Source organism: Juglans microcarpa x Juglans regia, chromosome 8D (assembly GCF_004785595.1).
Source record: "Juglans microcarpa x Juglans regia isolate MS1-56 chromosome 8D, Jm3101_v1.0, whole genome shotgun sequence".
Classification (NCBI taxonomy): domain Eukaryota; kingdom Viridiplantae; phylum Streptophyta; class Magnoliopsida; order Fagales; family Juglandaceae; genus Juglans; species Juglans microcarpa x Juglans regia.
Genome location: NC_054608.1, coordinates 8,664,727 through 8,808,905, shown reverse-complemented (window position 1 = coordinate 8,808,905; position 144,179 = coordinate 8,664,727). Strand labels below are relative to the sequence as shown.

General features: G+C 37.4%; 2 protein-coding genes and 1 long non-coding RNA gene across 3 annotated transcripts; 1 reads left to right on the top strand and 2 right to left on the bottom strand.

Annotated features, from left to right (window-relative positions):
* Positions 1 to 15,633: 15,633 nt before the first annotated feature.
* LOC121241853 lies at positions 15,634 to 19,997 on the top strand. Its single transcript, XR_005935819.1, has 3 exons — positions 15,634 to 15,793; positions 18,068 to 18,077; positions 19,985 to 19,997. It is a non-coding gene; the product is annotated as an uncharacterized LOC121241853 (long non-coding RNA).
* Positions 19,998 to 51,231: 31,234 nt separating this feature from the next.
* Positions 51,232 to 51,888, bottom strand: LOC121242180. Its single transcript, XM_041140074.1, has one exon. It carries the CDS (start codon positions 51,886 to 51,888, stop codon positions 51,232 to 51,234), a length of 657 nt encoding a protein of 218 aa, XP_040996008.1.
* Positions 51,889 to 70,632: 18,744 nt separating this feature from the next.
* On the bottom strand, positions 70,633 to 142,446 carry LOC121241852 (probable calcium-binding protein CML18). The gene is made up of 2 exons (XM_041139704.1): positions 142,258 to 142,446; positions 70,633 to 71,076 (listed from the first exon to the last, which is right to left on the bottom strand). Exons 1-2 carry the CDS (start codon positions 142,350 to 142,352, stop codon positions 70,809 to 70,811), a joined length of 363 nt encoding a protein of 120 aa, XP_040995638.1. The 5' UTR covers positions 142,353 to 142,446; the 3' UTR covers positions 70,633 to 70,808.
* Between the last annotated feature and the right edge of the window lie 1,733 nt (positions 142,447 to 144,179).

Below are 144,179 nucleotides of genomic sequence, written 5' to 3'. Positions count from 1 at the left end.
ACGAGGACAAACGAAGACCCAAGATTGATAGGGTAGGGCCTAGGGAGGTCGGTGAAGCTAGTGGTGGTGGTGGATTGCCGTGGGTGGCGGCGCAAGGGGTGGTTTTAGGCCAAAAATGTGCAAATCGGAGATGGACTTGGTGGGGCTTCACCGGTGACGGATCGGAGCTGGGGTTGGGTCCAATGGGTTGCCAAGAGGCCGGGGATGAAGTGGTAGGAAGATGGTGGCCACTGGCGGTGCGACGGCGGCGCAATGGCGGAAAGTGTGCCGCGGCGTCGTGGGTTTCGTGGGCTTCGTGGAGGCTAACGGCGGCACGAACGGCGGTGATATTGGTGGGGTAGGACGGCCGGCGGCTGGGGAATCTAATGGGCTGGGCGGTGTCGACCACCGCCGACGGACGGCGGCGCAGCTGGTGGGGGAGAAACGGACACGGGGAGAGAGAAAAGGAGAGAGAAACGTGCGCACGGGGGAGAAAGCCAGGGAGAAGAAAAAGAAAAAGAAAAAAAAGAAAATAAGAAAAGAAAAAAGAAAAGGAAAAGAAAAATAGAGGGAAAAGAAATGAGGTCCAATCCTCATAACTTGGGTCACAAAAATGATCCAACGGAAACGATTTCAAAATCTCAAGTTAAATAAAATAATTTAAACGTAATGGTAAAGTCAAATTGAAATAATTAAATCCCACGGTAATTAAATAAATATTAAAAGCAATTTAAATGCATAACAATAAATAAATATTAAGAAAGCACATAAAAATAATTTTCACCAAATTAAAATCATAGAAATAAACTCATTAAAAATCCAACCAATTTTAAAATACGAGAATAAAATTTAAATAAATAAAAATAATCCTTTAGTAAAAATACACTAAAATGCGGGGTGTTACAAGGCTCAACCATGAGCCCCAGTTCATACAAGTAGAGCAAAAAGATACACAGAACATTGACTGCAAAGCCCATATCGGGCACCGCTCTGGCATTCCAATTTGGTGTCATCACAGTAGATTGCTCAGAATCGTTGGTTTATAAATCTCAAACTTGTAATTTGTATTACACTAACCCATTTGGGTTTTGGTGACAACCTCTGAGGATTGTCGAACTCAACATCCCACCACAATAGTGCGGTCGAGCATCCCCCAAACACCAATGACAAGTCCGAAAACAAGTGGTGAGCAAATGCCGTGCAAGTCAAAAGATCCTGCGACCCCCCCCCCCCCCCCAAACTCTAACTCTAATGGTGAGTCCAAAAACTAACGGTGACCAAATAGGTGCACAACTCAAAAGACCCTGCGACCCCCAAGCACTGAAGACAATTGCAAAGACTCGTGGTGAACAGGGCGTGCATGTCACAAAACCCCGTGACCCTCGCCATCAAAATAAGCAAGAAAGGTTAGGGACCACCTGACCCCACTCACACCTCGCAGAGATTCAACAAGCGGGAGAAGTAATCAAACTGCCCAACCTCCCTCGTGATGAGCTAATAGGCATGGAAGGACAATGACTGCCTGACCTCCCATGGTCCTAATAGGCGGGCATCTCTCTAAACAGCCCAACCCCTCTCACCTGGTCAGCAATACCAGCACAACATCTTCTCCAACAAACTTTAAGTGTTTATGTTCGCACCACAACCTTCGCCAGAGGGTTACCCTCAGGAACACCGAGCTCCACAATCCCCTTATGTTTTCATTTGGGAACGAGTCGATGAGCCCGAAAATTGCCTAATGTGGACTCAAGGAGTTGATTGGCTTTTTGGCCACTTAAGTGTGGGTCATTGCAAACAAACTCTTACATCAACCCCAAAATGGGAACATCAAACGATAATTTACACCAAGGGGTAGAAAGTCCTCTGCTACCAACACGCCGCAAAAAATGATCATGGTAATACACACAACAAATCAATCATAGAAATATGCACTATTCAACAACAATAAGGCAAATGTACGCAAACAAATGGAAAGCCAAGCTTCACACTTGCACCTTTATGCGGTCGAACACGTATCTCGCCAGAGCCGATCTCCATACTCGCACTTAATGTGGTTGAGCACATCTCCAGCCAAAGTCGAGCTTTGTGCTCCCAGTTAATGCGGTTGAACAAATCTCCAGCCCAAGTAGAGCTCCATGCTCACACCTAATGCGGTCGTACATCTCATGCCAAAGCAGAGCTCCATGCTCACACCTAATATGGTCGAATACATCTCATGTATATCTCTCAAAACTGAGCTCTTCACCACTTAGCATAAAAAAAATCGAAAACCAGAGACTAATTTTCAAAATTCATATTACAGATTATTGACTTGAAGATTCTCTAGGCCTTCTATTGAGCAAATCAACATTAAGAATTGTGGGTATCTTAGGGGTCAAATCGGTAGCATATAATTTATCCTCAAAATAAAGCTAAAAATCAAGCCAAGAAATAAGGCTAAGAAGAGATAAGGTAAGTTGACTCAGACTCCTAAAAGAAAAAAAGATTTGGACTCGTAAAAGGAAGAGGCTTCAGAGGCAACTTGGACTCAATCACTCTAAGGAAATAGACTTCCATATAAAAGGCTAACCATAGAAGCTCCCTAGGACAAACGCCACCACACATAGTGTGAGACACCAAAAATTTAGTGTGTTTTATTTATTTTATTTTATTGTGTTTTATTATTTTCTCTAGGGTTATGTTTGTTTTATGAGCCCAATTGGTTGGTTGTGAGTTTTTGGATTTTTGTAAGTGTTGTGGGCCAAAGTTTAGGCTTGAAAGACAGGAGAACTAGGCCCAACCCGTGGGCTAGCTGGGAGCCCAACCCCCAACCCCCTCCTTCAAAACGATGCCATTTAGTGGTCGGGGAAGTGACTTCTTTCCCCTTAGAACGACATCATTTTGGCTTGTAGAATGAAACCCTAGCCTTTTCTTTTTCCCCCTGGCGCTGCACCCTTCTTTTCTTTCTTTCCTTTCTTTTTTATTTTCTTCTTCTTCCTCTTTCATCCTCCCGCGACTCATGAACTCCACTGTCGCCAATTAGCTCGTGAACTCCACTGTCGCCAATCAGCTTTCTTCTTCCTTCCTCCTCCTACAGCTCGCGAACCTCCATAGTCAACTGCCTCACCTCTCTTCTTCCCCAATCCGAGCACCCCTTTTCTCTGGTCTTCTCCCAATCCTGAGCTCTCTTCGGCCATGGTGAAGCCTTGCCGCCACTGTGAGCCACTAGTCGCACGCGTGGAGTGCCATGCTCGTGAAGCTTGTGCTGCCCTGCACCCCCAGTTGTAGTCATGGCTGCGATTGCTGAGACCCACCCCTTGGCCTATAAATAGGCCGAGCTCCTCATCCTTAAACCATCTCTCAATCACCTTCCTCCCCTCTCAAAATCGAGTTCAAGCATTTCCCCACCCTCTAATTGGCATCCCAAAATCCTTAAGAGTTATTTTTGCTATAACACTGCCTAGCGCCGCTACTCCTAGCTATCTTTTGGTGGATGCTCAACCACCCCCATGTACCCCACTTCCCTTTCCCACAATCCTTTTCCCTAAGTTCCACCCTAATCGTGAGCTAAAGCTCATAGTAGCCGTTGTCTCACCCTGCTCCTCCGCACTCTGCCATGAAAATCCTCACCTTCACCCACTAGCACGTTAGATCTGCCATCTTTGTTAAAAGAAACCCATTTTTGCCCCTCTGTTATGTCAGTTTCACCACTGCCACCTCCTGCCGCCATTGCTTCACCGTGCTCCACACCACTAGATGCTATGATAGTATGCCTTTATGCCTCTTGCCATGTGTTTCATTTTATTAGATGACCAATTTTAATCTAATCAACTTTGTCCGTCTACGTAGCAACACGCGCACTCGTTCAATCACGAAACCCCATAGACCATCGCGCACGATCATCCAAAATACTTGCCTTCCATGTTGTAAATAACTCTCTAGTACGACCCTTGAATTTCTAACGTGAAATTATTGCTAACTTTGTTGCAGTCTGGTTGTGTTTGAGTAGGGCCTTGGGTTCTGGGAAGTGTTGTGAATTTTTGACATAGCTGTTGTAGGAATTTGGACCGAGGGATTTGTGAAACTGTGAATTTGTGACTGTTGTGTGATATGCCATGCCATCCAATTAACTCCCTGTCATGCATTTGCATATTACTGTTATTGATATCTGTCATGATTTATTCAACTGTGATATGTTCTATGTTATGCTACCTAATCTGAAAACTGATTTTTTGGTAAATATATCAGTTGTGTGGGTGCGTGCGTGTCACAACCCCAAGCCAAGATGGGGAATTATCTGGGTGGAGCTCCTCTAGTCACTCGGGAGCATGTAAAATTGAGCAACGTCTCCTAAGCTGTCACCAGGCGACAACAGACTCAACCAAGAATGTAACGCTCTTGTACAACTCCAGAGCCCCTTTGCTTGTAGAGGCTAGAGGACGCCTGGTCACGTTATGCATCAGGCACAAAGCTGGGCATCACTCATAACGAAATCACAAGCCCAATGTGCTGGTGGTCCCAAGGGGAGACCACGGTGTATATGTAATAAATGATTGTGTTTGGAAAAAAAATGGGATTTTTGGAGTGCGTGGCTGTAATTTAATAATTTTTGGGAAGGTAGTAAAAATAGCTATTTTGAGTAGTTGCTTTCACAACTACTGAACACATCTGCTAGTATAATTTCATACTTGAATCTCTATGTTGTTGTTCTATTGATTTATTTGGTGAGATTGTGAAATCTCATTTTGGTATTCCAACCTACGGTTCTATTTCATGGAGTCGTAGACTTTGTTGCAAAGGAGGGGCATGAGCAGGAGGGACTAGCCTCACCAGAGGACGTGTTATTTGTTGTTGGACCTTTGTTTTCCTTTCCATTATTTCAGCTGGATGATTGAAATAACCTCTTGGAGGACTTTACTTCGGGTCCTATTGTTGTTAAACTTTTTGGTACTTAGTTTCTGACCGCCTTATATTTTTCCATTGCATAATTATGCTGCACACATTTTGCATGTTTGCACACACTTGCACAATGCGATGGGATGTATGTCCGTGTAGTCATCATCCCAGAGTCACAAGTTCCACCAAATCACATATGGGGGTCGAGTGCGCCACACATAACGAGTATAAAGGATCTTCCCTAAATTTCTCTAGTGTATTGAGACATACGTGAGGCCATGAGAGGTTGTAAAATCACCCATTATAGTGGATTTTGTTCCCAAACAGCCCCTGGACGTAGGCATTATGCCAAACCACGTAAATTTCTGTCTTTCTTTATTTATTTTTATTCACTTATTTGTTATTTATTTAATGGATGAACACGATGAATACCGTATCAATGCCCGAATCTTCATCGTGGGTCAGGAATCATTATTTCCTCCTTTTCAGTCTATTATGCAAATTTATGTATTAACAGTAATACTGCTGAGTAGAATAACTCATACATGATACGCCTTGGATCGCTTCCCCTCTAGCCATCCAACCTCTTCTAAGGTATGACCCCAACTCCGAATTCTAATTTGACGCAAGTTTCATCAATATTTGAACTCTAACTCGATATGGTTTCGAGCTCCAAAAGTTTTGAGTCTAATTGAGCGGACTCGAAAAAACCTAGTTTTTGCACGGCCTTGGCCCTAGCACTTGTAGAGTATAGCGAAGTAATTAAACGAGTTCTCAAACCAATACTTACGAGAGGGAGAGAGACAGAGACAGAGAGAGAGAGAGAGAGAGTGGCAGGCAATTCTGATTGTGATGGAAAAAAAGGCTTGTATCGTTATCCTCCTTACTTTATCTATGGCACAAAAGTCAAGGAGCAACTTAAACTTACAAATGATCACATGTACATATTAGAAAATAACAGGAATTAAAAACCCTCGCAACAGCAGCTCGCAAACCTCGACTTTCTCTTAGTTTTTCCCGATATAGTTGCATTTAGAGGCATAGGCAACGAGGAGTTTCAACTCCATTTTAATATCGATGTACCCATTATTATCTTGATCGGCATGACCAAACGCATCCTTAGCTCTAAACCAATCCAACGTGATCCGAGTTCTTCGAAGGCTGCGATCAGCTCTAGCCACGAAAGTTTGCCATCTCCATTGATATTGTGCTTCTTAAAAACATTGGTTAACTCTTCCTCGGTGTAGGGAACTTTACCCTTAGATACAATTTGCGGAAAGGATGAAAGGTTAAACGGCAACCGGACCATCTTAATTATAAGGGACCACGATGAAGTACTCTAGGAGAGACTTTAGGGTGAAGATGTTAATTAAGGGATCGCTTACTTTATGTTGAGGTTTTAACGTCGTTGCAACCTAAATGCTATCTATATATAGGGTACGGCTAGCAAGCTAGACTAACTTTTTTCCCTTACAATTATCATTCCCAATTATAAAGTTTGAACTATTTATAAGAGTAACGCTAGATACAGTTTTGGGGTAAGCAAGTCTCGCATACTCCATTAAGAAAAGGTTGGAGTCCACCATAAAAAAATAAAATAAAATTTATGTGGGTACAAAATTTACCAACATTTTTAAAATTAGCACAGATAATAATTTGCACATCCGCAAATATTATTTCTCTATTTCTAATTAATGAAGTGACAAAATTACATTGATTGGTTTTTGAATTATATACAACAATTCTAAAAGAGTTCTAAATGTATCAATTATCACCTGAGTATAATTTCACAACTGCAAATAAAGGATCAGGATCATATAATATGCTATCAACGCAAGATCATAATTAAGTGATAATATTATATACAAATTATTAGGTGAGATAGGAATTAGTCTTCTTTTCTTTCAACTTTTTCGTCATTCATGGGAGTCTTTACTGTTGGATGCGTATTCCAATCTGATTTTTTGATTTGAGAGCATCCTCCATTGATCAATTATTTGGTATAAAGTGTGCCAAAGATAAGAATCTTCTAGCAAGAATTATCCATACCCAAACATTTTTCACAATTAAAGATAGAAATAGTCTGATATTTTGTCAATTGTAATGAACATATTGATTGATTGATTCCTACTCTTGAACAGGATTTAGTTTTTTCGAGAGAACCTTGTTCGTCCTGAGCCATAGAAGATCCAAGGAATTTTTTAGAGTGACGAACATTACCTAAGAAGTAGAATAATTACAAAAAGATAGACACATTAATGATTTTTACAATTACCATAATAGCTGACAGTATCCTAATTTTATTGATAAGACATCACTTACGGTGAAAGATCAATACAATTTACATGAGGGAGCTAATTAATTGGAATTTATGGAATGATTTGCAGGTCGTTCAGCTAAATAATTTTGGACATGAGTCAATTATATGAACGTTACGTTATTGGGGTGCCAAGGACAGGTCCCTATATACATGCAGTTACAGAGGTAATTGCAGGGCTACATGTTATCATTTCGAGCCGGGCCGTTGAAAGAGATGATATATGGTCTATATTTGTTGACCACACATATGTCGATGTTTTCCATAAATTTTTAAAATTTGGAATGGAAAATAAAAACAAAGAAAATAGAAAAATTCCATCATGATATACTAGTGCAATTACAGCTGTAAAAAAAAATCATAAAACCGGTCGAACCGATAAAATTGGTGAGTTTGGTCCGGTACAAGTTCTTAAGAATTGAAACCGACTTTTATATTTTGAAAATCGATTTGAATGAAACCAAACCGATATATTATATATATATATATATATATATATATTAAGGATAAATACATTTTTGAATAATAAATTATATTATATATATAATCTTTTATATATATATATTTTTACACATTTGATTATTTATTTCCAACTCATTTAGTGCCACACATGTAAACGGTTTACTAAAAGAATCAGATTGGACATAAATTGAAAAAATTAAAAGTTTCAGTTTCGATGACGAATTGGTTCGTATGGGTTTTTAAATTTTCAAAATCAGTGTATATTAGTTTTGTTTCACAATTTGCCAAAAACCGGACCGATTACCCCCGAGCATAACAAATTAAGAAGCTGGAGATTTGTTTTCTTCTCTGACTCAAAAAGTGGAAAATAACAGGTAGAAATTTTCAGAAACAAAATTAGTTCAAGCTTGGTTCCTATTATTTTCTAACCCAAAAGCTGCTAAATTGGCCCTTGAAAATGAAAAATGTATCTATCAAAGTAAAGTTACGGAATAATGCTCATGGACCTTATATATATATTGCTAGCTATTCCCTCGTGACCAGATTCTACCTAATTGGAGTGGTAATATTGTTGTTGGGTGCTACCTATATAATAAGCTAGCTTCATGCAATGGTACGTATATATTGCATTTGCTAATCATATCGCATCATCAGGGTATTCATATCGCATGATTGACGTGATAAAGCGAGTACTGTTCGTACTTTCAAATTCCAAGTATTATATATGTGGCAAATGATCAGAATCTAATTCTGTAGACCAAATATTGGCGTCATCGTAGAAAGATTATAATGATCACGATCACTCATGAAATTAGGTTTCTTTTATGAGTCATACTACACACGTCTGAGAATGGATCCTGATAAGCCCATTTGGCCTTTCATTTATTTCTTTTTTATTTCTTTTTATTCATTTTTTTATACTTATATATTTTAAAAAAAATCCACCACATTATTATTTCTTAATCATTAAGTAAAAAAAAATTATCGAAACTCGGGTTAGACCTATTTGTCGGGACAGGTAGAGCATTATTCTTCTTTTATTTTTTATTTCTTATTTTGGAGGGAAGTTATAATACATGATGCCTTTCCACAAAATATTAGTCGTATTAACCGCACTCTTCAATGTTCAATGATTCTAGCTAGCTTTAGAAAAAGGAAAATAAAAAGAGTGAATAATTGTACTAATAGACCCCACAAAACTTTAATATCATGTCAAACAAGCAGCATCCAATTCGTATGTAGCAAGCGTTGATAAGCCTTTCTATCTGCGTCGATCTCAGGACTACAATCACTTTCTTTGCTTCGTTTTTGGATCAGAAACCCACTATCACTTTTGAGGGGTATTATGTGTTAAATATCAATTCAAGTGTGAATAAGAACTCCTCAACAATCTTAGATGTTCCAAATATTAAGTTTGTCTCCAAATATCAAGCTTGTCTCTAAAATATCAAGTTTGTCTCTTACAACCCTTTTAATTGTCTGTTTGTCTCCTAAAACTTCTCCTATAAAAGGATATCATCTGGTAAATGAAACAGTGTCTGTGAGAAATACATTGAAGAGGGCCATTTCTAGAGATAGAGATAATCTTGTTGGAATTTATATATTTTATACAAACACTTTGAAATATATTGTTTCCGCTATAGTGGATGCAGGCAAATTGCCGAACCACTTACATATGGTCTCTGTCTTGTGTTTGGGTGTGATTTTGGATGGTTTTGGTACAACAATTGGCATCAAAGCTTCGGTTTTGCGCTACCCCGAAAATCTAAGTTGATTCAAATCAACTTTTGTTCATACCAGGAGATTCATTTCACAAGAGGAACACGTTGCCGCAAACGGTATCGAAAACAGACGTCGAAAGAGCTGACACGTGCTCTTAGAAGGTCGGAAGGTGCGATCCAAGCGCCAAAAAGCCCCCACTCGCACTAGAGGTTGAAGACGCGTGAGTTACATGCTCTTACACTCCCCCATGCGCTCCAGAGGAAGACGACGTGTGTGTTACATGCACCCACCTCCCCACACGCTCCGCTACTATTCCTATTCGATCTGGACCGTTCAAAATTTCATATCTGTTTTGGGCTTGTCTAAGCCATTCGGAGTCCGATTTCAACGATTCAATGGTGCTTTCCAACTATTTGGATCATTCCGAACTCATCCGTACGGTTCAAATTTTGAAATTAATTTTCTAGAGGTAAGTAATTTTTTAGATGGAATCAGAAGGAGAAATTGCAGGTGATACGAGCTTTGGAAATGCTAGTAGCTATGGGCATAGATCCATGGTGTCAAATGCCAAATTTGAAGCTGAAAAGTTTGATGGAACTAATAACTTTGGTATGTAGCAATGTGAAGTCATGGACATTTTAATCCAATAAGAGTTGGATATTACGCTGGAAGAGAAATCGAAAGACATGACGGAGAGAGATTGGAACAAGCTTAACCGACAAGCTTGTGGTACAATCCGTTTGTGCCTTAAAAAAGATCAGAAGTATTTTGTCGTGAGAGAGACAAAAGCTGTAACACTCCGTATTTTAGTGTATTTTTATTGAATAATTATTTTTATTAATTCAAAAAATTATTCTCTTGTTTTAAAATTGTCGGATTTTTAGTTGGTTTATTTTTATGATTTTTAATTTGTGAAAATTAAATTTGATATGTTTCTTTAATATTAATTATTGTTATGCATTTAAATTGTTCTTCATTTTAAATTAATTTATTATTGGATTTAATTATTTTATTTTCATTTTATCACTACGTTTAAATTATTTTATTTAACTTGCTGTTTGAAATTATTTTCGTTAGATCATTTTTGTGACTCAAGATGTGAGGATTGGATTTCATTTCTTTCCCTCACTTTTTTCTTTTCCTCTTTTTATTTTCTTCCTCTTTTCTTTTTTCCTTTATTTCTTTTCCCCTCTCTCTCTCTCCTCTCCCAAGCGCTGCACTCCTCCTCTCTCTCCCCATGCGTTTTCTTCTTCTCCACCCAGCCCACCACCGCGCGCTGCTGTGACTAACACCGCCCCTCTCATTCTCTTCCTCACCGGCCAGCGACTACCGCCTTCATTCCCAACCCCTCTCGCACCGCCGTGAGTTCTCACGAACAGCTTAAAGTTGTGGCCTCCATTTGCTCCTGCGCCGCCGTCACACTACCTTCAGCCACCATTTCTTCACCACTTCATCCTCGACCTCCTAGTAACCTAATGCACCCATCCTCAGCCCTGATCTACCACCAGTGAAGCACATTCATCAACATTTTTATTTTGGGTATTTTAGCCTTCGACCACCCTCTACCCCGCCACCCACGACCAACCACCACTACCATTAGCTTCACCGACATCCCTTAGCCGTTCTCTAACAATCTCAAGTCTTCATTTGTCTCCGTTCGAAATCTTGCATTTTGAGACCTACGGCTACAATGCATTTTGCACTGTTATGTTACTGTGCCGCCACTTCTTGCACCTCCGTGATCCTTTGAAAATTATAATAAAGCGCTATAAGTATTTTTCCAAAGAACTTTCGTGATTTAAATGTATTTTTTCACTAACTCATTTTACTGTGAACTGGTTGGTTATGCCGAACTGAGTCTAAGGAGTAGGAGGTCAGATGGATTGGAGGATAGAGTTGTTTGTGTGTTTTGGACTGTGTTGTGAATTGTTGGTTGTTGGATAATGAGACGTTTCATGTACATTGCATATTTGCATGCATGATCATGTTTGTAAATGAAACTGGATTTTCGTGTAATTGCATTTATGTTCATGTGTTTATTGAAAACTGGATTTTTATGTGATAAAAGATTTTTGGGTGCGTGCGTATCACAACCTCCAGCTGAGATGGGGCATTATCTCAGTGGACCTCCTCTGGTCACTCGGGAGCAGAATATACTGAGTGACGTCTCCTGGGTTGTAGCTAAGTGACAACGGGATCGGACGGGATGGTAACGCTCTCGTGCTGACTCTGTGGCCCCTCTACTGGAGTATGTCTATTTTTGAACATTTCAATAGTTTCAATCAGATACTTTCTGATTTGCAAAACTTGGATGTAGAAATCCAAGATGAAGATAAGGCTTTACTTTTATTAAATTCCTTGCCTGATACATATGAATATTTGATTACCACACTTTTGTATGGTGATCTTGACAAATGATGATCGACAATTGGATATATATTCACTATGGCTGGAGGACCAGTTAGTTGGCGATCTATTTTACAGTCTACAATTGTACTATCCTTAACAGAGGCTGAATACATAGTTATGACAGAAGCCGTGAAAGAAGCCATTTGGTTACAGGGATTGGTAACAGATTTGGGTTTTAAACAGCAAATGGTTACCGTTTACTGTGACAATCAGAGTGCAATTCATCTGGCCAATAATCAAGTGTATCATTCTCGAACAAAGCATATAGATGTTTGTTTTCACTTCATACGTGAGATATTAGATGAATGAGACATTCTACTTTAGAAGATTGGCACTGAAGACAATCCAGCAAATATGTTAACAAAAGTTGTCACAGGGATCAAATTCCAACACTGTTTGGAATTGATCAATATCTCACACTGCTGAGCACTTTCGGGTGTGTTGGTGCCTTAGAGCACATTTGATAGCGAAAATCTCTCATGGTAGATATAACGAGTATTTCAAATAAGGGAATGGAATCATTTGAAGGAAGCAACAGTTTGCAGCAGCTTAATATGGCACACATGGGTAGAGGGAGTAATTGTTAAATATCAACCCAAGTGTGAACAGGAGCTCCTCAACAGTCTTAGATAGCTACTCCAAATATCAAGCTTGTCTCCAAATGTCATGCTTGTCTCTTACAGCCCCTTTAATTGTCTGTTTGTCTCCTGAAGCTTCTCCTATAAAAGGAGATTATCTTGTAAACGAAATAGTGTCTGTGGAAAATATATAGAAGATGGCCATTTATAAAGATAAAGATAATCTTGTTGGAGTTTGTATATTTTATACAAACACTTTGAAATATATTGTTTCCGCTACAGTGGATGTAGGCAAATTGCCGAACCACTTACATATTGTCTCTATCTTGTATTTGGGTGTATTTTGGGTGGTTTTGGTATAACATTAACATATATAATAGGCGTTTGCTGATGAAAGAGTAATATCTATGTCATGATAAACAAAAGTAATGTTATTTTAGTCTATCAAATTAAACTTTTCTTGCGTTTCATCCAAATTGTTACCATAATTCTTTCATTGTCTTATAGTCTTTTTGTACAGACCCCTCTAGCGAGCTAATTACATATGTACATCTGTGTTGGATAAGAAATAAATGGTTTAGTGCTCATTGGAAGCAAGTTACTAGGGATAAAAGGAGAGTTGACTAGGGGTGAGCACCGACTTAATCGGAGTCGGATTCTCCTAAATCCAACTCCGGTTTGTGTAGGCTCAGCAAGTAGGATTCAGAGTCAGACTACGCTAGGAGACGTATGATATAAAAGAAAAATCACAATGTTGAATGTACATTTGACTCTCTCAAAATGAAGATAGAAAAATGATAAAGAAACAACTCGATATTTAATTTGTAAAACTTTTACAACCCTATTTAAATGGAAGATCATGCTTTTCGGCAATCATCCATTTATTTTCTGTGGATCCTAACCAATATGCAAAAGAAGTAGATGCCGTATAATTTGGTCCATTGATCTAAAAGTGCCACCTCTACACAAATAATGCATCTTTACGTGCATTTGGAGACATGAGGCTCAGAAGAGATATTTAATTTCCTTCCCAACAGACCTGGTAAGATATCTTAGATTCTTCTCTTTCCTAATTTACTAATTTATTAAACTCTTACTGGGTTTGAGTTATCGGCTGGTTAGGTTCTATATATATATATATATATATACAGTACTATACTTCCTTATGTTCACAACATAGCCAATTAATAGACCCTTATATCTCTTCTTCTTTGCGAACCCCTTTAGTAATCAAACTCCAAATTACACCAAATATTATGTCTTTTCGTTTAAAGTTGGTAGATAAAATCAGGCCCTAATTAGCTTATTTTGGAATAAAAATTAAATGTAAAATAAAGAAAACATAAACGGTACGTGTTTTTGGTTTCAAGATGGGGAGTTCTTAATTATTTGCTCATGAGTTTTAGACGTATTTTGGTCATGTGCAATAATTCGAGAATCCGCAATCTTTTTCCAAGATATATCCGAGGATAAATAAGTCAATGTCGTCTTCAATATATATTTAAAAAATTAAAAAATTAAAAAAATAGAAAATTGATATTATATCTTAATATATCTTAGCAGTCTCCAACTCATGTGTAAGTCAGACTTCTCTTAAGTTAAATTCATGGAATATTTTAATTAAATGTTATTAAATATAAAATCAAGATTCGAACGCAGAATCTGATAACATACATATTGAGTAAACAACTTATCTAAAAGTTTAAACTAATATAAAAAAGTAGTTTAGTAATTTACATTATATCGATCTTAACGTAAATATCCTATCCAATAGGTCACCGAAGAAGGGGATTTTTATTTTTAATCTTTTTGCCTTTGAATCAAAAAGTGGAAAATAAAAGGTATATATATTCTTAGTTTCTGAAAAAAAAAAATAAAATAAAAATTCTTCGTTACTATTATTCTCAACCGAAAGTTACCATATATTATTTTCTGCATCTCTTGTGGCGCACAGTACTACCTATCAATTTCTTTCCTTCGTTTCTTGGATAAGAAACCCACCATCACTTTCGAGCGTTATTAAGATAATGCGAAAACCTTCATGCCTGTCGGTCTATTCACCCCCACATAACAGCACCCAATAACAGCCCTCCACGTAGGACATCCAATTTACCTATCTTGCACCCACCTAACATAAGATCAAAAGCTCAAAAAGCAAATCTCTCATCGTCTTCGAAATTGACCAGAGCCATTCCTCTTCGCGGCGCTTCCACCCCTCGGTCATGTCCCCCTTCGTCTTCTAATTTACCTATCCTTCACAGCCGCGACGGACCAGACCCATTCTCCTTCCTTCGTCTTCCTTCGGTTTCCTTCGTCTTCCACCCTTCGTCTTCCACCCTGAGCTTACCCAGCGAATGCCGAGCTGCGACAGACTAATTTGAGGAGCCCCATCGACGGACTGATTTTGCAACCCCCATATTTTGAAAGTGATGGCTCACGTCAATGGAGGAGAAGTTCGCTGCACGGGTCTTAGAGGCAAAGGTGCACAACGAGTGAAAAGTGAAATCAAAGGGGAAGTGAAAGGCAATGAGTGTAATTAGATGGAAAATTGTGTATTTTACTTTTTATGAAATAGCCTATGTGTCTTGCTGTGATTGGAGGTTGTTAATACCCTAAGACCAACTCGTCTGTTCCGAAGAGGAACTGTAAGATAATAGGCGTTTGCTATTGGATTACCAAGAGGCTGCAAACAAAGGAGAGATATGTTCTGATGGAGACCAGAATGTTCTACTTGTATTCTTTCATTCATATGATGAAGTATATCAATAAAGAGTATTCTTCCTTTCAAAAAAAAAAAAAAAATATATATAATAAGAAGTAATATTGTACACCACACTCTCATCTTATCTTGATCATATTAAATAAGTATATAGTACATTTATCACTATTAAATAATAAAAAAAACATATAATATATGATCATTTAATAATAATAAATATACCATATCTTATTTATTATGATAAAAATTAATAATAATATAATGTATAAAATTTTCCTATCGAATATAACATCTTTGTTCTAGTCATGCATCAAAATTGAGAGGATGAAGTTACCAATTTTAGAAACGCATTATTTGGAGGCATCACTATGCGGTGGCACGTGAAACTCTTGTCAGGCTAAACGGTACTAAGCGTTGGTACAACGGCATCATTCCTGATGACATCATCTCGAAGATTGGGGAATGGGAAGTTTAGTGGATGGGCGTGTGTCGTCATTCGACAGGGAGTAATACTAGGTAAGAGCGTAATATTCTTCCGCCTGAGTAATATCGCCTATTGTTACCGCTAATGTACTTAAATATTTAAAAAAATAAAAAAAATATACTAATACACTTAAAATTACTTTTTTAATCATTAAATAAAAATAAAAAATAAAAATAAAAACTTTTTTCCGAACAGTCAAGTAAAGCGGTAAGAATTGGTGGGCACAACAGCTTGTTTCCACTAGATAAGTCAACACTTTTTTATAGCATAAGCGACCTTTAAAGGGTTTGTGTGAGTTAATCTGTACATTTAAGACTTGTACATATTAACAAAACAAATGCCACATTCAAATTATTTCAAACGGCCACACATCACATGGGCATACCACTAATACACCGTACGTAGATCCCCAAATCAACTTCAACAGCACTACTGGATCAATCTTTTCGTGGAGCACTTCACAAATTTCACGCAATTAGTTTGATGCGAAACCTCCACTTTGGAGATGAGTCAAGAGCAAATACGTCCCTTCCAAATTTCTATATGACGTAAGAGTAGAAGAATATTTAAAATGTGGTCTAAGAGCATTCTAATCTGGTTTCTTAAATTTTTCTCTAAATTTTAGCTAAAAGGGATACTCCTTATAATTTTATTATAAATTTACTCATCTTTGAAAAACCTTATATATCTCATTTCCTATCATTTATCTATTCTATTAAAATAATATTCTTCTGTTATTTCTTTATTACTTTTTTTCTCTCACTTCCATTTCCATTCTTAGCCACCGACTCTTTTCTCTTATTCTTTTCTTTTCAAATATCACATTTTATAAATACTTATACGATTTTTTTTTTCGGATACAGTATTATTTTTCAATTCAACATCGATATTAAAAATGATAATTTTTTTAATATATGCATTTTCCAATGCGATGATATTTTTTAATATGATTTTTTCCATATAAACTTTAGTAATACTTGATTTGCATTTGTCTAACGATAATATTTTTTTTTTATTTTCATATAACGGTAATATTTTTTTCAATTTCTCTAACGGTAATACCAATCCGCGTATTGATGATAAAAGTTTTTGCAAAATAGTACAACGGTAACATTTTGAATTTCTGCCTCAAATGGTAACATGCTTTGTCATTTCTCCAACGGTAACATTTTCTGTCTTATATGTAACAATAACTTGTTCCTCTATAAATATGCCTTCTACTTGCATTCACGTTCTCAAAAACCCAAGTCTCATCTCCAACTCCCTTTATCAAATGGCTCGTTCTTTCTTTCGTAAATTGCTCACATACTTGTTATCTGATGATCGGTTGGATGTTATTCTTAATGCTAAAGCTGATGGAGAGTCATCGAGACATCGTGGCATTTGCCAACATCGTAAGTTTATTTGGTGTGATCATATTCAAAGGCACGAGCGCCTTTTTCACGACTATTTCGTAGAAAATCCAGTGTATCCCTCCAATATACTTCGAACGAGATTTCGGATGAGTCATCTCCTATTTCTCTATATTCTTTATGAGTCCTACTTCGTCTAGAGAAGAGATAATGCCGGAAGACTCGGTTTATCTTTTATGCAAAAGATAACTACAGTACTTAGACTACTGGTGTATAGGGTTACTGGAGATTTTATGGAGGAAGAGTACATACGTATTGGAGAAAGCACCGCAATGGAGAGCCTCAAAAAAATTTGTAAGACAATTGTAACTGTTTTTTCATATGAATATTTGCAGTCTCCAAATGCCAATGATATTACTCGATTGCTTACTGTTGATGAACAATGGGGATTCCCAAGAATGCTAGGAATCATTGATTGCATGCATTGAAAGTGAAAAAATTATCCTGCTGCCTGTAAATGTATGTACTCCGACCACATCTGTGAACCAACTATTATTTTAGAAGCAATTATTTTATATGATCTTTGGATATGACATACATTTTTTAGTATGTCTGGTTCACATAACGATATTAATGAGGTAGAGAGATCTTTTATTTTCACAAAACTTGTCCAAGGGCGTGCTCCTCCAGTCAATTACACAATCAATGGCAACGACTACATTATGGGGTACTACCTTGCCTTTGGTATTTATTCCAAATGACCAATGTTTGTGAAGACGATTCCATCACCCCAAGGGAATAAGAAGAAAAACTTTGTCGCAGCACAAGAATCCGCAAGAAAAAGATGTCGAGCGTACCTTCAGGATACTTCAACAACGATTTGCAATTGTTCGTGGATCTTTCTGATTTTTCAAAGTCAATGAGCTAACAAATATAATGAAAGCATGTGTTATTGTACATAACATGATTATTGAGGACGAGCGTGATGATTAGTCAAGGTCTGAGCATGGAGTATGATCAATTTGATGATGATATTCCAGAACTATCACGCAATCTAACAAACGAATTTATCAACTTCATTCTCATGAAATTAGAGACAACTTAGCACATCATCAACTATAAGCAGATTTAATTGAACATCAATGGCAAATTTATTCTCAACAATAGAAGAGAATGTTCTGTTGGATTCTCTATCTTCTCATTAGTAGTGACCATGTATTCATGTTTCCACAATTTCATTCTAAAAAACTTTTCTCCAAGAACATGCTGATTGTTACTGTAATATTTTCATTATCTGTAATAGTTTAAAGATTTGTAATGTCGAGCTGTAATCAAGCAACACCTATCTATGTTAGATTCAAATTCAACGACCACATATGCCACCTTCTTAATAAATACTTGCGAAAGTACAAATTATAAAATACAATAAACATGCCAAAGTCCTTCAAAAAGACCGTCAACATTAGTCTCAACAGTCTAGCAAGTTATATTAATGTGCCAAGCATAAAATACAAATGTCCAAATACTGAGTAAAAAAAATTAAGTTACAAAAAAGATGTAGCCTCAATTTTCTAATGCATTGCGTCTCACCAATATCTCTCTTTGAAGTTGTTGGAAATATCTCTGTTGAATGCCAGACAATGTACTCACATCGAGCAATATTATGCTCTCCTCTCTCTCTGCCATCGAACGATGTCCAGTTTCTCTGCCTCCAATCTCAGTCTCTTGTCCTCTTGTCTACTTTTATTTCCCTCCATTTCTCGATCATATGCCATCTTCTCGGCGTTGATTGGAAAAAATTCTTTCTCCTGAGCACGTGACTCATTTTGGAGAGTATACTTACGCTTGCTTAGCTCCATAAGCTCATCTGATGCCCTGCCTTGGGCCTTAAGTTTTCCTTTCTCAGCTTTTCTTCCCATTGGCCTATCCAATTCGATGAAATCAATATTCACTAGAGTCTCAGTCTCTGTACCACCAACTAAATCCATAGGTGAATTAGGTACAACTGTTGAGGTACGGGAATATGTCGGGGACATCATTGACCTTCGCTTCCTCCCATCCTTTGTGCAATGTTGATTCCATTTCAACTGGTCCTTCAACAGCTGCCAACGATGCTCGAATTGAAAGGACGTTTTCTCAAGCGATTGGTACATGACCTTTGCTTTGTCAAACTTCCAATTCAAGCATAAAATCAATTAATTAATCACCCATTAAAGATAAATGAAACATAACACATAAATATCATAATTAAGTAGAAATAATAAGAAAGTAGTTGTTTATACCTTGTCTTGCTCAGTCATGTCACTTTGATTCAACCTTCAACTTGGCTGAGTTTAGTACAAAATTTGTTCATCACCTTTTGAATGACAGACCACCTATATATTAAGGACCCAACACTCTGCTCATTTGTACTTTGTTTATACTCATTGAAGTATTGACTAACTTTTTTCCTAAAGTTGGGCGTGTTTTTGGTTCGTTCCCTAGATTACACCAATGCTACTATTCAGCCTTGTAAAGATAAGTAACTTGTCTTCTTCGGGAGTGAAATTTGCACCCCTAGTTGATTTTCTTTGACAGGGAGGCTCTACTTAAAGTGGGGGTGGAGAGTCATCCAAAGTCAAGGTGTGGTCAATTTCAGGCTCTTGAGTCAGGAGGCTGGTGAAGAATATATTTCCATGCTCTTGTGAATCCATCTCTAAAAAGTTGAAAACATATAAATGTGGTACACATGTTAGACAATTAAGAACAATATTTGCAACTGATTTTGGTAGCTAGCTCAGGAATCCTACGGTAACATACGACCACACTTGGCACCCTCCCTAGTATGGCTGCAACAACCGATTGGCACTATTTATTGGTCATCCAGGTTACCAAGCCATGGTGGTGTGTGCCAAAGTGCCACTTCACCCTAATCAAATTTTCTCATCATCACAGCCGAGGGTTAAGACAACTCAAATCCAATAACAAGATCCAATAACAAAATCAGTTTGCAAAATAGAAAATAAGAGCATTCTCATCCGCTTCCCTAAACACTTGTGTGTTTTAAATGTGGCTCAAAATGGTTTACAAATTTACATCATGTGTAAGAGAGAAGCGCAACATCAAATGGCTCAAAACCTTACCCAAACCCCAGTTGCCTTTTGTGAAAACTATCACAAACTGCAGTATGGTCATCCGGGTGAGGATTACCCCGCCATCTCGATGGGCCCCCACTAACACTTACGAATTAACCTCCACTAACACCATCATCATAGCCTATCAGTAGACATGCAACCCCCCATGAATACATACTTATTCATCAATACCAAACACTGCAAAGGTCGCACTAAGCAGCATGCAAAATGAATAAGAACATAAAAGCAAAAATTAGAAAGTAGCTCATTTAGTCCAAACTATGTAATTCAAACCAACAATAGCTCAGTCCATGGGAACAATAAGCGAAGATACCAGTTATCAATTAATAGCAAGGTAATATCAATTTGCTCAAACCAACGAAATACCATGATCGAACATAGATATAATTTGCCAAAAAAAAAAAACAATTTCCACAATCCAATTAGTGCAATGTCTCAGATTTAGCCATGACATATACATTAAAGCACAAGTCCAAGGATACACAAAGAGACTAATGATTCAAATCATGAAAGAATATATGTTAGAGCACAAGTCCAAGGATACACAAAGAGACTAATGACTCAAACCATGAAAGAATATTCTGAATAATCTTCTCATTGGTTGAAGGAAAGAACAGTCTATTTAAATTCAGGCAACCCAAACAAAGCCAATCAAAGTAAGGTGTAAAAAGAAGAACAAAAATCAATTGTCCAAATCCAAACATAGATGCCCAAATTTATGTTCACAATAATAGTATTGAGTGCCAAAATACAACAAGTCTAAACTGAACATAAATCCAACATTAAACCATGGCAAATTCAGATTTCAGCATGACCTAAATCATACAAAAATCCAACATGCAAAAAATACTCGAAATTGCTCAAATTTGCTCAAAGAACAAACAATTTCCTCAAACATATCAGAGCAATGTCTCAAATTCACCCATGGCAGATACATGCATTGAGTGATTATCCATTCAAACCCTAGAGAACCAAATAAAATGCAGGGTTCTTGAATTTTAGTGGCGAAGTAGATTGATTGATACATACAACCAAGAAGTCAAAACAAGTAACACATGAAAACCAAGGCAGATACATGCATGAAAGTTGCTGCGAATATGGGTCACGGATCCATGAATATTCAAACCCTAGAGCACTAATTTAAATCTAGGGTTCTCGAATTTCAGTGGCCAAAGTGACAAATACAATTCCATTTAAACTTGAAAATGTATCAGATTTAGCCATGGGAGAGAAGCTCAATGTGTTTGATTTGTGCAAGAGAAGACAGAGTCCATCCATGGAGAGAAGAAGAAGGAACATGCAAAAGAGAAGAGATAAACTACCAGCTAAACAATGCCAATGGTGCGAGAGAGGGTCTCCACGAACGAGGGCAATTGAGAGTGGAAGAGAGGAACACGTGGGACCAACAACAAGAAATGAAGAAGATGGTTGATTGGGGATGTACAGTGGTTCCCAAAAATGGGGAATGACTTTAGCTCCCCTACATGAAATCCCTCATTTAGGGAATGAGGTGGGAGAGAGCTTCTCAGCTTCCCCCAAATTTTTTCCCTAAATTTTAGAGATAATAGTGTTTAAGCATCCGGATGGGAATACTCTAACATCCTCAATGTTATATATATACACACTAAATATGTCACTACAACATAAATTAGTTTTGGTGACGGTTTCAAAATTGTGATAGTCTCCAAATCGTCACCAAAAAGTAATTTCCGGGACGGTTTGTGGAAACCGTCATTAAAGGCAGCCGAGAAATTGTATTACGTTTGAATGTATATATAACACCACGTATTTTAGTGTATTTTATTGAAGGATTATTTTTATTAATTCAAAAATTTATTCTCTTATTTTAAAATTGTCGGATATTTTTAAATGGTTTATTTTATGACCTTTAAATTGTGAAAATTAAATTTGATATGTTTCCTTAATATTTATTATTGTTATGCATTTAAATTATTCTTTATTTTAAATTAATTTATTGTGAGATTTAAATATTGTATTTTCATTTTATCATTACGTTTAAATTATTTTAATTGACTTCCTGTTTAAAATCATTTTCGTTGGATCATTTTTGTGACCCAAGATGTGAGGATTGGAGGACCTTATTTCTTTCCTTCCATTTTTCCTTTTCATTTTTCTTTTCTCCTTCTCTCTTCTTTCTTCTTCATTTTCTTTTTCTCCCTTCTCTCTCCCCGCGCGCGTCCCCCCTCTCCTCTCTCCCTCCCCGTGCATTGCATCACCTCACCCAGCTCGTCGCCGCAGCGCCTCCGTGTGCCTCACCGCCCCTCCCAACCTCTTCCCCTCCGGCCGGCGATCACACCCCTCCATTCTCAACTCTTTTCGCGTCGCCGTGAGTCCCCACGAACAGCTCAAAGCCGCAGCCTTCTCTTCGCCCCAGCGCCGCCGTCGCGCCACCTCTGGCCACCATTTCTTCACCACTTCATCCTCGACCTCCTAGCAACCCAATGCACCCATCCTTAGCCCCGATCCCGATCTACCACTAGTGAAGCCCATCTATCTTCATCTCCGTTTTGGGCTTTGTGGTCTTCGACCACCCTCTACTCCTCCACCCATGGCCAACCACCACCACCATTGCCTTCACCGACATCCTTAAGCCCTACCCTATCAATTTTGGGTCTTGGTTTGTCCCCGTTCAAAAATGGGTTTTTGAAACCCACGGCCACAGTGTATTTTACACTGTTTTGTTGCTGAGCTGCCACTTCTTGCACCTTCGTGATCCTTTGGAAATTATTATATAGCACTGTAAGTATTTTTCCAAAAAACTTTCGTGATTTAAATGTATTTTTGCAATAACTCATTTTATCTGTGAACTGGTTGGTTATGTCGGACTGAGTCTGAGGAGTACGGGGGGCGGATGGATTGGATGATGGAGTTGTTTGTGTGTTTGGTTTGCGTTGTTAGTTGTTGGTTGTTGGATATTGGTGTCATGTCTTGTTTATTGCATTTGCACGCATGTTCATGTTTGTAACTAAAAACTGGGTTTTCGCATGATTGCATATATGTTCATGTGTTTATTTGAAAATTAGATTTTCATGTGATATGATTTTGGGTGTGTTTGAAATGACTGGATTAACTGGTTTGAGAAAAAGGAAAAGAGACTGTAGGGATGGTGGTAAGCAGGGATGGTGGTAGAGTCCCGCCTGCGACTCCCGCCTACGATGCAAGCGGTAGGGATGGTGGTAAGCAGGGATGGTGGTAGAGTCCCACCTGTGATTCCTGCCTACGGTGCACGCGGTAGGGATGGTGGTGTAGTCTCGCCTGTGATTCCCGCCTACAGTACTCTGATAAGTATTCATTGTGTGGAAAGGAACTGTAGGGATGGTGGTAGAGTCCCGCCTGTGATTCCCGCCTACGGTGCATGCAACAGGGATGGTGGTTGTGTCTCGCCTGTAATTCCCGCCTACTGTGCACGTGGTAGGGTTGGTGGTACAGTCCTGCCTGCGATTCCCGCCTACAGTATCTGATAAATTGTTGGTTTTTGTGTGAATCATTTTCTGGAAAAATGACGGATTATATTTTTAATGGATAACTGTATAACCTTTTTAACGGCTATTTATTTTGGATTTTTGTATTAAAAATTCTGGTACTTAGTTGACTTATTTATATTTTCCGCTGCATTGTTTATTGTGCACTTTTGCATGTTACACACACTTGAGCACATTTCGTTGGGATGCGTGACCCGTGTTGTCATCATCCCCACATCACGATTCTAGCATTTCCGTACGTGGGAGTCGAGGCATCACAGTATACAATTCACGTTCGAACGAGCCCTGGACATTCGAACATTGAGCCTACTTACGTGTGGACGTGTAAATTTTTTACCCCAACATTCGAACACTAGCGATTCACATTCGAACGTTTATTAATTTAAAATTAAGGTTAGATAAGCTAACATTAAAGACAATTGAGAATTTAAATTCAAAAACAGTAGATATATTAAAATATTGTTCATTACATATAATAAAAATAAAATACAAAATATGATAAAATTTTGTAGACAATACTCAGATCAACGTGTTGTTCATAAATCATGTATTGTGGAATTCCTCAATCAATGTCATGACCTTCTCCTTTAGAATATCTACATGATGGGCAATCTTAGTGATAGTCTCCTCTATAGCCACGATCTGTATGCCAATTTATCAGTTGATATGCTTAGTAAGATCTGAGATCACCGCATTAATCCAAGCAGGCCACACATCCCCTACAGATGTATTCATCGCCTGCTGACTAGTACTCCCAATATGGTGAGCAACGTCGGCCCTAGACTTAATCGGAGGAGTAAGACCTGCTACAGGGCAAGGCTGACATTGAGCATGCCCTATCCCCTACCCAATTCTCTGACAGTGTGTGGTCATGTTGATGGTGTTGATCTGCTCTGTCAGCCACTCCTCTCCCTGGGTGGCACTCTACAGGCTAGTAATAGCTGGGTAATGATGACTCTGTATGGGATGTTGTTCATGGAAATGATGCTTGCCTCGTAATGGATGCTCTAAAAAATGCACAGTGGCAAGTTGATGGGCTCTCCACATGCCACTCGTATCAGAAACTGTACGCTAGACTTACTAAATGTAGCCTTATGTGTTACAAGATCCACGTTTGTTGCAACAATAAGATGCAACTTGAGGAAAAAAAAGTTGGATGCGTCTAGGCGATAAACTTGGAAAGGACTACATATCATATGCACATGGAGTTAAAACATTTATTGATTTTGCTCGGCCCTCTGTCGATAGTTGCAGTTATATTAAGTGTCCATGTTGAGGGTGTAAAAATCTGTGCGTTAGAGAATTGGATGAAGTAAAAAGTCATATATTTGTGAATGATATGGATTTAGGGTATACCCAATGAGTATTACATGGTGAGCCATATGAACAATCAACTGAAGTTTTCTTTGGTCATGGTATTGATATGCAACACATGGATGATGATATTGAGCGGGATGAGATATTGGAGGAGATGTTGTGTGACGTTGAAGTTGGAATGTTTATGGATGAAATAGATGAGGAAGCCTCAAATAACCGAGGGACTGAATCAGAGAATTTCTCTACAATGTGGGAAGATGCAAAGCATGAGTTTTATCCTGGAAGTACAAAACATAGCAAAATGATGTTTATTGTGCGACTGCTTCACATTAAATCGTTGTGTGAGATGTCAACAAAACCAATCAACATGGTGTTGTACTTATTTAATGAGGTGCTTCCCGAAGGTTTTCCATTGCTGAAGAATTTTTATGAAGCGAAATAGTTGAGAAATGGGTTAAGGTTTGAGTACAAGTCCATACATGCATGCAAGAATGATCGTGTTTTGTTTTAGAATGAGAATGAGGAAAAACAAGTTTGTCCCGTATGCGGAGAGTCGAGGTGGAAGGTTAAAAAAAAATATTCAGGTGAAGATTTTGCGTTATTTCCCATTGAAACCTAGATCGCGGAGGCTATATATGTGTAAAAAAATAGCACAGGATATGAGGTGGCACGAGGAGAAAAGAGTTAAAGATGATGAATATATGAGACACCCAGCTGACTCACTTGCGTGACAATCTTTTGATGATCAATATGCAGAGTTTGGCAACGAAGCTCATAACGTGCATTTAGGACTAACAACAGATGGATTCAATCCCTTTGGCAATATGAGTACAAGTTACAGCAGCTGGCCCGTAGTGTTGATTCCGTATAATCTTCCACCATGGAAGTGTATCAAGGTGCCAAACTTTCTATTAACTTTACTTATTCTCGTCCCAAGATCACCTGTGAATGATATTGACGTATTCATGCGGCCGTTACTTAAAGAGTTGAAAGATCTATGTGAAATAGGAGTAAGAACTTTTGATGCATACACATCGACATATTTTCATATGCATGTTGTAGTAATGTGGACGATAAATGATTTTCCAGCAAATAGAAATCTTTCCAGTTGGAGTACTAAAATGAAGTTAGCGTGTCCCACGTAGAATAAAGAAATTACAAGTGAGTGGCTAACATATTCACAGATGATGTGTTTCATGGGCCATCGATAGTATCGCTTAGCACATAATGCATGGCGAAGGGAAGACGCGAAATTTGATGGGAGACTAGAGGACAAAATTGCATCGAAGGAGTTGTCAGTGGACAAGATAGTGGAACAGATACTAGAAGTTAAAGCGAACAATTTTGGCAAAGATTAGGGAAAGATCAAGAGAAAATGAGGCGCAACAAAATTGAATTGGAAAAAGCGTAGTATTTTTCTTGACTTGCCGTAGTGGCCATCCTGCATGTTGTGACATAGTTTGAATGTAATGCGCATAGAGCAGAATATTTATGATAATATTCTGGGGAGATTGATGAATATTAACAAAAAGACAAAAGATACGATTAAGACAATGAAAGATCTTAAAAGAACGGGAATTAAACATAATCTGCATTTGCGAGTAGAAGGCAACAGGGTGGTTATGCCGCGTGCATATTTTACGATGAGAAGGGATGAGATGATGGTTATGCTTAATTCCAATCTTAGTAGATACGTGAGCCCTGATGACTAGAAAATAAGTAGATTGAAAAGTCATGATTGTCACGTATTTGGGGTGGAAATTCTTGGGAAGCTAACTTCTAATGTACGTGTTGTCATAATAGAACTTTGCATGTTTTTTAAGAATTTGTGCTCTCAAGTAGTAAATCGAGATATGCTATAGAAGATAGAAGACGACATTGCTACTATACTATGTAAATCCGACAGATCTTTCCACCATCATTTTTTTATGTAATGGTCCATTTATCAATACATTTACCTCGGGAGGTACTGTTAGGTCGCCCAATGCAATTTCGTTGGATGTATCCAGTTGAAAGATATTTGGGTAGACTGAAATGAACTATTGGGAATAAAGCCCGAGCTAAGGGTTCAATAGGAGAGGCTTATATACACGATGAATGTTTGAAATTTTACTCTCTATATCTTCGTGGTGTTGAGACACGATTTAATTGTAAAGAGTGGAATGCTGATCTTGCTGCTCCTCCTCCTTGTAAGTTATCAGTGTTTTCTCAAAATGTATGATCCTTGGGTACACAGACATAATACGACTTAATTGGAGAGTTTGGCTCGTGGTCCATCACACAGAGCACTTCGATACACTGCATGCATGGTTTGAGGTTATAGATTATATACTATGGACCGTGAACATATTCGAAAGATGCAAAACTGTGGTGTGTTGGGCGAGGAAGTCATATAACATATGATATTGACTACTATAACATCATACGTGACATTATCGGATTAAAATATATCGGTAGAAATGTGAAATATGTTTTTAAATGTGATTGGTGGAATCTAGGCGATGGTCGGGTTTCGATACATAGAGATAGTCAATTTACGAGTGTCAATATTGCAAGTAGATGGTATGAAGATGATCCATTCGTATTGGTTTGTCAAGCTACCCAAGTCCATTACTAGGTTGATGCAATGAAAGGGGCTGATGAAGATAGTGGAGAGATAACTTGACGAGTTATACAGAAATTTGTTCCTCAAAATAGCTATGATGCAGGAATGGTAGCAGATCACGATCATAGTGGAAATGAAGATGACACTTCAATTATAGAGACCTACCAGGAAGATGAGGAAGGTATTAATTTATTTGTTGATCTTAGTGCCCTTGAACTAATCTCCTTATGTAGAGATGACGTCCCACTCATACATCTTGATTCATCCGTATTAAATGATCATTCAGTTGAAGTAAGTGAGGAAGAAGAAGAAAAGTATGAAGAAGAAGAAGAAGAAGAGTCTGAAAAGGAAGTCAATGAAGAAGACGAAGAAGAAGATGACGACGACGAATATGTTATTGAAGTCGATTTTGAAACAAGCATGGAAACTACATCTGGAGATGAAGAATAAAAGTATTAAATTTTTTATTTACATAGGTGACAATACAATACATTTTTTATACATTATTCTAATCCTTTTCAAGGATGCTACCAAAACGACAATGAAGAAATGTGCCTCCTCCCCCAAGTCTCGAACTAGTTCACAACTCCCCATCTGAGGACTCCACTTGTAAACAAGTTGATACACAAGTGACAGACAGCGAGTGGACATCTACCAGTAAGGAAATTTTGCTTATAATTAATTATATTTCAATACTTTGGTGATTGTATTTAATAATTTTAAAAATATTAGCTGATGCCTTGTCAGGTCGCAGACATGGCTTAACACGTGGCCTTCCTTCGGAAAAAAATAGAAGGCACGAAAAGATCAAGGTCAACATTCATGATAACTTCATGGGGGAGTAAATGATAGTACAACATTGCTTTCCTCCTATGTCAGCACACTAATCGGAGCTTATACTCTATTTTATGTGCGATCATGAAGAGATGTTCCGAATGAGGTGAAGGATCACATTCAAAATTGTGTACTGGTGAGTTTATATACAATAGTAAATTTGTTTAGAGATATTTTGATTTCATATTTTTGGCGCAATTCATTTCTTAGAATGAATTCGACCTCAATTTTGGCCGTAGCGAGGATGTGCGAATTGTGAATGAGTTGATGGCTACATTATTTCGGAGTCACAAGGGACGATGTCATGACTACTTCAAAAAATTCGAGATCTTTGAAGAGGTTGCTTAGTCTCCTTTTCAGAAAATGAAGTTAGACGATCGGAGGAAGTGTTGTGATCTTTTCACAAGTCCAAATTATTAAGTATTCTAGATTTATCCCCTATAACTTATATACTAATATATTAGTTCCATATATTATAATTAACATTCTTAATCAACCTTGTAGCATTTAAGTTATATTAATGTATAGAATAGAACGGTTTTGATAATACACCATCGCGCCGGTTCAAGGTCATTCCAACGTTTTGCCGATAAAATGGTAATTAATAACTTATTAAAATTCACTCATTTTCATCATATTATTTTATTTTAGTACTAACATTATTTTTTAAAATTACTAATGTGGCTTTGTTAGAAACTTGATGATCCTGAAAATTTTTCCCTCATTCATGTCTATACTACTACTCACTGATGAACACAGTGAGTGGATTGATCATGTCGCCAAAGATAATTATGTAAGTAAGGTTATTTTCTATGAATAAATTATACAACATGTGAATAGATATTATGTTTGATTCCTCATTTATTTTAATATGTTACTTATTCTACGTTTTCTTTGTAATTGTAGGAAAAACTAATTGAGATGCAATCAGCCTATGAGGAATCCTCTCCTAGTGACATGGACATATTCACGCAAGTGCTCGGGAACATGTATATTTGTTTTGAGCATAGGAATTTATATTTTATGGACAATTTGGAGCATAAATAATTGGGTTATAATAGATATTTTAGGCGACAGGAGCTAACTCTTTGACTCTCTAGGACGGGGGCGTTACAAGTTCGATTCGACACCGGTTCCGGTTTTCATATTTTAAAAATTGGTTTGAATCGACTCGGACCGGTATATATTATATATATAATATTTTAAATTTTTTATATAAAATATATTTTATATAATCTTTTATAATAGATAGAGATATATTATAGTATATATAATATATGCTAAATTGCTAATTAATATAATATGAAATTTTATTATTAAAGATGAACATTAATATTCAGTAATTAATATAAACTCACTTTTGATATATATATATATATATATATATATATATATATATATCAAGGATATATACATTTTTACATATCTAATTATTTATTCTCAACTTATTTAGTGCCACATATGTAAATGGTAAATCGAAAAAACGAGACAAGACCGAAACTGGAAAAACTGAAAGTTCCAATCTCGATGATCATGAATTAGTCCATATCGATTCTTAAATTTTCAAAATCGGTATATATCATTTCCGTTCAAAAATTTTTCAAAAACCGAACCGATTATATACCCCCTAGGGCAACAAATTAAGAAACTAGGGATTTTTTTTTTCCTCACCCAAAAAGTGAAAAATTATAGGTATAAATTTTCTTAGCTTTTCAAAAACAAAATTAATTCAAGCTAGGTTACTATTATTTTTCAAGCACAACCGAAAGCTATTAAATTGGCCCTTGAAAAAGAATAATATACCTATCAAGTTACGGATATTAATGCTCATGGACCTTATACATTGCTATTCCCTCAAGACCAGAATATTCTACGTAATTGGACTCGTAATATTGTAGCTGGGTGATAGCTATAATAAGCTAGCTTCATGCATGCAAAGGTACGTATATATTGCACAAGAAAAATTCTAGAAGCAATCCCAGTTGGGGGCCTGCGTACACACGAAGTGAAACACTTCGTTTCATTTAACTAAAAAATACGTAGAAGCAAAAACCCGTCATTTAACTTGGCTACTGTTTTAATTGTTCAAGCTCCTTCTCCTGAGCCAAATCTTTGTTTGCCTTGCATTGAAACTGTTGGACGACTGTGTTCATGTTGCATGCAAAGAAATCATCACATTAAGAAATGTCCGGATTCAAATTGCACTCCTCTTCATCTTGATGTCTCAAAGGAAGAATCGCATGAAGGCCCAAATAATCTCCTCAACTGTTGGGATTCAGCTAGTGAAGGTGATACTATTCAGTTTAGACCTGGATCTCGTGATATTCAAATGGGTATATTAGTTCAAGAATGCAAGATCGCTCTTATGATAGTCTTGATGGGGAAATTACCTATGGAAAAGATTGGAATGATTCTTTTACAGATAAGCAATCAAAGTTTTTCTCATTGGAAGTCATCTATGGTGGTCCATTTTTAAGCATCTGTTTTTGGAGGACGAGATCTAATTTTAGAGTCCTCAAATGCTTCGAATGAGACCATACATGCCAATAGTGGTGGAGGAGATGTAGAGGGAACTCAAATGGTAGAGATCTATTTTCAAACACTCAAACGCAAGACCACTTTGCTTTGGGTCGACGTGTTTGGGCCCGTGTACTTGGAATAGAGATAAGAATGAAAGTGCATAGAGTTATGTCGCATTGCTTGAGGGAGGAAGATAAAGTGGAGGGTATTTTTGACATTTGAACAAAATTATAGGAAAAATGACATAAACATTCATTTCTTGCGCACGCAAGCCCCCAACGGAGACTGTACATAGCAAGACTCGTTGCACAAGCTAATTGACCAAGGTATTTATATCACATGATTGTGGTAAGGACCGTGGTGCTTGGACCAAGAGATTTAATCGAGAAAAACGACTGACAAGTGTAAATGCACTTTTTTAGTTTTTTCCTTTTCTTTTAATCATTTTTTATACATCTTTAAATATTTTTAAAACTAAAAAATACTAACTCACTAATATATAGTCAATTTCTTAATCATTAAATAAAAATTAAAAATTAAAAAGTCAATCAATCACTTTTATCGATAACTTTTATCGATGCAACTATCATTTTTCTTCTGATTAACCAACTATTACTTTCAAATAGCAATACATGACACTTGTAGTCAACTCGCAATGTAATTCGCAGGGATAATTAAAATTAATAGCTATTTAAGAGGTGAGCTAGGAAGCTAATTAAAGTAGAATGGTCATATAAGAGTAGTTTAGGATGCCAAAGAGGTCACGATATATTTTATATGAGCAATATTACGTACAGTCTCTATTTTGAGGACTATAATACAGGTTTAGATAATTTTATTTTTAAAATTTTTTAAAATTACAAAAATATCCCTCCTAAAATGATGTTTTTTCTCATTTAATAAAAGGTCTACACATACAGTCCCCAAGTAGGGACTACAATTAGAATTTCTCATTTTATATATATATATCTACTCTATTATAAAAAGTGACTATCTAATTGTGAATAATAATTTTATTATTTTTTCGTTAACTTTTCTTGTTTTTTCATTAAGTTTGTTAAGTCCTGTTTTACTGAAAGGTCTTTAAAATCCTTAACCATTTGACGTGTAACTCCCATTATAGAATTTAATGAAATATCTTATTTTACCAAAAGGTTTTTAAGACCTTTAACCATTTGACGTGTAGTTTCCTTGTAGAATTTAGTGAAGGATCATGTTTTACCAAAAGGTCCTAAATAGCCCCGCGGTTAGATACTTTGCTGAAGTTTAGATTTTTTGTAATCTTTATTTTTTGTCTTTCATTAACCTTATATTTCCTTTTTCTAGACAAATAAGTTACTGACTTTTTTACTTTTTTTATTTGTTTAAATTATTATGTCAGTGCACCTCGAAACTAACGCACTCGGGGCCATTCCGAGTATGTATGTGTCACACACACACACATATATACATACACATATTAGATAAATATTTTCTAATATACTTTTAACTTCTACTGAGGCTCATTAACGAGAAAAAGAGCCACTCTTCATGCATGGCGACCGGCAAGGTTTTGTCTTCCATGGCAGGCCAGCAAAGGTCATTCGTTGATCTGGTCTCAGCGGCGCCGCAGCCATTGCCAGAGATGGTCATGGTCTTCCGAGCACCGAAGATAATTGATGGAGAACTTTGCTTCACTTTCTCTGCCGAAGAAATAGAAAAAACAGTGCAGCCTTTACGGTTCTCTTTGGCTGTAAATTCCTTAGACAGAGGCCATCTTCGGACTCTATCAGAACATTTATCCGTGGTCGATGAGGGCTTGCTGTTGTCCCTATGGTTTCAACCATGAGACGTCCAAGAAATGTTTTTATTTGGATGTCGAATGAAACTGACTTCAATAAGACTTTGTCTAGAGAGTCTTGCGAGGTAAATGGTGTGTCGTATCAGGCATTTTCTTGGACATCGGACTTCGATGAAGAATATGAATCTGCGTGTGTGTCGGTGTGGGTGTTCTTGCCAGGTTTGCCTCCTAATTTCTATCACAATTCGATCCTCAAAATACTGACGGCACAGATGGGTAGGTTCATCCACAGGGATAATCCTACAATTTGTGCGACGAGAATGGATGGAGCCCATGTTTGTTGTGAGGTTGATGTTTCTAAAGAACCTGTTACACATTTCTGAATAGGGAGACTGGGTTTATAGCGTAGTAGAAGACAGGAGGTTGTATATGAGACCCTCCTTGCATATTGCAATAATTGTAAAATGCAGGGACACAGTATGAAGACGTGTAGGGTTGGGGATGATAATCTGGAGAAAAATAAATAAATAAATAAATAAATAAATAAATAAGGGAAAGAAGGGCAAGTATGGATGAAGAACAGGGAGAAGGTGGTTTAGGGTGAAGTGTGCAACGAAGTTGTTGAGCAGTTGTTGATAGAACAGGGGTCATCGAATGCATCACAGGTTACTGTTGAAGTGCTCGGCAAAAAGTTGTTGATAGGCCAAATATTTTAGCCTTGGCTAAACACTTCTTGCTGGAAAATAGAATTCCTTGCTGTTTGAGAAAGTTTTCGTATGATTCTTTTCTCACAAATGAAGCATATGGTGGTAAAATCTGGTTGATGTAGAACTCGAAAGTATTAATAGGTTGGGTGGTAGGTTCTGATCAATCTGTGACTGTGTAAGTTGAGGAGAATGACCACGTGTTCATGCTAACTATTGTTTAAGCTAAATGTAATCAACTAGAGCGGAAACTCCTTTGGGAGGATTTGGAGGCAAGTGACAATATTAATCTCCCGTGGGTTATTTGTTAGGACTTTAATATCATTAAAGACGATTCCGAGAGAAGGGGTGGTAGTCCCGACCAGTATACTGTGATGGAGGATTTTAATCTCTATATTCAGAATTGCGGATTGCTAGAGATGTTCTTTAAAGGATCGAGGATGACTTGGTGTAATGGCCAAGGCGGATTGGCCAGAAGCTGGACAATGTTAGATAGATGTTTTATTGACTCTAACTTTATTACTTGTTTTTCAAATATTTTTTATCAGGTTCTGGCGCGCACTACTTCAGATAACTCTCCTTTACTGATACAAATGGGAGATGACCCCGTTCAGGTATGGACCTTGCCCCTTTAAATTTCAATTCATGTAGACAAATCATATGGATTTTCTTAATTTCATGTGTGACGCCTCGACTCCCACGTACAAAACCAAGGGAATCGTGACGTCAGGATGATGACAACACGGGTCACGCATCCCAACGAAATGTGCTCAAATGTGTGCAACATGCAAAAGTGCACAATAGAAATCGCAGCGGATAATATAAATAAGTCATCTAAGTACCAGAAGTTTAAATACAAATATTCAAAACAAATTACCTTAAAAAGTTATACAGTCATCCCCAAATATATATTACAAAGGTAATACATAAATAATTGATAAAAATGAATCCCGATAAACAGGAGCAATCCCAGATCACTCCGCCAACGGAGCCAAGCTAAGACTCGTCATTTACATCTGCATCAAAAGCTGCGATTTTTATTGTACACTTTTGCATGTTGCACACATTTGAGCACATTTCGTTGGGATGCATGACCCGTGTTGTCATCATCCTGACGTCACGATTCCCTTGTTTTTGTACGTGGGAGTCGGACGTCACAGGTGGTATCAGAGCAGTTCAACTCTGGGTAAAACCACATGTCCCATAGGTGCAGTACTAGAAAATTTTAAAATTGTGATTTGAAATTATTTTGTTGGGAGTATATTATTTTAATTGTTTTATTTATTTTATTGTACATTATTTGTTTGTTTATTTATTTTATTTTATGTTATTTTAGTTCATTTAGTTATTTTATTTTATGGCAGGCTATTTTACTTGTTTCAATTATTTTCTTGTGTACTATTTCATTTGTTTTATTCCTTTTGTCTTATGATATTTTATTTTGTTGGTTTTATTTATTGTGTACTGCTTCATTGTTTTCTTCATTTTGTCTTATGATATTTTATTGTTGGTTTTATTCTATTTTATTTTATGTTGTATTGTCATATTTTAATTTATTTTGCTACAGTTGTATTTTAATTTGCTTGAATTGAAAGTGAGGTTAAGGTTACGCTATGTCAAGAAGATGATGCGATCGAGAATGTTATTGTTAGGCTTGAATATTTAGTGTAGTAGGCCAGAACTCTTGGTGATTGGTTTGTTTTTAATATCGAGGCTTGAAGAGAACGGCATGGTCTGGGTGAACTCTATGGAGTAGGAACTCAAGTCGCAACTGAGGAGGGAAATAGTTTTAAATCGCTTAGGTTAATTGAGATCGTAGCTCTGTAGAAATTATGTAGTGAGTTTATGGAGTAGGAGGTTGTAAGTTCAACGAACTTCAAGGTTAGATTTATGAGAAGTTCATCTAAGCTTTGAGGTCCTATAATTTTTAGGAAATAAGTTTATGGGATTTAGGGTGGTAAGTTCAACAAGCATTTGAGGGATTACTTAAATTAGAAGTTTTCGATCTTGCCGACATTGATAAGTTGTTTGATAACATTTGAGACTTTAGAATTTTCAAGCTTTATAAGGTGAAATATTTTAGATTTAAGGTCATCGATCTTGAGGATTTTGGGAAATGATTCTTATCTGGTTTAAGATTTTAGAATTTCCGAGTTGAAGGGCTGAATTATAATGGGATTGATCGGAGTTGAGTCACTGATATGAGAATTTTTCAGGAGAGAACTTCCATGGAGATGGAAGGTAATGATCTGGTTCGTGCATTTTCTGAGGATTGAAGATGTTGATCTAGTTCAGAAAATGATGTTTTATTGATTTGAGTCCAATCGGAGTGTGTAGTCGAAGCGGGTTACTCAATGGAACGAAGGTTGATAATAATTATTGTAATTATCTTCATGAATTAATTGTGACTTGAGGTTACCTAAGAATTTAAATTTTGAGGTTATATTTTATTTGAAGATCGAGCGTCCAGCTGGTTAGATTAAGGACATTGCTATTAACTTGAAGAGAGATTGATGGGTCGTCATGTTTGGTGTATGATAAGATCTTGTAAGTTGAAGTTTAGGCATTAGCAGTGGATAATATGATCAAGTAAGTGAGTTAATAAAGCATTAAGATCTTTGGGTGATTTGCATTGGCTTTTGGTGGATTGATGATTTGAGCAGTTTTTATGGCTTGCTTTGAGGTTTAGTAGTGATGTGCTATTGAAAGAACTAGTCGTACTGATACTAGCTCATAGGAGTAGAAGTAGGTGGGCGAGTTACTGAGAAGGTTTCGATAATATATTGGTGAAGTCAATGATGGTTTGTAGTGAGTTTAGTCACCGCTAGATTAGATGTTATTAAGAATGTAGGTGATGAGTTTTTGGGTTTAGGTTGTCGGGTAGAAATTTATAGGCGCTCTTATTGGTTGACCGAGTTGGAATCGAACTTTTTGAGATATGTTCCTTATCTTAGACGAGATGGGCGTATTTTGGGGTGATGTTACTTGTTTGCAATTTGGGATGTTGAGATTGATTGATATTGGTTTTCTGTTAATTACCATGGATGTATTTTGCGGAATATTAATTTTGATTAAGGCAGCGAAGTTACTTGAGGACTATGGGTGATAACTTATAGTTTTGGGAAAGAGAATATTTTCTACTAAATTATGATAAGAGTTTTTCGTTAATAGGTATGGAGTCATCCTGTACTCGATGGTGTTAGTTTATGAGGATATAAATTTTATGCATGTGGCGAATTATCAGAGTGCGCAGCAGAAGCGTGAAATTTGTGGTTATAGTTAGGAGTTCGGATTTTGTGCTGATCTTGAGGAATTAGTGGTGACTTGATTTTTTTTTTAAATGATGCTTGTAGATGGAGATTAATCATTTGGTTGTGCAAAATTTGTTATTGATGGTTAACTTTGGAATTGGCCATTAGGTTACCAAATGTAGAATTCTATGGAGGTTTAGAAGTTGTAGTATAGGAGTCGATTGAGGTTAGCATATTATTGTATGGAGCTATTAATTATTGGAATTTATTGGATGCTGTATTAAGGTTCTTGAGGAAATGAGATTTTGGATAATATAGCCATCTTAGGAATACTGGACGTGAGATGCCATTGGAAGTCTAATGCGAGTATGATGGAATTGCCTATGGGAGTAGACTTGAGAGAGCATTACTTACGCTTCTGGGCGTTGGTGATGGTATGTTGTCTCATGCGTGTTCTGGTTGTATCCTGTATCTTGTTTTAGCGTGATGATGTATGACCTTACAAATTTCGAGGACGAAATTTTTTTTAAGGGGGAGAATGTAACACCCTGTATTTTAGTGTATTTTTATTGAAAGATTATTTATATTAATTCAAAAATTTATTCTCTTGTTTAAAATTATCTGATATTTTAAATGGTTTATTTTATGATCTTTAAATTATGAAAATTAATTTGAGATGTTTTCTTAATATTTATTATTGTGATGCATTTAAATTGTTCTTCTTTTTAAATTAATTGATTGTTGGATTTAATTATTTTATCTTTATTTTATCATTACGTTTAAATTATTTTATTTAACTTACTGTTTTGAAATTATTTTCGTTGGATCATTTTCTGTGATCCAAGATGTGAGGATTAGACCTCATTTCTTTTCCCTACTTTTCTTTTTCCTCTTTTCTTTTTCTTTCCTCTTTTCTTTTTTCTACTTTTTCTTTTTCCCCCAGCTCTCTCCCGCGCTCCGTCCCTCTCTCTCCCCTTGCATTCCGTTGTTCTCCCAGCCCAGCCGCCGCCGCTGTGGCGCCCCCAATCCCCCTTATATAAATACACAGGGATCGAGACGCCAGGATGGTGACAACACGGTCACACATCCCAACGAAGTGCCAGTGTGTGTACATGCAACAGTGTTCAAATAAAATAACGCAGCGGATAGTCAACTAAGTACCAGAATTTAATTACAATCAAACATCAGTAAAGATTTAAATAGCAGTTATACAGTCATCCATAAAATAATTTACAATAGTTTTAAAAGTACAAACGAGTGATCCCAGATCACTCCTCAGGCGGAGCCGTCTCCTCAGGCTCGCCCTCCTCCTCCTCATCAGCATCAAAATCTGCGAACCACAAAATGGTCTCACAGGTAAGTATAACCCAAACAACAACGTAATATAAAATGCATTAAATGCAACTAACATGCATGCACATGAAAACATGCATTTTTTCACAAAACATCATTTTCCCCGAAAATGATAAATTTTCCAACACACACCAAAATCTCATTTTGGTCCAAATTATCCGTAAAACATTTTCCCAGAAAATGATTTACCCAAAAATCAACTCGCACTATTTTCCCAGAAAATAGTGCATTAATCCCAAATGCACCATGCATTATTTCCATATGCACCATGGTCTCCCCTATGGACCATCCGCACGTCCTAGCTTCGCAGCGGTGCTCAGTTCCGCGCCCAGCGCGTACGTGGCCAAGCACTCACACTACGCAACGAGCGATGCCCAGTTCCGCGCCCAGCGCGTACGTGGCCAGACATCCTCTAGTCCCCGCCAGCAGAAGGACCACGGAGTCGGCACGAGACCATCTCGTCCGATCCCATTGTCGCCCGGCGACAATCCAGGGGACGTTACTCAGTATATTCCGCTCCCGAGTAACCAGAGGAGCTCCACCGAGTTAATGCCCCATCTCGGCTTGGGGTCGTGATACACACGCACCAAAAATATTAACACATAAAATCATAGCTTTTCAAAGCACATGAACATGAATGCAATACACGAAAACCCATTTTTCTTTTACAAACATGATCATGCATGAAATAATGAAATGCACATGTACCAACACAATGTCCAAACCAACAGATACCAATCCAATCAAATCCAACCAAACAACTCCAATCACAAATCCATCCGACCCCCGAACTCCTCGGACTCAGTCCGGCATGCCAAAAACACAGTGAAATGGGTTAGTGCAAAAATACATTTAAATTACGAAAGTTCTTTGGAGAAATACTTACAGTGCAATATAATAATTTTCCGAGGATCACGAAGTTGAAAAAGGCGACGTTTGAGCAACACCACAGTGTAAAATACACTGTGGCCGTGGGTCACAAATACCAACTTTTCAACGAGGACAAACGAAGACCCAAGATTGATAAGGTAGGGCCTAGGGAGGTCGGTGAAGCTAGTGGTGGTGGTGGTTTGCCGTGGGTGGCGGCGCAAGGGGTGGTTTTAGGCCAAAAATGTGCAAATCGGAGATGGACTTGGTGGGGCTTCACCGGTGACGGATCGGAGCTGGGGTTGGGTCCAATGGGTTGCTAAGAGGTCGAGGATGAAGTGGTAGGAAGATGGTGGCCGGAGGTGGCGCGACGGCGGCGCTGGAACGAAAGTGACGCCGCGGCTTGAATGGGCTCGTGGTGGCTAACGGCGGCGCGAATGGAGCTGGAAACGGAGGTGTGGCGTCGCCGGTGGCTGGGGAAGCTGGGGAGCCGGGCGGTGTCGACCACCGCCGGCGCACGGCGGCGGGCTGGGGGAGAGATGAATGCACGGCGAGAGAGAGAGAGTGAGAGGAAGCTGGGTCCGCGCGCGGGGAGGGGAAATAAGGAGGAAAAAAAAGAAGAAAAAAAAAGAAAGAAAGAAAAGAAAAGAAAAGGAAAAGAAAAAAAATAGAGGGAAAAGAAATGAAGTCCAATCCTCATAACTTGGGTCACAAAAATGATCCAACGGAAACGATTTCAAAACCTCAAGTTAAATAAAATAATTTAAACGTAATGGTAAAGTCAAATTGAAATAATTAAATCACACGGTAATTAATTAAATATGAAAAACAATTTAAATGCACAACAATAAATAAATATTAAGAAAGCACATAAAAATTAATTTCCACCAATTAAAATCATAGAAATAAACTCATTAAAAATCCAACCAATTTTAAAATACGAGAATAAAATTTAAATAAATAAAAATAATCCTTTAGTAAAAATACACTAAAATGCGGGGTGTTACAGCCGCGCTGCCGTGGTCGACACCGCCCACCCCTCCAGCTTCCCCTCCCGCCGGCCATCATCCCCCACCAATCTCATCCCCTAACTCGCTGTCGTTTCTTCCCATGCACAACACCAAGCCGCGGCGCTCTCTTCATCTCAGCACCGTCTAGCCCACCATCTCCCCCACCCTCCGGCGACCTTACCCCTTCAATCTCAGCCTCCCTTGCGCCGCCGTTAGCCACCACGAGCCCCTCAAAGCCGCAGCGCATCTTGAGCTCCAGCACCGCCATCGCGCCACCTCCGGCCACCAACTCTTCACCACTTCATTCTCGACCTCATAGCAACCCAATGGACCCAACCACAGCTCCGATCCGTCACCGGTGAAGCACATCCAACCCCATTTTCGATTTGGGTATTTTTAGCCTAAAACCACCATTTGCACCACCACCCACGGTAAACCATCACCACTATTGAATTCACCGACCTCTCTAAGCCCTACCCTATCAATTTCGGGTCTTGGTTTGTCTCCGTTCAAATGTGAGTTTTTGAGACCCACGGCCACAATGCATTTGGCACTGTTCTGTTGCTGTGTTGCTGTCTCTTGCACCTCCGTGATCCTTCGGAAATTATAATATAGCACTGTAAGTATTTTTTCAAAGAACTTTCGTGATTTAAATGTATTTTTACACTAACTCATTTTATCTGTGAACTGGTTAGTTATGCTGAACTGAGTCCGAGGAGTTCAGAGGTCAGATGGATTGTGGACTGAGTTGTTGTGTTTGGTTGTATTGATAGTTATTGTTATGGCATTGTTCATGTACATGGCATATTGCACACATGATCATGTTTGTAAATGAAACTGGGTTTTCTTGTACATACATTCATGTTCATGTGTTTATTAAAAACTGAGTTTTCATGTGTTTGTTTGAAAATTGGATTTTCATGTGAAATGATTCTGAGTGTGTTTGAAACGACTGGATTGACTGGTTTGAGAAAAAGAAAAAGAGACTGTAGGGATGGTGGTAAGCAGGGATGGTGGTAGAGTCCCACCTGCGATTCCTGCCTACGGTGCATGCGGTAGGGATGGTGGTAAGCAGGAATGGTGGTTGTGTCCCGCCTGTGATTCCCGCCTACAGTGCTCTGATAAGTATTCATTGTGTATGATAAATATTCATTGTGTGGAAAGGAACTGTAGGGATGGTGGTAAGCAGGGACGGTGGTAGAGTCCCGCCTACGATTCCCGCCTACAGTGTCCGATAAATGGTTTATTTTGTGTGAATAATTTTTTGGGAAAATAATAGACTATGTTTTTGGGCCAAAATGGGATTTTAGCGTGTGTTGGAAATAATCATTTTTCTAGAAAAAATGGTATTTTATGACTAAGTGTATTTTGTCATATGAATGCATGTTGGTTGCATTAATATGTTTTTTATCCCGAGAGTTGTTTGGTTTATACTTACCTGTGGTACCATTTTATGGTATCGCAGCTTTTGATGCAGATGTGGATGACGAGCGTTAGCTTGGCTCCGTTGGCGGAGTGATCTGGGATTGCTCCTGTTTATCGAGATTCGTTTTTATCAATTATTTATGTATTGCCTTTGTAATATATATTTGGGGATGACTGTATAAATTTTTAAGGTAATTTATTTTGAATATTTGTTTTTAAACTTCTGGTACTTAGATGACTTATTTATATTATCCGCTGCGATTTTTATTACGCACTTTTGCATGTTGCACACATTTGAGCACATTTCATTGGAATGCGTAACCCGTATTGTCATCATCCTGACGTCACGATTCCCTTGTTTTTGTACATGGGAGTCGGGGCGTCACATTATGGAGGGCATGTGGAAGTAGGAATGTAGTGGCTTTGAGATTCATAAGCTGTCTATTAAATTGAAAAGTGCCAAGGTGGCTTTGAGGGAGTGGAATCAACCTGTTTTTTGCAGAACTAATGTCATTATTTAGGAATTAGAGCAACGTATTGAAAGATTGGAAAACCGTCTTCAAGGTTGCTTTAACCCTAAGGATGATAATGACTTCATGGAGGATAAGTTCGAACTCTCGATTTGGATGGGTAGAGAGAAGACAAGGCTTTCTCACATTACAAAAAGGAACTAGTTGAAAGATGGAGATCAAAATTCAAAATTTTTTTCATAGTATCTTGAACGTTAAGAAGCAGAACTAGGTTAGTGATATGTGCTTGCCCGATGGTACTGTGTTAAGTACCCCGGTTGACATTCATCTTGCTACTGTTGCATATTTTCACCAATTCTTGGGGGTCATGAGTTGCCTAGTTTAAGCAACTTGATCTCCCCTATGATCTCCGCTGCGAGCCTTACATATGAAACTTACATGGCACTCAATCTCAGGCAACGCTTTGTTGGTGGATTATTTTAGAAGCAAGTATGTTATGGGTAATCATTTATCCCTATTGGAGCCTAATAAGGGTACCGGGTTTTAGAAGTCTACTCTTAAATGTATCCCAGAAGTCTTAGCTACTTCAAAGTGGTTAGTGCATGAGGGTAATATTTTGTTTTGGTATGACAACTGGGAGGAGGGTGGACCCCTAAAAGTTCAGTACCCAGTGACAGAGTATCCCTTGATTAAGATTAAAGAGTGTCGACTTTAAAATGAGTGGGATACATCGCGATTGGAAAGGTTAGTGGGCCCTCAAAAAGCTAAGGAGTTGTATACTGTTTTGGCTAAGCGTAAGGATGGCCAAGATGTTCTTATTTGGAAGAAGGAATGTGATGGGAAGTTCACTACTAAAAGTGCTTCGGATTGTATTAGGGTTCGCGCCCTTCCTTTACCTTGGGCTCATTGGATCTGACATAATAACCTTCCCAAGAAAAGTTCAATTATGATGTGAAAAGCTACTAATAATTGTTTGAGTGTGGATGCCGAGATTAAAAGAGTTGGTATCCCTATGATATCCAAATGTAATTATTGCTCTTTGGGTCATATTGAGGATCTTAATCATGTGCTTTGTAGAGGTGATGTTGTTAGAAATATTTGGCGCTTGGCTTCGGTTCAATTAGATGTGCATATGAGTTTGTTTCGTACTTAGCCAGAGCAAGTGAACTTTTGGTTTCGACGTGCTAGGAATTTTACTAAGGTTCAGGCTATCCTTGATCTCATTCCTTCCATTATCTCATGGATACTTTGGGACTGGCGCTGTAAAGCCAGGTATGAAGGAAAATGTGATATAGTGAACTTAGTTTGGCATGCTATTAAATTATGGATCCGCAGAATTATGAAGTTGACCAAGAAAACTAGGAAACTCCATACCACCGACATGGTTATTTTAGAGAGGTTGGATATGCCGATTCTTTTACCTAAACCCAAGAAGGTATTAATGGTGAAATGGCTTTGGCCACAACAGAATTGGGCAAAACTTAATATGAATCGTAGTAGTTTGGGTAACCTAGGGAAGGTAGGAGTTGGTGGTGTTATTCGTGATGATGGTGGAAAATTCCGAGTGGCTTTTGTGGTATGCTTAGGCCACAGTTCTAATAATTTTGCTGAAATGAGAAATTTGCATGAAGGAGTTAGAAAGTGTTATCAACTTGGGTTTCATCAAGTTCACATTAAGACAGACTCTCAAATTCTTGTTAGATGGCTTACTAGGGGAGAATGTAACATTTGGTATCTTGAGGATTTTTGAAAAGAGCTTTAGACCTGCCTAGAAGGCATGGTTTATAGAGTGAGTCATGTGTTTCATGAAGGAAATGTTGTGTTTGACTTCTTAGCAAAGTAGGGAGCTGAGGGTGTTAACTAAGGGTGTAACCGGTCCGATTCGGTTCGGTTTTGGATAAAATCTAGGACCGAACCGGTATGTACCAGTTTTACATTTTTCAAAACCGATTACGCCCCGATTACCCACCTAAACCGATACCTTTGGTTTTACCGGTTTCCGGTCTGGTTGGATCCAATTTTCCGGTTTTTTTTAAATGTAAAAAACATATAATAAAATGTTACTTCTTATGATAAAATGTTAGTAATAATTTAATATATATACTATGTTTAACGCATATGATCAATTAAACTTTTATCTTTAAAATTAAACTTTTATTTTATAAATTATAACAACATTATCTTATATATAATTATATTAATAACATATGATCAAACAAATTACAAATGTTCATATTTAAGATTAACATTTTATGTTATAATTTATAAATTATAATATGAAATTATTTCATATATGATATATAAAAATTTAATATATAATTATATATTATATATAAAACTTATATATATAAATATTTTGCATAATATATAAAATTAATTTATATATATATATTTTTCCAACTGGTCCGGTTCAGTTCGGTCCGGTCCCGAAAACTACGGAATCGAAACCGGACCGGATCTGGCCGGTTTTCATAATATATGAATTGGTCCAGGACCGAACCGGTTTAAAACCGGACCAACCAGTCTGGTTCAATTTTCCGGTTTCCCGGTTTAAATTTACACCCCTAGTATTAACATGGAATGGATTGAAAATAGAGATCATTTGCCCAGTAAGTTGAGGGGTCTTCTTCGCATGTACAGAATGTGTATTCCTTATTTTCGAATTTCGTAGTGAGGTTTTTGTTATATTGCACCTATTTTCCTCTTTCTTTTTATTCTTATCAGTGTTAGCTAACTTTTATCTTCATGATTTTCTTTTACTCTTAGTTTTCTAGGGTGTGCTTTGTTGTTGATTGACTTGTAACCTTTGGATAGTTGTCTGTTGTTGCGTTATTTTAGGTCTTTTGGATGCTTGGGTTTTGATCCTTTATATCTGTAACCCCCATGTGTCTGCTTGTAATTACGATTTTCCTCCTTGGGTACTGTCCTCTTCTTAAAACAAAAAGGATGAATATTTTCTTTTTTGAAAAAGTAATGATAGATAGAAGAGATAGAGTAATGAGATATCGATAATCACTGTGTATAAGATGGAATTTTTTTTCTTTTCCCATCTATTGAATTTGTAGTCATAAATGGTAAGAATTCTCTTTGTCTATAGAGTTTTGGTTTAATCTTAGGACATGCTCACTTTCACAAAATTTTTCATCTCATCTTATCTTATCTAGTTATTACAAATTTTTCAAATTTTTATACAAAATAAAATAAATAATTCAATTTTTTCAAATTCCAAAATAAATAATATTAAAAAAATTATTCTAAAAATATTTTATTCAACTTTCAACTTTTATCTCAACTAATTTCATCTCATCTGAGAAAACAAATGAGGTCCTTTTAGCATTTATGTAAAAAAATAATTAGAATTTATTGTAGTAATAAAGGAAATATAATGGAAGGTCTTTTTAGCATGTTAAGGGTTAGAATAGATTAGTGAAGTAAAATAAAACATAAAATCAAATGATGAGATGGCTTAATAGAATATAAAGATCAGTTTAAGAAATATATAGTTAATAGACTAGCTGGTTTGATTATACAAAATCAAACTATTTCGTCTCATTTTATCATTACAATTTTCTCAAATTCTTACACAAAATATAATAAACAATTCAACTTTTTCAAATTTCAAAACAAAAATAATATTAAAAATTTATATTATGACATTATTTTATTCAACTTTCAGTAAAATATCTCATCTCATCTCATCTCATCTAAATTGTGTAACCAAACGAGGCAATATCCTTAAATAAAATAAGTAGAAATGACCTTGAATATGAAAAGATCACTACAAGAAGAAATTTTTATATATATTTGCGGCAAAAATAATTATTTCATACTAAAACAAGTACATCCTTGACACAAATAGTCATTTTCGTAACAAATAATTCATCATAAATGATCTTCTTGTAACTAGAAGTTGATCATGATATATATAGTAACTATCTTTATACATGATGTATGCATGTACGAAGGTGACACCAAGGAATTAAGTTTACAGTAAGATTGATATAGATTTTCCGAGCTCAAATATATGCTGGTTTGGATTTAGAGATGAGATAAGATGAATTTAGATACAAGATAAAAATTGAAAACAATATTGTTAGAATATTATTTTTTAATATTATTATTGTTTTAGAATTTGAAAAAATTGAATTGTTTATTATATTTTGTGTGAAAATTTGAAAAAGTTATAATGAAGAAATCAGATGAGATGAGATGAAATACTTTTTGAATCCAAACGGGGCTTAAACTTTCTGAGTAGTAACTAAAATAGAAATAGATGATATATCGTCTGAGTCAGAATTTTAATTATCATAAGCTCCTACGATATATATTATATCTCTTCGGACATTTTAATAGCTATTACTATATTTTCATGCATGTCCCTATATATGCATGTGTACTGAGTAGTCATGGATATGTGCATGCTTGTTTATGTGACAGACAGAGAGATGCCTGCAGACATTAAAAAAGCCATATCTATATATAATATATTGTTCAATATTCAACCATTAGGCTTTTTTTTTTTTTTTTTTCTTTTCTTTTCTTTTCAACATCATAAAACTACAAATTAGGTGGCTACATGCGAGGGTCACCCCTTTCCTATCTTGGGATAAAAAGCTGCAACCTAAGCACTCGTACATAATATTACACCCATAATATATATAATAGACAACAAGAAAATAGATCATGATTTACTTGAGGTATCCATGTTTCTCGACCCTGTCAATAAGCATTTCCATCTCCTGTTTATCAATGAACCCATCTCTGTTTTTATCAGCGAGGAGAAGTTCCCAAATAGCTCTACAGGCAGGAGAGGTCGATCCAAGAACTTCGAATGCCGCTTTCAGCTCGCCCCTTGAAAGTTTTCCATCACCATTTTTGTCACACCTGTTGAAAACATCCATTAGATCTTTTCTTGTATAGGGAACACCTTTAGGCTGATCATGCGTTCTTGGTACAGGGTTAATTAACGCTTCTCGATACATTTTTGATGCAATGAGGTTAGAGATCGATCGAGCCGCAATGATTTATATATAGAGATGATCATGTGGCCGGCTAGCTCCAATATTATCTTAGCTTTATTCCACTTATCTTCATAGCTGTAGCCAACTTTATTCTCGCATATAAGTATACCAAAATTATAGAATAAATATCCTCATACAATCCATTTTACAAACATGTTACTGCCACTGCATAGAAAATATTGATGTTTCATTCATTTCAATTCCAAGATTTACATAAATATTGTTCTTCATTTCAACAAATTTGTAAATGCCCTCTATTTGTCGATTGATATATCAGTCCTCATCCTTTTTTTATGCATGATTAACGATTATGTAAATAGATCATAATGAATTTTAATTTCCATGCAACCCATTATTTGCAATTATTATTGTTGCATGCACTACTTATTCTCCTGTCAATATATCAACGTAGTCATGAACCATGGCATCGATTGATTATTATCAATAATCTTCCATTGGAGTTTGTCGAGATGCTTTTCTACTTACACAAGTATTAAGGCGTCGATCTCTAGAATCATTTTATGTGCAAATGATCGAGAATCTAATTCTGTAGACCTACAGAAATATATTGGCGTCATCGTTGAAAGATTCTAATGACCATGATCACTCATGAAATTAGATTTCTTTTATGAGGCGTTCTACACCCACCGAAAGTGTAGTCTAAGGATGGATTCCGATAAGACCATTTCGTATTTATTTATTATTTTTTTCTATTTATTTTTTTTTTTATACTCTTACATATTTAAATAAAAAATCACAACATCATTATTTCTTAATCATTAAGTAAATATAAATAAAACCATTTGTCGGAACAAGTAGCATTACTCTTTTCTTTTATTTTTTATTTCTTAATTTGGATGATGCATGATGCCTAATTTCCACTAAATGTTAGTCGTATTAACCGCACTCTTCAACTTTTAATGATTCTAGCTAGCTTTGGAAAAGGAAAATAAAAAGAGTAATAATTGTAGTAGTAGGCCCCACAAAACTTTAATATCATGGGAAACAAGCAGCATCAAATTCCTACGTATCAAGGGTTGATAAGCCTTTCTATCTGCGTCGATCTCTTGTGGCCCAGGACTACTCACGTGATCATCACTTTCTTTGCTTCGTTTTTGGATACGAAACCCACTCACTTTCGTGGGGTATTAACATATATAATAGGCGTTTGCTGACGAAAGAGTAATATCTACGTCATAAACAAAAGTTTACAAATCAATGAACGTGATGATATTCTTAATAAAAGTTTACAAATCATATATATAAATATATATATATATATTGTTATGAAATGTAATGTTATTTTAGTCTATAAAATTAAACTTTTTGTGCATTTCATCCAAATTGTTACCATAATTCTTTCATTGTCTTAGTCTTTCTGTACAGACTCCTCTAGCGAGCTAATAACATATGTAAATCTGTGGTACGGGATATGAAATAAATTAGGGTCTAGCGCTGATCATTGGAAGCAAGTTACTAGGGATAAAAGGAAAGTTACTAACTAGCGAATTTCAATTTTTTCAAAAAAATTAAAAATTAAAAGAAAATTTAATTATTTACTTCTAAACTAATATCTAATTAACTTATGTTTATACTCAACTTACACTATAGTGTCTAATTACATATTGTCATACTATATATAGTATTACATATTATTTTTTGTTTCTAATTACATGTTAATATTCATTAGTTCTAGATGTTTGTATACTAATGTCTAACTTATTTCCAACTTAAATATATATATACTAGACTTTCTAATACCTAATTACATGTTAGTATTCTTTAATAAATTAGTATATGTGTTATTAACTTTTTATAATAGACTTATTTAAATACTAGTGTCTAACTTATTTCCGTACTTGATTGTGTATGGTGGTAATAACTATCACGTTTATATATATTAAACTATCATGATTAGTCTATTTATATTATAGTATAAATATATTATTTTATAATAATTAGCTTATGCTGGTATATTATTAAATTTAACGATATAAGTTCTAGTTATGTAACTATATATAGCTATACTAGTAATATAACTATATAGCTATACTAGTATATATGATAAATATATAGATAAATACATATTTTTATAACATATGTATGATATCAAAGTCCAAGTTAGAATCGGAGCATAAAGTCAGAGTTGGAGTCGGAGTCGGTCTAGCGACACCTCCAACTCCAACTACATTTGAAAAATTAAAAAAGAAATCAAACTCTAACTCCGTTTTGTCAAAATTCGAGTGAAGCTGGATTTGGAGTCAACTAGCAAAAGTTACATAAGGCAAGTAGGACTAAGCTATTCCAAAGAAGAAATGAAGTATTTATAAAAGAAAGAGATCCCTACAAATGTGAGAGGATTGGATATTTCTACAAGGAAAACTTCTATACCATCTCTGGGACTCTCTCCGAAAGGAAGACATCTTCTTCAACCACCCTAAAATCCTATTAATTTCCTCTATGTATTTTGACACACAGAGAGATGCTAGATATTAAAAGAAGCCATATCTATATATAATATATAGTTCAATATTCAACCATTAGACTTTTTTTCTGAATTAACATCATAAAACTACAAATTAAGTGGCTGCATGCGATGGTCACACCTTTCCTATCTTGGGATAAAAAGCTGCAACTTAGAAATTATATATTCAGTGTAGCATGCAGCACTCGTACATAATATTTTACCCATAATATATCTGATAGACAAGAAGAACATAGAAAATCTACTTGAGGTATCCATGTTTCTGGACCCTGTCAATAAGGTTTTCCATCTCTTTTTTTTTTTTTTATCAATGAACCCATCTCTGTTTTCATCAGCTCGGAGGAGTTCCCAAAAGGCTCTACAGGCAGGAGAGTTCGATCCAAGAACTTCGAATGCCGCTTTCAGCTCCTCCCTTGAAAGTTTTCCATTACCATTTTTGTCACACCTGTTGAAAACATCCATTAGATCTTTTCTTGTAAAGGGAACATCAAACTTATCATGTTTATCTATGTTCACTCGTTGTGCGCCCATTTTCAATGCAATTAGGTTAGAGATCGATCAAGATGATTTATATATAGAGATGATCATGTGGCTAGCTCCAATATTATCTTAGCTTTATTCCACTTATCTTCATAGCTAGATGATGTACCGAACTTTGTTCTCTCTTATAAATATACCAAAATTATAGAATAAAGATCCTCATACAATCCATTTTACAAACATGTTACTGCCAGTACTGCATAGAAAATATTGAAGTTTCATTCATTTCAATTCCAAGATTTACATAAATATTGTTCTTCATTTCAACAAATATGTAAATGCCCTCTATTTGTCTAATTGATAAGTCATCATCCTTTTATGCATGATTAACGATTATATAAATAGATCATAATAAATTTTAATTTCCATGCAACCCATTATTTGCAATTATTATTGTTGCATGCATGTACTACTTATTCTCCCGTCAATAAACGTAGTCATGGACCACGGCATCAATAAACTCCAATGGATACCTTCCATTGTAGTTTGTCGAGATGCTTTTCTACATTTTTTTTCCTTTTTTTTTTTATAAAAGTTTGATTTATTGACTGTCCTCATTTTTGGCGGAGGAAAACCGTGGTTACAACTAACAACTCAGTACACAAAATCAATTAAAGACTTCAAACAATCAAAATGCACCAAAAAACATTATACGCTAATATATGGCAATCCCAGGAGATCTAATCTTAGCAAACCTCTCACCTCCCTCGGCACCTCCATTATATTATTCTACGTTTTCGACTGTCCATCTGCACCCAAACGAGCCAAACAGTCAGCTGGGCTATTACCTTGTCGATATATATGTTGCACTTGATAAGTAAACAATTGTAACAATTCCATAATCTCCTCCCAATAATCTTCAGCATACCAAAGATTACATCGTGCACCTTTGATCCAGTTAACCACCACCATGGAATCAAGCTCTAAAATCACCCGAGAGGCCCCTAGGATTTTCACAAGCCGAAGACCAAGTAAGAGACCCATTAATTCAGCATAGTTATTTGAACCCCTCCCTAGTGAATTTGCAAATGCCAACAACATTTTCCCATCCTTATTTCTCACCACACCACCTGCTCCTGCACAACCAGGATTTCCATGGCTGCAACCATTAACATTGAGCTTTAACCAATCCTCCTCCGGTTTCATCCAATACACCAATTTTGGGAGCATTCTTTTAATCGGTTTGATAGGAATATTAAATGCTCTCAACGTGGATTCATCCCAACGCGTCATGCTCTGTCCAGCATTAAGTTTCTCCCCTATACGAGCCAGCCAAAATAAAACATTTCTCCATACCTTGTCTACCGGATCTTGAATGCCTTCCATACGAGCTCGACACCTCCTAATCCATAAACACCATGTGATGATTGTTGGCAAGCGACCAAACACTTGTCCCATTTGAGACTCCTTGGTAGCTTTACGAAGCCACATTTCCACCCTTTCCTTCCAGCTCCTACCTGCCACATAAAACATCCCCACCTGCACATAGCTTCATCTCCAAATTTCTGAAGCTATCTATCCATCCACCAAAACATGCTCTAGGTCTTCATAACCTCCATCTGTGCAGCAGTTACATTTTGACACCACAGGAATCCCAACATTTTTTATCCTGTCATCCACACTAAGGCCATTACGAATAGCTTTCCACATAGTTACCGAAAATTTTTTTGGCATACAAGGATGCCAAACCCAATCGGACCATCTATTTTTTGGTGCTTTAATCCTTATACATTCCCAAGCGCTTTTAGACGAGAACTTGCCATCCGCATTCTCCGACCACACCAGTAAATCTGCCCCTTGCCTGCACTTATTCAAAACCTGCATAACTTGTTCAACTTTACCATCTCCCACAAGACTTCGAACAAGCTGAGTATCCCATCCTGCTTCAAGTCTACATTCTTTAATCATAAGGTTTGGTCTCTCCAAAATTAGCTGTAGCTGCACCAGCGGACCCTCATCAAACCACCAGTCCCTCCAGAAAGATACCTTCCCCTCCTTTATCCTCCACTTCGTCAACCAAAGAACATCAGGAATGCATTGAATAACCGATTTCCAAAACCGTGTTCCTTTGTGAGAATCCACCAATGATACATGCTTATTCCGAATGTATTTAGCCGTAAAAAAATTAGACCACAATGAGTTATCCACAAGAATTTTCCAAGCAAATTTCATATGCAAGGATTTTTGAATATCCTGTAAATTTCTCAGCCCCACTCCTCCTTCCGCTACTGGTTGACATAAAGAAGGCCACGCCAGCCAATGCTTCTTGGGTCTTCCAGCAACAGACCCCCACAAAACATTATTGAAACACCTATTAATACTCTTTAATACCGATAAAGGCAGATGCTTTTCTACATACACAAGTATTAATGCGTCGATCTCTAGAATCGTTTCATGTGGCTAATGATCGAGAATCTAATTCTGTATGGTCTACAGAATTATATTGGCCAGCATCATTGTATAAAGATTCCAATGACCATGATCACTCATGAAGTTAGGTTTCTTTTATGAATCGTGCGACACCCACTGAAGGTGGAGTTCGATAATGGGTCCTGATATATAAGGCAATTTGGCCTTTATTTATTTATTTATGTTATCTTCTTCCATTCATTTATTTTTTCTACTAATCTTACATATGTTTTAAAAAAATTCACAACATCATTTTTCCTTATTCACCAAGTAAAGAAAAAAAAATTATCGAGACACATTTGTTGGGACAAGTAGCATTATTCTTCTTTTATTTTTCATTTCTTAATTTGGAGGGAAGTTTTAATACATGATGCCTTTCCATTAAATTTTTGTCATCTTAACTGCACTCGTCAACGTCGATCAATGATTCTAGTTGGCCTTGGAAAAACGAAAATAAAAAGAGTGAATAATTGTAGTTGCAGACCTAGGGGTATTCATCCGAGTTCTGATCTAAGAACCCGAGTTTCAAACCTAGACCGGGTTGGTCAAGGTCATACTCGGGCCAGATCCTGGTGGATTCGGGTTTTTGAAACCCAAAAATCAGGGTTCCGGGTTGTTCCAAGATTTTTTTTTTTTTTAATGTAAAAGCTTTACTTTATTAAATTTTTTTATTTGCTCATCCCCTAGTTATTGTGGCACCCCCGACCCCCATGTACGGAAACTCGAGAATCGAGACGCCAGGATGGTGACAACAGGGTCACGCATCCCAACGATAGTGCCAAGTGTGTATACACGCAACAGTGTACAATAAACAATGCAGTGGATAAATTAAGTAAGTCAACTAAGTACAAGAATTTTTTAATACAAACTAACATACGTAAAATGATTAAAAAGAGTTACACAGTCATCCCAAAATAAAATATAATACAAGTCTAAATATAAAAACAAGTGATCCCATATCACTCCTCGGGCAGAGCCGAATCCTCAGGCCCACCCTCAGCTTCATCTGCATCGAAATCTGCGTTACCATAAAACGGTACCACAGATAAGTATAAACCAAATAACCACGAGATAAAAATATATTAATGCAACCAACATGCATGCATATGATAAAATATGCATCAGACCCAAAATATTATTTTCTCAGAAAATGAATATTTTCCAACACACGCCAAAATTCCATTTTGGCCCAAAAATAATAATCCGTCATTTTTCTAGAAAAATGACCCACACGAAATCATTTATCCAACACACGCTATTTTCCCAGAAAATAGCTCAAATAACCATTTATCCAAAAACTTGCCATTTTCATAGAAAATGGCCCATTAACCAATTTTACTGTATGCACCATGATCTCCCCTAGGGATCATCCGCACACCCTGCCTCTCATCGTCACACCACCAGTAACGACTGTGCGAGTGACTTCATAACGAGCGATGCCCAGTTCTGTGCCCAATGCTTTCGTGGACAAGTATCCTCTAACCCCCGCCAGTAGAGAGGCCACGAAGTCGGCACGAGAGGGTTACCATCCCATCTGATCTTGTTGTCGTCCAGCGACAACCCAGGAGTTGTCACTCAGTATATTCTACTCCCAGTGACTAGAGGAGCTCCGCCGGGATAATGCCCTATCTCGGCTTGGAGTCGTGATACGCACGCACAAAAAAATCATTTCTCACATGAAAACCTTGTTTTCAATGAACACATCAACATGAATGCATTTACACGAAAACCCAGTTTCATTTACAAACATGATCATGCGTGCAAATATGCAATGTACATGAAACGTCACAATATCCAACATCCAACAATTCACAACACAGTCCAAAACACACAAACAACTCCATCCTCCAATCCATCAGACCCCCTTACTTCGCAGACTCAGTCCTGCATAACCAACCAGTTCACAGTAAAATGAGTTAGTGCAAAAATACATGTAAATCTCAAAAGTTCTTTGGAAAAATACTTACAACCCTTTATTATAATTTTCGAAGGATCACAAAAGTGCAAGAAATGACAGCACAACAACGTAACAATGCAAAATGCACTGTGGCCGTGGGTCTCAAAATGCAAGATTTCAAACGGGGACAAACGAAGATTTGAGATTGCTAGGGAAGGGCTTAGGGATGTGGGTGAAGTCATTGGTGGTGGTGGTTGGCCGTGAGTGGCGGCGTGAGAGGTGTTTGGAGGCCAAAATGCACAATTTGGAAAATAAGATGAATGTGCTTCACTAGTGGCAGATTGGGACTGAGGATGGATGCATTAGGTTGCTAGGAGGTCAAGGATGATGTGGTGAAAAGATGGTAGCCGGAGGTGGCGCAACGGCAGCACTGGAGCGAAGAGAAGGCTGCGGCTTCACGCTGTGCGTGGGGACAGACGGCGGCGCGGGAGAGGCTGGAAATGGAGGGGTGAGGTCGCCGGTCGGTGGGGAAGGGAATGAGAGGGGGGTGTCGACAACGGCGATGCACGACGGCATTGGGTGGTGGATGATGAAATGGACGGGAGGAGGGAGAGGCAGTGCACGGGAGAGAAGAGAGAGAGATGAGAAAGAAAATGGGGGGAAAAGGAAAGGAGAAGAAAAGAAAAAGAAGAAAAAAATAAAAAATAAAAAGTGAGGGAAAGAAATGAGGTCCAATCCTCACATCTTGGGTCACAAAAATGATCGAACGAAAATAATTTCAAAACAGCAAGTTAAATAAAATAATTTAAACGTAGTGATAAAATGAAATTAAAATAATTAAATCCAACAATAAATTAATTTAAAATGAAGAAAAATTTAAATGCATAACAATAATTAATATTAAGGAAACATATCAATTTAATTTTCACAAATTAAAAATCATAAAAATTAACCCACTAAAAATCCAATAAACTTAAAACAAGGGAATCAATTTTTAAATTAATAAAAATAATCATTAATAAAAATACACTAAAATACGGGATGTTACCGTTATTCATGCAAATAAATTATTTGTCCTTTTATTGGTGACATAAGATTAAGAAGACTTAGAAAAGATCATCACAAAGATTAAAGAAGGCATTTTAAGCTCCAAAAGCCATCAACTTAACCATCAAGAATTCCAAATACATTGGACTCAAACTGTGGTGTTTATGGAAATTTCTCTTGGACTCAAACAGGACGTGGACGAGTACATATAGAGATTGAAAAGGACAAAGTAAACAAATTTCGGCTTTTTTCCTTCAACTTTCCCAACAACCAAAAAGATTCATTAAAATAGGGAATCAAGGAATCCATAAACAAGTTGATACCGAATACAAATTAAAAAAAAACAAGTTTCCAAACATTCCAAAAACCACATGGCCACCAGCAAACAAATGGACAAAGCATCCATCCACCACCGCACGACCCATCTCAATAGTAAATAGTTCACACACCAATGACCTTATACTCATGCACAAAAACATAGTTACAAGGGGGGAGAGAGAGAGAGAGAGAGGGAGGAGAAAGAGAGAGTACTGGAACAACGACCTAGAGGTAAAGGTCGATGGCGACAGAGATGCGGTAACGGCGAAAGAGATGCAGCAACAGGGTCACAATGGCGGCGGCTAGGGACCTAGGGTTTTCGCTTCTGCCGCAACGCAACAAGAGAGAGTGCGAGAGACTAGAGAGAGAGAGAGAAGTGAGTCAGGGGGTTTACCAATCAGACGTGGTTTTTTTTTAAAAAGACCCGGGTATCGAGTTTAAACCCGGTACCCAGGTCCCTAACTCGTACCCGGATCATGTTAGTTCGGGTTTTGCAATACGGGTTCCAAATCCGTTTTGATCTAGGCTGGAACCCGAAACAGGAATCTGGCTTTCTAAGTTCTGGACCGAGTTGGGAAAAAACCTGGCCCTGATGAATAGTGCTAAGTAAACCCCACAAAACTTTAATATCATGTGAAACAAGTAGCATCAAATTCATATGTAGCAAGGATTGATAAGCCTTTCTATCTGAGTCAATCTCTTGTGGCCAGCCAGGACTACTATCACTTTCTTTGCTTCGTTTTTGGATAAGAAACCCACTATCACTTTCGAGGGGTGTATTAATATATATAATAGGTGCTTGCTGATGAAAGAGTAATATCTATGTCATAAACAAAATTAGTAATGTTATTTTTGTCTATCAAATTAAACTTTTCTTGCATTTCATCCAAATTGTTACCATAATTCTTTCATTGTCTTTGTCTTTTTGTACAGACCACTCTAGCAAGCTAATAACATATGTACATCTGTGTTGGATATGAAATAAAATAGGGTCTAGCGCTGATTGGAAGCAAGTTACCTGGGATAAAAGGAAAGTTGACTAGGGTTGGGCACCGACTTAATCGGAGTCAAATTCTCCTAAATCCAACTCCTACTTGTGCAGGCTACGACAAGTCAAAGTTAGAGTCAGATCGGAATTGAATTTGGGCTTTCAGTTTTGGCTTTTTTTTAGTTTCATATTTAGCCAATTTTAAAATAAATTTTTTTGTAGGCTTTCAAATTTCAATTTTGCAATAAAATTAAAAACTAAAACTGAATCATTCGCTGTTAATTTACTTCTATACTAATATCTAACTTATGTTTATACTCAACTTATACTATAGTGTCTAATTACATATTATTATATTGTAGTATTACATGTTTGTATACTAATGTCTAACTTATTTCTAACTTAATTATATACTTGACTTTCTAGTGTCTAATTACATGTTAGTTTACTTTAATAAATTAGTATATGTGTTATTAACTGGTTATAATAGACTTATTTAAATATTAGTTTCTAACTTATTTCTATACTTGATTATGTATGGTAGTAATAATTATGATGTTTATATCTACTAAATTGTCATTAGTCTATTTATATTATAGTATAAATATATAATTTTATTATAATTAGCTCATACTAGTATATTATTGAATTTTACTATATAAGTTCTAGTATATAACTATATATAGCTACACTAGTTATGTAACTATATAGCTATACTAGTATATATGATAAATATATAGATAAATACATATTTTTATAACATATGTATAATATTAGAGCCAGATTTAGAGTTGGAGCCAGAGTCAAAGGGAAAAGTCGGAGTCAGAGTTGGTCTAATGAAACCTCCGACTCCAACATAAAAATAAAAAAAGAAATCTAACTTCGGCTCTGTTTTGTCAAAGTCTGAGTAGAGCCTGATTTATAATATGATTTTTGGATTTTTACTTAGCACTAAAGTTGACAACGAAAGTTAAATAAGGAGAGTAGGACTCAGTTACTCCAAAGAAGAAAATAAATATTTATAAAAGAAACAGATGACTACAAATGTGTAACACCCCATATTTTAGTGTATTTTTATTAAAGGATTATTTTTATTAATTCAAAAATTTATTCTCTTGTTTTAAAATTATCAGATATTTTAAATGGTTTATTTTATGATCTTTAAATTGTGAAAATTAATTTGTTATGTTTTCTTGATATTTATTTATTGTTGTACATTTAAATTGTTCTTCTCTTTAAATTAATTGATTGTTGGATTTAATTATTTTATCTTCATTTTATCATTACGTTTAAATTATTTTATTTAGCTTATTGTTTTGAAATTATTTTCGTTGAATCATTTTCTGTGACCCAAGATGTGAGGATTAGACCTCATTTCTTTTCCCCACTTTTCTTTTTCCTCTTTTCTTTTTCTTTCCTCTTTCTTTTTTTCTTCTTTTTCTTTTTCCCCTAGCTCTCTCCCGCGCGCCGTCCCTCTCCCTCTTCCCCGTGCATTCCTTCGCTCTCCTAGCCCACACAGTCGTCGCGCCGCCGTGCTCGACACCGCCTAGCCCAACCTCTCCCCAACGGCTGGCGACCCTTCCCCGTAAATCCCAGCCCCTATCTCGCCGTCGTTAGCCTCCACGAACCACCCAAAGCCGCGGCCTTCTCTTCATTCCAGCGCCACCGTCACGCCACCTCCGGCACCAACTCTTCACCATTTCATCTTCGACCTCATAGCAACCCAATAGACCCAACCCCAGCTCCGATCCGTCACCGGTGAAGCCTATTTATCTCCATCTCCGATTTCGACATTTTTGGCCTAAAACCACCCTTTGCGTCGCCACCCACGACAAACCACCACCACCACTAGCTTCACCGACCTCTCTATCTGTGAACTGGTTGGTTATGCCGGATTGAGTCCGAGGAGTTCGAGGGTCGGATGGATTGTGGACGGAGTTGTTGTGTGTTTGGTTTGCATTGTTGGTTATTGTTATGGCGTTGTTCATGTACATGGCATATTGCACGCATGATCATATTTGTAAATGAAACTGGGTTTTCGTGTACATGCATTCATGTTCATGTGTTTATTGAAAACTGGGTTTTCATGTATTTGTTTGAAAATTGGATTTTCATGTGAAATGATTCTGAGTGTGTTTTAAACGACTGGATTGACTGGTTTGAGAAAAAGGAAAAGAAACTGTAGGGATGGTGGTAGAGTCCCGCCAGCGATTCCCGCCGACAGTGCACGCGATAGGGATGGTGGTAAGCAGGGATGGTGGTTGTGTCTCGCCTGTGATTCTCGCCTACGGTGCACTCGGTAGGGATGGTGGTAAACAGGGATGATGGTATAGTCCCGCCTGTGATTCCCACTTACAGTGCTCTAATTAGTATTCATTATGTGTGATAAATATTCATTGTGTGGAAATGAACTGTAGGGATGGTGGTAGAGTCCTGCCTGTGATTCCCCCCTACGGTGCACGCGGTAGGGATGGTGGTAAACAGGGACGGTGGTAGAGTCCCGCCTGCGATTCCTGCCTACAGTGTCCGAAAAATGGTTTGTTTTGTGTGAATCATTTTCTGGGAAAATGACGGACTATATTTTTGGGCCAAAATGGAATTTTGTCGTGTGTTGGAAATAATTATTTTCAGGGAAAAATGATATTTTATGGCTAAGTGTATTTTGTCATATGAATGCATGTTGGTTGCATTAATATGTTTTTATCCCGAGAGTTGTTTGGTTTATACTTACCTGTGGTACCATTTTATGGTATCGCAGCTTTTGATGCAGATGTGGACGACGAGCCTTAAGCTTGGCTCCGTTGGCGGAGTGATCTTGGATTACTCATGTTTCTCGAGATTCGCTTTATCAATTATTTATGTATTGCCTTTGTAATATATTTGGGATGACTGTATAACTTTTAAGGATAATTTGTTATAAATATTTGTATTTAAAATTCTGGTACTTAGTTGACTTATTTAGATTATCCGCTGCGATTTTTACTGTGCACTTTTGCATGTTGCACACGCTTGACACTATTGTTGAGATGCGTGACCAGTGTTGTCATCATCCCGACGTCACGATTCCCGTGTTTTTTTTGTACGTGGGAGTCGGGGCGCCACAAAAGGTCAGGGGATTGGATATTTCTACAAGAAAAAACTTATCTACCATCACAGCAGAATCTCTCTCCAAAAGGAAGGCATCTTTTTCAACCTCCCTAATATCCTATTTCCTCCATGTATTTTGAGATATATGAGAGGCCAAATCACCCAACATAATGGATTGCATCTCCAAACAACCCATGGATATAGGTTTTTATACCGAACCACATAAATATTTGTGACTCTTTCTTTATTTACATTTTATATGATTTATTTAGTATTTATTTTCATAGATGAGCATCTGAGCATCATATTAATGCGCAAGCCATTATCATGGGTCATTCCATTGTACCATTGGGCTCCGACTTCGTCAAGAAAATGCATCAACAATCTGAATATAAAAGAAATATCACAATGTTGAATGTACATATGACTACTCTCTCAAAATGAAGATAGACAAATGATAAAGAAACAACTCGATCTTTAATTTGTACAACTTTAACAACCCTACTTAAATGGAAGATCATGCTTTTCAGCAATGATCCATTTATTTCCTTTGTGGACCCTAATCAATCTGCAAAAGAAGTAGATGCCGTATAATTTGTTCCATTGATCTAAAAGTGCCACCTCTACACAAATGCATCTTTACGTACATTTGGAGACATGAGGCTCAGAAGAGATATTTAATTTCCTTCCCTCTAGACCAGGTAAGATATCTTAGATTCTTCTCTTTCTTAATTTACTAATTTATTAAACTCTTACTGGGTTTGAATTATCGGCTGGTTAGGTTCTATATATATATAGTACTTTATTTCCTTATGTTCACACCATAGCCAAAAAGACCCTTATGTCTAGGGCTACAATCCGGCCAGCCTGGTTCGTGTTTGGGTCCAGAACAAACCAAATCGACCTGGACCGAACTTACCCGAGATTAGAAGCATAAGGAAGCAAAACTGCAAAACAAAACACCCTTGCCCTCGATGACGGTGAATCAGGCAGACAACGTCGTCCTCTGTATCTGCAACTTCTGGGTTAAATTTTTATGTCCCATTCTTGAGCTCAAACCAGTAATGGTTTAGGTTGGTGTTGTTCCGAATAATGTTTTGTCAAGAAATCTTCAATGGGTTGCTGATTCACTAAAGCAGCATCATTCTTTGGTGGGAACTCAATAAGACTATTAACATAGAGAATATTGACACCTCACGAAAGGCCACTGCAGATGAAACCTTAGGGAAACCCTAGGCTTTTTTGTTAGTCATTCTCTCAAGTTGTTTAATTGTTCTATTTTTCCAGATTCTTGTACAAAACTATGTATAAATATCCCTTGAAATGCAATACAATATATGATGAAATTCAGTGGTAAAGTGTGACTCTGATATGGTATCAGAGCCAAGTTGGCTCACAGTCCCTGATCCATAGCGTCGGTCTCCTCCCCTTCTTCTCCCAACCCTTCCATTATGTCTTCATTCTCCCATATTGTCACATCAAAATTAAACACAGAAAATTACCTTCTGTGGAAGGTGCAGATTACTGCATACTTGAGAGGTCAGGATCTCTGCCAATATATCGATGGTAGCTTGGTCTGTCCCTCAAAAACTATACTTGAGGCATCCTCTTCTACTCCACAACCCAATCCTAAATTTTCTTCCTGGAAATGCACTGACCAACAAGTGCTAAGCATTCTCTTCACCTCTCTCTCAGACTCTGTCATTGGCCATTTGCTTTCATCAAGCACTTCTCGTGCATTATGACTCTCCCTTACTTCCATGTTTGCATCACACTCTCAGGCCAAACAATTTCAGGCACATTTTCAGTTGGCCAACCTCACTCGAGGTGACCAAACTATTACAGATTTTTTCGGTAAGGTGCGTTCCCTTGCTGACATTCTTGCCTCCACGAGAACCCCACTACCAGATCAAGAGCTAGTCAATTATCTTCTCACGGTGCTTGGCTCAACTTATGAATCGTTTGTTACTTCCATAACAACATGGGCTGAGCCCATCTCTTCTAATTAACTTTATCAGTTGTCCCTTGTCCATGAAAGCAGATTATCTCATACAGCAAATACTACAAGTTCCATGGAGCCTTCAGTCAACTTCACCAATATTGGCAACCGTGGACGTAACTCCTTTAGAGGAGGTCGAAATGGTAAAAACGACGGAGGTGGTCGCTTCTCTTACAATCAGTCACCTGCTCCATCAAATACATCTTACAATCAGTGACCGACATGTCAGGTCTATCACAAAATAGGCCATGTTGCCTTGCAGTGTTGGCATCGTTTCGATCATAGCTACCAATATGCTGCTCCACCTTCCTTCATGGAACACTCCATGATCAGGTATTCATGCAACAACCCAAGGTTTTATAGATCCTTTGCACCCCAACTATGTTTGTAAATTGCAGAAAGCAATTTAAGGCCTCAAGCAGGCCCCTAGGACATGGTTTGCCCAGTTAAGTACTTGGTTATTGTCCTATGGTTTTAAGGCTTCTCAAGCTGATGCATCATTATTCATCTTTAGTCATGGTGACCTGCACATGTATCTCCTAGTCAATGTTGATGATTTTATAATTACTGCTTCTAGTGCCTTTGCCATTGATAAATTCATTAATGACTTAAGTGATGCATTCCCTATTAAAGATTTGGGTAGTCTGTCCTACTTCCTAGGTCTGGAAATTATTAGGTTGAGTCATGGTCTATTGCTCTCTCAACAAAAATATATTAAGGACCTATTATCTCAAGCTAACATGTTGTAAGCCAAGTCTATCACATCTCCCATGACAACATCTTTGAAACTATATAAATTTGACTCACCTAGTTTTGATAATTCTACACTGTTTCGAAGTTTGGTTGGAGGATTGCAGTATTTATCACTTACTAGGCCTGACATCTCCTTTGCAGTAAACAATGTGTGTCAATTCATTCATGCACCCAAATTACCTCATTGGACTGCAGTAAAGAGAAGACTGCGTTACTTGAAAGGCACTATAAATCATGGTCTGTTTTTCTTCTCACAGTCCTCATTCAAACTTCAAGCCTATTCGAATGTGGACTGGACTGGCTGCCCAGATGATAGAAGATCAACTGGTGGCCTTTGTGTTTATTTGGGCAAACATCTAATTTCTTGGAGTTCAAGAAGCAGCACATTGTTGCAAGATCGAGCACGGAAGCAGGATACAAGGTTGTAGCTTCCTCGGCAGTAGAGTTAATCTGGCTTCAGACACTCATTTCAGAACTTGGACTACCTTTAAATCAAGCTCCCACAATCTGGTGTGACAATATTGGAGCCATTTACTTGGTTCAATCTAGTCTATCACTCTAGAACAAAGCATATGGATATTGACTTCCATTTTGTTAGAGATAGAGTTGCGGCAAAGACATTAAATATTTCCTTCATCAGCTCAAAGGATCAGATTCCATACATCTTTACAAAGACAATTGTAGCAGACAGATTTTTTCAACTAAGGATGAGTCTCAATGTTATTGACACTCCTTTAGACTCGAGGGGGCGTATTAACATAGAGAATATTGACACCTCACCAAAGGCCACTGCAGAAGAAACCTTTGGGAAATCGTAGGCTTTTCTGTTAGTCGTTCTCTCAAGTTGTATAACTGTTTTATTCTTCCAGATTCTTGTACAAAACTATGTATAAATATCCCTTGAAATGCAATACAATATATGATGGAATTCAGTGGTAAAGCGTGACTCTGATAGATCGAGATCTGATGCAAGTGAGAGTAGTGCCCCCCTCCTTCAACTGAGGAAGAAACCATCAAGGTGTCAAGGACCTGGGCAGAGTAATTGAGAAATGGCTTTGTACGTATGGATGACTGTAAATGGACTGTGAAATTAAGGAAGAAGATGATGGATAGTCTAAAGCTTGTTCCTTTTTCTTCTGTCGTGCACCCTTCTGATGGCTTGAGCCTTCTAACACAAGGAGGTACTCACCGAAACCCCGAAGCCCAAGCCTCCTCAACCTCTAGGTTTCGAATCTACTACTACTAAGCCTCTATATATGACCCCAAATGTAGGCTGATGACATTGGAAAGCAGCTGGCCAAAAAACATTTCGTCTATCACGTGTTTGGGTATGAATATCTACATTGAGTGAAAACAAGATTACAGTTTACATTTTTTTCTGCAGTCTTCAATATCGATACTTATTTATGTAGGGAAAATGATTTTGAAGATGGGAACCATTTTTATCATTTCCTTGAGCACGAACCCTTTATTCCAAAATGCTTCAATTTCCAAGGATATGTAAACTACTGCGAGCCCAAGCCTGGAGGGCTTGGAACCAAGGTTTAACATCGCTTCTCGCAATACGATGGGGAATGATAATCTTAAATTATACAGTGTATAAAAAGACTTATCAACAAACTAATTGAAGGGCCAAAATGTTTGCCTCAACACTGAAACATGGAAATCGGTCTAAAACTTGAACTGCATGTCTTTGATTGCCCATTTTGTAGATTGTAATTGGAAATTCCACAAAAAGATTCTCAAGTTTTGTTTAATTGCCAACACAAAGGTGAGACCATTGAGAAGGCTTTGGAGGCCACAATAAAAGAGTGGGATTTGGAGTGCATTGTGACAATAATAGTTGAAAATGTCTCATCTAATGATACCTCACTTGAGTATATTAAGAACAAGGTTAGAGATAACAATTTGAAAGTTTTGGGTGGTGAGTTTTGGCACGTTCGATGTGTTGAAGATATCTTCAATCTTACCATGATCAACTGTTTGAAAGATATTCATGAGTCAGTTGCAAAAGTAAAAAGTGCGGTGAGGTTTGTGAGATCCTCATCAGCTAGGCTTGAGAAGTTCAAGGCATTTGTTTGTGATGCAGGCATACAGTGCAAGAAGATGTGTATTGATGTTTCTATAAGATAAAACTCAATCTTCTTGATGCTAGAGATAGTCGAGAAGTATAGATTGATCTTTGATGTCATGGGTGAAGAGGACAACATATATATCTATCACTTTGAGGAGGAGGACGAGAGATTGGGGCAGCCCACCGATTTTGATTAGGATAATGTGTTGACTTTTGTAGAATTCTTGAGGATTTTCTATGAGGTGACATACACCATTTCTTGGTCTTTGTATATTACATCCAATGAATATTGTCAACAACTTTGTCAGGTAAAAGAGCAGTTAGAAGAAATGCGAGATTGGTGATGCTACTTTACGGATTATGGCAATGAGCATGAGGCTCAAGTATGAAAAATATTGGTGAGATTTGGGTAGGACCAACATTTTTCTATATGTAGCTATTGCTCTTGACCCTAGGTATAAAATTGATGCCATGACATTTGGCATAGAAAGCACTAACGATTTCTTGTCGCCGCAAATATATTTCTACTATGAAAAAATGATTTCCGGCGAAATTTACTTGTCGGAAAAGGTTTTTCAGAAAATAAAAAAAAAATGCACAAGAACGGAATACATAAATTACTTAATCCCACAAAAAGTATATAGAAAATTTCTTTTAAAGTGCATGTGCAACTTCAACATAAAATTTGCATAAACTACCCTATTTAGAAAAGTTTCACAGCTATGCTATTCAATTAATTTGAAGTAGAGTTAGCAGATCAGTTAGGATTTAATTTCCTTTACTTAATGAAATGAAGGGTACATAGAAAATAACAACAAAGTACTCAAGGATCCTTACCCAAGACCATGCAAAAAATGCCAGCTAAAAAGATTTCTGCATGCAAACCCAAAAACGATACGTATCTGGGCATAAATTTCTTTTAATACTCATCCACCACTCTGCTCATGCAAGAGCTCTCCTGTATATTACACATAATCCAACAATGAGATTCATAACAAAAAATACGTAAATCATAACAAAAACAATAACCCAAAAATTGTTAGGAAGGAAATAGGTAATTTAAGGGCTATACATGAGAGAAGCAAAAGAATAAAAGAATATATAGCTAAAAAAATGGAGGACCACGAGAAGTTGCAGCACTAGCTGCTACTTTTGTTTTTGTGGTTTAGTTTGTTTCAAATCTCAGCTGCTAATGCCTCTTTCGCTACTTAAATACACTTCTATAACACACATGTGACAAGGGATTGGTAGAGAGGAAGAGAACGGGAAAGAGCAAACCTGAGAGCTTGAACTAAGTTGATTTCTAAACAACTGCAGATTTTGTTCTTGATTTTTCTATTTTGCTGTTTGTGTGGTTCAATTACAATTGTTGTGGTGGCTAAGATACCCTTTTGAGTGGTCTAAACAAGGTAAATCATTGACTTAAGAGCTGACTTACAAAAAAAAATCCCCCAAAATAGAATTAACATATAGGAATCATATTCTCATTTGAACAGCCACATGCTTAGGCGATTCTCCTTGTTTCACCTCGGATGCCTCATCTGCCCTACTCTCCGCGCCTTCTCCTCATTTGGTGGTAGTGGGTTGTGAATAGAGCAAGGGAGAGAGGGAGGGCCTCGGGCTGCTGGGCTAGGCATGGAGGAGAAGGGGGTTCCGACAGAGGACTAGTGACGGCGTCGAGGCATGAACACCAAATTGACAAACTAAGAAACTTGATAAACTAGGGGTGAACACCAAATCAAAATGCATAGTAATTCTAGGCAATATTTTCTTTTTATAAGTAATTCTATTCAATATCTTCAATACATGATATGAGAGAAAATTGTATATGTCCCTTTGTAATCTTATGCTGCAATCTAATTTACGATACATTGATGCTAAACTGAAACAGGTTATGAAGATCCTTGGGAAAAACAACTTTTGGTTCTTCCACATGTTAAGATAATAGCATTAGAAACATCAGAATTCAGACCCAAATTAAAACTAAAATAGTCTAGAAAAAGCATAACCATGTAATATGAACGAACAACAAAAAAACTAAGAGTTTGAAACAAGAGAAAGACCTAAACAAAAATAGTAAAAGATGAAAAAAAGAACCCAAAAAATCCTAAAAGTGAGAAGTTGTAAAACAAGCCAAGACAACATCCAATGGTAAAGAGTATTGAAAAAAAAAAGCCTTGGTCCCCCAAGTATTGAACAAGTCAGGATAACCATCCAAAACACATTGTTTTCTTCAGCATTTCTCATTGTTTATCAATACAAAGAGATATTATTCACCTCAGTATCTTAGCCTCAAAGAACAAGAATGAAAATTACTGCACAAGGCAAGCAATTACTTTTACCAGTGAAAACTAAGAGCTTAAAAGTCTGAAGGCATTCCAAAAGAATGTCTTCACTACAAGGAGAATAATATGGATGGCAAAGGATCACTAATGCAAACCCTTTATGAGATAAGATCTCATTATTTAATATTATGATAGCAGAAGGGTAAAAAATGTTTGTCACTTCCAATCATCAATACAAAAAATTATAGAAATTGAAGTGAGGCTTTTAGAATTAATGTGATCAGAAGCTAAGGTACAACCTATTGTTATGCCGTGAGAAGCAACCATCGAGATGTGATGAAAAGGCCTCTTGAGTGCTAAAATGTACCGACTACCCCCTAATACAGAGACAGGATAAACCTATTCCACTAGATAAAATAAAAGTAAACCCATAATGAACATCTGTGGATGAACTATTTTCTGACTTCCAAACAGTATCAGATCCCAGAATATGTTGGGAAGAAACAACAGAAAAGAAGTGTTTACTAATCTACTAATAGCATTACGAGGCATGACACAGAAAGTGTAAGAGCCGTTTATGAAAATTTTACACAAGATCATGGGTATTATTACTAGAGGTAGCACTCCAGATATAGAACTTGCTACAAAGTATGTTACTCCAACTTGGCCGCTGCTTGAGTAACTTAACATATTTTCATTTAGCAAGAGACTTTGCTGGTATCATATGCAAACAGTATTTGTAAATCACATATTGATGGTTTTAAGTTCTCGTTCAGGGGGAAAGAATCTCTAATGTTTCAAATATATACACAGATGTAAACAAACCTATAAACAAACTAGCGACCACACAGATATAAACACAAAACCCAATCTCCAAACAAAACTAAAACAAGAAATCAAGCAAATATAAGAGGAAGGAAAAGAACCCATAAATGTGAAAACATAAGGCAATATCAGGGGTGGTCGTGGTGGTCACTTGGCGTGGAGGGTGGCTCGGGAGGAGCACGGTGGCGCTGGTGAGACCTAGTGGCCGTGCGCTATGAACAGAGCAAGGGAGAGAGGGAGGGCCTCAGATTGAGAACTGGGCTAGGCGTGGAGGAGAAGGAGGCTTCAATGGAGAACTAGCGACGACATCAACTTGTGGGTGGTGGCGAACGATGCCCCTAGTAGTGGTGATATAGAGAAATCTGAGAGAGAGAGGGGTGACGCCAGATTCAGGGAGGGAAGAGATCCGGTGGGGGCTGGGGGAGAAGGAGCGGATGGCCTTCGACGTGAGGTGGAGGTGGCGTGGAGGGAATGTTAGCGACGGGCTGTGCGCGGCGGCGTAGGTTGTTTACGTCGGAGGGATTGGAGGGAGCGAGGGGGGAGATGGGGGGGAGACCGGATGGAGGGAAATGCAAAGGAAAACGAGCGGGGCTTTTAATTTAATTTGCTTTCTGTGGCGAGTTTACATCGCCGCTAATAATACTTTAAGTGGCCGCAAATATTTTACGGTGACAATTTTCGCCGCAGCAATTATCTATTGTGGTGCTTTTTGCATTCCACGGAAAATAAATTTCACTACAGTAAAACAAATGTTTATTGTGGCAGAAAAAGTCACCACAATGATAATAAAGTCGCTACAAAAACTTAACAGTTAATTTCTCCATCCATATTTTCCAAACTAGTGTTTTAATTCACCGGCGATGTTGAAATCGCCAAAAATAAGTATTATTTACATTATTTTTTTTTTGCGACGATTAAAAAATCTCTGGAAATATTTTTTTTGGCAATTTTGCAAGTTAAAAAATTGCTGCAAAAGACCACTTTCACAATTGCAGAGGTTAACGAACCGTCGTAGCAAGTTTTTTAATATAACCAGCTTTTCGTTGCAAAAAGTGAAGACCCACTGCAGAAGACCAATTTAGAATTTGCGGCTAGTCTTGTCATCACAAAAAAGTGAAAGAATTGCTGCAAAAGACCGATTTCAAAATTTTATGTTAAAAGAAATCGACAGTGTAAAAATTGCTGCAATTAAAGGTTGTTTGTGGCAATTTTATTTTCAACAGACATAAAATCGTCACAAAAAGGCTTATTTCTTGTAGTGAAATTTAGTATGTAGAAAAGAAAACAGAAAAGGTACGTGTTTTTGGTTTCAAGATGGGGAGTTCTTAATTTGCTCATGAATTTTAGACGTATTTTTGGTCACGTACAATAATTGGAGAATCCGCAAACTTTTTCCAAGATATATCCGAGGATAAATATGTCTATGTCGTCTTCAATACATATTTACAAATTTCAACGGAAAATTTAAAATGAAAAAATAGAAAATTGATATTATATCTTAATATATCTTAGCAGTCTCCTCACATGCAAGTTACACTTCTCCTAGATTGAATTTGGAGAATATTTTAATTAAATGTTATTGAATTTGGAGAATATCTCGGTTACCATATATATTATTTTCCCAACCGAAAGTTACTATTATTTTCTGCATCTCTAGTGGCCCACAGTACTACCTATCAATTTCTTTCCTTCGTTTTTTGGATAAGAGACCCACTATCGACACTTTCGAGGGGTGTTAACATAATAGGCGTTTGCTATTGGATTACCAAGAGGCAAACAAAGGAGAGATGCATCATGACGGAGGCAAGGTTAATAGGTGCTGCAAGTTGGAACCTCCTCCCGAGGGGGTTTACAAGGTGAACTGGGATGCAGCAATCAACAAAGGTTTTGGGATCATTAATATTAGAGATCATAAGAACCAAGTGGTGGCTATCAGAAGAATACAAAGAGAGCTTTTCCCTGACCCTTATCTTGCTAAATCAATTGGCGCTCTACAGGCTGTTAAGTTTGCTAGTGAGATTGGACTAAGGAAGTTATAATTGAAGGGCATGCAGTGCAAGTCATCAGACTAGCATCAATCAGAATGAAATTTCTCTACCACAGCTCCAAAGTTCTCATATGTGATGCTAAACAAAATCTGTTACTGTTCAAGAGTTGGAAAGCACATCATATTTAAGGAGATGCTATTATAGCTGCACATGTACTAGCTAAAAATGCTCTAGAGAATTTCAATTGATGTTTATATTATGATGTTCTAAAATATTTGAACAATTGATGTTTGAATTACAATTTGTGTAATGTTAGTATAATATTTTTAATTAAATTTTGTTTTGTATGATTAATACCGTTCGAATGGTAAATTACCATTTATAAATCCATTCGAACAAAAACAGACCAATTCAAACAAAAACTAACACATTCGAACGATAAATACAGTCCGTACGGCAGTTCGAACAATGAAATATTTCTTGGAACAACATTAATATGCAAAACCCCGTTCGAATAGACAGAATTTTTGAAAATAAAATGTTTACTCGAACAGACATAATTTATATTCGAAGAAAAGTCATTTGAAAAATTTATTCGTTCAAACGCATAAAATCTGTTTGAACACTCCGTCCATTCGAACAAGATCAAATATGGTTATTAGTTCGAATCAAAATTTCATATTGTTCGAATGGATGTGTTGGTTCGAACTAAACATCATTCCATTCAAACAATTTTTTGAGACGAAATGGTTCGTCTAAAAAAAATCCCGTTTGAACATTTCAACTGGTTTCGCCCAATTTCATTCCTAAAAATGATTTTTTGAGATGAAAATCTCGTCTCCAAAAACCTTTTGAGATAGGCTTTTTGAGATAAATTAAATTTCGTCTCCAAAAATATTTTGGGATGAAATTTGAGTTTTATGAGACAAAATTTTTAATCTCAGAAAACCCAATCTCTTGTAGTATCTATATTGTATGGAGGATATTGTTGAACTGGAGGAGTGTCTTCCTTGTATTTCAAAAAGATATTTAAACATAATATCTAGTACGAAATTAGAAAAGATATTTAAACATAATATCTAGTACGAAATTAAAAAAGATATTTAAATAGTTGCAATGATTGGTACCTATATGATTGTTAAAAATTTAATGTTATCCATAATATTGATTACTGTTCATGGCCTGTTAATTTCATTTTTATTAGAACATATGCTAATTAGGGCCTGATTTTATCTAGGAAACGAAAAACAAAGTTTTGAGTTTATATAAATGATATGGATTGTATATACATGACATCATGTATCACATGTCTATATCGTCATAACTTAAGCGATATCAATCTATTACATTGGAAACATGATTCCTTCTATGCGAGTATAAACATATAAGATTAACAGTTGATAATTTTAAGTACAACAAGGTTTACTTAATGGTATAACATTGTTTCAAAGCATATGTCACAAGATTTTCCAACTCGGCCTCGCTGATGCGACCATCTCCATTACTGTCAGCCTGCCAAAGTGCTTGAAGAGCTCGCCAGAGAGGGACGGACGAACCAAAGCTAGAGAAGGCATTTGTAAGCTCTTTCCTGCTTAGATACCCATCGTTGTCTTTGTCAAAACGTTTAAACATACATTTCAACTGAAGTTCAGTGTATGGCACCTCCACCAGCTTCCTGACCTTTGTTCTAGGGTAGTGGTCGTCGATGCTTGTCGTGGCGATACATGAACGAGACATAATTTTTGGTGTAATTTGGGGTTTGATTGATAAAGGGGTTCGCAAGGAAGAAGAGATACGAGCTTCTACTTGGCTATGGTGTGAACATAGGGAAGTATAGTGTATATATAGAACCTAATTAAGCAGCCAATAATTCAAACCAAGCTAAAGTTTAAATTAGCAAATTAGGAACGAGAAGAATCTAAGATATCTTACCGGCCAAAGATCTCTTCTAAGTCTCACGACTCCCAATGTGGGAAAAGATGCATCTTTGTACAGGTGGCACTTTTAGATCAATGGATCAAATCCAGCATCTATTGTTTTAGCAGATTGATTAGTATGACTCTACTGATCCTCCATTTGAAATAAGGTTGTAAAAAGATGTATAAATTAAAGATCAAGTTGTGTCTTTATCATTTTTTTAACTTCATCGAGAGAGTGTCATGATCATGTGTACATGATTCAACATTGTGAAATTTCTTATGTATTCATGAGATCTACATATATATATATATATATATATATAATTAGCTTGTTTTAAGAGGGGTATACCCATATAGATCAAAGACTAAGAGTTTGTTTGGATAGAGAAACGATCTTATCTCATCTCATTATTACAACTTCACCAAATTTTCATACAAAATATTATAAACAATTCAACAAATTTTTTAAATCTCAAAACAATAATAATATTAAAAAATAATATTCTTACAATATTTTATTCAACTCTTCTAAAACCAATATCACATCTCATCTCATTATCCAAACGAGCCGACAATGAAACAGGAAAAAAAAATACAAATTAATGCGTTTAATTTTAAAATTGGTAACTCCATCGATCAGCATAGTAATTTTCATGCCGGACTTTTTTTTTATAGACTTCATTTCATCCATGAAGGAAGTTATAGTTGTGACTAGTTAATACAAAGAAAAACTCTGAATACAAGCCAAACTACACATTTATTGTACGCCTCCCCACACAAAAATTTATTTGCGACGGATATTATCCTAACTTCTAGAAATTCTCATAAGAGAGTATCACTCTCTGTAATAAATAGAGATAAAACTATCCTCCACCTCCAAAAGAGGTGGGATATCCGACCACCCCATCCTCCAGGAGAGGAGGGGTATCCAACCACCCCATCCTCCAAAAGAAGAGGGGTTCCCTTGCTATGGACATAAGTCCAATAGTCTATTTCTTTTATTAATAGACAAAATTACAAACATTAAGAAAACACTACAAAAAAACCGCCATACTCCAAAAGGAAGAGAGGGAACATGCCGGATAAACAACATTATATTTGATAACAATATATATCATTAGGCTAATTACTGAACTCTCATCAGCAAACATACGTCTATAGATATGCTACTATTACGTAAGTGTACGATGGTACGGTGGTACTAGCCGGCCACAAGATCAGATCGATGCGGATAGCAAGGCTTATCGATCGCCTTGCTATAATATAGGAATTTGATGCTGCATGTTTCACCGGCATGACGATAATAAACTTTAATTTGAGGGGTCTACGTACTACCACTTGAATTATTCACTCTTTGTTGTTTTCCTTCTTCCAAAGCTAGAATCATTGAACGATGAAGAGTGATTAACACGACTAATGGGTAAAAGAATATGGCGAATGATCATCGAGAATCTAATCTTTGATAGACCCACAGAAATTAAAAGCTTCAAATCTTAATTTATACATAGTTGCTTTTTCTTTCTTTCTTTTTTCTCCTTTTAATAAGCACCCACGAATTATGGCAAGCACCCATTATAAAGAGACCGAATGTAGAACAAAGGAATATTATTGGGAGTATCCGGAGACTGGATCTCCCAGTCCCTGATCTATATTCTGTTCCACGTTCTAGCAATTCATCGTGATGATCATCGCATTATTGCTTGATCGGTCTTATATGTTATATGCTCCAAGCATGGTGGATTCCTATAGATCAATTGCTATGAATTGGAACCATCAACATACTTTCTATTTATTTATTTATTTCATATTTGTTGCTGGCCGGGTGAGCAGTGGTACTTTATGAGATTCACTCTAGCGAAGTGTCGAGCAAGCCTCGAATGAGCTTTCTGTCTAGTCTTCATTCTAGCAACATGTCGAGCGAGTGCCGATCAAACTTACGTCTTGTGTTTCGCTTTGGCTTGGGCCTATTTGCTTAAGACTGCACTCCATGACCCAAGCTACATTGAAAATCCTCCAAAATAATAGTGAGTAATCCTTGTCGCGTCGGTTCATCAAATTGGGCCGCCACAAGAATCAACCACGCTCCACTGACCCAACACACTTTTTAGGATTTAAATTGGGCTTCAAAGTTCAAACAACATTTAAATGCAATGAGTTTGATTGGGAACGGCAATTGCTGATCGGGGGAGTTCTATTAATAAATATGTAGTTATATATATATATATTTATAAAAATGGGTGTATTTTTGTAAAAACTTCTAGAATTATTTTATAAGTTATTTTAAAAAAGTATCCTTAATTGAAAACAGGGTCGTAAAAAGGTTGTATGCTTATCATTCCATTATAAATATACGCATGTATAGATGCTAGAGCTGTTAATGAAGAAATGTAAAGTTCAAATCTATTGTCCAAGAGTCAAGTTGCTACAAACATGCCCATGATTCAAGCTACTGCAAATCAGTCGTCATTCAAGTCTCAAGGTCATAGTTAAGTGCAGACAACACAATCCAAGATATTAGCTCCATCATAGCTGCACTTTGAATATCCGAGCGGTTAGGTATTCAATGTCACTGCAACAAATAAGTTGTTTTGCCGCGACGATTTTTGCCGCAATAAGTAGGAAAAACTGCCGTAATAAATTGAAACTGACAAAATGAAGTTGTCGCATGTTTGCAGATAATAAAATGCCAATTTAATATAAAAATCAGCAAAAGTACACTTTGTGGCAAATATCTACTACTTACTCCCGCAACTCCAGTTGTTGGTAATATGAAAAAAACTCGACAGAAATATGTCAAGTTGATTATTCAAGATCGCACACTAAACTTAATTGCAGCGTAGATATGTTGCCACAAATATATCTTTTTCATCAAATGTCATCTGTCGCTATTTCCTTTCTCCTACAAATAGTAATCGCTGCAATAGATTACTATTGGTAGCATACGTCGCCAGATAAGGTGTTCTCCCACAAAGAGACATCATCAAAATAGGAGTTTATCGACGAGAAGTATCATTCGTAACTAAGTTTTATTAACAATTTGATACCGCTGCTTTTAGAGAATTACGTCAACAGAAATCACCAACAAAAGTTTCTATTTTCAAAAAGTTCCGTTGAAAATACTTTTATTGTCGATTTTGAACTACTGCTAAAACCAAATTTTTCACAAATATACTTTGTAACACCCCGTATTTTAAGGTATTTTCACTGAATTAAGGATTATTTTAATTTGTTCAAAAATTTATTCTCTTGTTTTAAAATTATCGGATATTTTAAATAGTTTATTTTATGATCTTTAAATAGTGAAAATTAAATTGTTATGTTTTCTTAATATTTATTTATTATTGTACATTTAAATTGTTCTTCTTTTTAAATTAATTGATTGTGAGATTTAATTATTTTATTTTCATTGTATCATTACGTTTAAATTATTTTAATTGAGATGCTGTTTTAAAATCATTTTCATTGGATCTTTTTTTGTGACCCAAGATGTGGGGATTGGACCTCATTTCTTTCCCCTTATTTTTCTTTTTCCCTTTTTCTTTTCTTTTCTTTCTTTTTTTTCTTCTCCTTCCCCAAGCTTTCCCCACCCCCCCACCCACGCGACGCACCCCCTCCCTCTCTCCCATCCGATTTCTCCTCCACCCAGCCCCCCGCCGTGAGTCGCCCGTGACCGACACCGCCCCATCCGTTCACCTCCCATCGGCCGGCGACCTCACCTCCCAAATCCCAGCCCCTATCTCGCCGCCGATAGCCTCCACGCGCAACACCCAACCGCGGCCTTCTCTTCCTTCGCACGCCGCTGTCGCGCCACATCCGGCCACCATCTCTTCACCACTTCATCCTCGACCTCTTGGCAACCCAATGGACCCAACCCCGGCTCCGATCCGTCACCGGTGAAGCACAACCAAACCCATCTCCGTTTCAGACTTTTTGGCCTTAAAACCACCCTTTGCGCCGCCACCCACGGCAAACCACCACCATCATTGGCTTCACCGACCTCTCTAGGCCCTACCCTATCAACTTTGGGTCTTAGTTTGTCCCTATTCAAAAGTGGATATTTGAGACCCACGGCCACAGTGTATTTTACACTGTTACGTTGCTGAGTCACAACTTCTTGCACCTCCGTGATCCTTCGAAAATCATATTATAGTAAGTATTTTTCCAAATAACTATCGTGATTTAAATGTATTTTTGCACTAACCCATATTATTGTGATATGGTTGGACATGCCGGACTGAGTCCGAGGAGTTCGGGGGTCGGATTGATTGTGGATGGAGTTGTGTGTTTGGTTGGTATTGTGAATTGATGGTTGTTGTGGTGTTGTTCATGTACATGGCATATTGCACGCATGATCATGTTTGTAAAGGAAACTGGGTTTTCGTGTACATGCATTCATGTTCATGTATTTCATGAAAACTAGGTTTTTATGTGTTAAAGGATTTTGGGTGCGTGTGTATCACGACCCCAAGCCGAGATGGGGTATTATCTCGGTGGAGCTCCTCTGGTCACTCGAGAGCAGAATATACTGAGTGACGTCCCCTGGGTTGTCGCTAGGCGACAAAGGGATCGGACGAGATGGTCTCGTGCCGACTCTGTGCCCCCTCTGCTGGTGGGGGCTAGAGGATGCTTGGCCACATACGCGCTAGGCGCGGAACTGGGCATCGCTAGTTGCATAGTGGGTGCTTGGCCACGAATGCGCTGGGCCCGGAACTGAGCATCGCTAAGAAGCCAGGACGTGCGGATGATCCCTAGGGTAGATCATGGTGCATTGGTTAATGAAATAATGAGCTGTTTTCTGGGAAAATAGCGTATGTTAATTAAAAGGTTTTTATGTGATTCATTTTCTGGGAAAATGAGATTTTATTGATTTGGGTCATTTTCTGGGAAAATGACAGAGTATTGTTTTTGGGCCAAAATTTGATTTTGGCGTGTGTTGGAAAATATCTATTTTCGGGAAAAATAGTATTTTTTGGATTTAATGCATATCTCATCATATACATGCATGTTGGTAGCATTAATGTATTTTTATCTCGTGGTTATTTGGGTTACACTTACCTGCAGTACCGTTCTATGGTAACGCAGATTTTGATGCAGAGGAGGATGAGGGTGAGCCTGAGGAATCGGCTCCGCCCGATGAGTGATCTGGGATCACTCGTTTTGGTTTGAGACTTGTAAAATATTTATTTTGGATCACTGTATAATTTTTAAACATTTTTACTGACTATTTAAATTGTATTAATTATCCGCTACATTATTTTTGTACACTGTTGCATGTACACACACTTGGCACTAACGTTGGGATGTGTGACCCTGTTGTCATCATCTTGGTGTCTCGATTCCCGTGTCTCCTTATATGGGGGTCGTGGGCGCCGCAGGTGGTATCAGAGCAGTTCGGCTCTGGGTAAAACCACATGTCCCATAGGTGGAGTACCAGAAAGTTTTAAAGTTGTGATTTGAAATTATTTGGTTTGAAGTATGTTATTTTAATGGTTTTTATTTATTTATGTTTTTATATTTTGTTGGTCTTATTTATTTTATTGTATACTACTTGTTTGTTTATTTTATATCATTTGTTTTATTTTATGGCAGGTTATTTTATTTTATTTATTACTTTTTTTTAATTATTTTATTGTGCACTACTTCATTTGTTTTATTCATTTTATCTTATGATATTTTGTTGTTGGTTTTATTCATTTTGTTGTATATTATTTATTTATAGAATTTTATTTTATTTTGTTTTGTTCAGAGTTGAAAAGCGGGTTAAGAGTTGTGCTATGGCAGGAAGATGGTACGACTGTGAATGTCATTGTTAGGCTTGAACATTTAGTGTAGTAGGCCTGAACTCTTGGCAACTGGTTTGTTTTAATATCGAGGCTTAAAGGGAACGTCATGATCTGGGTGAACTCTTTGGAGTAGGAACTCAAATTGCTGCTAAGCACGGGAATAGTTTTAAATTGCTTAGGATAATTGAGGTTTTATATTTCGTGGAGATATGTCATGAGGCTATAGCATAGGAGGTTGTAAGTTCAACGAATTCCAAGGTTAGATTTTTGAGAAGGTCACCTAAGGTTTAAGGCCTTATAGTTTTTAGGAAACAAGTTTATTGGATTTAAGGTGACAGATTCAATAAGCATTTGAAGGATTAGTTAGATTAGAAGTTTTCAATTTTGCCGACTTTGATAAGCAGTTTGGTAACATTTGGGGTTTTAGAATTTACAAGTTTTATAAGGTGAATGTTTTAGAATTAAGGTCATCGATCTGCAAGATTTTGGAAAATGATTTTTATCTGGTTCAAGGTTTTAGAATTGCAAAGTTGAAGGACTGAATTAAATAGGATTGCTCTGAGTTGAGTTACTGATATGAGAATTTTTTTTAGAAGAGAATTTCTTTGGAGATGGGAGGTAATGATCTAGTCTGTGTATTTTTCGAGGATTGAAGATGTTGATCTAGTTCAGATAATGATTGTTTTTAGCTCGAGGTTAGTGACAGGTTGAGGATTTAATCCATATCAATTTTAAGGAATAATAGATTGTGCGGACGTAGGAAATGATTCTTGTTGATTTCGAGGATATAAGCCCAGATGATGGAAATAGTAGTGACAGATCACTTGCACGTTTGGAGGATTATTGGTTCTCGCTAAGTGTGCATGAGATCGATGCATAGTAGTGGTGAGTGTGTATGCATTTCGGAGAGTACATAGGTCCTTGTCTCATTTTTTGGCTTGGAAGAAGTGTCTTGGGTAGGTGTTGAAGATGAATAAATACAATAGTTTTAAATTCAAGAGATTTTGGTTTGAAGTTTTTGGTGAGTCAATTGGAGTGTGTAGTCGAAACAGATTACTCAATAGAATGATGGTTGACAATAATTATTGTGATTATCTATAGGAATTAATTGTGACTTGAGGTTACTTAGTAATTTAAATTTTGAGGTTATACTTTCTATGGAGATTGAGCATCCAGTTGGTTGAATTAAGGACATTGTTATTTAACTTGAAGAGAGATTGATGGGTCGTCATGTTTGGTGTATGACAAGATCTTAGAAGTTGAAGTTTAGGCATTAGCGATGAATAATATGATCAAGTATGTGAGTTAATCAAATATTAGAATCCTTGGGTGATTTGCATTGGCTTTTGGTTGATTGATGATTTGAGCAGTAGGGCTTGCCTTGAGATTTAATAGTGATGTGTTATTGAATGAGCTAGTCGTGCTAATACTAGCTTATAGGAGTAGAAGTAGCTGGACGAGTTACCAAGGAGGTTTTGTTAATGTTTTGGTGAAGTCATGATGGTTCGTAATGAGTTTAGTCACCGCTAGAGTAGATGTTATTCTGAATGTCGGTGATGAGCTTTTGGGTTTAGATTATTGGATAGAAGTTTATAGGTGCTCTTTTTGGTTGGTCGGGTTGGAATCGAATCTTTTTAAGTTATGTTCCTTATCTTAGATGAGACGGATATATTTTGGGTTGAAGTTGCTTATTTTCAATTTGGAATGTTGAGGTTAGTTTTCTGTCTATGATCATGGATGTATTTTGCGGAATTTTGATTTTGATCAAGGCAGCAGGAGTTAATTGAGGAATATTAGTGATAACTTCTGGTGTTGGAAAAAAGAGTATTTTCTACCAAAAGGTGGTAAGAGTTTTCTGGTTAGTGCCACCTTGTACTCGATGGTGCTAGTTTTAATGAGGACATAAATTTTATGCATGTGGCGAATTATCAGAGTGTGCAGCAGAAGCGTGATATTTGTGGTTGTAGTTAGGAGTTCGGATTTTGTGCTGATCTTGAGGAATTAGTGGTGACTTGAATTTTTAGATGATGCTTGTAGTTGGAGATTAATCTTTTGGTTGTGAAATTTGTTATTGATGGTTAACCTTGGAAGTGGCCATTAGGTTACCAAAGGTAGAATTCAATGGAGATTTAGAAGTTGTAGCATAGGAGCTGATTGAGGTTAGCGTGGATTATTGTATGGAGCTATTGATCATTGGAATTTTCTGGATATTGTATTAAGGTTATTGTGGAAAATAAGATTTTGGTTAGTATAGTCATCTAGGAATACTGGTCGTGATGTGCCACTGGAGGACATATACGAGTATGTTGGATATCGGCATATTTTTTTTTCAGAAATGTGCCACGTGCCGTCAAGTTAAGTCTAAGCATCAAAGACTTGTTGGTAAACTTCAACCTCTCCCTATTCCTGAGTGGAAGTGGGATGATATTTTATGGATTTTGTTGTGGGTTTGCCGAGGACCCTAGTGGAAAGAACTTAGTTTGGGTGATAGTTGATCGGTTGACCAAAAGTGCACATTTCTTGCCTATCAATAACACTGACTCTTTGGGTAAGTTGACTCGGTTGTATGTTAAGGAGATAGTGCGTTTGTACGGAGTGCCCAAGAGCATCGTGTCAGATCGGGACCCGCGGTTCACGTCCCATTTTTGGAAGAGTTTGCAGGCAACTTTAGGCACTAAGTTAAAGTTTAGTACTGCATATCACCCACAGACAGACGGTCAATCAGAGCGTACTATCCAGACTCTTGAGGATATGTTGCGTGCTTGTGTCTTGGAATTTCAGGGGAGTTGGGAGAATCACCTGCCACTAATTGAGTTTGCTTACAATAACAGTTTTCATTCCTCCATTCAGATGGCCCTGTATGAAGCTTTGTATGGGAGGAAGTGTAGATCACCGTTGTGTTGGGATGAAGTTGGCGAAAGTAAAATGATTGGGCCTGAGATAATTCAAGAAATGAAGGACCAAGTTCAGTTTATAAGGACTAAAATGGCGGAAGCCCAAAGTCGCCAAAAGAGTTATGCAAATACAAGGAGAAGAGACTTATCATTTGAGATAGGCGATTGGATTTACCTTAAAGTCTCTCCGATGAAGGGGGTTAAGCGCTTTGGCAAGAAGGGTAAGCTTAGTCCGAGGTATGTTGGCCCTTTCCAGATTATAGAGAAAGTTGGGCTAGTTGCTTATAGAGTTGCCCTACCGGATTATTTTGGGGATGTCCATGATGTGTTCCATGTGTCGTCTTTGAAGAAGAGTTTTGGATAGCTAGAACCGCGTTTTGTCGACTCTGAACGCATTGAACTTCGGCCTAATCTTTCTTATGAAGTTGCCCCGACTCAGATTGTGGATGAGAAAGAGTAAAGGTTAAGGTCTAAGACAATACCTTTGGTGAAGGTGTCATGGGGCGATCCGTTGGCTCAGGATTTCTCTTGGGAGAGAGAAGCTGTCATGAGAAAGCAGTATCCATATTTATCTGATTGACTGGCGGTATGTTTCTTAAGTTGCTCTTAGTTGAATCTTATTCCTGTCTTAGCCTTAATGTTTGACCTTGCTAATTTCGAGAATGAAATTTTTTTTAAGGGGGGAGGACGTAACACCCCGTATTTTAATGTATTTTCACTGAATGATTATTTTTATTTGTTCAAAAATTTATTCTCTTGTTTTAAAATTATCGGATATTTTAAATGGTTTATTGTATGATCTTTAAATTGTGAAAATTAAATTGCTATGTTTTCTTAATATTTATTTATTGTTGTACATTTAAATTGTTTTTATTTTTAAATTAATTGATTGTGAGATTTAATTATTTTATTTTCATTGTATCATTACGTTTAAATTATTTTAATTGAGATGCTGTTTTAAAATCATTTTCGTTTGATCTTTTTTTGTGACCCAAGATGTGGGGATTAGACCTCATTCCTTTCCCTTCATTTTTCTTTTTCCCTTTTTCTTTTATTTCCTTTCTTCTTTTTCTTTTCCTTCCCCCAGCTTCACCCCCCCCCCGCGCGACGCACCCCCCTCCCTCTCTCCCTTCCGATTTCTCCTCCACCCAGCCCGCCGCCGCGAGTCGCCCGTGACCGACATCACCCCTTCCATTCACCTCCCCATCGGCCGGCGACCTCACTTCCCAAATCCCAGCCCCTATCTCGCCGCCGATAGCCTCCACGCGCAACACCCAGCCGAGGCCTTCTCTTCCTTCGCGCGCCGCCTCCGGCCACCATCTCTTCACCACATCATCCCCGACCTCTTGGCAACCCAATGGACCAAACCCCAGCTCCGATCTGTCACCGGTGAAGCACAACCAAGCCCATCTCCGTTTCAGACTTTTTGGCCTTAAAACCACCCTTTGCGCCACCACCCACGGCAAACCACCACCACCATTGGCTTCACCGACCTCTCTAGGCCCTACCCTATCAATTTCGGGTCTTAGTTTGTCCCCATTCAAAAGTGGGTATTTGAGACCCACGGCCACAGTGTATTTTACACTGTTACGTTGCTGAGTCACAACTTCTTGCACCTCCGTGATCCTTCGAAAATCATATTATAGCGCTGTAAGTATTTTTCCAAATAACTATCGTGATTTAAATGTATTTTTGCACTAACCCATATTATTGTGATCTGGTTGGACATGCCGGACTGAGTCCGAGGAGTTCAGGGGTCGGATTGATTGTGGATGGAGTTGTGTGCTTGGTTGGTATTGTGAATTGATGGTTATTGTGGTGTTGTTCATGTACATGGCATATTGCACGCATGATCATGTTTGTAAAGGAAACTGAGTTTTCGTGTACATGCATTCATGTTCATGTATTTCATGAAAACTAGGTTTTCATATGTTAAAGGATTTTGGGTGCGTGTGTATCACGACCCCAAGCCGAGATGGGGTATTATCTCGGTGGAGCTCCTCTGGTCACTCGGGAGCGGAATATTCTGAGTGACGTCCCCTAGGTTGTCGCTGGGCGACAACGGGATCGGACGCGATGGTCTCGTGTTGACTCCGTGGCCCCTCTGCTAGTGGGGGCTAGAGGATGCTTGGCCACGAATGCGCTGGGCGCGGAACTGAGCATCGCTACGAAGCCAGGACGTGCGGATGATCCCTAGGGGGGATCATGGTGCATTGGTTAATGGAATAATGAGCTGTTTTCTGGAAAAATAGCGTGTGTTGATTAAAAGATTTTTATGTGATTCATTTTCTGGGAAAATGAGATTTTATAGATTTGGGTCATATTTTGGGAAAATGACAGAGTATTGTTTTTTGGGCCAAAATGAGATTTTGGCGTGTGTTGGAAAATATTTATTTTCGAAGAAAATAGTATTTTTTGGATTTAATGCATATCTCATCATATGCATGCATGTAGGTAGCATTAATGTATTTTTATCTCGTGGTTATTTGGGTTACACTTACCTGCGGTACCGTTCTATGATAACGCAGATTTTGATGCAAAGGAGGATGAGGGTGAACCTGAGGAGTCGGCTCCGCCCGAGGAGTGGTCTGGGATCACTCGTTTTGGTTTGAGACTTGTTATTTTGGATGACTGTATAATTTTTTAAACATTTTTACTGACTATTTAAATTGTATTAACAATTCTGGAACTTAGTTGTATTAATTATCCGCTGCGTTGTTTTTGTACACTGTTGCATGTACACACACTTGGCACTAACGTTGGGATGTGTGACCCTGTTGTCATGATCCCGGTGTCTCGATTCCCATGTCTCCTTACATGGGGGTCGTGGGCGCCACATACTTCATCAAAAATAATGTTTCACGACGAAGAACAACTGATTTAATACCTTTTTTGGCAATTTTTGATACTGCTAAAAATCAATTTCCACAGAGATACATCATCACCAAAGATCAGATGACGATAGGTTTCGTCCAAAAGTAGTTTTATTGAGGAGTTGATCCTGCCGCTAAAAGTCAATTTCCACAAAAATTTGTTATAAAAATAAAAGTTGCCCAACACTATATAGTACACGACTAATCAAGCTGCATGCAGGTCTAAAATGTTGCCACTGAAACATCTTTTTCTGCAAGGATGTATTGTGGGTAATAGAACACTCCATGAGCTATATATATATATATCACATTCGCGTCGGTTGCATTTGAGGGAGAAATATTTACTGCTCATTACATATTAGTCATATCAGATACCCATATTTGCTACCTGTACGTAATGGTCTTTGGCCATCATTTTTCCAATGATTTATACATATCTTTACCATTGTTATAATTAATGATCAATATGACATAATGGAGCACTACTAACGAAAAGAGTTAGATTAATGTTATTCACACAATATGAATATACTTTGAATTTAACACTGGTGCAGAAATGCCATCTTCAAAAAACCTGAATTGATATAAACTCTATCAACTCCAAACCTAGCTAAAGCAATTCCATATATGCACACATATATTGTTATATATTTATTCTGTTTTCATTAAACATGATCCACAGAAAATGCCAACTTCACAATCAGCCAATATAGTAGACATAGCAAAATAGGAATTTCAAACAATATGGCAACTTGCAGAAGCAGTTCATACATCCAGATTCAAGAACTGCATGTTAAAGGACTTGATTTACACGTCCAAAGCATGAGCTGTGGTCTTGGCTCAAAAACACCTTTCCTCCAAATCACTTTAGTCTCTCAGGCAGCATTGTGTCTTTAAAATAGTTGCAACTTTCAGTCCCCTTGCTAATTGATTGAGACCTGCTGCATAAAAATAACAAGACAACCTTATCTATTACTATCATGTTATTAATAAATGTGGAGGATATCAGACTGGAATGACTCTAAGTAGAGATAGCTCATGGGTAACTTTCTACCCTTAATGATAGTTTCTAGATTCATGCAATATCATCCTAGCTTAAATATCCACTATGTAAAAAAATTTGTAACATTATATGCTATCCAAAATATCCAATGCCAAAAAATCTGCTACCTTTTTATGCTATATATAGCTTAAATATCCAATGGCAAAAACATGTACAACATTATATGCTATCTTAAATATCCATTGGCAAAAAATATGCCAAAACCATCAGCTGTCTTAAATATCCAAAAAAAATCTGCTACCGTTTGTACACGTTATTTGCGAATATTCACTTTTATCCATCTATATGCATGGTATGACATAAAGCAGATAATATGATAATTAATTATGCAACACACAGACCAGGAATGCAAATGAGTAATATGTAGTAGCTGTTGTCAAAAGGCATGTGTTGTATCCCTTCCTATCACTTCCAACCAAGCCACATCCTAAGTTGCTCAACAAAAGCTTTTCTAAATACCATCATCCCCATCAACTGGCTGATCAACCTTCAAGAACAGTTCAAAAAAGCAAAAGCAGGGATGATTTCTGGACTACCCAAGATGCCTAAGCATCAATGGGAGTCTCGTTATGAGACTAGTCTTGTTATGAGACTCCCTTTGAGACTCCAAATCTTTCATGCGAGTGTTCATCAATTTCTCATAGTCTTTAAATTGATTCTTGAATTCTAGTAAATTAGATCTCAGTGCCTCTAACTGGTTCTTGTACAAGTTTGCATCATTCTTGTTCTTCTCGTTCTCCTCAACAATACGTTGATAATTCTTATTGTTCCGCAATGAAGGGGATGGGTCAGGTATAACAGAGTGGCCTAGTCCCATTGCATAACCTGATCGATGTCCTAAAACCTCCTTGAACACTGCATTAGCTGCTTTATCCATGTCACCATCCATCTTGGTCTCATTCAACCTCTCAAGCATCAGATTCTACATCCATAGATAATGAACACCATTAGTTTTATTATGAAGTTTTAATTTAAAAGCATCAAGATGATTCAACCACTTATGCAATTGTTTTCTGCAGTGTCAGTGATAAATATACCTTTCTTTCTTGACCAATGCACTTCTTTATAAAAAACTACCAAATTCGAGGCTTGTTCATTCTTTATCATCAAAGACTAGGTTAGATACTCCAATCACATAATAGAAATAACTTTTTTTTATAGATGAATGTACTAACAAAGACTTACCATTTCCTCCATAATCCTAACAAAAGGCTTCCTGCCCCCTGTATGGTTGATCTGCTGTTTTCGCCTATTCTTTCTATTTCTCTTTGACATTTTCTGATATTTAATTTTGAAACATTACTTCATCATTCTATAAAATGATCCCTACTGCACTAGTAATAAAAAATGAATTGTATACTGTAACACCCCGTATTTTAGTGTATTTTTACTGAAGGATTATTTTTATTTGTTCAAAAATTTATTCTCTTATTTTAAGTTTATCGGATTTTTAATGGGTTTATTTTTATGATTTTTAGTTTGTGAAAAATTAAATTTGATATGTTTCCTTAATATTAATTATTGTTATGCATTTGAATCTCTTTTTATTTTAAATTAATTGATTGTTGGATTTAAATATTTTATTTTCATTTTATCATTAAGTTTAAATTATTTTAATTGAGATGCTGTTTTAAAATCATTTTCGTTGGAACATTTTTTGAGATCCAAGATGTGGGGATTGGACCTCATTTCCTTCCCTCCATGTTTCTTTTTCCCTTTTCTTTTCTTTTCCATTTCTTTTCTTTTTCTCTTTCTTTTCTCTCCTCACCCTCTCTCTTCCTGCACGGCCTTGCTCCCTCTCTCCCCACCCGTTTCTCTCTTCTCCCAGCCCAGCTGCCGCGCGCTGCCGTGCACCTCACCGCCCCTCCCATTAGCTTCCCCACTAGCCAGCGACCACCTCTCTCCGTTTCCAGCTCCTTCATCGCTGCCGATAGCCCCCACGCACCACACCAAGCCGCGGCACTCTCTTCACTCCAGCGCCGCCGTCGCGCCACCACCGGCCACCATTTCTTCACTACTTCATCCTCGACCTCCTAGCAACCCAATGCATCCAACCCCAGCTCCGATCCGTCACCGGTTAAGCCTATCTATCTCCATCTCCGATTTCGACATCATTGGCCTAAAACCACCATTTGCGCCACCACCCACGGCAAACCACCACCATCATTAGCTTCACCAACCTCTCTAAGCCCTACCCTATCAATTTCGGGTCTTAGTTTGTCCCCATTCAAAAGTGGGTATTTGAGACCTACGGCCACAGTGTATTTTATTATAGCACTGTAAGTATTTTTCCAAAAAACTATCGTGATTTAAATATATTTTTGCACTAACTCATATTATTGTGATCTGGTCGGACATGCTGGACTGAGTCCGAGAAGTTCAAGGGTCGAATGGATTGTGGACAGAGTTGTGTGTTTGGTTGGTATTGTGAATTGTTGGTTGTTGGTTTTGGTGTTGTTCATGTACATGGCATATTACACGCATGATCATGTTTGTAAAGGAAACTGGGTTCTCGTGCACATGCATTCATGTTCATGTGTTTCATGAAAACTGGGTTTTCATGTGTTAAAGGATTTTGGGTGCGTGTGTATCACCACCCCAAGCCGTGATGGGGTATTATCTCGGTGGAGTTCCTCTGGTCATTCGGGAGGGGAATATACTGAGTGACGTCCCCTGGATTGTCGCTGGGCGACGATGGGATCGGAGGAGATGGTCTTGTGCTGACTCCGTGGCCCCTCTGCTGGTGGGGGCTAGAGGATGCTTGGCCACGAACGCGTTGGGCGTGGAACTGGGCATCGCTCGTTGTGTAATGGGTGCTTGGCCACGAACGCGCTGGGCGCGGAACTGAGCATCGCTACGAAGCCAGGACGTGCGGATGATCCCTAGAAGAGATCATGGTACATTGGTTAATGGAATAATGGGCTGTTTTCTGAAAAAATAGCGTGTGTTGATTAAAAGGTTTTTATGTGATTCATTTTCTGAGAAAATGAGGTTTTATTGATTTGGGTCATTTTCTGGAAAAATGATGGAGAATTCTTTTTGGGCCAAAATGAGATTTTGGCGTGTATTATAAAATATCTATTTTTGAAAAAAATAGTATTTTTGGATTTAATGCATATTTCATCGTATGCATGCAGGTTGGTCGCATTAATATATTTTTATCTCGTAGTTGTTTGGTTTATACTTACCTGCGGTACCGTTCTATGGTAACGCATATTTCGATACAGATGAGGCTGAGGGTGAGCCTGAGGAGTCGGCTCTGCCCGAGGAGTGATTGGATCACTCGCATTCTGGTTTGGGACTTGTAAAATATTTATTTCGGATGACTGTATAATATTTAAACCTTTTTTACTGATTGTTTAAATTGTATTAACAATTCTGGTACTTAGTTGTATTAATTATCCGCTGCGTTGTTTTTGTACACTGTTGCATGTACACACACTTGGCACTAACGTTGGGATGTGTGACCTTGTTGTCATCATCCCGGCATCTCGATTCCCGTGTCTCCTTACATGCGGGTCGTGGGCTCCACAGGTGGTATCAGAGCAGTTCAGCTCTGGGTAAAACCACATGTCCCATAGGTAGAGTACCAGAAAGTTTTAAAGTTGTGATTTGAAATTATTTGGTTTGAAGTATGTTATTTTAATGGTTTTAATTTATTTATGTTTTTATATTTTGTTGGTTTTATTTATTTTATTGTATACTACTTGTTTGTTTATTTTATATTATTTGTTTTATTTTATGGCAGGTTATTTTATTTCATTTATTTATTATTTTATTGTGCACTACTTCATTTGTTTTATTCATTTTATCTTATAATATTTTATTTTTGGTTTTATTCATTTTGTTATAGATTATTTATTTATGGAATTTTATTTTATTTTGTTTTGTTCAGAATTGAAAAGCGGGTTAAGAGTTGTGCTATGGCAGGAAGATGGTACGATTGTGAATGTCATTGTTAGACTTGAACACTTAGTGTAGTAGGCCTGAACTATTGGCAACTGGTTTGTTTTAATATCGAGACTTGAAGGGAACGGCATGGTCTGGGTGTTCTCTTTGGGGAATAGGATATTTGAGGTTTTAGATTTTGTGGAAATAGGATAAGAGGTTTTAGAATAGGAGGTTGTAAGTTCAACGAATTCCAAGGTTAGATTTTTGAGAAGGTCACCTAAGGTTTGAGGCCTCATAGTTTTTAGGAAATAAGTTTATTGGATTTAAGGGGATAGGTTCAACAAGAATTTGAAGGATTACTTAGATTAGAAGTTTTCAATTTTGCCGACGTTGATAAGCTATTTGATAACATTTGGGACTTTAGAATTTTCAAGCTTTATAAGGTGAAATATTTTATATTTCAGGTCATCGATCTTGAGGATTTCGGGAAATGATTCTTATCTGGTTTAAGGTTTTAGAATTTTTGAGTTGAAGGGCTGAATTATAATGGTATTGATAAGAGTTGAGTTATTGATATGAGAATTTTTAGGAGAGAACTTCTTTGGAGATGGAAGGAAGGTAATGATCTAGTTTTGTGTTTTTTCTGAGGATTGAAGATGTTGATCTAGTTCAGATAATGATTGTTTTTAGCTCGAGGTTAGTGACAGGTTAAGGATTTAATCCGTATCAATTTTAAGGAATAATAGATGGTGCGGATATAGGAAATGATTCTTGTTGATTTCGAGGATATAGGCCCAGATGATGGAAATGGTAGTGATAGATCACTTGCACGTTTGGAGGATTATTGGTTCTGGCTAAGTGTGCATGAGATCGATGCGTAGTAGTGGTGAGTGTGTATGCATTTCGGAGAGTACAGGGGTCCTTGTCTCATTTTTGGCTTGGAAGAAGTGTCTTGAGTAGGTGTTGAAGATGAATAGATACAATAGTATTAAATTCAAGAGATTTTGGTTTAGAGTTTTTGGTGAGTCAATCGGAGTGTATAGTCGAAACGGATTACTCAATGGAATGATGGTTGACAATAATTATTGTGATTATCTATAGGAATTAATTGTGACTTGAGATTACCTAAGAATTTAAATTTTGAGGTTATACTTTCTTTAGAGATTGAGAATCCAGTTCGTTGAATTAAGGACATCGTTATTTAACTTGAAGCGAGATTGATGGGTCGTCATGTTTAGTGTATGATAAGATCTTAGAAGTTGAAGCTTAGGCATTAGCGATGAATAATATGATCAAGTATGTGAGTTAATCAAGCATTAGGATCCTTGGGTAATTTGCATTGGCTTTTGGTGGATTGATGATTTGAGCAATATGGCTGGCCTTGAAAGAACTAGTCGTACTAATGCTAGCTTATAGGAGTAGAACTAGGCGGGCGAGTTATCAAATAGGTTTTGATAATGTTTTGGTGAACTCAATAATGGTTCATAATAAGTTTAGTCACCGCTAGAGTAGATGTTATTCTGAATGTCGATGATGAGCTTTTGGGTTTAGATTATTGGATAGAAGTTTATAGGTGCTCTTTTTGGTTGGTCGGATTGGAATCAAATATTTTTAAGGTATGTTCCTTATCATAGATGAGACGGATATATTTTGGGTTGAGGTTGCTTATTTTCAATTTTGGATGCTGAGGTTCATTTTCTGTCTATGATCATAAATGTATTTTGCGAAATAATGATTTTGATCAAGGCAGCAGGAGTTAATTAAGGAATATGAGTGATAACTCCTGGTGTTGGGAAAAAGAGTATTTTATCATTACGTTTAAATTATTTTAATTGAGATGCTATTTTAAAATCATTTTCGTTAGATCATTTTTTGTGACCCAAGATGTGGGGATTGAACCTCATTTCTTTCCCTCCATTTTTCTTTTTCCCTTTTCTTTTCTTTTCTTTTTCTTTTCTTTTTCTCTTTCTTTTCTCTCCTCTCCCTCACTCTTCCCACGCGGCCTTTCTCCCCTCTCTCCCCGCCCGTTTCTCTCTTCTCCCAGCCCAACCGCCGCACACCGCTGTGCACCTCACTGCCCCTCCCATCAGCTTCCCCACCGGCTGGTGACCACCTCCCTCCGTTTCCAGCTCCTCCATCGCTGCCGATAGCCCCCAAGCACCACACCAAGCCGCGGCGCTCTCTTCACTCCAGCGCCGCCGTCGCGCCGCCACCAGCCACCATTTATTCACCACTTCATACTCGACCTCCTAGCAACCCAATGCACCCAACCCCAGCTCCGATCCGTCACAGGTGAAGCCTATCTATCTCCATCTCCGATTTCGACATCTTTGGCCTAAAACCACCATTTCCGCCGCCACCCACGGCAAACCACCACCACCACCATTGGCTTCACCTACCTCTCTAAGCCCTACCCTATCAATTTCGGGTCTTAGTTTGTCCCCATTCAAAAGTGGGTATTTGAGACCCACGGCCACAATGTATTTTACATTGTTTCTTTGCTGTGTCACCACCTTTTGCAGCTCCATGATCCTTCGAAAATTATTATATAGCACTGTAAGTATTTTTCCAAAGAACTATCGTGATTTAAATATATTTTTGCACTAACTCATATTATTGTGATCTGGTTGGACATGCCGGACTGAGTCCGAGGAGTTCGGGGGTCGGATGGATTGTGGATGGAGTTTTGTATTTGGTTGGTGTTGTGAATTGTTGGTTGTTGGTTTTGGTGTTGTTCATGTACATGGCATATTGCACGCATGATCATGTTTGTAAAGGAAACTGGATTTTCGTGTACATGCATTCATGTTCATGTGTTTCATAAAAACTGGGTTTTCATGTGTTAAAGGATTTTGGGTGCGTGTGTATCACGATCCCAAGCTGATGGGGTATTATCTCGGTGGAGCTCCTCTGGTCACTTGGGAGCGGAATATACTGAGTGACGTCCCCTTGATTGTCGCTAGGCGACGATGGGATCGGACGAGATGGTCTCGTGCCGACTCCGTGGCCCCTCTGCTGGTGGGGGCTAAAGGATGTTTGGCCACGAACGCGTTGGGCGTGTAACTGGGCATCGCTCGTTGCGTACTGGGTGCTTGGCTACGAATGCGCTGGGCGCGGAACTGAGCATCGCTACGAAGTCAGGATATGCGGATGATCCCTAAGGGAGATCATGGTGCATTGGTTAATGGAATAATGGGTTGTTTTCTTGGAAAATAGCGTGTGTTGATTAAAAGGTTTTTATGTGATTCATTTTCTGGGAAAATGAGGTTTTATTGATTTGGGTCATTTTATGAGAAAATGACGGAGTATTCTTTTTGAGCCAAAATGGGATTTTGGCGTGTGTTGGAAAATATCTATTTTCGGAACAAATAGTATTTTTGGATTTAATGCATATTTCATCATATGCATGCATGTTGGTCGCATTAATGTATTTTTATCTCGTAATTATTTGGTTTATACTTACTCGCAGTACCGTTCTATGGTAACGCAGATTTCGATACAGATGAGGCTGAGGGTGAGCCTGAGGAGTCAGCTCTGCCCGAGGAGTGATTGGATCACTTGCATTCTGGTTTGGGACTTATAAAATATTTATTTCAGGTGACTGTATAATATTTAAACATTTTTTACTGATTGTTTAAATTGTATTAACAATTCTGGTACTTAGTTATATTAATTATCCGCTGCGTTGTTTTTGTACACTGTTGCATGTACACACACTTGGCACTAACGTTGGGATGTGTGACCATGTTGTCATCATCTCAACGTCTCGATTCCCGTGTCTCCTTACATAGGGGTCGTGGGCGCCACATATACCATTATGTTTTAGTAAAGAAATAACTTAATATACATGGATATTTACCTTGAAGCCTTCACTTGACCACATTGCACATAAGTGTCCCATACGGGCTTCTCCACCCAGGTTGTTCCACCAGAAAGTGCCGCTTCGTGTGTTGCATACTTCAGGTATTGCTTGCGTAGTAAGTAGTGGAATGCATTGTATTTTCGAGTAAGTGCGTTTCTGACACACTCGCGATGGGAACTTTCTGTACAATCTAATATAAAGTCAGCCTATGAAATAAATATATTAGTGAAAACTGCATTTCTCTCAAGACTTGGTGTTTGCAATAGTAAAATTGTGTTTCAAACAAAACAAGTAATAAAATGATTTACTCGAACAAGGTCTATGAGCTCATCCCTCTCCTCTTTGCCTACTTTTTTCCAGCTTGCATGGCGCATGTTTGCATGAAGTCTAACAATCGTTGTCACTCGTCCAGAAAATATGTTGTAATTCTCGCACGATGGTCCTCTTTGTCCATCCTTAATATTCAAAGGTATCTTCCCAATTTTTCAAAGGCATTCAAAGAGCGTGTCTTTTGCTGGTCCCCGACTATGTTTTTGAGTTGGCAAATCTGTAGAATCTGATAAAACATCATTCGCAATTCTATTAGACCTCTCTTGATCAAGTGTAGAAGTGTATTAAACATTACTATTCTCAAAAGGTCAATCTTGCAACTTACGTGCAGTGGCCACAGTCCTAGGAGCAAATGGAGCATCTTCCGTAGCCTCATCTACACCCACATTTGGTGGTTGAGTTGAATCATCTGATGATTCAACTCCCTCCGTATCTTCTACATCGCGCAATAGTGGAGGCCCATGACATAACATCGAGACTCTACCTGCTGATATGTGGCAGCCACGATGTCCACCTCGTCCATGGAGTCTTCCTCTTACCCATCTCACCATTGTCAATACATGCAATAATAGTCCTACAGTACTTATGATAAGGAGGAAACATAAGTTATTAGTTTATTCCCCTGTTTTCTTTGAACAATTTCAAGTCTCTCACCCAACAGTAGATACGAAAACATAGCAAACATGCATGCTTTACAATTTTTTTGGCTATGCCTAAAACATATATATGAATCTTGGATAAATCTACGTTTAGTGAAACTGCATAATACTCGTATAAATGAAAAGTCTTTTGGACATGAAAATGAAGTTCCAGCATTATATCATTCATGGAAAATTGATACCACACTATCAATTTTCCATTTTACACTAATGGACTGCAACAACAAATAAGACTTAATTTAAATGAGTTGCTAAAAGTTAATGTTGCACACCAGTTAAGTCAACAACATCCTGTACATGGGTAAGAGGAATTGCATAATGTGAGTGATAGGTAAAAAAAACTTATAGGAAAAGCCATCATACATCCCATTCAATACAGAACAAGACACTATAATTTTGCCTCCTTCTCTAACAAACATGCATGTATGCATGTAACAATTAATTAAATAAAACTGAATACCAAAAAATCTATAATTTTTACATACAAGAATGTTTAACTCATGTTGGCTGGAAAAAAAAAAAAAAAATCTTGTTTAAGAGTATGTGTGAGTGGCCAACAATTACGTGATATGAAATAAACTCATCACTCCATCTTGCATGAACTTTAATTTTAATGTGAGACTTAGCCACTCAAACTAGAATGCAACTCTAGCAAGTGTTGTCTGTGACAATATATGAATAATCTCTCTTATTAATACATTACAACAAGTGTTATGAACAAAGTAGAAAAATCTTTTAAGAGAGAGAGAGAGTCAGAACAAAGAGAGAAATGTCAAACCCAAGCTCTTCTTATTACTGGCAGTAGTGTGATCCTGGGTATTTGGTAGACACTGGAAATCAGATTGCTTCACTTTTGGAATGTATGAGGTTCCAAAAATTCCCAGATGCCTGTGTCTCCTTCAGCTTCCAAACTTTGTCCACTCTATTGATCTTATGTGACCAAAGTGAGTGGTCTCCTCGTGTGATAAGAACTGGGGGTGGTTAGCTTAACCACTGTGTATAGTGATTGGAAAGCTGGTAGAGTTATCAAAGTACAGATTTTTTTTGCTTTTTTTCTGATTATATTTCCTGATCTTCTGCCCGCCTGAATTTGTCTTTCCCGTCCCTATCTCTATCTTATTCTTATCTTCTATGTCCTACACCGGCCCATTGCTGTAGCAAGCTATTAGTGCATATTTTTTTTTTTAACAAAGAATTTCTAACTTTTTGTTATATTTGTTAAAAAATAATAAGTTTACAATATTGGAACGTAACACATCTGTTAAAAAAGAAAAAAATTGGAAAAATAAACATGCAAACTCCCCATATATGACCACCAGGCTAGCTAGAGCCACTAATGGGAATAATAGGATTTTTGTATTTTTAATATGGGTGGCTCTATAAGCAAATGGAGAATTGAAGTATAAAAACAAATAATAACGTTAATTTAAATTTGAGTTAGTTTGCATAGTCTTGTAGATACCTTTGTAAAAGAAAGTTGTATACAAGTGTTGATTATTGATTCTATCGGGCCTTTAAGCCCCCCTCTAGGTGGTCGGTTTAACATCATAATTGAAGTGATTTTATGAATAAGTCATAAAAAGTTACACTTGTATGAACGTATTGGAGACTTCCATTTTACTCAAACACCGAGCAATGGCCTCACACTCAACAGCAACAACACTCCCATATTGCACTTCCTTGGGAAGACGACAACAACAAACTCAATTCTCCATTATTTAACATCATGTAGCCAATTCCAGGAGGGATTTTTAATTGAAATATTGCATCTCAAGGCTTTAAATAGGCTTAAACCCAGCAAATTAATATATAATTCCCATGCCAATGTTAATGAGCCTATTTTTATTTCTTAATTTCATTGGCTTGTCATCACATACCTAATGTTAATGCATTAGGTCCTTACTTAAAAATAATTGATAGGGATGTTCAGTGGATTGATGAATACCCCATTCAGATGTCAATATTTAACCTGCTGTGACATGCATTAAGGGGAGATGTATTGAGCTGTTGTGACGAGGAATTTATGATTTTTGGAACTCCTTTCGACCTGTCAAAGCATCTTAATTACATGAGATTCACATCAAATAATTACGTCGAAAGTGATACTCATAGTGAATAGAAATAGCAGGAATTTATCCAACCTATTATACTCACCACAAAAGCCAACTATCTACCATTACTTAATTGGACAGACTTAGAAGAAATAAGAAAATATGGGAGATTACATTCACACCCTGGAACATACAAACCATCTTAGTAGCCAGTTCATGAACCTAGTTATAAATCACGCTGCCACCAACAGATTCATCTGCATATATGAGTAATGCCTTTGAGTCTTTATGTAGATTCAACTATCTATTCTTACCTTGTTATGAATTTATGTAGTATAACATATATTCAGGCCGGTATATATTTATGAGTTGTATAGAAATGATTATATCATGTTACAATAGTGTTTTTGCACATACCAGTTTGTTTGCCAGTCTTTTGGCAGGAAAAAACTAATAGACATTACCTTGTTATTTAGTAGCCAATGTTGACGTCAAACTAATATCTTCAATGCACATTGAATCCAGCTTATGTGGTTGATATGACCGTAATGTTCATTCTGCCAAAATTACTCATATATACACAAAGTAAGATTAAGCACATATAAAACCATCAAAATAGAAGTAATAAAATCCCATAATCTGCACTTGCCCATACCATAATTTGAATTTGAGGTAGCATCATCGTTAAAATTATTGTCTTCCTCGCTACCACCACTATGGTCATTTATGTTGTCAGTTCCCAATTCGTCATCAAAGCTATCATCGTCAACAAAGGCCTCTTGGTCAGTTTGTTTAGATCTTTGATGTTCTAATATGGTTGAAGGGTCAATGACCAAAGGTTCTTTATCTACTCTATGCAATGGATTTCGCAAGTCTGGGTCACTACAATTAACATACGACATGGTTCTGATATTAGTTTCATCTTCCTGATAAGCACCACTGTCAGAGGATTCGGCATCATCATCATTGTCAACCAAGGGAACTAAAGGAATGTTGTACACAGTCCTATTAGTTATCTTATGCACCACATACCAACTACCCGCCAAACTAATATCTTTTAAGTACAACACCTGTTGTGCTTGGCATGCAAGAGCAAAAGGCTCATCTTTATACCATGTTCTAGAAGTTTTCAAACTCGTCAAGTGGTCGCCAACACGTTCCCCCTTTTTCTATCACCAATGTCCCACCAATCACATTGAAACAAATATACCTTACACCACCCCATATAACGCAATTCTAAAATATCATTCAACACCCCATAGAAGTTAACTAGCTTTGATTGATGTTCTGCACGGACAACCACATAGTTGTTTTGCGTTCGACGATGTATCTCACGCCCCTTTGTATGAAACCTAATTTCATTCATTATACATCCAGCATACGATGCAACCCACTTGTCGGGACCACATGCGAGTGCATAGATTTCATCAGCAACTTCGACTGGATTCATCATACGCAACTCTCGAATCTAATGGGTAAGTCAAACGCAACTACAATTAGAATATATATATAAGTTGAAGATGCACTCTTAATATCTTTAATTATTACGCCCACAAACTACCATGTATGAGAATTTTTATGCAAACCACAAAAATTATGTTGAAAATACTTACGCGTTTCCTAAACCACCGAGGAAATTAAGCCTGGTGCCTACGCTCAATGTTAGTTGTGCCTTCCCTTTTGATCTTGTTATAATGTTCACTGCCAAAAACAAAGTGTTATATTCTTCACTAGAAATGGATTGGACAAGTACTAAAGTAACTAAAAAGATTAACCACTTACACTAGGTAATGCTCGATCTCGCCACAATTATTAAGCACGTACCAGTGGGCCCTTGCGAAGAGTGTTTCTTGCATCATGTGAGTGTTAGATGACCCTAACGGACGCACCTTTTGTGAGAATACAGAAAAAAAAAATTCTTGATTAGATGGTTGTGGAAGGTCTGAGTTTCTTTCAACACGGTGATATCTGGTCTCAATGTCATTTAGATACATTGAGCAAAACGTCAAGCACTCAACATGAACATAGGATTCAGCAATTGAACCCTCAGGACGAGCTTTGTTCCGAACGTAACACTTGAACTTGCCCAAGTACTTCTCAAAAGGGTACATCCACATGTATTGTACTGGTCCTGCAAGTAATGCCTCGTCTGGTAAATGAATTGCGAGATGCACCATTATATCAAAAAATGCAGGTGAGAATATCATCTTAAGTTTATAGAGGATGATAGAAATATCTGCTTGAAGCCGAATCAACCCTTCAAAAGTCAATGTTCGTGCACACAGTTCTTTGAAAAAAGTACTTAACTCGGTTAAAGCTAGGCGGATGTCAAGTCGTAAGTAACCACCAATCACAACTGGAAGCAACCTTTACAAGAAAATATGACAGTTATGACTTTTCATTCCTGAAATTTTGCCTTCATTAATGTTCACACACCTCGCAATATTTGAGGCAAAGCCATCGGGAAATGTAACTTCTGACAACCACTCACAAAAAGATGTTCTCTCATTATGATTTAGGGTGTAACATGCAAGACTCATCGCGCAACGATCACCATCATGATGTAAATGTAATTCTTTCCTCAGTCCGAGATTGGCCAAATCCCTAAGCGCATTTGCGGTGTCCTTAGTTTTTCCATCGATACTCAGCAATGTTCCTAATACACTATTTGTTTTTCTCAATATGCATTACGTCGAGGTTATGTCTCAATTCCAAGTTTGGCCAATATAGAAGATCAAAAAATATTCTTTTTTCCATCCAATTTAATTCATGTAGTGCCCGTTTCCTCTTCCTTGAACCTTCGCCAAATTGGACGTTAGGGACCATGCACAGTTGGTCAAGTGTAGCCTGGGCTGTAAGTTTTGATGGTTGAACACGATGTTCTTCTTTACCGTCAAAAGCACGTTTTTTCTTTCTCCGATGGTGGTCCGGCATCAACCATCGACGATGACCCATATAACAATGTTTACGCCCATACACCAACCACATAGAATTGGTTTCAGCATTACATGTAGGACATGCCATCTTTCCATTCGTGCTCCACCCAGAAAGATTGGCATATGCAGGGAAGTCATTGATAATCCAGAGTAATGCTGCATGTAATCGAAATGTCTGTGAACTGAATGCATCATATGTCTCAATACCATCTTCCCATAATTCTTTTAATTCATCAACTAAAGGACGTAAAAAGACATCAATATCATTTCCTAGTGATTTAGGACCAGGAATTAGACATATCATCATAAAGTATGGATCTTTCATGCAAGACCAAGGGAGTAAGTTGTAAGGCAGAAGTATTACTAGTCATATGCTGTACGGGTTGCTCATGTTATTGAACAGGTTAAACCCATCACTTGCAAGTCCAAGCCTCACATTACGAGCATCTTTGGCAAACCAATCATACTTGTTATCAAAAGCTTTCCAAACCTTAGAATCTGGAGGATGCCTCATACAATTTGGATCATCGATACGTTCTTCTTTGTGCCATCTCATGGCTTGTGCTGTCTTCTTTGACATAAAAAGTCTTTGCAACCTTGTCTTCAAAGGAAAATAACGCATCACTTTCTGAGGAACTCGTTCTTTACCCCTCAATGAGACCCACCTAGATGCCTTGCATATAAGGCACTCATCTTTGTCAACATAATCTTTCCAGAACAAGACACAATCATTTGGACATACATGTATCTTGGTATAACGAAATCCCAATCAATGCTCTAAGCGACGAGCATCGTTATAATGTTCAGGCAAAAGAGCATTCGGGAATGCGGATTTCAATAGCTTAATCAACATGTTAAAGGACTTCACACTCCAACCCCCAACTTTCTTGATATGGAGCAACTTTACTATAAATGATAGCTTCGAGAAGTTTGTACATGATGGATAGAGTGGACGTCGTGCATCCTCTAACAACTGTTCAAAGTTCTGGTGTCTTGGAGGACTAAAGTTGGGTTGTGCAATATCACCATCACTACCACCAGCATTTAAACCAGCTGTACCATCCATGAAGGATCCCACCGGATGTCATCTAACATCTCGTCTACGTCATCAATGTAGTCACCGAAGTCGGATCCATCATCCTCATCGTATGAACGAGTGGCAGTGAAAGGGTCTTCTTCTCCATGGAATATCCATTTCATATAATTAGTATCAATCCCCGTCAAGAACAAATGATCTTTCACAACATTTATCAGATGGAAAAAATTATTACGGCATCTTCGATAAGGACACCTAATGAAATCCCTCTCGGGGGCATTGGATTGAGCCATGGATATGAATTGATTAACTCCTTCAGCATATTTATTGGACCGCAATCTATCTTCAATATGCATCCATGATTTATCCATCTAAATCTTGATAAAACAAATACATGGTTGGTATTTTCATAATAGAAAATAACATAGACTTAGGTATTGTTTGGATTCGAAGATGAGTTGAGATGGACTGTGAATAGTAATGAGATGAGTTGTGAATAATAGTGAGATTTGTGAGTTAAAGTTGATGAATAATAATGAATAGTATGAGATGAGTTGAGATGAGTTGAAATGAGTTGAGATGACTTGCGAATACAAACCGGACCTTATTGAAATGAGTAGAGTAGAATGATATGAGACTTTTGATCAATGGGAAAAGTGGAGGAAGTGATCGTTATTTTGAGAGAAGTAGTTGAAATGCATTCCTATACTTCAGCTCTTATATAATGTTCTATTGAATCATATCAATCAATACGCAATTAGTACTTCGTGTGGATTAAGCAAATTAGCAAGAAAAATAGTTAGCAACACAGAAGTGAACAAAAAAATATATATAAAGTTGCATATACACAAAGAAAGATATAGACCCCAATGCACAGGAGTTCCCGAGTATGTGTAAAGTGAGATTAGGAGGCAGTTGTCCCTATATCAAGCCAAATTTGGCAAGTATTACACCAAGTGTGAAGCCAAGAACAGCTTAGCCTTAATATACTAAGCTGCCCAATATTTAAGAGGTTGTACCATCAGAAGTTAACCGTCTGACAAAACAAAAGACAGCTCAAACACCAACATTGATGAAGGAACACTATAAGAAAAAAGGGTTTTTCCGGCGATTTTTCTAGTGTTGCAAAACAGAACGCCGCATTAGAGTAGTTTTTGCGGCGATTTTTTAATCGCCGCTTAATTCCGTTGAGAAAACTGATTTATCAAGTTACTTATCGAGTTGCAACGAAAATAGTCTTTTTAACAGCGATTTATTTCGCCGGTAAAAGAAAAAACATGTTGCAACGCTCGATTTCGCCGTAATATAGTAAGTGGCGCCATTCCCCTAAAAATATTTTGTTTTTCCCCCCGATTTCTTTCCCCCTCCACTTCTCTCTGTTCTTCCGCAATATCCCATCTCCATTTGCCTTTCCGAGAGATCAGCTGCTACTCCACCCACGTCCCCCCAACGATTTCATCTCCACTTTCGCCCGACCACCCAAAGTTTGCTCCTTTACCACATTTTCCTCCCGCGGAAGCTACGGTCGAGATAGTATCCCCGAAGCTGATTAGGAGCCGTGCGATTCGTCTCTTTGAATTTGTGGGATTTGGGTCAGCTGCTTCCAACTGAGGTTGGTCGAGATTCAATTGAGGGATAGCGTGGGTCCTTCTGTCACCACAGGTATGTCTGCAACTCAGTTGGAGTTTGGTAATGAATCGATTTGAAGCGCGGGTTTCTTTACAAAATTAGGAGTTTTTTGTTGCTAGACTAATTTCTATCTGTGCAGTTGTGAAATGTACCAGTAATTAGGGTTTCGTTTCAAGAAATTTGCGTTCAATATCTGCATTTTGTGTTTCACAGAACTCATGTCCGTGGCTCAAACATTGAATGACCCAGTAAAAAATTGCTATTTTGCCAATACATCTTATACTAATTAGTCAAAACGCATTATAGATAATCTCAAGTGGCTTAGTCCTACTTGTTTTTGGAGTGTACCTGTTCTCATAACAGAATGTACAGATATTAATTGATTAGTGTTTCGGTAATTAGTAGGAAATCTGTATTCTTCTGGGACTATTCCCTGGTGCAGTCACCAAGAGAGTGACATTACCGAAAAAAAATTTCAGCCCTTCTGAAGAGAACAGGGAACAATTTGTACATCCACAATATGGATTGGCATATATGTGTGTGTGCGTGTGTCTTTTCGTGGGGCTAACACAACAAGACTTTTTTAAGGATAAGTGACAAGGCTTGAGGAAATTTTTCAGAAGTATGATCCCCAAGCATGACCCTGTATGAATTTGGTTTTTTTTGAGCAAGTTTCCAATTCTCATGAACTGATAAAAATGTTGTCTTGATAGACTGAACATATTCTCATTTTTCTGTGCTCTTGAAATTGGATTTGTGCTAGCTAGGGCCTTTTTTCTTTAATCCTCTTGGGCAAACTTTGTTGCCCAAATATAAATAGAAAATGCCTCATTTACCCACAACAGACTTCATATACCAAAATGTGTGCTAGAAAAAACTCTTTTTACTGGTTTGAGTGCATGTAGTCCTAATGCTACTAATGATCAAGAACAGGGATGACTCTTATATTAAGATGTGATTTAATAAATTATGCTATATATATATATAGATATAGATGATATATCTAATTATTTCTAAATTAATCAGACCTATCTCATTTGTCAACCTTAATTAAGTTTGATCAGATAATGAGGCACTTTAACTAGGATTTTTGATTATAACTTTGACTAGTTCTTTTGGTAGAATCTAAGAAGCTTGCTCACATTATCATTGCGCTGGATTAACCCTTGTTTCTTCTAGTGTAAAAAAGTTTGATACTGAGTACTGAACTATATGATCATGAAGGGGCACTGATTTTAATGGGGGGTACAAACTCCTAATTCTGTTTTCCAAAGTATAATGGCTTTCCGTGATTAATGGATTGGATATAAATCATGTTTTGGAAACATGATGCTGAAATTAATAATATATATGTTTTCCGGGAGCTTTACTGCCTACTGCTCAAAAACAAACCAATTAAAAGAGATTTTTCTTGTCTGCTTCTCCCTTAGTGGCTTCAAACGTGTAATCTAAGTGTCTTTCGTCCCTTCATATCTGATTTGTAATGTTTTATTAGCGGCGACTGTACGTACTATTAACAAAGTGAGAGAACCACTTTATTAAGAAGTGAAAACGCAGCCGGTGAAAATTATTAGAAAAATTAATGTAATTTTTTTGTCCAGCTTATTTTAGCTTTTTAATTAGCTGATCATGATGAACGAGTATTGAGTCTGATCTTCTCTCACTTTTTGTTACAAAGTGCATGGTATTGTGGTGGTTTGGAAATATTGGATTCAAACTATAGTTTGAATTAAGTTAGAAAACATAATGAGACACTTTGAGCTTGGAACTCCAATTATAACTTTGACTAGTTCTTTTGGTATAACTAAGAAGCTCGCTCTTATATGACTGAAGCAATCAGATTTTTCTTAGAATTAGAAATACATTATCTTGTCGAGAGTTTGATAACTTGCTTACAATGACTTCTTTTTTGGAGAAAAATATCACCACAACAGATTTTATCTTCCATTTGGGTATATGTATCAATTATATAGTACTCCCTAAATATTAATCAAGTCCATTCTGAAATATTAATTGAGCAATTAACTGCACTTCCAATATGATCATGCTATTGGAGTATTTTTTTTCTTATTATTACTATTTGTTTTTCATGTTAGCCCCATTGTTTATGCATGATCTCTTACATGCATGATGATTGTTAGTCCACAGCCCTCTCATTTCTTTCTGTAGAAAGCTCATAATTCAATATTTTCCCCCGAATTACATTCATATCGTTTCGAGTTAATTTATTTTCTGTTTTTCCCTCACTTAACCCAAATTTCTTTTGAGATTCATGATATACTAAGGGATAATATTGGGGATTATCTTGCAACATATATGGTGTGTGTATATATGGATTAAATGATCGAAATGCATGAAATATAATCACTATTGAATATATGGATTCTGTTTTCACGTTAATATTCTACTCCATCTAACTTCACATGATGAGTACTTGTGTGATACACATGTGAGTGATTAATTAAAAAATTCACCAATTAAATATCTAAATGATAAGGAGATCATCCTCCTAATTAATTAGTACTAATGAAAAACAAATATTAAATTCATGAATTAATATATATATATATATTTGGTTCTACCCATATTCTATTTAGATATTACTTAATAGACTGATTTTTGGTTCTTGACATCATGATCATGGACGAAAACCTTGTCAGTTTGGACTGGTATTTGTCCCATTTTCACTAACATATATATAGAGACAAAGAGCCACTAGATTCCTTCCATGTAACAGCCACCATCCGAACCACTATATACTTGGGACCCACGTACAACTAGCGTTACTGTGTCCAGCTGTCAGCATCATAGATAAATACATCTTCAGTACTCCAAAGAGTTCTCTCTCCCCTCTCTCTTGGTACGTAGGGTGATCCAATTAATAATCATTTGGATGTGATTCCCTAACTTTGTCACCGACTTATAAGACTAGTTACTCATGTTATTCATGAAATATTAATATATTGAATACATCTTCAAGCTTTTTTGTGTAGTTCATCTCATTATATAGGCTTGGTAGACCCCCCCATATATGAAAATCGATCATATCCTATTACTCAATTATAAAGTCTATATTCATATATATATATATATATATATATAGACTTTATATATATATGGACATTGATCCTATGCTCAATTGGTAAGAGAGCAGATTAATTTAAGGAGATTTTCATGTTTATATGGCCCCCATATTTAAATTATAATTTATTCAGTATTATCATTTATTTTTTTGGCTTCCTTTTTCTCCCCTACAACCAATCATTAGGAGCTAATGATTGATCGATGTTGGGAAATGGATATATTAATTTTTGGTTTCCTTGATTTTTTATGTAGAAGAGGGAAAAGATAGACACGTAAGATAAATTGTATATCTATGTTTTTTCCGATCTTCAAATTTAGATAAATACTTGAAAAGATCTTGATATGTATCATGTACTCGATTAGCTAGGTGCTTGGTCCATATATAGGTGTTGCTAGTTGGTTTTTGGTTGGTGTACTCTGTGTGATGCTGCTAATTTTGGGACCCTGATCTGCTACTGGATATCTGATCATGTGTATATTTCTATTGCCTAATAGAGTACGTAACAAAAAGCCATTGATACTATTTATTTTCCATTTATAATATTGTGATATTTAAACACGTACAATCATAAAAATGGATTTATAAATGACTGGGGAGCATAGAAATTCCAGCTTTAGACTTTGTTGTACCGAATCTACCGATAGCATTATAGTTTGTAAAATTTTTTTTCATTGAATTCCAAAAAGAGAGTTGAATCTTATATTGGGTAAGGTGTAGTCATGTCATTCAACCTGTCAAGTACTGGCCACTTAATTAGAACATCCTCATTGGTTTGGATAAAATCTAACTTCAACTAAATTTAGCTAACAAGACATTTAAAACACCCCACATTGAATTAAGCATGTTTGGATAAATTTATGGACCTAATTACAGTAACTCACTAAATTGTTTTTCGTATAGTAACTTTGCCAAACACTATATAATTCATTTCTCACTCCTCTCACCAAATATGTAGGTGCTTTTTGTAATTAAGAAAAAACCTTTAATTTATTATTATTAAATATAATATGTGATAAAAATATATTAATTAGTTAATATTAATTAGAATATTAAGATTTAATTTAATTAGAATATAATAAAATTAAATCTTAATTGGTAGAACTACAAAATGTGATAAAAATAGGTATTCAATAAAAAAACTATTAAATTATTTTTATTTTTTAATCATATAGAGAGTAAATCCAATATAGGGATTAGATTTGAATGGAATAGACACCGACAAACTCTGAGTGATATTAGCTAAAATTTAAATTTGTATTTTGCCAATTCAATGAGAATGCTATAAGACATTAAATGGAATTGCAAATATTGGCTTGACCAAGAACATAATTAAAGATCAAGGCGCAAAAGACCAAAATATTGGCCTGATCATCTAATGCTTATGAAAGTTGTTTAAAGAACAGCAACTTAATGACAACAACTATAATAAATGAAGACTCCATGGGAATATTGAATTGCAATATTTGACTGGACTATGACTCATGCATGCACTGGATGCAGCTTCTTACTTTTGCTTAAATTTCATGCACCTAGCCTATTTGTTTCTACCTCCAGTAAAAACCAGGAAAATGAGTCCCACGACTCCCACCTAAATATGATTTCTTCCATAGAGAAATACTTTAAATACAAAGTAACTTTATGCCAGTTCTGTGACTTAATCATGTATTAAGCCAACTTTACATAGTGTTATATAATCATTTTCCATTATGTTACTAGCTGGTTCTGTCTAGTTGGGAGTTTCAACACTGAACAGCCAGCAAATGAAAAATATGTAAGATTTTATGTAGTCTTATATATGGGGGAGTAGTCCTATTTATGCCAGTTCTTTTGTGACTATAATGCAGACGTGAGTACTTCCATATATCCTAATACTTTCTATATATATATATATATATAATATATATACTAGAAGATTAAAAGCACTAAGCAAAACTTTATGTACATATCAAAGAGCACAGTTGAGTGTAGCTTCCCCTTGCATATGATCTAATATATAAGACCAGATTCAAAGTCCCTATATGAGATGAGAAAATCATGACTACTAACCATATCATGACTACCCAATCAAGAAGTCCCTTAATGGAGTTAAAATATTGTGAACTTGGGTTCTTCATTGGTGCTTCATTAAAATTCCTGAACACTTAAACTTCTTTGGTACATTTGCATAGTTGCTTGGGATATTTAGTCATTTAATTATTGGCCATGCGTGCCCACCAAACCCACTCTGTCCTTCTCTCTTTTCCTGCCAGGGTGGAAAACTGTAAATAAATATATTTTCCACTGTTTTAACGATATTGCTTTCTTTAGGGCTATTCATCATACAACTTCTTCGGCAGCTGCTCTTATTCCAGGACCATACTAAGTATGCCCCTTTTGCCTTCAACAAGTGCCTCCCTTCAGCTCATCCCATCCTACTAACATAAACCTTCATATGCAAAAATTAAAAACATCAAGTTTCCATCAATTTATTTATGTGGCTTTTGCTTGACTTGATTTTGAGGGCTAAAATGCAGAGAGCAATCATGCCAAGGTAGGTAAGAGCCATATACTGCGTAATCTCTGTATGAAGTTCAACCAGAAAATTCATTTCCATATAATGCGTAATCTTTGGTACACAGTTCATTGCCTTGAAAAAATGAACTGTTACACACATATGCTCTTTAAATAAACTATATTACACTAACCTTTGGTATGCAATACCAAAACAGTGCCACACATATATGCTCTTTAAATAAGCTGGCAACCTCTATAACATCCTTCACAGTCTTGATTAGAGTTTCCTGAATTCCACGAAAAGGTTACTCCCATTAGTGCCACGCTCTAAAAGCCTAGTGTCTCAACCACCATCTAATATGCTTTTTATGAAGTGAACTAGGTGCCTCCAATTCTCTTCTTCAAACAAGTTCTTATTCATTCTTCTAAACGTGAATGCGCACTATGGTGCGTTTTTCATCGAACTTAGTTGTAGAGGTTGCCATGCTTAACTAACTTTCTTCCCCTCCCATATCGTGCTTCAGATGGACAAATGTTGGATGAATGACCCCGATAGGCTTGTATCACCTGCATACGCCGAAGGCGTTAAATATTTCCTCGCACAAGCACGAAACCATGCAAGTGGAAGGGATCGCATCCGGTGTCCATGTCGTGCATGCCTTAACAATCTGTGGCTGCCTATATTTGAGGTGGAAACTCATTTGTTTATGAAAGGGATCAACCCAAATTACACGCAGTGGATATTTCATGGGGAGGAGGATACAACATGGAACATGAGTGATGAAGATATTGATGATGATATCAACCAAGAAGACGATTACATAAATGACATGCAGGATATGTTGGATGACATCCGGGCAGGCACCTTCGATGATGCGCCCCAAGATAGCACTCCTGCGGCAAACAGGCCACGAGAGACGGTAGATTCACCATCTTTCCAGCAACTACTAGAGGATGCCCGACGTCCGTTATTTGATGGGTGTACAAAATTTTCAAAATTGTCATTCGTGGTCAAGTTGTTACATATCAAATCAATCGGTGGGTGGTCAATTAAGTCATTTGACATTCTACTTGATTTGTTGAGGTCTGCCTTTCCTGATGCCCTATTGCCACAATCATATGAGGAGTCAAGGTCGTTGGAGCGCGGTTTGGGCTTCAAATACCACAAAATCCATGCGTGCCCCAACGACTGCATCTTATTTTGGAAGGAAAATGCAGCTCTTAATGAATGCCCTGTATGTAAGGCTTCGAGGTGGATACCAAATACACACGGACAGCGCGCGGTACCTCAAAAAGTGTTGCGTCACTTTCCTTTGAAACCGAGATTACAGCGTCTCTTCATGTCTGCAAAGAGACGCGTTGGTCGAAGAAAAAGAATGCATTTGTCAAAGATGCTATAGAAAGTACTTATGTGAGTAGTGGAGAAATAGCCATTGGGATCTATGTTTCTTTCTATACGGTAGTAAAATCATTAATATAGCACTAGCTGATTATTTGTTAATAATCGTTGCTTTCTTAATGTGCAGAAGGAGATGCAAGGTAGGTTGGATGGCCTAGGACCAGAGCAACGTAGTGATGAGGCAGCAGCGACTGTCTTTAGGGAGGTTCTTGGCCATCGACCTGGATATGCACGGGGACTTGGGGAAATGGTCATCCCCGAGTCAAGTAGACAACGTGACAAAGTTCAAATGCAACAATACATGTCTGAGGCTGAAAAGCACAAGAAAGATGCTGAACAATATAAGAAGGATGCTGAGTAATATAAGAAGGATGCTGAAGCTTACAAGAGTCAGCTGGATTAAATGAGGACAGAGATGCGGGAGCTGAGGGAGCATCAGATAGAAAATGACAAAGTGATGCAGTCTTTCTTTAGGGCTTTCCCGTCGTTCACTGAGTCAGTTCGACAGACTCAGTGTAACGATTCCCCCGGCCCATAAGGGGCTTCTCATAAAAGGGCACATTTTTTGGGTGGTTTTTTGTGACACCGGGGAGGCATGAGGAGTCAAGGGTGTCGACGTGTTTTCCATTTGGGTGGTTTTTGTACTTACTCTATACGACACTGGGCTATATATATAAATATATATATAGTATTATATATATTTATATAAATCTTGGATCTATGTCTACACCGGGGATCTCTTAGATCTCTCATGGTCTGCAAATGAGGTTAGTATCATTTGGAGTTATCCACCATAAAATGTACTTGTACAAGTGAAGTGTTAAATATATTTCTAGCAACTTTGTTTCCCAAACCCGATGAATAATTCATTGATGGTTTTATACATAATTCCTTTTTTTTTTTTTGTTAATTTGAATCACAGAAGGTTGACATTCTGAGAAGCTTCCTTGAGATGAAGGATCTTGGAATTACTTGTGTTGGAAGAGAAGCTTAAGGCTAGAGAGAGAGTAAGTTCCGACACCTTTTCCCTGCTCTGTAAAAGTTTACTTACAACTTGTGTTTTATTTTTTTCCCGTGTAAAATGACATTGATCCTCTACAGTTATGTATGTAGTTTAACTAGCTTTGTCGCTTTGGAAATTCTAGTAAATATGACTACTTTTGCACTGATCTCTCTCTCTCTCTCATTGAGCTGACCATTTGTGTAATAACATAATGGAATCTGTGTAGCTTAAAAGGCTTTGAGGGTTGGACCATATTGTGGTGTATTGATGCTATGGTTTGGGTGTATAGAGAATTATTGGATTATAATAAAATTGATTGGAATAGCAATCATGGTAATCTATAATTTTATGTACAATTTGTTATGGTTTGCTAAGTAGGAGTGTTACTATGACGTAATTTGTAAGGCGTTGCAATTTCCCTTTAATATTTCTCACATTAATGCATATTCTACTATTTTTCATTTTTAAGAGGAAGGGGGTGCCATTGGGCCTCTTCCTTCACAAATTATCATCTAGTTTCTCATTAAACTTCAGTTGTCATGTGTAGCAGTGGCTTTCCTTGTTATGTCAAAAGCTTCAAAGGGGATGGTTGCTAGAGCTGAACACCATGCAGGTATTAATATGTACTTTGATTTCTATACACAACAAGTAATGGAGCTTTTATCGTCTGATGATGATTTTCTCCCTTCTGCTTCCCAAACATCCAACTATTTTGGAAGAAAATGTGAGGAGGTCGTAGGGAATGGATCAGTTGAGCCTATGAAGTATACTACCGCTCTTTATTTAGCAACAGCAACGGAGCTGGACTTTCAGATTTCAAAAAAGAAAGATTGGAGGCATTGCTGCAGCAGGGCACGATTGTTCTTTCAGATGGAATTTGATGAGGTATGTTGGGTTCTACTTCCTTTCTTGTAGTGATATATTATTGTGTTCTGCATGCTTAGCATCGGATGCAGAAAGTTGGGCTGGAAAACTACTGCAAATGTTGAATCGACGTGATGAATTTAGCTTTTGTTGATTGATATTTGATTTTAGTTTTTTCAGTCAATTTTAAGATTTTTGTTGTAATGCTCAGTTCTAAAAGTTTCCTTCGGCTTTATCTATCATATAATAAAGAGCGGTAGTATTAGCTAGATTTTCCATAGATTTTCTGGTTTAAGTTGTTTTTCTTTCCAGGTCTATTGACCTTGTTATGGTACATATGTGAGTGTTGAGTTGCACAATTTTAAAGTAAAAGGGTTGATACATGATCAGGTCCCTTCTATATACTTGAACTTTTAGGCTTAAGTAGGTGTCTGCACATGTATCTTTTCCTTCACATGTTTTGAGGTGTCAAACATAAGTCTGGAGTGGATAGTGGATACTCCACTCATTTTGTCGAACATATTGATAAAAGCTATCTTCTACCTGCTTCTCGAGCAGGTCTTATCCAACATCATACTACTTATTTTGAAAAATTGATAGGCGTAATGCTCATGATTTCTTATATAATATTCTTACCATTTGTACAGATGGACAATAGAGGAACTGCTCGACGTGGGCTTAATGAAGGCTCTTTAAAATACAAGGCTGGCCAGATTGATGCTGATGATCAGCTGACTGGAGCCGCACCCCACATTTAAACGAGGGCTTGCTAAAGTTGGCCATATTGGGTTGTATGGGTGGAGTTATGGTGGATATCTTTCAGCTATGACCTTGGCCAGGTTTCCTAATGTCTTCTGTTGTGCTGTGTCTGGTGCCCATGTAACGGCCTGATTAATCAAGTGTAATTCTTCCTGCAACCAATGATTTGGTACTAATCCTTTGGATGATTGTGATGCTTATTTATTATTAAGGATAAAAGCTCGATTTGTATATGAGAATACATTAATACACCACCCCATTGTAATACATATGAGTTTGGATTTTGTTGATGGGCTTGGATGGAACTTTATGTATTTATTTTGCATGTTATATTGATTAGCAACTTGAATGAATGAGTTTGGATTATGAATGGTGCATTTAGGAACAACTAAAAACCAGGCTTAGAAAGAAAATAAAGCCCAGGAAATTTAAACACGAATTCAGGTTTGGCGGCGAATTAAGTGCATTTTCCGGCGAATTTTTACTCGCTGCTATAAACTGTCACTTAAATCTCCTAAACCAGCGATGTACAAATCACTACTAAATATCAATACCGGCGACTAAATATTCACCGCAAATAAATTTATATAGCAGAATGTATTTGCCAGCGATCTTGGAAACTCGCTGCCTGTAAATATATGGCGGCGATATATTAAATCGTCGCCATATAATTACCGATTTGAAAACCAATTCGCAGCGAGTGAAACCTCGCCGTATAATAGTATTTAGCAGCGAATATTATATCGCTGCGAAATACTATGAATAATATGGTAAATATTAAAAAATCGCCGCTTATTAATAAAACCAGCAATAATTAATCGCTGCTATATGGTAATATACGGCGATTTTTTCATTGCGGCGATTTTGTGGAGTGGCTGGCAAATATATTTGGCAGCGAGAAAATCATTTTTAGCGGTGAATAGTAAACACTGCTAATAATCTATCGCAGCGTTTAACGACAGAATCCTATATTGAATTAGCGGCGATTAATTTGTAATCAGCAGCGAAAAACAATTCGCCGAGATATTAATATATGGCAGTGAGTTTTGGTTTCCGTTGCAGTAGATCTAAAGTGGGGCGTTAATACCGGCGATTTGCCAGCAATTTAAAAATCGTTGGGATAGATATATGCCAGCGATTTGTTGTCTATAGCCAGCAATACATAATCGCTGGCAAAATTGTTGAACCTTGTAGTGGAAGTTTAAGAATGTAAAAATAGAATCTTAAATTAAAAAAAAAAAAAAAAAAAAAAAAAAAAAAAGCAATTACAAGTTCATGGAACTCTCTACAATAATTCTTACATGTATATAAAATAAGCATATTTAAAATCACCAATGTAATTTAGAAAAGTTAAGCAAAACTGGCCACTGGAAACATAAAAGAATTCACTTAAATACTAGTACTCAAAACAGATTTTAGTGTAAAGGTCATAACAGTTGTGTTGTGCAAGGGTAATATGTATTGAGCTGAACAAAGAACTGCTGATTGATATCTAAAATCTCCTCTTTGGAAGAACCCTCAGTACTAGAATCAAGCTATTCAAACCATGTAGTATAAGAATGTAATAGCAAAAAGACTCATACCTCGCCACCAACAATAATGGTCTTTTTGACAATAATAAATTTACCAATAACTCTGCCCATGCACTCATCTGAGTGCAATTTCCCTGGACCTTTCTCTGCAAAATAGACTTTTCCATTGCATCATATCAGTCAATATACAATAGGAGCATCATGTGGAATAAGCAAATTAGCAAGAAAATAGTAGGCAACACAAAAGAAAAGAAAAAAAAAAGAAGAAAAAAGAACAGACATAAAGTCCAAATGAACTAAGAAAGATATAAAGACTCAAACTCACGAGTATTCTCAAGTATGTGTAAAGTGAAATTAGAAGCCAGTTATCCCCATATCATGCCAAAGATGGCAAGTATCTGTATTACACCAAGTATGAAGCCAAAAGAATTAGCCTTCAGATACTAAGCTGCCCAAGATATAAGTGTTTGAAACATCATCATTGTTTAACTTTCTGACAAAACAAAAGATAGCTCAGACTCCAACATTGATGAAGCAAGTGCTATAATGGCTAAAATGGTTAAATCATGTTTTATATGATTTTCAGCCCTCAAATCATATAAAACATATTTAAACGAAAGGAGAGAAAACATTTAAAGAAAAAGCAAAAATGACCCACGAGACATGAGTTACAAATTTTGAATTGGTAGGCCGACATGTATTTCTATTACTATAAAATTCAGAAATGAAATAGTTACTAGTGTGATTATGAATATTCTCTTTTATATATATATACATAGTGATAAATCTTGTATTTGTGTTCCTAAAAGAAAGAAAAAGGATTTTTTTTCAACATCTCAAGGGGTACGGTGTGAATTAAATAAAATCTCTTGAATGGAAATTGAAAAGGGATGTATATAACTCCAATTCCTTAAAAAATGGCAGCATATTTGGCTCAAGAAGAAGGAAACATGCAATAAAGTGAGCTTAAATTACTTACTGATTTACCACTTCATATCACTTCATGATTGTACATGTGAATTACTTTTGAATATTGAGGTTCATGAATGACAAGCAACATAGATGAAATACAAATTAGGAGGGATTTGGGAAGAGGAAACACATCAAAATGATGTCTATTATATTTTCATATATATTAAAACAAGATTATCTTTCTTACTTGCTTAATTTCTACCAAAAGTTAAAGCTCCTATTTAGCGAATTAGGAAACTATCATCTTTGAAAAAAGGTATGCATATTTGTGTGTCAAAAATCCTGAGCATTTTAGATAATTTTTTAATTATATTTTTACCAAGCATCTTTGGTTTAAAAACTCTCAAGTTAGAGTTTTAATTCAAAAACTGTCTTAAATGTCATTTGTAAAAGGTAATTGAGGGGTAAGGAATGGTTAGAATGCCAAACCGAGTGTGAATGAAGCAAGGGAATAGTTTTACCTTCATTTGATTCTTTTGAACAGGAAGGAACTTTTCATTTGAATTCAAATTTAATCAAACTAGCTTAATTATAAGAAAACTTAAAAACAATTTTACCCTTTAATTGGGGTGCAAAAGTGGGAGAAATCTAATCTCTCCAAATCAGAGATTACAAATATCAATTGAATAGATAATACGTAAAAGCCCAAAAGATCTTCCTTATGCCCTTTTACTTGAATTAAACGACAGAAATCATGGAAAAATGTTATCTTGCAACAACCAAATTATACCTCTCTTTCAGTTCATAGCCCCTACTTTGCTTTAAAATTCATGGGCTTTGAGGCTTGTAAAAGTTAGCTAAGATATCTCTCAGTTCATCCAATTTCTCTTCTTTGTGTTTGTATATCTATTGTTTTGAAACCTGACAATCATATATGGTGTGATTATTATCTAACACACAAGCATTACAGGCAGAATAAAAGTCCTCTAAATTTCCATCTACCATATGTATGTGCCAAGATAGTGCATTACAGTTTACATGGTAATGCACTATGCCCCTTGCAATTTGATGACCCAATGAGTATGAACGAGATTATGTGAATATAACTGGCTTATATCAACAACCACGTGGGATTTTTGCATAAATCATATTGTAAATGGAAATGAATTTCAAAGCACAAAAAGGAACAAAGAGCACAAGTTAATTAAATCTCCATGTCTACCCCTTTTCAGATATATGATTTTTCATTGTAAAAACCATCCTGTGCAATTATACAAAAATATTCAAGGGATCCCATCAGCAACCAAACACAGCACATGCAATTTATGGAATTCATCTCAATGACAATAGGGATAAGGTGAGAGAAATCGAGAGAAGGGATTTGCGGGGGCAGAGAAAATTAAATATAATCACAAATCAGAATACCTTGTTTTGCAGCCGTGCGATTGAAGAGTGACTCAGGCGAAGAGAAGAATGCAAGACCGAGCGGCACGATTTGTTGCTGTGATGAAAAAGAGACAAAGAGATAGAGCGAGGACGATAGGGTCAAACCATTGGGGAGAGAGACACACAGAGAGAGAGATTAATACATTACCCGCGACGGCAAGGCGGCAAGGGCTCCAGATGGGAAGGGTCAGTAAAGATGAATTTGTGCGATGGGGAGACAGGCGTACGCGTTGAAGATGGAAAGGGATTTACAGTACTATCGAGTTGAGGGTGAAGGTAGAAAATTTCGAGTATATAAATGCTGGCTTTTTTGTGGCGAAATAATTTGCTACAACATCATAACCCGTTCCCAAGTTATTGCGTCCAATTAAAGTTGCCGTAATATACACATATTTGGTTGCAAAATGTTTGTCACGGCAAAACTTATTACAACAACATGAATTTCGCCGCAATAAACAACATATAGTGGCGAACAGGTGGTTGACAAAAATAAATCGACTAGAGCAGCTACTTGCGTGAAAAGTGAGATTGCCGAAAATAAAATAGACACAAAAGACTATATATGTTGTAGTGTATTGATTCGTTACCATGTATATATTAGGAGTTTACTGCCTACAAATTTTATATATACTTGTATAGATCATATAATGAAAGTGAAAAATTTCTTCATTCTATACTTTGTTCTGACATGGTATTAGAGCGTCAAAGGTTTACACCTATTGTTATGGCTAATTCTAGTTCTGCTCCCACGACTTTTTCCAAACATCAAATCGTTGGTCTTTGTTAAACTGGACATTTCAAATTACTTGTTATGGTTGTCACAATTCCTTCCTATTTTAAGGAGTCAGTTTTTGGGCAATGTTGATGGTAGTGAGCTATGCCCTCCATGAAACTATGGCGCCCCCGACCCCCATGTAAGGAAACATGGGAATCGAGACACCAGGATGACGACAACAAGGTCACGCATCACAATGATAGTGTCAAGTGTGTGTACATGCAACAATGTATAATAAACAACGCAGTGGATAAATATAAATAAATCAACTATGTACTAGAATTTTTAATACAAACTAACACAAGTAAAATGATTAAAAGAGTTATACAGTCATCCCAAATAAATTATAAACAAGTTTCAAACCAAATACGAGTGATCCCAATTACTCCCCGGGCGGAGCCGAATCCTCAAGCTCACCCTCATCCTCATCTGCATCAAAATCTGCGTTAACGGTACCGCAGGTAAGTATAAACCAAACAACCACGAGATAAAAACATATTAATGCAACCAACATGCATACATATGAAGAAATATGCAACAGACCCAAAATATCATTTTCCCCAAAAATGGATATTTTCCAACATGCCAAAATCCTATTTTGGCCCAAAAATAATAATCCGTCATTTTTCCAGAAAATGACCCAAATCAATAAAACATCATTTTCCCAGAAAATGAATCACATTAAAAATCCTTTTATTCAACACAAGCTATTTTCCCAGAAAACAGCCCATTAATCCATTTTACCATATGCACCATGATCTCCCCTAGGGACCATCTGCACGTCCTGACTTCGTAGTGATACCCAGTTCCGCGCCCAATGCGTTCGTGGCCAAGCATCCTCTAGACCCCGCCAGCAGAGGGGCCACAGAATTGGCATGAGACCATCCAGTCCGATCCCGTTGTCGCCCAGCGACAACCCAGGGGACGTCACTCAGTATATTCTGCTCTCGAGTGACCAGAAGAGCTCCACCAATATAATACCCCATCTCGGCTTGGGGTCGTGATACATACGCACCCAAAATCCTTTTAACACATGAAAATCCAATTTTCAATAAACACATGAACATGAATGCAATTACACGAAAACTCAGTTTCCTTTACAAACGTGATCATGCATGCAAATATGCTATGTACATGAGCGACGTCATAATCAACAACCAACAACTCACAACACAAACCAAACACACAAACAGCTCCGTCCTCCAATCCATCCGACCCCCGAACTCCTCGGACTCAGTCCGGCATAACTAACCGGAACACAGTAAAATGAGTCAGTGCAAAAATATATTTAAATCACGATAGTTCTTTAGAAAAATACTTACAGTGCTATAATATAATTTCCGAAGGATCACGGAGGTGCAAGAAGTGGCGGCTCAGCAATGAAACAGTGTAAAATACATTGTGGTCGTGGGTCTCAAAAACCCACTTCAAAATGAGGACAAACCAAGACCCGAAATCGATAGGGTAGGGGTTAGGGATGTCAGTGAAGCTAGTGGTGATGGTAGTTGACCGTGGGTGGCGGCGTAGAGGGCGGTCGAAGACCACAAAGCTCAAAACAGAAATGTTGATGGATGTGCTTCACCGGTGGTAGATCGGGGTAAGGATGGGTGCATTGGGTTGCTATGAGGTCAAGGATGAAGTGATGAAGAAATGGTGGTCGGAGGTGGCGTAATGGCGGCGCACGAGCTCAAAGGACGTCGTGGCTTTGCGTCATGCGTGGGGGCTCAAGGCGGCGAGGGAGGAGCTGAAAACCGAAGGGGGAGGTCGCCGGAGGGAGGGGGAGAAAAATGGACGGGGGAGAGACGGAGCAGGTCGCGCGCTGGAGAGGAGAGAGAGAGGGAAGAAAAAAAGAAAAAGAAGAGGAAAGAAAAAGTGAACGAAAAAGAAAAAGGGAAAAGGAAAAATTGAGGGAAAGAAATGAGGTACAATCCTCACATCTTGGGTCACAAAATTGATCCAACGAAAAAGATTTCAAAGCAGTATCTCAATTAAAATAATTTAAACGTAATGATAGAATGAAAATAAAATATTTAAATCCCACAATAAATTAATTTAAACAAAAACAAAGAACAACTTAAAAGCATAACAATAATTAATATTAAGAAACATATCAAATTTAATTTACACAAATTAAAGATAATAAAAATAACCATTTAAAAATTCGACAATTTTAAAACAAGAGAATAAATTTTTGAATTAATAAAAATAATCCTTCAATAAAAATACACTAAAATACGAGGTGTTACAGAAATCTTCCTGATTCTTAAAAGTATAAATCCATATTATATCATCTAGAATAAGAAGCATCAATACCTTCTCAGTTGGATTACTGTCATGCTTACTAATGCTGTGCTTTCAACTGTGTCTGGTCTTAACACGTTAAGGCAAGTGTAGAAATCATTAGCCTAAAGATTTTCCTCTCAATCTTGTTCCAGAATTGCCCATCTCAAAAGGCAATTACATAGTTTCCATCAAGACGCAGAGTCTTGCCAATAATTTCTTTCCATAGCCAAGGCACTGGCTAATCAAGTAGTAGTAGTGGGGAAATGAGTAGATGATGAGGATATCATCTCATACATCACTAGAGGACTCAACCCCTATTACACCTCCTTTGTCAGTGCCTTTAACTTTGCTACATGCAATACTCCCATGAAATTTGAAGAATTTGTAGAAGAATTATTAAATCACGAACTGTTAAACACCCTCCATTGAAGCCATGGGGTTTGCTCTCTACTTTCATTAACCTAACATTCACCCTCCCCACTCAAAGTCTAAATACTCTAGCTCATCTCAAAAATATCAGCAATACAAGAACAAAAAGCAATTAGCCCCACATATGAACTTCAAGTCTAGCAACTCATCTTCCACACCTACACTAGTTCCATGTCAAATATGTGGATGAAAAAATCACCAAGCTTTAGATTGCTTTCGTAGGATGGATCATGCTTATCAGGGTCATTATTTTTCCATACAGCTAGATGCCACGATTGCCACCAAAAATTAAAACCTCGAAGACCAAGCATGGTATGTTGACATAGGGGCAATCACTCACATTACAGCCGGCTAGATAATCTCTCAAATCAACAACCATATCAAGGTTTTGAGTCAGTGGTAGTTAATAATGATTCCTCTCTACCTGTACTACATTCTGGTTCTAGCATAGCTCATACTCCAACCTCCTTATTTACATTAACTAATGTCTTTTATTGTCCTACCTAAAGCTCTAGTCAATAATTGAAGCATCCAGAAATTGTGTGCAAAAAATAACTTTTTTTTAACTCACTGACAATTTATCAAGGATTGCATGACCAAAAAGCTACTATATCACAGGTGCCGTAAGGTGGGCTATACCCCCATCCACCTACAAAGATTATTTCTAAAACATAACATAAGGTTCACCTGCATGGCGGGAGTCAAAGCATCAAAGTCTTTGTGGCATCTCAGACTTGGACACCCAGCCCAACTGATAATTGATCATGTTCTCAGGCACTTTGAACTTCTATTGTCCCCACAAAATATATCTTCCTTTGTATATGAACCTTGTCAACTTGCAAAATGAAAACAATTGCCCTTTAATAGTTCTTCAAGAATCAGTTTCAATCCTTTAAAAGCATTCATTTTTGCATTTGGTCATATCTTATTTCATCTATTGGAGGTTGCAATCATTATTTTATTTTTATTGATGACTTCTCCATATTTACGCGGTTGTTTTCAATGACTCAAAAATCTGAAGTTTTCTCATGCATTGTCAAGTTTAAGTGCTTTGTTGAAAATCAGTCCAACATTAGCATCAAGTCTTTACAAATTAAAGGAGGTGGGGAGCTCACCTAACGTCAATTCAAGCAACTCTTAGATACACATAGAATCCTTCATCGAATGTCTTGTTCCAGACATGTGTTCCTATGCATGCATGTGAGGATACGTCATTGTTTATGTGAAGAGAGATGTTGGATATTACAAAGCTACCCATGCATATATAGTTCATACAACGATAATTTCTTTATATCAAAGAAAATTGCAGCAATACTATTACAGTACCTAAGGGTGGGAAGCGGGTCTCAGCCACCCGTCTGCTTACCCGCATAGTCCGACCTCTACCGCAGATGGAATGCAGGCATCTATGCACACGCTAAAGCCTTGCAAGGACGAGGCCCACTCAGGATATTCCCCGTTTGAACCCCCCTGGGGACCCCACACACACACGTATATATATATATATATATAATTAGATGTATAATGAAATGAAGTCGTTTTGGGTATCCACAAAACGATGTCGTTTCATTATCGGGTTAATTAAACCTTCTCTAGTTTCCCCACACCCTGTGTGTCAAATACTTAGTCACTTTCAGATCCACTCACTCTTAGCTCTTTGTGTATCTCACAAATCATATCCCTCTCACTCTACTCTTAGTCACTCTCTCTCATGCTCTCGTCGTCACAGCCGCCTTTTGCAGCTCATGTCCTCGCTGCGTTTCGAAACTCCTTCTCTCTTCTTCTTTGTAAGTATCAATCTAAAACCCTTTTCCATTTATTTTTTCTTTTTTTGCAATGGAGTTGTGGATTACGAAGGATGGGATTTTTATTGGATTTGAAGGATGGAATTGTGTTTTGGATGTTGTGGAGGATGGGATTGATTGGTATTTCATGTTTGTATGTTCATTGGGACTAATTAGGTTTTCAATTCAAAACCCTAATTTATGTTAGGGCTTCGGGTTGAAACCCTAACATAAATTAGGTATTTGGATTGATCCCTTAGATAAATTTATTGCTTGTTTGATGGGTTTCAATTCGAAATCATAATTTATGTTAGGGTCTTCTCTCATTGATACCCTAAATTAGGTTATGGCTCATTATGAAATCCTAACCTAATTTTATTTGGAGTTTCAAAATCGAAACCCCAAGTAATTTTGAAGTTCCAGTTTTGAAATACCAAATTGTTTTGGGCTTTCAAAACTGAAATCCTAGTCAATTTTGGGTTTCACTTTTGAAATGCCAATTTGTTTTGGGTTTCAAAACTAAAACCCCAAACTATTTGTGAGATTTGAGCTTGTGTGGTTTGAATGATTTTAATTATTACGTGGTGGGTCAAGTCTGAATACTAGCACTAGTTCCAGCTCCCTACACCTACCTCTAACCATACCCCTACCCCTACTCCCATTTGCCCACCAAAGAAAACACCCATTTCCTTTGTGTGGGACCACTTCACCAAGTTAGAGAGTAGTAACCTCAATAACCCACAAGCAAATTATAACCGTTGTGGAAAGGTTTATGGATATCACTATAAACGACATGGTACATCCCAATTGAAGGTCTATTTAGAAGAACAATATAAGAAGAGTACAATAAGGCATTTTTTTGTAAGAGTTAATCTAGATTGGAGATTGGACTTAAAAAGATGGTGAATGAGAGTAGTGGGGAAAGTACGTTGAAATGGTTTACGAAGTATGATCCAGAGGGGTGCAGGAGTCATTTAGCTGGTATGGTCATAATAGACGAGCTACTCCTTCGATTTATGAAAGGTGAAGGGTTCCAAGTATATTCTAAATTCTTGGAACCTAGGTTTAACATTGCTTCTCGCAATACAGTGGTGAAGGATATTCATAAATTATACAGTGTATAAAAAGACTTATCAACAAACTAATTGAAGGGTCAAAATCTTTGCCTCACCATTGAAATATGGAAATTGATCCAAAACTTGAACTGCATGTCTTTGATTGCCCATTTTCTATATTGTCATTGGAAATTCTACAAAAAGATTCTCAAGTTTTGTTTAATTGTCAATCACAAATGTGAGACCATTGAGAAGGCTTTGGAGGTCGAAAAGAGTGGGATTTGGAGTGTGTTGTGACAATAATAGTTGCTTATCTAACGATACCGCACTTGAATATGTTTAGAAAAAGGTTAGAGATAACAATTGGAAAATTTTGGGTGGTGAGTTTTGGCACGATTGATGTTTGAACATATCTTCAATCTTATCGTGATCAACTGTTTGAAATGTATTCATGAGTCGATTGTAGAAGTAAGAAGTGCGGTGAGGTTTGTGATATCCTCATCAGCTAAGCTTGAGAAGTTCAAGGCGTTTGTTCGTGTTGCGGGCATACAGTGCAAGAAGATGTGTATTGATGTTTCTACAAGATAAAACTCAACCTTCTTGATGTTAGAGATGGTCGAGAAGTATAGATTGACCTTTGATGTCATGCGTGAAGAGGACAACATATATAGTTGTCACTTTGAGGAGGAGGACGTGACATTGGGGTGGCCCACCGATTATGATTAGGATAATGTGCTGACTTTTGTAGAATTCTTGAGGATTTTCTATGATGTGACATACACCATTTCTAGGTCGTTGTAGGTTACATCCAATGAATATTGTCAACAAATTTGTCAAGTGAAAGAGTAGTTGGATGAAATGTGCGATTGGTGATGCTACTTTACGGATTATGGCAATGAGCATGAGGCTCAAGTATGAGAAATACTAGAGAGAATTGGGTAGGACTAACATTTTTCTATATGTAGTTATTGCTCTTGACCCTAGGTATAAAATTGATGCCATGACATTTGGCATAGAAAGCACTAACGGGAAGGCATGGGCAGATCAACTTGTGGCAAGGGTTATGTACACATTTGGTAAATTGCATGATGTGTTTGCCACATTCAAAGGTGTTAATATTCGATCCAACACCAACACCTACCACATCTGCTCCTCCCAAAGTTACAATACTAACAAAGCGTAGGTGGGGTGAAAGTTCGGAAGACTTCAGACAACCAATCTAACTTGGATAGATACTTGTTGACTTACATACACCCACATATGACACAATTTGATATCTTAGCTTGGTGGAATGTCAATACCGTCACGTATCCCATTTTTGGATAGATAGTTTGTAGTATTTTGGTCACCACTATTTCTACCATGGCCTTAGAGTCCGCCTTTAGCACCGGGAGTGCATATTGGGTCTATTTTGGAGTTCATTGTCTCCTAGCACTCTGGGAGGCTTTGATTTGTATTCAGAATTGGATTAAATGGAAATCAATTCATATTTTGAATGTGGTAGACTATGTGGAGGCCTACGAGAAGGATGATGTTGATTAGCTTGGAAGCGGGAATTACTCTTAATTCATTATTTTGTTTTTGCTTATAATAGATTGTGTCATATTTATTTGAAAATTTTAATTTCAAATTCAATTGTTGTGAAGACAATTTCGGGAAATGAGGCTCTATCTCAATGTACATCGGCTGCAAGTTGACTAATCCAACGTGGTTATTGGTTTGTTCACTTTGTTAGTTATTTATTTGGGAAGTTTTTTTACATATGTATATAACGTTATTAATTCATAATTTCATATTCTCATTTTTTTCTTCAGATTTTATAATGTCACTTGCCACTTCACTTGGAGTAACCATCTCATCTTGATATAAGTCTTGAAGCCTATGTTCATGTTGTTATATTTGTTTACTTTTTTTAAAGATTTATTTCAATTCTTGAAACATTATTATTCATATTCTCATTCTTTCATATTTTTTTCTCAAGTTTTATAATATCTCTTGTCACTTGGAGTAATCAGCTCAATGATCTCATCCTGCAACAACTACAAGCTTATATTTATGTTGCTACTTTTGTAGTTTTGTTTCCTATTTTTTTAAGATGTATTTCAATTCTTGAAACATTGTTATTCACATTCAATTTATTTGAAAATTTCTAATATCTTTAGATTAATTTGAAATAGGTTTTGATTAATGTGGAATAGTCTATAGTTCTTGTAATAACATAGAATTATTTGTTACAACTTAGAACTTAATAACTTTATTAGGGATAATTTAATTTTATGTTTTATGCATTTAAGTTTAATTTTTTATTTTATGTATTTAATTGGTTTTTAAATTAGTTTTTGTTGAATTATGAAAATAAAAAAATCGAATTGAGGTCTAAATCGGTCTAGAAACATGTTCAGGACTCTTTTTGAGCCTAGAAACAGGTTTTGAGCCCAACGGAGAGATGGGTCCATTGAGTCTCGCGAGAGGCCAATTCGCCCCCAACTGATGGACGGGGGCCCACCCTCAAGGGGCGGGGCCAAGGCCAGGGCCACATTATAGATTTATATAGAGATTCGAGTAGCTACCATCTTTATCTTGTTAGCTTTATTCTAAATTCATTATATAATCTTCATCGCTATATATAATCACTTTATTCTCTAATATAAACACAGATTGATACTCATCCTCTTAATTTGATGCATGATAAAATATGTATCATATAAAATTGATATCAGTGCAAATAATGGTGTTTACTTTTGAGGTCATGTATATATACCGTGGATCGATTCCATTATCCATTAAGTCATGAATAGATATCACGAGAAAGAATTAGAACAAGGAATTAATGAAAAAAGAAATTCTTTGAAAACTGAATGAACCCGAGATCATGTACCTTTTCAGTTTTGTTTCTTTTATATTTAATTTAATTTATTTTTTAAAAATAAATTTCGGTTAAATTTAAACAGAGGAACCAGATCAGTGAGGCTGGCCGGTGGGAGGAGATGATCTCCTCACTGGTGATGAATAGAAGATGATGTTTTTGAGACAGCATAAAAACCAAAATCATATTTTAATTACTTAAAATTAGTACAAAACTAATGTCACATGACTCAATTATTTCCAACCGCCACGCATGGCATGGGTACACCACTAATGTGTACACCGTGGCAGCTCCCGACTACAAGTAATGTTATACTTCATGCTCATATTTTATTTATATCCCACTATGTAAAATGTGATAAATGTGCAACATCTTATATAGTGGGATGAGAATGAGATATCAGTGTAGTATATAGAATTTTCCTATCCATAATATTAAGGAAAATTCTATAAACCATACTACCATCCCACTTTCATTTCATTAAGTAAGATATGACATATTTATCATCATTAAATGATCATTTATTCTATGTTTCTTTATCATCTAATTGTGATGAATGTGTCACATACTACTTAGTATGATCAAAATAGGATGAGAGTGTAGTGTATAGCATTACTCTAATATTAAATGTTCATGGCCTGGCCGGCCTATTCATTTCATTTTTATTCTAACATTAGCTAAGAGCCTGATTTTATCTACCAACTTAAACGTAAGAAAAACAAAGTTTTGAGTTTATATAGACTGTATTGTATATATATACATATTATCACATATCTATGTCATCATGATTCAAGCGATTATCTATTACATTAGAAATACGATTCCTTCTTTGCGAGTATATATTTATAAATAAGACTAACAATTGATAATTTTAAGTACAAGATTTTCCAATTACTTGGCCTCGGCGCTGATGCGTCCATCTCCATTAATAATACTATCAGCATGCCAAAGTGCTCGAACAGCTCGCCAGAGAGGGGGAGACGAACCAAGGTAACATGAGTCATTTCTAAGCTCTTTCCTGCTTAGATATGCAACTTTGAATGCGTCACAGCGTTTAAGTTTACCTTTCAATTGCGATTCAGTACTGTGCGACACCTCCACGGCCTTCTTGTCCTTTATCCTGGGACAGCGGTTGTCGATGTTTTTCGGGACAATATATGGAAGAGACATAATTTTTGGTGAAAGTTGGGGTTTGTTTATTAAAGGGGTTGGCAAGGAAGAAAGATACAAGCTTCTACTTGGCTATGGTGTGAACATAAGGAAGTAGTATAGTCGTGTATATATAGAAAAAAATTAATTAACCAGCCAACACTACAACAAATTTAACTTTTAGGGTTGAAATTATTTAGGGACGAACTAAATTTCATCTCTAAAAGTAATTTTTTTTAGATAAAATTTAAATTTCATCTCAAAAAATTGATGACTTTACAAAACCGTTCGAACAGTATTTTCTGTGATGAATTAAATCGTCTCAAAAAGTTTTGTACGTTCGAATGGATAAAAATCCGTTTGAACAGTAAAAACTTGGCAGGGAAGTAATTTATTAAGTTGGGGAAAGTTCAAACTCGTTCGAATGATAAATTTAGTTGTTCGAACGGAAAAAATTTGGTGGCAAAACCTAACAGGAATGTTTCTAAATCATTCGAACGGGACATATTTAGTTCGAACATATTAAGTGCAAAAATACTTCAAACCCAACTAGAGTTTAAATTAAATTAGCAAAATAGGAAAGAGAAAAATCTAAGATATCTTACGTACCCAAGATCTAGTCTCATGACTACCATTGTGAGTAAAGATGCATTTTCGTAGAGGTGGCACTTTAGATCAATATGGAACAAATGCAGCATCTATTTCTTTACCATATTGATTACTATGCACCAAGAAAAGAGAGAAAGATGTACAAATTAACGATCGAGATGTGTCTTCAACATTTTTCTAACTTATTCGAGGGAGTACTCATCATGTGTACACGATCCAACATTATGAAATTTCTTATGTATTCAGATCTACATATATAATTTATATAGATCAAAGACTAAGACCTCATTTGTTTTCGAAAACAAACAAGGCCTAACACAACGAAAGACCAAAAAAATAAAAAAAACAAAAAACAAAAAAAAAAAAAAGAAGAAAAGAACTAATTAATGCATCTTTAAAATTGGTAACTCGATCCATTGGCCTCTTAATTTTCATGCAGAACTTAAACAACATTATATTTTATAACAATATATATCATGATCTCTCGTCAGCAAACGTAGTTTATATATATATATATACATATCATCTCCAATGCAACATATGACAGACTAACACGTGATTTTTCATTATTGAGGAATTTCACACATGATGATAATAAAGTTTAATTTGTGGGGTCTACGCACTACCGCATTAATTATTCACTCTTTGTTGTTTTCGGCCTTCTTCCAAAGCTAGAATCATTGAACGTTGAAGAGTGATTGACACGGCTAATATTGCAGGGGTAAAAGAATATGGCAAATGATCGAGAGTCTAATAATCTTTAACAGATCCACAGAAAAGTATATATGCATGCATGGCACTCCCATTATTAAATTTATATAATAATCTAATAATGCTTGTTGCCCACTACCTCTGTGTATGGCACGGCACAGTATCAACCATTAGGCCGAGCACCAGGATGGAGTTTAGAGATTTCTCCACCGGTGTCTTGTTGCCAGGAACCCAAAAGCAAGCAAAACCACCTAGCAGCTGCTCAAGGTCTATTAAGACCGCCAACGGGCCGTGATTGGTCCCGCCAGCATTGTCTGTCGCCTATGTGATGCCTCCTGCCTCACGATGGGCCCAAAAACAAACAACTTGAAAGCATTCTGGCAACTTGTATGTGATACGAGTTTTGAGATTTGTCCCTGCCAGCCACTAGTGAGTTTAAGCTGCTAGCAGCCCCCACTTGGCTTGCCGATGATTTCTGTAGCCGGCAAGGTTTCGAAGGAGGTTGCCACCTCCACATCAATCAGCCGCGAGAGTTCCTCGCCCACAGCCAAGTAAGGCGACCAACAACTTGCCAGCCACGTGACAGTGTTCTATTGCAGCCGTCTAGCTCGTATGCGGAGTCTGTGGCCACCATGATGCTCCCTGTGCATAGTGAACTTGAAGTGGTTGGGCTCACCTTGGTTGTGCTTGTCTATGCTCATTGTGTGAGGCCCAATGTATGTGAGGCCCGGACCAGTGCGTAAAAGGCCCAGCCTTTTCTTGGAAGTATTCAGAACGGCGCCGTTTTGGGTAAGTATTGCCTTCTTCCTCAGCTACCTCCCGATCCTTTCTCCCTCCTTTTCTCTTTTGGTTTTTCTGGTTTTCCCCCATGTCTCTCTCTCACATGTTACCCACTTCCCTTCCCGTTTCCATCTCTTATTTTCTTTGGGTCAGTGCTTGAGTCAGAAGGTAACGCCTAACATTTTCTCCATTTCATTCTCCTCCCATTCGGTTTTTCCCTCATAATCAGTCTCTCACTCTGTCCATCCCTCCATTTCAGCAGATTTTGGGCGTTTCTCTCTCTCACGTCTCTCCATTGCTGCAGATTTTGGGCGTCTCTCTCTCTCGCGTACCTCTATTTTCTGCAGTTGGTTTTTCCTCTTCAGATGCGGCTCTTCCTCTTCCATTTGGTGATCTTTTGCTTACAGGTATCTCTTTCTCCCTCTCTTTTATTCTACATTTAAGACCCTGAACTACAACCCTCTCAGTCGACCCTCTCTTTCTCATCACTTGCAGATTTGTTGTTGCTTTGTGGGTTTCGGTATTGCACTTTCGTGGGTCCCCGAATTTGTTTTCCGTGTAACCGTTGAAGCCATCACTGGAAAAGTTAGCTTTCGCAGGTAGGCCATTCTCGTTCTCGGTTTCTTACGCACGCACAGACACTTTCACTTCAAGTCAGTTTATTTTACTCCATTGAAATATTTGAAAGATGTAGTTCGATAGTTCTCAGGCATTTTTGTGTGTAAGCAAACACCTTGTGTTGGAATGGTCTTGGAGTTTTGGATTATTTTGGATTGGACGTGCAGTAAACCAAATAGATACTCAGGATTGAGTAGTGGTTGTTTTTGTACTATTCGGGTTTTTATACAACCGTTGGAGTGGAAGTTAAATTATTTGGAGTTACTTTATTGTTGTTTTGGTTGAGTTGTTGGTGATTGCTTGGAGTTAGGGGCCATTGAAGTGGGGTTGATATTTTGATTATTTGTGTTTGATGTTGACTTTGGTGGGGGTATAGGTCAATATCAAAATTAATATATGGTATTTTGGGTTGAAGTGCGGGCTGTCCAGATTATTATATGGTTGTTTTAGTGAGTTGTTTTTGCTATACTATAGTTTAGGATTATGGGTTTAATTATTTGGATAGAAGTTGTGTCTTTTATCTTTTAACACTCAGTGTATATTTATTTTTCGATCAATAGGTGACGAGATTTTTAGAGGTCAAATTCAAAGCATAGATAATATGCTGCAGGAGTCAAGTAAGCGGGGTTTATATGCTAGATTTTATACAAGTTAATAAGACTGAGGTTGACTTTATAAAAACTTGCATATTTGTGATATAATGGGAAATTGGGAAAATAAAGATCAACCTCGATCGCTTAATTGCATTAGTCATGACATCTGTGTGAAAAATGAAAAATATTTTCTGACATGCATTGTGTAGACATGAGCTAATTTCTGTCATGTGGTCTCTGAAATATGAAAAAAGAGCGATATTGAGAATCTGAAAAATTGTGCATTTATTTAGAAAGATGTTTTGACTTTTGTTTTCAGTGTGTGTAAACTATCTGATTCTGTTTTGGTACTCTATATTATTTTGATATAACATCTGAAAATCTTGGCATGGTGTACTGATTTTTGTATCTGACTCTGTCTTTACTTTGCTCTGCTCTGCTCTGTTTGGGTTTGTAACAACTTCTCTATTTTTTAGTGCACCCATTTTGGAAACAAAGTGGTTTTATTGTGGTCTTTCCTGTGTGCACACTCAGGGCTCCGAGAAGAATAAGGGAAAGATTTCACCTCTGTCTTTGCCCGGTTTTATTGTGGTCTTTCCTGTGTGCACACTCTGTAAAATATTTTGTTCTGTATATTGTACTTTGTAAATGCTCATGTTTGCACGCTAGCATATGTCCTCTGCTTACTGAGTTGTTGATAACTCACCCCCTATCTTTATAATATTTCAGATGATGTGGAGAGTCCAACTGAGGACCGTGATTAGATTGGTGAGCATGATTAAGCTGAGGAGAAGATATTAAAATAAGGAATTCTGATATCCTTTAGATTTAATATCTCTTAGATTAAATTTTATCTTGGGTTTCGTAAGACTTATGAAATTAACAGTTTGGTTTGTTATGACTATCAAGAGATTGTGGACTCCTTAGTTTATTTTTGTTTTATTGCGGCAGTGACTTTGTGGAGTTTTCAAGGTGTTTATTTAGAAGACATGAGATTGAGTTTTGCTAATAAAGTTTTTTTCTTTTTTTTTGGAGATTTACTTTAGTTGTGTTGGGAAATATGTTTATAAGTGACAAGTAGTAATTCTCCAAGCCACCCGGGTTTGGGGAGTTACATTTGGTATCAGAGACATGTTTGAGGTTCTGCAGACTATAGTATGTAAGATTTCATAGTATAGATAGTGTTTAAGAAATCATTTTCAGATTTATTATGATAGTAAAGCGAACTATAGGGTTGAATATTATAGATGTGGGAAGTCTTAGAATTCGCAGACTTTAGGAATGGTTTTGAGGTGTGGTATTTCACAGGTCGATGAACTAAGTTCATGTTGATTAAGGTTTATTTTAATTATGGGGTCTTCTTAAATAATTAGATGGGGTAAGGTATTAGATTTTGGAGATTGAATATTACTACCGTTGTGCATATTTCTTTTCTATCTTTTATAGGTATTCTTATAATTTCAAAATATAATATATATGTTTTCTTTTTACGAATACCACTAATTATTTATGTTCATATAAACTCTACTTTTGAAACGATTATTAAAGATTCTAGTTATTTTGTCAGGATGTCACCTCGTCCCCGAGAACGAAGTATGTCAGACCTGAATGCAAACGAGAACGAAAAGGGAGCAAACTCGAGTGCTTTTGAAGTACTACGAGCAGCGGCACATCAATTAATTGATGACTTCGTGTAGAATCCCTCAGGTCGCCAGCTTAACTATAATGAAGGGGGTTGTACCGTAGAGCAATTCAATCGAATGCACCCCCTTTATTTGCTGGGAGAGATGATCCAACTCTGGCGGATGATTGGATTGGATTCAGGACATTGAGGAGATTTTGCAGGTCCTAACTTGTACAGATGAACAGAAGGTGGCATACGCCATATTCAAGCTAACTGGGGAGGCGAAGAGGTGGTGGATCTTTGAAAGAACTTTCAAAGAAGCTGAGGGGACAGAGATAGTTAGTTGGCTACACTTCAAGCAGATCTTTCTTGAGCACTTCTTCCCTAGCACAGTCCGTGATGACAAGGCTATGGAATTTGCCACTTAGTGTAGGGAACAATGACAGTACACCAGTATGCGACTAGATTTACGGAGTTATCCTGTTTTGCTACTTATCTTATTCCCGATGAGGAAAAGAAGGCGCACAAATTTGAGCAAGGGCTGAATGAGAAACTTTATGAGCGAGTGGTGGGTTTTCAAATTCGGAACTTCTCAGAAATGGTGAATAAGGCCACAGTTTTTTAAAGAACCCTCTAAAGAAGCGCTGCATTGCATGAACAAATGAAAAGGACTACTCCTACTGGGTACCATTCTGGCATGGACCAGGGACCGTGGAAAAAGAAGAGTGAAAGCTTGGGAAAAAGGCCAGTTCAGGGTAATGAACAGCCCTATCAGTGTAGGACATGCAATCAAGTGCACTCTAGAAAGTGCATAAAAGGGACAGGATTGTGTTTTCGTTGCAGCAAATCAGGACACTACATCAGGGACTGCCCAATGCAATTGGGTAGCACCAAGGTGACCATACCACCACCTCAGAGAAATGAAGTTGCAGCACAAGGCAGCAACCAACGTCCTACTATGCCTGCACAAATTTTTGCACTGACACCTGGAAAGGTTGAGGGTAGGAATGATGTGATCACTGGTATGACTCATTTGTTTTGCTTTAAAGATTATTTTATTATTACTTCTATTGGTTGGTTTTGGTTAGGTCTTTGAATATTTTGGTTCATGGATAAGGTCGATTGTGATCACAGGTACTCTTTCTTTATTTTCTAATAACGTTATTGTGTTATTTGACTCGGGAGCGACACATTCTTTTGTTTCCACGGCTTACTCTAGATTTTGCACTTTAGAAACTGAAAGGTTGAAGCACAAGTTAGTGGTCGTGACCCCAACAGAAAATTCGGTAGTCTGTAGGGAGATTCTACTGGGATACCCTCTATCAATAGAGGGAAGACTGATGTCAGCAGATTTAATAGTGTTCCACATGATTGGGTTTGATGTGATTTTGGGTATGGATTGGCTGGCTTCCTATCACGCTAGTATTGACTGTTCAAAAAAAGAGGTGGTTTTCAGACCCCCAAAGGAAAGTGAATTTCGGTTCACAGGGTCGAAAGTGAGGTTGGTTCCACCCATCATTTTTGCCATTCAGGTTGGAAAATTGTTGCATGATGGTTGTCAGGGATTCTTAGCCTGTGTGGTAGAAGCACCAAAAGAGGAGTTGATGTTAGAACAAATACCTGTTGTGAGAGATTATCCAGAAGTCTTCCCAGAAGATTTATATGGACTTCCACCCGAGCGGGAGGTAGAGTTTGCTATTGAACTAGTCCCAGACACGGCACCTCTTTCGAAAGCTCTTTACCGAATGGCACCGTCTGAATTAGTGGAACTCAAGGAACGGTTGCAAGATTTGTTGGATAAGGGTTTCATCAGGCCCAGTGTATCACCTTGGGGAGCTTCAGTTCCCTTTGTGAAAAATAAGGATGGATCGTTGAGAATGTATATTGATTACAGGGAACTTAATTGGGTGACCATAAAGAATAAGTACCTGCTACCCCGTATAGAAGATTTGTTTGATCAGCTTCAGGGTGCTCAGGTATTTTCAAAGATTGATCTTCGATCGGATTACCATCAATTGAAGATCAAAGCAGAAGACGTGGCTAAGATGGCTTTCAGGACTCGATATGGCCATTATGAGTTTTTGGTCATGCCTTTTGGCCTGACTAACGCCCCAGGACCATTCATGGATTTGATGAACAGGGTATTCCATGAGTTTTTGGATAAGTTTGTGGTTGTCTTTATTGATGACATACTGATATACTCCAAAAGCAAGGCCGAGCATGAAGAACATTTGAAATTGGTACTTGGTACACTCAGAGATAAACAGTTGTTTGCTAAGTTGAAGAAGTGTGAATTTTGGCTTGATTCAATCACGTTTCTGGGACATATAGTTTCGAAAGATGGCATTTCAGTGGACCCAGGAAAAGTGGAAGTAGTGGTTAATTGGTCAGCACCGAAGAATGTTCATAAGGTTAGAAGCTTCTTGGGATTGGCAGGTTATTACTGTAGATTCATTGATAGGTTCTCCAGTATAGTAGTTCCTCCCACTGCACTCACCAGGAAAAATAATAAGTTTGAATGGACAGCAAAGTGTGAAGAAGCTTCCAGGAGTTGAAACAGATATTAGTAACAGCTCCAGTGTTAACATTCCCCACGGCTAGAGGTGGTTTTGTTGTCTATAGTGGTGCATCAAGGCTTGGATTGGGGTGTGTACTGATGTAACATGGAAGGTTATAGCTTACGCCTCACGCCAACTGAAAGGGTATGAGCAGAATTATCCCACACATGATCTGGAACTCGCGGCAGTCATTTTTGCACTTAAGCTTTGGAGACACTATCTGTATGGGGAAAAGTGCAAAATTTATACGGATCACAAGAGTTTGAAATATTTCTTTACCCAAAAGGAATTAAATATGAGGCAAAGGAGATGGCTTGAGTTGATCAAGGATTATGATTGCACCATTAAATATCACCCAGGCAAAGTTAATGTTGTAGCCAACGACCTAAGTAGGAAGTCAATGGAACCAACAGTTACAGCCCTTACCACTGAGCATAGGTTGTTAATGGACTTAGAAAGAGCCGGTATTGAAGTCATTACTAGTGATACAAATGCTTTCATGGCCAGTTTAATAGCTCAACCTACCTTGATAGATAGAATCAAAGCTGCTCAGAAAGTGGACTCAGGGTTAGTGAAGCTAGTGGAAGAAGTCGGGAACGGGGACAAACCTGATTTTAGCGCTTTCGAGGATGGAGTTTTGAGGTTTAGAGGTAGAGTATGCATACTTGCGGATGATGAACTAAAAAGGTTAATTCTTGAAGAGGCACATTGTTCTTTGTACACAGTTCACCCAGAGAGTACCAAGATGTATCGGGACTTGAGAGAGTCTTTTTGGTGGAATGGTATGAAAAGAGAAATTACTAAATTTGTGGAACAATACCTAACTTGCCAACAGGTGAAGGCGGAGCATCAGAGACCTGCAGGATTATTGCAGCCACTCCAGATTCTAGAGTGGAAGTAGGAGCATATCTCCATGGACTTTATGACAGGTCTACCAAGGACTTTAAGTGGACAAGATGGTATATGGGTGATCGTGGATTGCTTAACGAAGACCGCTCATTTTGTGCTCATTAAAGTTTCTTATAAACTGGAGAAACTAGTTGAGCTATATGTGCGGGAGATAGAGAGGTTGCATGGAGTACCGGTATCCATTGTGTCGGATAGAGATCCCCGTTTTACTTCTAAGTTATGGCGGAGCTTACAAGCGGCAATGGGTACAAAGTTAAGTTTCAGTACTACATTTCACCCTCAGACATATGGGCAGTCAGAAAGAAATATTCAGATTTTAGAAGACATGTTGAGGGCGTGTGTGATGGATTTTAAGGGAACTTGGATGCGACATTTACCATTGGTTGAGTTTGCTTATAACAATAGTTTCCAGGCTAGCATTGGGATGGCACCCTATGAGGTTTTGTATGGCAGAAGGTGTAGATCTCCATTGTATTGGGATGAAGTAGGTGAAAGGAAACTTCTAGGACTAGAGATTATTCAGCAGACTATAGAAAAGATAGATACCATTCGGGCTAGAATGAAAGTAGCTCAAAACCGACAAAAGAGTTACGCAGATAAACACCGTCGCCAGTAAGAGTTTAGGGTTGGAGATAAGGTATTTTTTAGGATTGTACCGATAAAAGGAGTTATGAGATTTGGAAAGAAGGGTAAGTTGAGCCCAAGATATATTGGATAGTTTGAGATTCTTGATCAGATTGGACCAGTGGCATACAAGGTGGCTCTACCACCGGCATTCTCAGGAGTGCAAAACGTGTTTCTTGTATCTATGTTGAGAAAGTACATCCATGACCCCACCCACATTATAGATCATGAACCCCTTCAGATTCAAGAGGATATGACCTACACCGAGGAACCAGTACAGATTTTGGACAAGAAAGAGCAAGTGTTACGGACTCGAACTATCCCTTTGGTTAAAGTATTGTGAAATAACCATGCTATCAGCGAAGCATCTTGGGAATTCGAGGAAGAGATGCGAGTTAAGTATCCTCACCTATTTGAAGAGAATTTTTATAGCTTGTAGCAAATTTCGAGGACGGAATTTTTTTAAGGAGGAGGATGTGAGGCCCGGACTAGTGCGCAAAAGGCCCAGCCTTTTCTTGGAAGTATTCGAAACGGCGTCGTTTTGGGTAAGTATTGCCTTCTTCCTCAGCTGCCTCTCGATCCTTCCTCCCTCTTTTTCTCTTTTGGTTTTTCTGGTTTTCCCCATGTCTCTCTCTCACACGTTACCCACTTCCCTTCCCGTTTCCATCTCTTATTTTTGTTGGGTCAGTGCTTGAGTCCGAAGGTAACGACTAGCATTTTCTCCATTTCGTTCTCCTCCCATTCGGTTTTTCCCTCTTAATCAGTCTCTCACTCTGTCACATCCCTCCATTTCGGCAGATTTTGGGCGTTTCTCTCTCTCATGTCTCTCCATTGCTGCAGATTTTGGGCGTCTCTCTCTCTTGCATACCTCTATTTTTTGCAGTTGGCTTTTCCTCTTTAGACGTGGCTCTTCCTCTTCCATTTGGTGATATTTTGCTTACAGGTATCTCTTTCTCCCTCTCTTTTATTCTACATTTAAGACCCTGAACTACAACCCTCTCAGCCGACCCTCTCTTTCTTATCACTTACAGATTTGTTGTTGCTTTGTGGGTTTCGGTATTGCGCTTTCGTGGGTCCACGAATTTGTTTTCCGTGTAGCTGTTGAAGTCATCACTGGAGAAGTTAGCTTTCGCAGGACTTGAGCCATGCCACCTACAATGGACAGACTCGACGAGGACATCAGGAATTTAAGGGGGGTAAATTGTGATACCCCATATGATATGGATAAGGGTAGGTGTTGTATGAGATCCCACAATACTTGGGAAGGAGAAGTTCTTACTCTTTATAAGGTTCCAATGGGGATCCAATTGTATCATTGACTAGTCCTTTTGGAGTATAGGCCACGTGATTTGGGCCTTCCATTGGGTCGTTACACATTAAGCACGATCACGAGTTCATGCAGCACCTCCTGCCTCCTAACGGACAACGGCTCACTAGCAGCTCGCCACCCTCAACACCGTGGCAGCATTTTGCCACCCCTATGGAGACCGACATCTTGCCAACCTCATGCTGGGGTAGACAACATTCCCCAATGGCTAAAAATTCATGGGATCCAATCAAGCATGCCAGAAACCACTAGAGAAAGTTTTTGTCACCGACAGGAAGCCTGTGACGCAGTAGCAACAAGACTTCTTAACCATATGCATCACTGCAGTACCATGAGGGTGATGGCAGAGTAAGGAATTTTTTTGGCAATATTCGTCGCGGCTGCTATAGCATTCTCAAGGTCGTCGTACCCCTCAAAACACACCGACAGAAAAGATGATGATCGTGGGAGAGGAAGCTAGTTGGCGCCTAAGTTATCTCATTGCCTACTGGTGAGCAACCATCCCACCATGAGTGGGCAAGCAACGATCTGCCACTAGTACCTGTGGCGGCCAAACAAGCATCCAACAACAATCCTCGCCGCCCCATGGAGACAAGCTTCACGCACTATCAGCTCCTCGCCAGATCTTGCGTGCCTACCAGTGTTTTAAATTTCGTACCGTACCAGTCAAAATACCGGCCGGCCATAATTTCGGCCTGTGTGTTTTTTGTTTTTTTCATTTTTTCAAACTACAAACTTATTTTTTAACCCTCAATTTAAACTAGACTATTTAGAATTTATATATATATGTATTTATAAATAATTTATTTATATATAGACTATTATTTTGGAATATAATTTTTATATATATTTATAATTTTTTTATATATCGATTATCCCAAAACGTTATCCGGAAACGCTATTCCAAAACGGTACCGGTACCGAAATATTTTGTTCCAGTACCTTGACGGTACGGTGTCCGGTACGGTATTCAAAACATTGGTGCCTACTGTAAGTCCCTCTCGCCAAACTTAACTACTCGCTTAAAAAAAAAAAGTAGAGGAAGAAGAAGAAAAAGCATGCATCCATGTGTCATGTCCAGTTGAGCATCCACACGCAACTAACTCGGACTCTCATTCATGATTGTACCATTGCACCGTATAAGTTGCTCCACCACGTTGCCCAGAACAAATTAGCCTCCCACTAAGATTCCTCACCATGAAGTTTGCCAGTGTGTGTCCTTGACACAACAGGTTTCCTCATTGCAGTGACTTCAGTCCATGGTTTGCTCACCATACTTGAGTTCCATTGGTTGCTCGCCACGATTGCTTGCCCAAAGTGTTCCTCGTTAGATTCTCACCACAAGAAGTGTTCATTGCCAATTGCTCACTATGCAGAGTGTTCCTCACCACATACAATATGTACCTCGCCACGCACGTGAGTCTTGCTCGGCGATATAGTCTAATATAAATAGAAACTTCGAGCTACTTGACTTGGAGTTGAACTCGTCCAACCTCCAAGGAAGTGAACAAATAAAAATCGTCAACAATTTTTATTACAAAAGTACCCAAGATCGACACACAATTTTCCTGTACAAAACTAATTTAGCAGTAAACAGCCTCAATTAGGGAAGAATGGAAAGCAACAACTAAATTGCTCAAAATCCAAATGACTACATGCCCTGAGAATATACTTCCAACAACAAAGCCCTTCCCAGGCACCATGCAGGCTTTTTAATTTATTTGCATTAGAATAGACCGTCCGACTAGTATCATAGGCATGGCTGCACGCAGGCATTGCTCACGCGTCACCAACCTTCACCACACTTTAGCAAAATGGCTCAGGTTTACAAATCTCAAATTTGTAACTTATATTGCACTTACGTATTTTGTGTTAATGAAAAATATCTGGAGGCGATGCAATCAAGAAGGGTGTGGAGGTCAAAGAACCCCACGACCCGCTCAACAATGAAGAAAGGCATGCAGGTCAAAGAACCCCATGGCCCACTTAGCAACCATATGGGCATGGTGGTCAAAGAACCCCACAACCCACTCACCAACAAGACCCGTGCCTCTCGGCCAGCAACAAAACCGATATCTCCACCATGCAACCAAACCAAGGTCTCTATGGAAAGCATATGTGGTTTTGTCACCGCTCGTGCCAAGGTATGGCTACCCACGGGCATCGCCCATGTATCACCATGCTTTAGCGAGGTGGCTCAGCTTCACAAATCTCAAAATTTTGTTTTTCATGAGAACTTCTCAAGACGAGGTGCAAACGAACGGGTGTGGTCGTCAGAAGACCACACGACCCTCTCCATAGTTAGCCACCAAAAGTCAAGTTACACACTCAAGGTGCAAGTCGACCCTTTCCAAAAGTTAGCCTACGAAAGCTTAATTATACACTCGCGGTGCAATCGAACGGGCATGGAGGTCATAAAGACCACACGACCCTCTCCAAAGATCGCTAACAAATAGGCATGGAGGTAAGAAGGTGACACAACCCTCTCCAAACGAATGGGCGTGGAGGTCAGAAAACCACATGACTCTCTCCAAAGTTAGCCACCAAAAGTCGAGTTATGCACTCGCGGTGCAAGTCAATAGGCGGGAAAGGTCAGGAATTGCCCGACCTCCCAAGCACCTAATAGGCAGGCAACTCTCTAGATAGCCCGACCTCTCTCTTGGACAGTAGTACAAGCAAAACATATTCTCTAGCAAACGCTGAGTGTTTACACTCACGCCACAACCGCCTCATGCAGGTTATCTTCGGGAACGAGCAACTAGGCTCTACAACCGTCTCGAGCAGGTTACCTTCGGGAACGAGCCACCAGGCTCTACAACCACCTCTAGCAAGTTATCTTCATGAATGGGCCGACGGGCTCAACAACCGCCTAAGATGGATCCAGGGGGTCGACGGGTACCCTGACCACTTAAGAGCGAGTTACTACAAACAATTAAGAAAACGAGAATACCATCAACAATTTACACCAAGGAGGTAGAAAATCTATTACTACCAACCAAAGCAATAACGATCACAAAAATACACGCAAAAAACCAATCATATAAATATGCACTCTTCGTCGACAGTAAACATTCTCTCAGGCAAACATTCACACAAATAAACAAACTTAAAATTGAGTTTCGCGCTCACACCTAATGTGGTCGAGTACATCTTCTGTCTATCTCTCCAAGTTGAGCCATTCACTGCTTAGTACGAAACAAACAAAAAACCAAGGATCGAACAACAAACCAGGGACCGAACAGGAAGCCAGTGACCAATTTTCTAAATTTATTTTGCAGATTATTGACTTGAAGATTCTCAAAGCCTTCTAAACATCCATACACTAACTAGTATGGACCCTCAGTGGGGAAGAGGAAAACAAAAGCAAGCTAATGCCCACGAGCCAGCAAGGTAAAAGGTTTGTACAGAGAATGCCAAGTATTTAATTTCCCATGTGCCAGCACAAAAAAAAATTAGCGGGGTAATTGGAAGAGATATTTGAGCCCTCACAATTTTAGCTAGGAGATAAAGTCAAAAGGGATTCAGATTCCTAAAAGGGAGATGTCTCAATCTCCTAATGATAACTCAGACTCCTAATAGGAGATAGACTTAGACTATAAAAAGGAAAAGGCTTCACAAGGTAAATTAGACTCTATCACTCTAAGGAAATTACCTCTATAAATAGCCTATAAGAGATAATATCATCATCATACTTATTTTATATATACTTATTCTCATATTGTTATTAACTTGAGCATCAGAGTTTACATAGGGCGATCAGCGTCGTCTTTTCTTTGTTGCAAGTGTCATCTGTGTGATTGATGGTAAGAAACACATTCTTAACAATACCAATCATAAACTGCATCGACCTAAGAGTATTAACGTCTCATCCGAGCTCGTTGTCATCTAGAACAATTTAGGAGACGTCACTTAGTGTACCAGAATATTAATAACAGGTAAACAAATATAATGTCGAGAATCATTCAACAATTTATCAGTGAATGACATAGCAACAGTGTAAACATGTAATACAACCACTCATTTATACTAGCAAACAATATTCAACGTCATAACCAACTACATACTTCATTCCTAGCGCTTCGCGGGGCCCTCGACCACAGAATCACAACTTACTACAAAACTATTCCCAACGCTCCACATGGCCCTCGACCACATTACAAATTCACAACCAATACTACAGTCCAATCCCAGTGCTTCTCATATCACACCATTCACAACTAGACTACTCAAATCACAGATACATAATTTTTTGACCACGAGTATTTTAATTTTAGTTTGAGACCCATTACAATCGCGAAGGTAAATTTTCAGGATGAACAAAGCTCCTAAGCTTTGCATACTGGTCACGTTTGTTCTCATGGACGGGTGTCATGGTGGCTCTCCAAGCTGTCTCTGGAGTTTCGGACAAAGGGGCAAAGAGATTGCGTGTGTGTGTGTGTGTGTTGCGTGTACGGGTTGTTGCACAAAGGGGCAAGGTTAGAGAATCATATTTGAATGCGAGCAGAAAATAAAATGACAAGGTGAGAGGCAGAGGAGCTTACTGTGGTAGATGGAGTTAAGGCTTCACTCGGTAGTAGGGGTAGAGGCAGTGTGCGAAGATTGAGAGGGAAACTTGGAGTGTTTGAGTGGAGGTGGAGGATGATGGGTGTCTGTGGATGGCAAATCGCTGATCACAACGACGACTGTAGGACCCTAAGAGGGAGAAAATCAAAAAAAAAGAAAGAGGAAATCAGAGAGGGTGAGAAAGTTGAGTCTCAGCGTGGAGGTTAAGATCAAGAGGGAGAGGAGATGCTGAGGGTGCTTCGAAGAGGAGGGTGGCCTTGGCCTATATATAGGCCAAGCCACCATGTAACCGGTGACACAAAGCTTGGAGTGTGTGAGAAGCAGTCAAACACAACAGATTGAAGGTTGAGCCCGACGACACATGGCTATGTCGGACGGAGTGCGCATGGGTGGTGTGCAGTCACACGACTAAGAATCACGGGGAGGCAGAGAAAGGGCGAGTAAAGACAGTGGCTAGAAGGTGCAAAGAGGGTCGAGCATCGCTTGACGCATGGAAGTCGTCACTGGTTGCGGGGTAGAGTCGCGGGTTGCAGAGGGAGATGGTGCAGTGGCACTAGGGATGGGCTCCAACTCCGACGTTGTCGTTTCCGACCTCTCCGACAAAAGTCGGAGCCGAATTGCAACTCCGACTCCGACTCCGAACTAGAGTCGGAGTCTCCGATCGGATGTCGGAGCTCCGACCTCCGATAGGAACTCCGAACGGTGGTCGGAGCTCCAACTCCGAATTAAATTTCCAAACTCCGTTCGGAAATAAATTTCTAGTTGTTGTTTTCTGTTCTTTTTTTTTATTTAAATTTTGTTGTTCAATTTCGTTTCAGATAGTGAGCAACATATATTTTTTTTTATAAGTGAACCATCTATACATATTTGGTTTATTCAAGAGTTTTCAATACTTTATATATTCCTTCTAATTTTGTTACTGAATTTTGATTATATCTTTAATTTGTTTTATGTCTGCCTGAAATTTAGCATTAAAAGTCCTCATGACTCATGAGTCGAAAATTACACAAATTTTTAACTGACTTTACCCCTTGGGTGCACTACAAATTGCAATTGTTTTGTTGTGGTTAATTTACTAGAGTATGGAGGCTTGTTGTTGATGCAACACTTGCTTTTTCAAGGCTTTTGATGGGCATAATTTATCCCTTCAAATCTGTTCACATCACTAGTTGTACTATTAGACCACAAGTATCCTCCATATGCTGAGGTAAGCGTAGATGATGTATGTATATATAGAGAAGAATGATGGTATGAATTTTAATAATTCGATTAATTTCAGTTAGATAATAAATTATCCACGTTTGAGAGATGATGGATAATTACTAATAGAAATTATAGAATAAAGAGTACTTATCCCACGTCTTTGCTCGGGATATAACTACATAAATATAACTACATAAATAATTTAAAAAGTAAACTACATGTATGATGTAGGTAGGGGGAGAGAAGAAAAGAAAAGGAAGGAAAAACTACCATCAAAATGACGCCGTATTATGGGGTGAGTGGCTGGGCTATTGTTTCTCAGCTTGGGCCCTTATACAGGCTGGGCCTGAAGCACGCACACACTTAAAAAAAAAAATCCAAATAAAAATTGTAGACATGAGGCTTCATACATCGGCCTCTTAATTTGATGCATGATAAAATATGTATCATATAAAATTGATATCAGTGCATATAATGGTGTTTATTTTCGGGAAAATGCTAGTGTGCTGAGCCCCCTTGGTTTGACCTCTAGTGTATTTTATTTTTTATTTTTTAAAATAATTAAAAATTTTACCACAAATAAATTTATGTGTTTTTTTAATGTTTCAAAAATTTTCATAAAAAAAATAAAAAAGCAATAATGACCTAGCGGAGTCTAGCATTCACCTATGGGTGCCTTTTCTGTGTTCTTTCTTTTATAATATTTTTTATAAATAAATTTTCGTTAAATTAAAACAGAGGTACGTACAAGATCAGGATGGGTGGGAGGAGCCCACGTCACCGGTAATGGACCGAAGATGATGTTTTTGAATTAGAGAGGAGGAATGTTTTAGAGAGAGATCAGTGAGAAGGGCGCATAATTAAAAACTGCAAAATCATATTTTAATTACTCATAATTAGTACAAAGCAAATGCCACACTCAGTTATTTCCGACGGCCAAAGCATCAGTACTACATTCGTACACCACTAATATACCTTAGCTCCCCACTGAATCGATCCTAATTTTGAGGAGCACTTCACAAATTTCACCGATACCACCACTTTGGAGATGACTCAAGAGCCAATGCGTCACTTCTAAAGCCCCTAATGACGTAAGGATACAAGAAAATCATTAAAATTTTGGGATTTGGTTTGGATATAGAATGTTTTAATTTCATCGCATCTTATCTTATCTAATCTTAATATTCAAACAATACAATCACAAACACTTTTTAATTTCAAATATTCAATTTTTCTATCTAATCATTACCTAATTATTACAATTTTTCCAAACTTTCAAAACGCAATTCAACTTTTTCAAATTTCAAGATAAAAATAATATTAAAAAATTATATTCTAATTATATTTTAACATTAGAATATTTTTATCCAACTTTTTCTCTCTCATTTCCCAAAATCTCATAAAATATTTTAACTCAAATCATTTCACTACTATTCACAAACCATCTCATTAATATTCGCAGATCATCTCAACTCACTGTCCAAATCAGGCTTCACTGTTATCCCTAATATTTAACGTCCATGGCGGCCTATTCATTTAATTCATTTTTATTCGAACATAAGCTATGGGCCTGATTTTATCTACCAACTTTAAACGAAAACCAAAGTTTTTAGTTTATATAAATATTGTATTTATATAGATTGTATGTACATCTGAATCACATATCTATATCATCATGATTCAAGATCTATTACATTAGAATCATGATTCCTTCTATGTGAGTATATATATATATATATAAGACTAACATTTGATAATTTTAATTACAACAAGGCTTACTCAATGTTATAACCATGTTTCAAAGCATATGTCACAAGATTTCCCAACTCGGCCTCGCTGATGCGTCCATCTTTATTACTATCAGCATGCCAAAGTGCTCGAAAAGCTCGCCAGCGAGGGGCAGACGAACCAAGGCTAGAGAAGGCATTTCTAAGTTCTTTCCTGCTTAGATATCCATCTCCGTCTGTGTCAAAGCTTTTAAATATACCTTTCAACTGCAATTCAGTGTATGGCACCCCCACCTTCTTGTCCTTCATTCTAGGGCAGCGGTTGTCGATGTTTTTCGTGGCAATATATGGAAGAGACATAGTTTTTGGTGCAATTTGGAGCTTGATTAATAAAGGGGTTTGCAAGGAAGAAGATATATAACTGTCTATTTGGATATGGTATGAACATGAGGAAGTATATAGTATATATATAGAACCGAATTAACCAGCCAATAATTCAAACCCAGCTAACTAGAGTTTAAATTAGCAAATTAGGAAAGAGAAGAATTTAGGTCCCGTTTGGATAGCGAAAGTGTTTCTTTTCATCTCATCTCATCTCATCATTACAATTTTTTTAAATTTTCACACAAATATAATAAACAATTAAATTTTTTTAAATCTCAAAATAATAATAATATTATTAAAAAATAATATTATAATAATACTTTATTTAATTTTTAACTTTTATCTAAAACAATCTCATTTCATCTCATTATCCAAACTGCACCTAAGATATATATCTTACTGAAGTATCTATCTACAGGGAAAAAATAAATCAAAGATCTCTTCCGAGCCTAACTCCGGACTGATCCCAATGTGGGTAAAGATGCATTTTTGTAGAGGTGGCACTTTTAGATCAATGGGACAAACACAGCATCTACTTCTTTTGCAGATTGATTAGTATCCACGAAGAAAAGAAATGGATTATTGCAATAAAGTATGAATTAACTGATCTTCCATTTAAAACAGGGTTATAAAAAGATTTATAAATTAAAGATCGAGTTGTGCCTTTATCATTTTTTCATCTTCATCGAGAGATCTAGAGTCATGTGTACATGTAACATTGTGATATGTCTTACGTATTTCGATTTACAATATATGTAATTAATTAGCTCGTTATAGGGGCATGCACATGCAATCTAAGAAAAAAAAAAATTACAAATTTATTTATTTTTAAAATCATCGGTAACTCCATTCTCTTAATTTTCATGTATGACTTTAAAAATATTCTCTTCTCAAGTTGGTGCGTAGAATACACTTAGTAAAGTACTTGTATGACATAGTTTGATTTAGAAGATAAATTTTAAAATTTAAATCTTACAAATCAAATCTTACAATTTATGTGATACATATGGTGTGTTCTACACACCGACTTAAGAGTAGCTAGAATAACTCGTCATGACTTAAATAATATGAAAAATTATACTCATCATCTCTACATTATATATATACTTTTATATTTAATGTTTTTTTATTTTTTTCTCTTAGCAAATGTATGGTGTAAAGATGACGAATATAAGAACTCAGACAATATTATTATATTGGATAACAATATATATATATATATATATATATATATATATATATATCGTGTTAGGAATTTGATGCTTGTTTCACATGATCGGAAAGTTTTGAGGGGTCTACTATCACAATTATTGATCACTCTTTGTAGTTTTCCTTCTTCCAAAGCTAGCTAGAATCATTGAACGACGTTGAAGAGTGATTAAAACGATCGACCAATGGGTAAAAGAATATGGCAAATTATCATCGAGAATCTAATCTTTATTAACAGATCCACAGAAAACTATATATGCATGCATGGAATTCCCATTATAAAGCATGTGGTTCGAGGTGCTTGACACGAATCGACTTTGGGTTTTCTAAAGAGATGGAATGAAGAACAAAGGGCTATTAATGGGAATATCCAGAGACAGGGTCTCCCTAGCTATGTCCCTATTCTGTTACCACTTAATTTCTATCAAATGATCATCGCATCGTTGCTCGATCGGTCTTATATGTTATATATATTCTCCAAGCATGGGGCCGGGAATATTCCTATAGATTGATTGCTTCGAATTGGAATCAACAATATATATATATATATATATATGAAAAATTCTACTCATCATCATCCACACACCACACATA

Bases quoted from the DNA above. Each gene is read 5' to 3' on its own strand.
- LOC121242180 (XM_041140074.1), bottom strand. From the start codon at position 51,888: ATGAAATTTGCTTGGAAAATTCTTGTGGATAACTCATTGTGGTCTAAT.
- LOC121241852 (XM_041139704.1), bottom strand. From the start codon at position 142,352: ATGTCTCTTCCATATATTGCCACGAAAAACATCGACAACCGCTGCCCT. The intron at 71,077-142,257 runs GAAAGGTATATT...CGACCACTACCC, and splicing joins CCATACACTGAATTGCAGTT to TAGAACAAAGGTCAGGAAGC.